General features: G+C 38.5%; 5 protein-coding genes and 2 long non-coding RNA genes across 7 annotated transcripts; 2 read left to right on the top strand and 5 right to left on the bottom strand.

The window, feature by feature from the left end:
* Nucleotides 1-15,560: 15,560 nt before the first annotated feature.
* Nucleotides 15,561-20,199, bottom strand: LOC134814259 (uncharacterized). Its single transcript, XR_010160136.1, has 5 exons — nt 19,852-20,199; nt 19,452-19,682; nt 17,302-17,616; nt 16,982-17,108; nt 15,561-16,757 (listed from the first exon to the last, which is right to left on the bottom strand). It is a non-coding gene; the product is annotated as an uncharacterized LOC134814259 (long non-coding RNA).
* Nucleotides 20,200-62,884: 42,685 nt separating this feature from the next.
* LOC134813833 (GMP synthase [glutamine-hydrolyzing]-like) lies at nt 62,885-77,027 on the top strand. The gene is made up of 14 exons (XM_063821712.1): nt 62,885-62,897; nt 63,326-63,430; nt 64,428-64,446; nt 64,532-64,655; nt 64,890-65,057; nt 65,216-65,321; nt 67,801-67,922; nt 68,181-68,306; nt 69,542-69,663; nt 69,848-69,938; nt 70,063-70,160; nt 70,464-70,537; nt 75,578-75,644; nt 75,890-77,027. Exons 1-14 carry the CDS (start codon nt 62,885-62,887, stop codon nt 75,960-75,962), a joined length of 1,308 nt encoding a protein of 435 aa, XP_063677782.1. The 3' UTR covers nt 75,963-77,027.
* Nucleotides 77,028-81,328: 4,301 nt separating this feature from the next.
* LOC134814452 (uncharacterized) lies at nt 81,329-85,404 on the top strand. Its single transcript, XM_063822573.1, has 8 exons — nt 81,329-81,428; nt 81,752-81,988; nt 82,163-82,330; nt 82,655-82,900; nt 83,772-83,951; nt 84,078-84,308; nt 84,505-84,564; nt 84,672-85,404. The coding sequence occupies exons 1-8, from the start codon at nt 81,377-81,379 to the stop codon at nt 85,217-85,219; spliced, it is 1,722 nt and encodes a 573-aa protein (XP_063678643.1). The 5' UTR covers nt 81,329-81,376; the 3' UTR covers nt 85,220-85,404.
* A 2,270-nt stretch (nt 85,405-87,674) lies between these two features.
* On the bottom strand, nt 87,675-99,447 carry LOC134814132 (potassium channel subfamily K member 2-like). The gene is made up of 9 exons (XM_063822173.1): nt 99,334-99,447; nt 94,062-94,172; nt 93,674-93,747; nt 93,372-93,514; nt 90,356-90,489; nt 89,778-89,948; nt 88,773-88,852; nt 88,450-88,529; nt 87,675-88,259 (listed from the first exon to the last, which is right to left on the bottom strand). The coding sequence occupies exons 1-9, from the start codon at nt 99,373-99,375 to the stop codon at nt 88,123-88,125; spliced, it is 972 nt and encodes a 323-aa protein (XP_063678243.1). The 5' UTR covers nt 99,376-99,447; the 3' UTR covers nt 87,675-88,122.
* Nucleotides 99,448-118,872: 19,425 nt separating this feature from the next.
* On the bottom strand, nt 118,873-126,103 carry LOC134813855 (uncharacterized). The gene is made up of 3 exons (XR_010160066.1): nt 126,007-126,103; nt 125,784-125,891; nt 118,873-119,085 (listed from the first exon to the last, which is right to left on the bottom strand). It is a non-coding gene; the product is annotated as an uncharacterized LOC134813855 (long non-coding RNA).
* A 742-nt stretch (nt 126,104-126,845) lies between these two features.
* Nucleotides 126,846-129,295, bottom strand: LOC134813832 (uncharacterized). Its single transcript, XM_063821710.1, has 8 exons — nt 129,166-129,295; nt 128,833-128,985; nt 128,510-128,659; nt 128,093-128,207; nt 127,762-127,904; nt 127,463-127,570; nt 127,243-127,347; nt 126,846-126,889 (listed from the first exon to the last, which is right to left on the bottom strand). The coding sequence occupies exons 1-8, from the start codon at nt 129,293-129,295 to the stop codon at nt 126,846-126,848; spliced, it is 948 nt and encodes a 315-aa protein (XP_063677780.1).
* A 6,871-nt stretch (nt 129,296-136,166) lies between these two features.
* Nucleotides 136,167-143,371, bottom strand: LOC134814127 (zinc finger protein 28-like). Its single transcript, XM_063822162.1, has 7 exons — nt 143,251-143,371; nt 141,127-141,249; nt 140,636-140,747; nt 140,233-140,341; nt 137,873-138,020; nt 137,569-137,678; nt 136,167-136,743 (listed from the first exon to the last, which is right to left on the bottom strand). The coding sequence occupies exons 1-7, from the start codon at nt 143,301-143,303 to the stop codon at nt 136,709-136,711; spliced, it is 690 nt and encodes a 229-aa protein (XP_063678232.1). The 5' UTR covers nt 143,304-143,371; the 3' UTR covers nt 136,167-136,708.
* Nucleotides 143,372-144,179: the final 808 nt, after the last annotated feature.

Genomic DNA, 144,179 nt, shown 5'->3' with positions numbered 1-144,179 from the left:
CGATTCTTATTTATTGTAGAACTAAGTATGTCGTAAGTTGAAGTGTCATAATACATAGTTATAGGAGTAACATGCGACGCTAAGTCACAGTGATGTAACTTTCAGAGTTTCAAAATGTTGGCTTCCCTCATACCTTCTTGGGAACCTATAATCTGCAACTTAATAATATTTCGAACCCATTAAAATTGCAAATTGTCATATAGTACGACAAAATAACGTAGGGTGGTCTACGTAGGTTGAATCAGTATCACATAAGGGCTTTAATCGAAATTTGACTATTCCGATTCGGTAGGGAATTTTTTGTCTTCTCAAAATGACATCGTTGCTTTATTCATATATTAACATGTTGTATAAATCAATCTGTGACATAATTTTATCAAGGAATCGAATTAACATATTATTATAATGACGGAGAAATAATCGTGTTGCTGCATTCTTTGAATGCCGTAAACAGATCTTTTACGTGTTCTTAGTGATCAGACAAATATTGTGGATTCAATAGGAATTTTTGTATCTTCTCCGGTCACGAACACTGATGCAATTCACCAGTTTAACTTTAAGTTATTAATTATTATTAGTAAATTTAATGTGGGAGATTTAGAATTGGTGGTGTTTAAAAAATTGTCAGGAAGGTTAGCCGATAAAAATACACATTGAAATCAAACCAATCTGAATCATTACCGTGCCATTTTTAATCGATTGTACGGTTAAAAATACGCTTAGAAAAGAATATTCAGAGCTCCAAACGTTTCGAGTAGAAATTATACTCTTTAAATGCCCATTATTGCATTTTTAATGTCACCAAAGATCTCAACCACCAATTCTAAATCGTTGCATTGTAGGGACTGTATAAGTATAATACTGATGTAATTCACCGGTTATTATTACTCATGTAAGAGGCAAAAAGTAGGATTTTGAATATTCTTCATTCATCTGTATATTTAAAGTCACTATTGTGACGGTACATTAGAACTGGACAGAAATAAAGTGTGAAGGGCCTGAACGGAAACCTTCCAAGTTGCCATAGAAACGAAGGAGAGTATGAGTATGACTAATCGCTAAATCGGTATATATTGTTATAGTCCCTTTTTAGATAGCTAGACAATACTATGATTTGTTGTTAACGGAAAGATATAGTTACTAGTTAAGTTATATTCCCGATATAGAGATTTAGACAATAAAACAAGTTAAAACTATATCCGGATAGATTACGTGGCACATGAGGGTGTCCAGGAAGTTTCAAGGGGAGTCAGGTCAACCAATGTTAGGGATAATGGAAAGCACTATTAATATCCCGGGAACTCTCCATACCCTCCATAGTGACCTCCCCTCCCCTCCTCCTCCCCCACAATATAATCCTTGAGCCCCTCACATCATTTTTGTTCAAGGCTTCACGTGATACTTCATGTTTCCCCTTCAGCGAAACTCCGCGGTAAATCTGGGTTTAACAAATGTATAACTTACTGTGCAGATAGAATGACTGACCTGGAAAGAGAAGATCGGAACTGGTACTGTGAGTGGACCCAGAGTGGAACTGTTGACTGGAGACTGATCAGGATCGTGTAGACCGCTATCAGTATCACAACTTTGGTTACACTGATAAATAAAATGAAAATTTAGTTTGTGCGGTTTTATCACGATAACATTATTTCGCTTGCCCAAAAATTATCACGTGACCTTAACCACAACCCTAACCATAACCCTAGCCTTAAACAATACAATTTTTGTTTTACCATGTTATGGAGGTGATTCGGAACTTACTTTCATACCCTCAGGGCCTTTTTACACAATTTAAAATTTGGGCTAGTGATTTAGTGGGAGCTCAATAACATTAACATCAATATACCATGAAATTTCAATCAAATGTAAGAATGGTTTGATTTAATAACGGTGAGAAATACTTATGATCATTCATAATCTTTCAGTTTCTGTATTCTTATGAATTGTAATACGAATCAACTGCATAGAATTTGATGTTATTAACTTGATATAAATTTATTCAATCTATTTCTTTACATATTCTTAGGCTTGGCATTAAACCGGATAATTTTTCAAATATTTCTAATTCCAGTAAAGTACGTGTGGTAATTTGTGAGTCTCTCACAAAGATGCCCACGTGACTTTCGCGAGATGCCCACGTGATTGTTAAATATTTTGAGACGTCTAAATTCTTACAAATCAAGATAAATGTGTTGATTTATTAATGATCCACCCGGTTGATATGACAATGACTCACATGTGAACTTTTAGATAACTACGTTCTTAGCACAGATAAGGATAATTTGTTAAGTAATGATGTACATTATTATAAAATGATAAGAGTGACAAGGATGTTCGTTACGGCGTTTAATTTCCACTTAATCAATAATAATCATATATAATGCCTTTTCCCGTGAGACTGGGTACTCTTTATCGAGCGTGCTAAATCACTCTACACTCTATCTTCGAGATTTTCCTAAAAGGGCCCCCAACAATTAAACCAACCAGGGTCGATGTATTTTCGGACGCTGATTCCGAATCAACCCCCATGACATGGGGTTAAAATGCTAGCTGGCGAGATATTGGCGAAAAAGTGTCTCGATCACGTGATACTGATATGACCGTAGGAAGTTGGTCTAATTTCTCGTTACGGTTAGGGTTTCAGCATATGCTTTTGTTAGGGATTGGGTTAAGGTTAGGGTTGGGACCAGATTAGAGGGTTAGGGTCTCAAATAGTCGTTCAGGGCCAACGAGAGAACGGGTTGAAAAAGTCACGTGACAGTTGAGTGTAGAGTGATTAATCACCATCCACTCGTTATGGTCCTTTTGCACTTCTGCATTGGACTGCAAAACGCACAACTGTTATAATTACTGTGAATAACGGTAAGAAGTTTAGTTTAGTTACTTAATAAATTAGTTAAGTAAGTTTAATAAGTACATGACCCCACTTTAACAACCTTAATCACTCAACGTCGTAAAAAACACTCGCACTTTGCACAGATAAGGATAATTTGTACCATGTGTAGTTTTAATACTTTTAGTTTTAACACTATGCTGTCATACTCATAACGAGTTGAAGTTTATACTTTTTTTGTGAACAGAAACTGGCTAACATTCTTTACCGGTCTTGTTTAACCATAAGTAGGACGCATGAACTTCTTTGTACGGCGGAAAACACCGACCTTTGTGTCACGCACTTTCAACTTTATTTAGAGTAATTAAGTGTGAACAGTGAGATATTAAACTTGGATAATTATAAGTACTTAAACTCACTTTAACAACTTTTAACGCTCTTCAGTAAAAACACTTACTTGTCAACCATTTTACAACATTATTGGAAGGTTACGCTGTAATATCTTTTAGTTTTTTGACAGCTGGATAATGTACCGTAAGGCTTCATAAAATCTTCTGTATTTCAAGTCATTCGAAACTTTTAATCCCACGACTTTCATGGTTACTAAATCTAGAAATCATCCCACGAAAATCGCATATTTTCTCTCACATGAAGTTGTTGATATTTATGGAAACACTAATTTAGGAGAAACCGACAGAGAGGAGGCCGACAGATAATTTAAGAGATAACTTTATTTAAAATGGCACTTCCAATTTATTTGCAACTACTTGTTGACAAGTACCAGGGCTACAATATGGCCTTCAACCTAGGAATAAGAATACCTGAAAGGTTTCCTTCATTTTGAACGAATTATCGTCTCTAATTTACGGTCAAGGTAACGACTTTAGGCTGGCTACAAATGTATCAACTTAACAGCTCAAAACTTGTCTCATTTGTACGAACAATCTGGCCTAACTTAGGCTGCATTGTTCGTACAAATATTTGGCAAAGAGACAATAAGACAATAAGAAATTTTGAAGAATTCTGAAACTTGGCAGAGATCCAATTCTTCAATCTTGCTAAACTGTGGTTGGATATAATTGCACTTGCATCTTTTAACATATAAGTATAATTCACTTTTCACTGCATAGAGTTCTGTCAAGACCGCTAATTTAAGGTTTAAATTCATGTAATAAATTATAGCTTAGTATATCTACAGGCAATTTGCTTTTCTGTTGACAGACAGAATAATAAGAGTTACAAAACCCAACGTTTTTAAGTAGTCGCCATTTAAGAATTACTTCATATAACTGTGCAAATTTTACCAAAGTAGACACTCGATGAAATATTTTTCTTGTGTTCTAATTGTCGCCAGTCACGTCCAGCTAGCAGGTGAACGTTTTCAAATTGTTGGAAAAGTAACGAAGTACTAATTCCAGACTAGCACTTTGTGTTTAACTATAAATCTAGTACTCCACTACAACAAACCTGATAACATAGATTGGTTTAAGAATGGAGATGACCCTTGTGATGCTGAGCATTCCCACCAAGAACACAGACACTCTGATAGCTATCTGCCATAACATAGCCCATAGGTTACAGAACACGGAGTCTCCGAACAGAAGTGAGTCTCCTAGAGCCAAGTGTGATGCACCTGATGGGATGCGTCGGTTAGTGGCAGGTGATGCAACATTTGTGGGAGTTTTTTGTGTTTCTTAGATATTGCAGAACATGGAGATTTGTTTTTCTTTCTGTGTAGCGTCCATTGGAATATTTAACAGATTTAAATTTTGATGTAAATTAATTTATACGGCTTTCACAAAAATGTAAGATCAAGGAATTTATGTAAAGAAATCATGACAATGAAGCAAAAGAAAAATAGATCAAACTCAAAAAACCTTGTTCAAACATGCGTGCCCTTCTGCCAAGAATACTGTTTGAAACATGAATAAATTCACACGGAAACCCTAAAGCTCGCATGAATATTTTCCTTGGCAGATTCTATATTTCCGGATAGACTTACCTACAAATACCATTAGAAAACAAATAGAGATGTCAGTAATATTAATCAGAATGAAGAGGTGGGTGTTGATGGTCTTGTTCTTCTTGCGGAGGAAGAAGAAGAGTGAAAGTGTTCCTCCGGGTACACCTGAATCAGAGAGGGAAACGTGAGAATTTTATAAAACTCAGAAAGATTGTCTCGCATTATTGATGAAACTTATACGAGTAGGAAAAACTAGGAAATGTGAAAACGATCAGGTTTTGGTTATACTTATAAGTATAAACTGTAAAAGTTAAATTTTGTCTCGGCTTCTGTTATATATCGATTGAACATTTACAAGCCATGCAGGTTAATGGGTTTCTGAACTTAACATCATGGTTCATTAGGCAAGTTTTTCATATAGATGATCGCGTTATTATTCAGGACAACTTACCTATCAGGAAGAATATGACAGTAAGGAACCCGAGAAGATAATGAACACCTCTCCCAAAAGTTCCACAATCCTGGCCACATTCCAGAATACTGCCCTGTTCCATGTACTGAGTACCCAACACTGGGAAATCTAGTTGGGACATATATCGTCTGAGGGGTATTTACAGATAATTGTTGCCTTCTCTATCAGTATCATCACGGGACATCAATTATCATGTGATGAAATTCAGAATTTCTGTGGGAACAAGAATTGCGCCCGTTATTTCGTTTTGGCGGACGCTAGATTTCCATTTCACATTTACTATAAATTTAAGTATAAGCTCCAATCAGCTCACTTCAATCTTCATGATAATAATATTGATAAATTATGCATCAAATACGGGAAACACTTGAAATTCAGTTCAATTGCCGTAGAACTTAACTTGTATCTGTAATTCAAGAAATTATCAGCAAAGGTAAACTATATTCGTGTACACATCAATATACTACGCGTGCCACGTACAAATTGTCAAATTGGGCGTATTACCTAATAATAATATTATACATTACATGCATCATATACATTAAAACACAGTCGCGCCGCGCATTCGTAGATCACAGGCTATCTATACATCACATCTCCGCAAGCAATCCTCGCGCGCGCGCAACTTTTTCGTTGCATGGTAACGGACGGAATGACATCATATTCAGACCCGCCTATCACGATCTCCAAAATCCACGTTTTTCTGCAAAAACCTCCATTCGTAACCTTTCACTATTGCCTTTTTTCAAAAGGGTGAAAAGGAAAAAATGGGACCCATATAACCGTCACGTGGATTTGTTATATCACAGATACCAAAAACCACAATATGAAGGCTCTTAAACGATAATACAGCTACAGGTGTTGGGTTAATGGTTCAGCGCTGTTAGAACATGTGTACATTAGTTGTCTAATATTTTTGACTACCATTTTTGACTGCTCCGATTATTGTTAATACTAATAGCAATATAGCTCGACGAGACAGAAAACGATACTGAAAAACTTGTGCAATCCTGAAACGTATTCAACCAAAAATATAATAAACACATTGCACGGGCATGACGATAAATACAATATACAGATTCCTGATACGATCGTTCTAGAAAGTTAAAATGTCAACATGTCATATGCAAGCAATGCAAACAGCAAATACAAGTGATATGATCGTGAAGATACATATTCAAGTGAAAAATAAATCATAATCAGCCTCGATCGTGTGGGTAAAAAGTGCAATACATACCATTATATAGGGTAAAGGAAATTGATTAAAAGTTTTGGTTTTGTCTTTGCATCATCATAATATTGTCATTAGATAGGATCGTACATTTACTGCAACCGTTTACTACAACCAGCTAGTAATTGTACACCCAAAATCTCATTAGAATTACTTCAGCATAGTAACTTAAATTAGATCATAAAAGCATCAAAAGCGAAAACGCAAATAGAGAGGCAAATTTGGCTCACCATCTGGATAAATTTATTCGCCAATAATTAGCTCTAATTATAGAATTATGTATAGTTGTAATCAAACCAACAGTTAAATTAGTTGTAACTTGTACCCATATAACTAGCTAGATTTTAAATTGTATTCCCTCTCCCAATATATGGTTCTCTTCTAGATGAAAAGCTCGAAAGCACAAACTTCCTGTGACAATTATTTCTTACTTCCGTAGTTCCAAATGAAAGAGGAAAGGTATTCCAAGACAACGGTAAAGTGTATGAAACACAACTTACAGTAAATGAACTGCCGTAAACTCAGTCAACATGCAATCTTCCGCAAAGTTCGACATTTTATTGTAGAAAAATGTTTAATTTCTAATTATCGCACAGGTACAGTAGCACTTCAACTTGAAGTTCAACTCTTTTATAAACTAATTAACACCCAATTTCCAACTCAATATTCAACCTGAAATTCAGGGGAGTAAAATACGTTTTTTTCTTGACTGATTGAAATTATGCTAGACTGGTGCGAACAAGAAAGTGTCGAAGAGAAAAAAGCGAAAGCCTTATTGTTTAGTTCTAATTCTTAACGTAGAGTTTTTGTCGAAGATAAAAACGTAAACAGCAATGTATTATACAATCGAGCTGAAATGGCGAACACTTTACAACTTCATAGAAATGTTTCTTGTTGGAGTTGTAAAGTTGTAATGAGCCATAACATAGAAGTCATTGCCCAATTTTGTTTGACTGTTTGTTAATAAAATTTGGCTTTTTCTGCATTTGCAATAACACGGTAAGAATGTAGAATGCTTTATTTACCGGACCAACTTCGGAAAATCATCAATTAGGGAATGCATGAACTGATCCGGAGATTTAAACTTAACTATAATTATGTGCCGGCCCTTGTTACAGACCAGTTGGGCACTTTAATTGCGTGATAGTCGGACGAAAATTGTGTTAAAGAAGTGCAAAACGCAAAGTAAGCAAACGATAAAACGAGAAAGACGTGCAGTTTTCGTAGATTACCAATAAAATACTGATAATGTGGCTGAACTAAGCTGCAGCTGTTCACATCACAACTGCAAGATAATGCACTGAGGTAAAACATTTTCAATTGGCAGTTATGTGCAAATTAATGGAGCAATCGAGAACACCTGCAATTAGCTTCAGTAAACTATACGGTTGGTTATCGTTTGAATTCGGTCCCTTTATATTTATAATAACGTCAGATATTAGAATAATAATGGTAATCTGCAGGGTAAACCTGCAGACTATAATTATCCGCTTACTAAGCGGCTTAGTGTGGCACTGCCATTACAGTAGTCAGTATTATGATAAGGGGGGGGGGGGTGTGACTTTGCTTACTTAGTTAGGATTATTTTTGTATTATCCTCAGCTGTCTCAGATAGATGTACGTTTTTACAAGTTTTAGCGATATTCAAAGACTAAAAGTAAAACGATTTTGCTATTTCCCCTATCCAAAAGACAACCCCCTCCCCCCCTCTCCCCCCCCCACCCCCCCCCCCCTCTCCCCCCCCCCCCCCCCCCCCCCCCCCCCTCTCCAAGCCCACAGGATACCAATGATCAGCACTACGATCTGTTCTCTGCTCATTGGTACAACCCAGAAAATATAATCGAATAGAATATTAGAGATCGTCACTGCAGCCCAGGCCATCATAACACAACAACTGCAAACTGTAAGTCGCCCAGAGTTGCACCTGTACTGCAGCTATACTACGTGGTATATTATAACCGACCAACTAAGTAGACTTATGTCTGGTTACTTGCTCAACTGGATGAGGTTCATTACATCATGATAATCAAGAAAGGAAAATATAAATAATCCTTTAATTAGAAGGATGGGAGATAAACTGTAAAAGTAATACCTGCTCAGGTGACAAATCAGCTGAGAAGATGAAGGAGGATTGTACAAATGCAGCGCTCCACAGGCACTATGACGACAGTATGACGCAACAAGTGCTCAGAGTACAAATTGAGGGGGGTTGAACTGAAGTGAAATGAAATGAAAATCATGGAACCTGATACAGTCAGTGTGTATCTGCTCAATTATATGCTCGCTGCACTATAGAGAGTTGATCATGTTCCTGTTTTGGATCAGTGAGACATGATTCATGTGGCCATGTGGATGGTCACGTGTGCAGTTGTTGTTTTGGCTCGGTGCCAAGATATTTAGAATTATCGAGAATGGAAACTATTTATAAATATGAATTTATGGATTTGAGATAAAATCAAAATTGGTAATAAGGAAATACAGAACCTTTTACAGCAGAATAATAATGTTTGAGATTCTCAGAAAGGGGAGCTTATTATGTATTTTAAGTGTTCATAGGTTCATTAATAAAATAGAGATATGTCATTAATTTTCCCGATTATGAATAGGGATTAATTAGTCTTATCAGTAATTTGATATATTAATAAATTATATTATAAAAGTTAGCAATAATCAACTGGGGACAGGGGAAGAGTTGCCCGCAGAGATTAGGCACTAAGTCTAACTCTACGTTAGACTCTAACTCATTCATAAGTAAATCATGTTCAATGATTGAATAATCGCCAGCCTTGCAGATCGAAATATAAAAACCGTTTTGTGTGTATGCAATGAAACAGAGCATAGTGATTGGCAATTGTGGTACAAAATCATTTAACTGCAATAATAATTTATTGCAACATCGGCGTTAAACTAGTGTTTTCTTTTCTGGGGAGCCTCCCTTTACAAAGTTATAATTAACGGTAGTCTTCACTAATTGAATCCAAGATACCATTCATAGGATCTGTATAATTGGTTTACGGACGCTAGTCTGCTGGCTGTGTTTCTTAGATAGTGATACTGCCACGGTCTGTACTCTGTACTGAGTGCAATAATAATATTGGGCACTTACTAATTCGCTCGGCCAAAAATTATCACGTGACTTTGGTTTTTATGGTTTTGCACCCGAAGCTATCCATAACCACATGACCCTAACCCTAACCCTAACCCGAGCCCTAAACAATCGAATTAGTGGTCTTACTAGCCTGTCAAGTGACCAAAACTTAAACAGTTTTTCCCCTAACTCTCCAAGGAAACATTTTTACCCTATGTCATGGGGCAGGGGCCGGTGTGATTCGGAATCAGCGTCCAAAAATACACAGAAGTTGATGAATTTCATACCCTCAGATCGAGCCTTTTCACAAGAATTTTCTCAAAATTTGGGCGAGCGATTTAGTCTAGTGGGAACCCGGAGCGATAATATTGCAACTAATAAGAACTTATCAATGAACAAGTGCAGAGTATTTATTATCAAAGATTACAAAACACTTGACCTGAAAATTCATTTTAATTGCAGTAATCGTCATTTTTATCGCAGAATTGTTTAAAAATTCCACACGGAGCTCTAAACCAGACGCTAAGTGGACATATCGGCTTACTCTCATTTCTTACTAGCTACTTTTTACCATTGCATTGGGCATTATTCACTAATATATAATATAAAGCGTAAATAATTATTCAGAATAAAACAAATATTCAGAATAAAACAAATATTATATTCAAATCTCTTTATTCAACAATATTAAATCATTATAGAACCTAATTTGTGGCTTGATCGTTATGTTAGGGCTATTCTGTTAGCTGATGCTGACAGGCACTGCATGGGGCAGAGACTTAGGACCATTACGCTGGAGGCTTACAATGATCCTTTTTGAACCCCATGGCAGTGCTAGTTTTATTATGGTACAAATTGTAAATCGAAGTTATGAAAACGATCAAGTCACTCCTGTTTTACACTATCAACAGCTACTTAAAACAACCTAGATTGTACAACTCACTTTGAAGATTAAACTGTTAAGTGATTATTGATTGGGCTTATTAAACATTTTAGTAGCGGAGACATGCGGATCAGCTTCTTGAGGTTCTAATAGTTCATTCGGACAAGAAGTTTTATTTTTTCAAATTTAGTCGTTCAAGCTGCCTGAGTTCAGGAAGTTTGCCAAAGGGGCCCAGGTATTCTTGTCACCTTTACCCTGAGACGAGAGAATGACTTTTTTTACCTTTGATTTGAATACACCATGAGTGATTTCAAGGTCGTTCAGTGCCAACATCTGACGGAATGAATTCCAAAGGCAACTAGATTTGTAAACGAAACTGTTTGAGGGCATGGTTGTTATAAGAAGAGTTTCTTTGCCGGGTCTTTTAGACAAACAGAAAAGTTCAAATAGTGCAATTGGTGTTCGATATTTAAAGACTTTAAAAAGTTCATTGCAGCAGTGATACGCGTATAAATTATGCAATGTCATGAGTGATTGACGGGCAAAAATTGGCTTGGTGTGCTCTCTCTCAAAGAATTTGCTAGTAAGTTTCTGTTCACTGATAGGTCTAGTCCTAGCACATGTCATAAATTTATCAAGGTATGCTTTTTTGTCACCAAACATGATACGAACACACTTTTTCTGGGCTACAAATAGTGGTTGAAGTTTATTATTACTTGCACCTCCCCAAACGGTAATGCCATAAGATAGGTGACTTTCAAAAAGTGTGTGGTACAGGTCCTTATGGATAGATGATGGAATTTTATCCTTAATCATGTATAGCCTCCCAGAACAGGACGAGAGTTTTCTAACTAGTTTGTCTCTATAGGGATTGAAAGTTAGGCCTTCGTCGACAATTACTCCCAGGAATTTCGTTTCCTGCACCTTTGAGAGAGGTAGGCCGTTGAGGTAAAGTCTATTTTCAATTAATAAAGATTGATCATCAAGTTTTCTTTTAGCTGTATTGAATTCTATGTAGCAACTTTTCTTGGCGTTAACATGTAATTTATTAGCCAATGTGTACTCGTGGACTGATCGTAGGACCCTATTTGCATTATTGTAGGCCTCTGCTCTAGTTTATTAATATGTACGGAATGTATAACCATTAACCATTGTACAAACAAAGAAAACAAAAATTTGTAATAGTTTGCAAGAGGCAATATTAACTTTTTATTAAGGGATTGTAACTGTAAGTGTAACTGTAAGTGTAACTGTAAGTGTAACATGTACGTTAAGCTCGGGTAAATTAAAATGAAGAAACATATATAAAATGCTGAAAACATGGGTACACTATAACTCGATTAAATGATACATCGAATGACTTTATCTGATCAAAATTTAATCGGCATATTTCAGTGAACAGTGGCATGATTCAAGTTCGATTTAAAATTGCGTAACATAACCAATAACAGTATGATTGAATATTCTTTTCGAAAGCATTTGATTAACCTTATGTCATGCAGGGGCCGGGGGAGATTCGGAATCAGCGTCCGAAAATACATCTATTGAAGCTGGTTTCAATTGTCGGGGGACCCTTTTATGAGAATCTCGAAGATCGACTGTAGAGTGATTTATCACGCTATGACTGTTGACTAGTGTAGTTGTAGTTGTACTTGTACTTGTAGCGCGATGCACTTATATACTGATTACTGGGCTGCGCCGAGCTGCGAAGGATTGACATCGTCAATCAAATGACTTACTTTCACACGAACGAAGCTTGTATTGACCAGAATTCAATACAGCTGCTGATCGCATATTTATATTTACCTGGGGACCCCAGGCTATTATATTTATGTTCATAAACATAAAGATTCGCGGCGGAATGACAGGCTGACTGGCTGAGCGCCGCCCAGTAAATATATATATATATATTGTATATATATATTGCAGTTACCTTACTCGGGAATAATAATATTATAACCGGGATAAAGTGGTGGGTTTTGGAAGATTCCGCCATATTTTTCCCGGTCAAAAATTTTACCAGTCATAAAAAACCCGCCGACTCAGTTTATGGGGTTCCAAGGGGGTGGTGATCATCATATTTTACCTGAAGTCTCATATGTGCTAGAGAAGACTTTTGAAGCAGTGGATGGAGGGCTGTAACTTTATTGGCGGTTGCTACCATAATTTCGTTATAAAAATCACAATTTGGTTATAGAAATCAGATTTCAGTTATTCAGGGTGGACCGTGATTCTCACTTCTCTTGCCCATGAATCAGTGAATCGTAGAGAAGAAAACAATTTATATGTTATAGAAAAAAACGAAAATAATAATAATATATTATAATAATAATATAACTGGTTAAAAAACAAACAAATGATGTCATCCTAAAGAATGAGGGAGTTTTTCCCGTTAAAGTAACTTGTGGCCACATCCCGCTAGAATTGAGTAAACTGTGCCACTATTTCATGGTCCACGGTGGATTGATTACTGGAGCAGTTGAAGATGCAAAGCCAAGACGTTCCCCAATACCAAGCGGTGGGCAGGAAATTAAGCTCCGGCTGACCTTCAGAGCAGTAGCCCCATTAGCGGACAAAATGAAAGTCTTGTTAAGACAACAATACAACTTCGAATTTGACGGTCAGCAGCAGGGGGATATCAATAATGATAATGGAGGGGAGATTAGCGATAATGAGAATGAGAATACGCTTCAATGAAGATTTGACTTATTATTGCTTAGATTTATTTTCCTTTAAATAGACGTGTCTTTTTTTTCTATTTCTGAGTAATATCAATAACTGTAAATTGAAATAACTTTTTTAACAAGTAACAAAAACAGAAATTTCGGCTGAAAATTTGTTGACCTCTGAAAAAAAACTTGAATGGTCGGCCACCGGTAAATACATGACCGGGATAATTTGGCGGGTTTTGGGAAAGTCCGCCATATTTTTCCCGGTCATTAATTTTCCCAGTCATAAATTAACCCGCTATAATATTCCCGAGTAAGGTATTCAGTCGCGGTCTGTCAGAAACCAAACTTTTGAAGCCCATTTGCATTAAGCATTTTGGGCAACTTCCCGAGAAGATATCGACATGCAGACTTCACTTCGTTGTTTGGAATCATTTGAAATACTACTGACGTTATAAATTTGACATCGATTGATAATATATAATAGATTGATATGATCTGAAGAAAGTTTCATTTTTTGGCATTTTTGGCTCTTATTATATCGGGCAATGACGCGACCACAGACCAATTTTTGAAGTCCATATTTTGGGAAACTTCCCCAAGAAATATCAACTAAGCGGATTTTGCTACGTTGTCATGACCATGTTCACTGTTCAGAATCATTTAAAATACTACACTCACAGTGACATGATTTTGACATGGATTTTACCACAAGATTCAAAATCGTCTCAAGTGCATGAAACTACTTAAAACACCCCACGGTCGTTTCACTAAATTTTATTTGACACACGCTGCAACCCCTTTTGATCGCGCGCGGCCGACGTGGCGACGTGCACGCTTCGACCAAAATTGAACGGGGAATCGCGTTTAAGATCACTTATGACACACCTAGACAAAAGCTTTTCACATGTTTAAAATTGTGCTTTTTATGGAGAAACACGTCAATATCAAATATGCAGTAGCGTTTTTGAGCTAGTTAATTGTTATTCTCGATTTCAAAATTATTCCTTACCTGGGGACCCTGGGCTATTATATTATAATCAATAAAGATTCGGCGGAACGACAGGCTGAGCGCCGCCCAGTAAAATTATTTTAAGTGGTTTGGTTTGTATAAGTACATATATTAACTTTGAATACATTTCAAAATAATTTTTCTCGGTTCACACAGTGGCTGCAAAAGCGCAAATTGCAAACTAAGTATTTTCGCGCGTTTTCGCGCGTTTTGACAAGATATATATTATGAGCACTCTTTAAATGCTTTTCATAAATTCCAGAACAATCCTTTTAGTATGATTTTTAATACAACATACAATTTATGGTCTAAATATCATTATCTAGCAATTTTGAAATTTCTAGCTTAACTGTAAATAGAGTTAAGTGCATTTTAAAACAAGTAAAAGTCTTCCATTTTGTTTTGATCATAACATTTTAACTAAGTAAAAGTATTTGGGCATATTTACACGAAATGATCAGAAATTGTCTAAATAACAATACAGTCAAAGTTTTAATGATCGGCAGTAAAATATTCGTAATAGTAGAGGCTCTTACGGGCATTGTCTGCTCGATACGTTAGGGACCCCAGATACACCTTACTAGACGTATTTTTGACCGTAGAATCGATTGAAAGTGGTTTCAAGATGATTGGACTGATTGTTCTGGGGTAAAATCGCAAAAAAACCGATTTTTGGGCCAAAAATAGGCCAAAAAACCATGTTTTTTGATATTTTGAGCAAGTTAATTTTGTTGGCATGTCGGCAAAACTTGCATAAAGATAGCTAAAAGACAGCCGCACAAGATTGTATAAAAATAAAACAAATCCCTCTATTTGTTCTGAGGTAAAAATCCAAAAAAGTGGTAAAAATTTTGACTTTTTTGCTTTAAGTTTGAATAATTTTTTGCAGTTGTATTAAATCAACCCAAAAATAGTCACATCGTGTTTGCCTAAATTTTTCCTTTCCGAGAAGTACCCACTTCATATACTTAATCGAAGTTTGAATATTGTCACTCCGCAAGCGTTTTTGCCAAATTTTCGACGCGCACTACGCGCAAAAGCATTTAGTTGTTATCAATTGGCACCCGCGCGTTCATCATAAATTTCAAACAGCTATAACTCAGCGAGATTATGTCCGTTCTAGCTCATATTTTCACACTAAATAGAAAATAATGTGATCTTATTGCTGACAAAATATGGATATAATTACTTTATTTGCCTTAGAGTAATAGACTGTCAAAGTTTAAAACGCGCATTGGTATAGCACGTGACTAATAAGGCCAAATTTATACTTCTTAACATATTATCGATCCTTAGACATCATACTATTGTGTCCAATTAGCGGTTAGGTCTCTAAACTCGTAGCAGAAAACACGTCTTTTTGCCCGTAAGAGCCTCTACTATAACCAAAACGTTAATCAAAGTTATACGAATTATACTTATTTGTTTACAATATTGACTTTAAATTGAACAAAATGCGCGGAACGCGCGCGATCTTATATCATATATGCGTAGGTGAAGAAAGAGACTAGCCATCTTTACAACAAAGGAAAGGATTTAATAACCTCTACTAGCCTTAGAGCATAACCATGCTCTTTCCACAATGCACAAGTATGAGCAAATAACTCCTTTCGCAGGAAACTAACGCCCTCACAGGCTCCCACGTTTCATGTAACCGACCCCAGGTTTTGGTTTTAGATCGGACACTCAAAACAAAGATAGAAGAGCGGTCTACACGCTTACAGGCTACCACGTCTCTTGGAAACCCAGGATTTAGTTTTGGATCGGACAATCAAAATACCGATATAGATAAACATAAAACAATAGAGGAGCGGTCTACACCCTCACAGGCTACCACTGACCACGTTTAGTATAAGCCAGGATTTAGTTCTGGATCGGAAACTGGAAGCAAGGATATAGGAGCGGTCTACAGTGACGTTACAGGTTTAAAGGTATAGTAGTTGAAATCACTTTTACTTTTAGCAATATTAATGGACTGCAGTTCAAAAATATGGAAATATTCAGGAGCAGGACATGGACACTGTGTGGTTTGAGATATAAACCCATAGGTGAGGGCCAGAGACAAGTTTCCGCTTAGACATGACAGTACCTAGACAACTGTGTATCAACTGTTTGAAGATCCCGTTAACCAGATTTATAAGTAACACCTACCAGGAACACTACATACGACTACGAGTTGCACGTAGCAGGCCATGACCTTCCCTGAGAGTTCCTGTCTCTCCGTCTTTAACCCGACGGAATTGCACCAGGGGTGGTGGTAACAGAGCTTCAAGACTCTCGGAGTCTGTAGCTGATATCTATGTTTTAAGATATCAGCTACATACTCCGAGAAAGAAGACTCCTAACTAAAGCATGCAATGAAATATCAGATTCTTAGAATATCATATCAAGTGGTCGAGACAGTTTTAAAAATGTTAAAATTCGAGTGTTGAATGACATAGCACGTACAATGTACATCTTTACTTTCAGTCTTCTCCATCGCTGATTTCTGTAAATCCTATAATGACTTTTTTCAAGAAATTTAGCCCGCCTAACTCCGAGGAACTTATAATGTCGGCTGGATATAGAGACTTGATCTTTTTTCGTTTGCCGTTATTATATCGTCCCTATAAAATAATACAATTGTAATCTTTGACTTGTATATAAAAATAAATGTCTATTTACAAACGCAAAATTGTATCATCTATCTCCAATGTTTGTTTAGTGCTGTGGGACTAAATCGATAAATACGCTGGAAGCTATAGATCAAAGAGTCTTAAAATTAGGGTGGAATTTCTAAATAGGTACAGCATATTGCAACAGACTCTATGTCTGTAAGAAATCGGTTTACCTCCTTAGTACTTGCTCTAGGAATTCCTTCAACAATGTGATTTAGGAACAGATCGCCACGCAAAATCGATGTTTCTAGTGTCTGGCCCAGATTTTTGACGTAGTTTCCAAGCCAAGACCGGGAACTCCTGTAATTTATACTGTTTATCAATTATGTAATAATCTCTGATCTACGTAATACAAAGAGAAACGAGACTTCAGAGATCTCCTGGATTATGCTGGAGCGTAAAAGGATAAATATAGCAGAGACGTACGTTATTAAAATTTATTCTGCAATAAACGACGAAAAACGGTGATATTATTATTAATAAAAGTGCTTACCTTATATTTCGGACATCTTTTTGCATATATTCTATCCCCTCCTCCGACATATTTTTGAGAAACTAACACGCTCACAGGCTCCCACGTCTCATGTAAACCCAGGTCACAGGTTTTGGTTTTGGATCGGCTACTCAAAAAAATGAAAGAGGAGCGGTCTACACGCTCACAGGCTACCACGTCATATCAAGTGGTCGAGACAGTTTTCAAAATCTTAAAATTTGAGTGTTGAGTGATTTAGTACGCACAGTCGCACATTTTTACTTTCAGTCTTCTTCATATCGCTGACCTCGTTAATTTCTTCTCTTTAGTACGTCCCTATAAAATAATACAATTATAATCTTTAACTTCATTTCCAGGGTTAAACTACCACTGGTAAGCAATTCGGAAAATCATGGGACGGCATAATGCCGGGGCGGGTATGAACCGCCAACCTCCGGGTTACATGCCTAGTGCTTTAATTGAGCTACCGGCCCTATTCAGCTCAGGAATTTCTTGCAAGCGAATCAGTAAGCAATCTTGTTGTTATTTCATATCTGCTGCTATTAGTACACGTACTGCATTATATGCAGCAGGGATAGCCACTGCCACTAATGATCATGGCTCTAGCTAAATGTTTTACTCCATCGGGGCAGCCGAGGCACGTGCAATGTTTGTTTAAAGCTCTCGAGCTAAATTGATAAATAGATTAGACAACCTCGGAAGAGACGCCGGCAGTGTTAGATCAAAGAACCTTAAAATCAGGTTATTCATGAATTTTCGGGAGGTCTTTTAGAAGAATGTCAAAATTCAAGTGTAGAGTGATTTAATCACCACGCTCAGCTATCTAACGTACGGAACGTTCACTAAAAATAGTTTGTGAACGCGTTCGCTAAAAAATTTTAACGTTCGGAACATAAGGAAAGTTAATTGCTATTATGAAATTAAAATGCAGGACATAGCCCAATTATCCGGCAAAGTACTAGCGTTTCCATTGCCAGGCCTTCAGGGCCTTGAGGTATGTTACAAATACAAATGTTGTTTGATCTTGAGCTAAATGGTTGTTATACTATAATATCGTATATATAAGAACGATGTACATTTTACACATCGATCCCTAATGAAGTTTTGTGGAAGATCAAATTCCAGAGAAAGAAACGTATCCTTGAGCAACTTTAAGTTTAACAATTTTACCTTTGACTTCTTAAGTTTCAGCCTTCAGGGTAATCATACCCCAAATCTTTTGGGAAGTACCATGAACAGACCGTTAAATCGACCGCAAGATACGAGAACAGTATATTTGCTGTGGTAACCATAGTTGGTCAGTTTGGTCATTGTTTATTTACTGTCTAATTCCAACAACATGGTTTTATCTCATTGTATCCATCTTAAGTTAAAAACTATCGGAAAATTATCAAAATATTGACTAACGTATACTAACGTTCACAAACGTTCACTACAAAATGATTGGAACGTACGTTCAGTACGACTAAGTTCAGCGTTCACTACAACTAAGGTTAAAAGTGCGTTTAAGTACATTTACCGTTGAATTCACCGTTTTACGAGAGTAATACGTTTTATCAAGAGTAATACAGAGAAAGAGTCCCGACAGTCTCCCTGATTGCCTCTAAATATATTCACGTGACACATATGCCGGTCTTAAACTAACATCATCCAATTAATGGAGTATAACTAAGCCTGTCAGTCTGTAGAGTAAACAAAAGGGGTGACAAAGAAGCCTAATTAAGGAAAGTGAGGTGGAAACAGCTTGCTAACCGTGTGTAATGAGGTTAATAACAAAAGGCCAATAACCACATAGGAAGATGAACTAGTAGTCTAAAATGATGTGTACACTGGTGACAGGAGCGTACAATTACACATGTCTGATATCACAAAAATATCTGAAACCAAGCTTCCTGAATTTCTGCTCAATTGGCCGATACGAATGGCCCAAATATGGGAGGAGATCTAGAGGGTGCAAGAAACAACTGGAAAAAATGATGAACCTTTTTTAGGAAACACGGATATAGTTCTAGAAGGGCCGATCGAACTAGACCAACTTGAATTGACGCATTTTTGAACACTGATTCATATCTTGAAGTAATTGTAAAACAGATACGGTAATAATTAACATGTCAGGTCATATTATTCTGAAATAATTGTAAAATGCCTACCTGCCTAGGTCGATGAAGTCTGGAACGAGTTTCCAGTTTCGTGACAGCGCTTCTCTCCATTTATCTCTATCACTCATGAGCCAACGAACCTTATCAGATTGCAATCCAGTATCTTCTGATCTTGTAGGATGTCCGGAAAGGTCTTATGAGGTCGTCCTATATACCGATGGCCATATGATGGTTGTTAGAAAAGGAGTTGCTGAGCAGATTGGTACTGACGGTAGAAATGTCCTGTAAAATAGATACAGTAATATAAAATATCGGGTCATATCCTAAAATAGAGTAACTGTAAAATAGATACGTGTACGGTAATACTAATAACGTTGAGCCATAATATTTTGAACGATGAATTTATCTAAACAAAAGCATTCTTAATAGAAACTTGAACATTTTTACTCACAAACGATCCATTGGTTAATCATGCTCCTGTCTCGAAAAGAGTATTTAGCTCAATATGAGGGCGTGTATCTTTATTAGAATTCACAGAATCCATTTTCTAAAACCGGAGAAGTATAGTATAATAAAGCAATTTAAAATTTGCACGATCAACAAAACATGACAATAATATGCTCATGTCATCAACTTCATGAACAATAAAAAGCATATAACAAATATGCCAATACACAATGAATAACAAATTTTTAAAAAAGCTGTGAACAGAAGGTAAAAAACTGCGAACAAAAGGTAGCGTACGATCGCGTTTTGAAACAGTGCACAAAGAAATGATCCTAGATTGAGCTCTAGAAATCTAATTTTTGAGTGGAGTACTTGTGAAAGAGGTAATGCAAATTAATGCTGCCTGGTATGTGGAAGAGGCTGACTGAAAAGCTTGCAGAGTATATTGGCTCTAGCTTGTAGCTGTTTCATCAAAAATTGTGTTGACTGTGCGCGGCTCGACCGCGCATTTTTACAATATTTGTGCAAATGGCAAAATCATGCGTTGTTAACGATAAATCGACGTAAGGTCTACTTAGTTCGACTGACGGCGGGGCGCCAAATTTGTGCGCTAGTTGCAGCGCAGCCACTGTGGTTCATGCATGATCATGAAGTTTTAAAGAAGTTACATCAATGCGTGCAATTTTTGATTGACGGTGTCAACCCATCAAAATCGTTGCTTTGCGAAGCAGAGCAACGATTGAAACAAGAATGCTAATTTGCGCGGCGCGTCGAAGCGGCGAAGTCCTCCAAGCGCAATTTGGGAAGTTTGCTTTCGCGTTTGGCGGATATATATATATAACATTGCATTATAACCTGCGCCTAAATATTCATCATGCATGGCATCGTGTTACTGGGCGGCGATCAGCCTGTCATTCCGCCGAATCTCTATCTGTTTATAAACATAATAGCCTGGGATCCCCAAGTAAGCATCGTGACGTGGTCACACGCATATCAACGTTGTAGCGCGATGCGTTACTGGGCCGCGCCGCGCACTCAATTATGCTTCTGCTAGATCGGCGAGTTGCGCTACTACTACTATACTATATACTGTTGTAGGTTTATAACCTATACTACCAGGCACAGGGGGGGCTGAAACCAGGTTTTCGATCAAATGCTGCCATTTGTAGTCAAACGTCGCCAACAGTTGCTCTCGTCCAATGAAATCGCTGCATTTTGCAAGTCAGTATGCATAATTGAATTACATATATTCATATGCGGAGCTTGGCTTACATAATGCAGCGATTTCATTGGACGAGAGCAACTTTAGGCAACGTTTGACTACACATGGCAGCGTTTGATCGAAAACCTGGTTTTAGCTCCCCCTGTGCAGGACGCGCGCCGAGTTGGACTCGTTTTTACTTGATTGACGATGTCAATCCGTCGAGATCGTTGCTTTGCGAAGCAAAGCAACGATCGTCGACGGATTGAGATAATTACTTTCATCACGCGCATTGTGAAGCAAGAATGCTAGTTTGCGCGGCGCGTCGAAGCGGCGAAGTCCTCCAAGTTTTTACAGTCAAGAAAACAACAATTTATTTTTCAAGAACCCAGGAAAAGTTACCGGCTGGTGGTGGTACTAGAGTTGGTTTAATTTAAGTAAAATACAATTTACAATTTTTATTTTCCACAGAAGAATCAATACATATTGAATTATAAATATCCGATAATTCCATTAATAATCATTAAAGTTGCTTTGTCATTTGTAAAATCAAAAACGAAAAGCTGTACGCTGAACTGTGAACGCGCGCGGCGTTTTTTCTGCAGCTGCCTAGCTTCAAGCTTGTAGCCGCTAACATCAAAGCCGCCGCGCGCGCCCAGTGCTGGGGTGCATTCTCATTAACAATTAAACTTGGTCAAAGATAGTTATATACAATTCCTAAATTAAATCACTAATCATGTTAATATGAGTATTCAACACTACTCGACAACAAATATTTGCCGGCCCATCAACGATTCAGTCGCCGAAACAAACAGACGGCTCGACCTCGCGCGCGACAACAAGCATGATTTGCACGCGTGGCGCATTCCAATGTTCAAAAAGCTACCAATGACACAATTCAGCCAACCAGAGTACAGGATACCGCAAAGTTAAAGTTGCAAACTTTTGATCGGCCCGAAATGAGACTTTTCTGGAGATTTTGAGATAACTCAATTGTAGGTTTACAACCTACCAGAACGCGCGCCGAGTTGAACTCGTCGATCACAATATATGGAACAAATATTTTACGAGTATCACCCGTTAATAACTCAACAATTACGTTGTCTTGAATTTTCCTCCTGGGGAGGTAACGTTACTTTTAAAAGAGGAACATGTTACAAAAAACCGGAAGTCTCCAACTCTTTTACTTTCAAAGTTAAGCCCCATCCGGTCAGGGTTTCTGGGTGCAGCTGACTGACGCCGAGTAGGGTGTTTTGGCCGTTCTAACTTAAGACTTTTAAGAATTTAAGCAGCTGTATTGATCTTCCAAACCTACAAGTACAACTTTCAAGGGCTAGAATTCGCTGTATTTTGCCGTTTAAACACAACTTGTACTGTTTTACTTCATGATTGGGCCGTAATTCAAAAGCAAATTTGGCAAGAAGTGGTACTCACGGTCTCACTTAATGTCATTTATCGCTCAGTTAAGAGCGACAATGGTCTTGCGACAGACAGCCTGCAGGCATATGATCCGAATACGAAATATCCTTGTGTTCGGCATTTAGTAGCCCTAATTGGTTACTTCGTACCCAGGAAAAGTTACCGGCTGGTGGTGGTACTAGAGTTGGTTTAATTTAAACAGACGGCTCGACCTCGCTCGACAACAAGCATGATTTGCACGTGTGGCGCATTCCAATGTTCAAGCAGCTACCACGTGACACAATTCAGCCAACCAGAGTACAGGAATCCGCAAAGTTAAAGTTGCAAACTTTTGATCGGCCCGAAATGAGACTTTTCTGGAGATTTTGAGATAACTCAACAATTACGTTGTCTTGAATTTTCCTCCTTGGGAGGTAACGTTACTTTTAAAAGAGGAACATGTTACTAAAAACCGAAAGTCTCCAATTCTTTTACTTTCAAAGCTAAGCCCCATCCGGTCAGGGTTTCTGGGAAAACAAAAAGTTTCTATTTAAATCAATTAAAGCAACAATTTTTAATACTTACAAGTTATTCCCTTATTCAAAAATGTACAACAGGTATGGTGACTTGGACTATTGAGTTGTTATGATAATAACAATTCTGTACAGTTAAATAATTGAAACAATTATGGCCCCTTCTTGTGGGCAGAATGTGTGTCTTTGTTGAAGTGTCCTGGTATAAAACTTATCTGAGTGACTGTATTAAAATAATTTAAGGAGAGTTCTCTTAAAACTTGAAAACAATAAAGATAAATACTAGGACCTAGTGAAATCGAAACAAGCCACCTAAATTGTTGTTAAGCTTTTTCTTCTCCTACAATTGACTAGAAAGGTACCATCTTTAAATGTGACATGAAATTGTAAGTTAACAATTGAATTTATCCTGTGCGCGGCGCTTACAGCCGCACCTAAGGATTTCTCAACAATGTGTGGCTGTGTGCGCGAATTAATTTATGAATATAACATTATGTATTGATTGTTTTGTGGTAAATACAAATTTTGTCTTTCCTATTTCTTTGGTGAGTATTAGGAACTGCTGTAAGTTTGCAAGGCATATGGGCCAAGTGCGTCGAGAGTACTCGACTTGGAGGTGAGTGTTGAGAATTTTTAACTGAACTAAAGATAATGATGTCCAGAAGATGAGGCAGTAGAGTGGGTAGTAGAGGCTGAAGGGGATGTAATGTCACAAGGAGATGGGCATGGAGAGCACTACAATAATCATCTTTATGATAGTTCACCAATGGCAATTTGTACTAGAGTGCGGAAGGCAATGATACAAAAGTTTTCAGGCATGCACATTCCTTTCCCTGTTAGTTGACTGTCCGTTTACAACCCAATTAGCAGTCAAGGACAGAAGGTCATACACCAAATGAGCATTATATCTACATTGTTATAAGTTTGTTGATTCTGTAAAATGTGCTTAAATTTAATTTCTTGTTTCACATCATTGATGTTGTCATCACTATCATCTCTTAAAATAGACCAGCATGGTTGACCACAGTGTTGTAACAAAGGGGGGGGGGGGGGGGCACCAAGACGCAACGGTATGTCACTTGTTGGTCACTAGTGGAGTGCGCTTGTAGTGTTTCTCTGTATGAAATTAAAGCAGAATTAAAGCTATTTCCGTACAGCCTAAGTATGCTCGTTAGAAAAACTATGAACAATGAACATGCTAGCTTTCTTTATTTTTGTGAGTCCCGTCGGCTGACATCTTGGGTTGTACTGGATGTGACAAGTTTATTATCGGATGTCTACTTATATTGGGGGGGGGGGGGGGGGGGGGTGTCACGTCCGTCTATGTCCGCTTGTCTCATAGAATCCAAAAAGGACAGGACATAGGCGGACATAGGCGGACATAGGCGGACATAGACGGACATAGAAGGACATAGGCGGACATAGAAGGACATAGGCGGACATAGAAGGACATAGGCGGACATTGTTAAGTTGCTTTATATCATTAACTATGTATTTCCCAGGGCTTTGCTGTATATAAGCGTATGACTTGATACTGTATGACTTGATACGATTCATTACTACCTTTCATATAACAACGGTGTAGTTACTGGTACCAACACACAAGGTTAACAGTGGTTGCAGGAAGTGTGAAAATGTCAAAGCAAAGCCCTCCTAGGATTGGTGAGGGTTATGGAGCATGGAAAAAGGAGATAAAAATCTGGGAGTTAGGGACAGATGTCGCGGTGAAGAAACAAGCTCCTACGGTTATTGGGGTATTGGGTGGAGACTACAAAACTGTTGCAATTGAAATGTCTCTAGAAGATATGGTCAAAGATAATGGTTTGGAACTTTTAATCACACATCTAGACAAGGTGTTTGAGAAAGACAAAAATGATATGGCCTATGAAAGGTATGTTATTTTTGAAGATATAAGAAGAAATCAAGATGAAGAAGTCGCAGACTTCATGATTCGTTTTGACCGTGCTATGAAACAAGCTAAAGCTATTGACATTACTTATCCTGATAATGTGCTTGCTTTCAAATTGATGAGGTCCATGGATCTGAGTGCTGATGAACAGAAAATGATCATGACTGCTTGCACTGATATTAAATATGACTCAATGCAGTCTGTCATCAAACGTATCTTGGGTGGAAAAACCAGCACATGTGGATCAAATGATATCAAAATTAAGCAGGAGACACAAGAGTCGTTCTATGCCAGACAAGGACAAAAGAACTACCAAAACTACAGATCAGGGAACAAATTCAGCTCAAACAATAATCAACAGTATTACCCGAACGGTAATCAGCAGCAACATCAGGGCAAGAACAAGTACATAAATCGAAAGGACAAGTATGGGAACATAATGTTGTGTTTGATATGTGATTCAAAGTATCATTTGGTGCGAGAATGCCCACGCAAAAGTACACCATCCTTCTTTACACGCTCAGTCCAAGGAGAGCTGGAAAGTGAACCTAATCTGGAGAACGTTACAGAGAAGGTGAAACTTCAATATTTCACCAAAGAGTATTCCTCACCCCAAGCTATTTACCTTGCTGAATCATTTGGTAATGCTATTTTGGATACTGGTTGTACCAAAACAGTGTGTGGTGAATTATGGTTGAAGGATTTTGTGAAAAAGTCCAAAGTTGTTCTCGAAACCTCTCCTTCTTTGTCTGTGTATAGGTTTGGTGATGGTGACCCTATCAGAGCAACAAAACAGGTTCTTCTGCCAATGAATCTTGATGGTGAGTTGTTTGATCTAAAATGTGATGTGGTAAATGATGATATACCTCTTTTAATTAGTCAAGAGACTATGCAGAATACTGAGACTGTCATTGATATGGTCAACAACCGTGTTAGTATGTTTGGGAAGGACATTCCCACTTCTTTCACCTCTACTGGGCTAATAATGATTGATATGTTGCCTCACATTGAGATTGATGATACATTTGAAGACCACTTAGAAGAAGCAGCTACCGTTAATGTCTGTCAGTTTGTCGAAAAGAAATTGGACAAAGCTTCGGTGAAAAAGCTTCATTGTCAGCTGGGACATGGTTCATATGACAAGCTCAGGCGACTACTTAGTGATGCTGGTTTGGGAGATGTAGATTTGTTTAGAGTTCTACAAGAGGTCATTGAAACTTGTGAGATCTGTCAAGTTTACAAGAAGGCTCCTGCTAAACCATGCACATCATTTCCAAGAGCTCGAGGAATAAATGAATCAGTTGCCATTGATCTGCACAAGCTGGATAATAATTTGTACTACCTGCACATCATTGATGAATTCTCTCGGTTTAGTCAGGCTGGGATTGTCAGGTCCAAGAAGACTAGTGAGATTATTGATGTTCTCAGTCAGAAATGGATATCCGTCTCTGGGTGCCCTTCATTGATATTCTCTGATAATGGTGGAGAGTTTTGTTCCAAAGAGTTTGAAGATTGGACACAGAATTTCAACATTGAGCATAAGACTTCTGCTGCCTATAGTCCTTTCTCAAATGGAATAGTTGAGCGGCATAATGCTGTAATTTCCTTGATGATGCTGAAACTGGCTGAAGAATTTCCAAATACTAATGTTGATACCATACTCAGCTGGGCGTGTAGTGCAAAGAACTCACTCAGTACTGTTGCGGGTTTCTCACCCAATCAGCTCATGTTTGGGACACAAACATACCTGCCCAATGTCCTCAACTCAAGTCCACCTGCTCTTGAGAATGAAACATCAAGTAAAGTAGTCGCTAGTCATATTAATGCAATGAACGCTTCTAGAAGGATGTTTCTAAGCTGTGAAAGCTCCAATAGGATAATGAAGGCTTTGAAGAAGCCACTGAGAACTTACACAACACCCATAACCTTTGGAAGTAAAGTTTACTACAAAGCTGTGGGATCAGACAAGTGGAAGGGCCCTGCAACGGTAATAGGACAAGATAGTACAGTGGTATTTCTTCGTCAAGGAAGCTTTGTAACAAGAGTACATCAGAGCAGGATCTCTCTTGTGAAGGACCAGGTTCCCTATGAATCTAAATCTGATAGTACAAATGGTCCAATTCAGGATGTTGAGTCTATCAAAGAGGCAAGTGTACTTAGAATACCAGGTCTTGACTGTTCTAGTGATGATGTTCCAGTCCAAGAAGTTGAAGTAGAGCCTTCTACAAACCCTGTAGCTGAAGTTAATTATCCAGCTGAAATCGAAGCTGAGTCACCTCCAAGTTTGCCTGAAATTGCTGAGTTAGATAACAACACAGTCAGTACTAAGCAGGATCAAAGAATTGACAAGCCAACTGCCATTAAGAGAGGCTCAACAATAATCTTTGTTGATGATGGGACACAGTATGAGGCTGTTGTATTGTCAAGAGGAGGGAGGGCTAATGGTAAACATAAGAACTGGTACAATGTTCATGTTAAAGAGACAGATGAAGTCATATCTATAGATGTATCTACCATTGATGACTTCACTGTACTGAACAAAGATGAAGGTGATGATTTTGATTTCGACCCAATTGAAGATGTCTATGCTGTTCAATTGGATGACTATGCAACTGAAAAGCAGTTAGAACTGAGTTCGTGGGTAACTAACAAAGTGTATGAAGAAGTTCAGATAGAAGAGCTAGATGCTAGAAAAATTATCACAAGTACTTGGGTATGTAAACAGAATGGCGATACCAAAAAGGCTAGACTAGTTGCTCGGGGATTTCTTGAGGATACATCGTCCATCCTAAGTGATTCCCCTACTTGTTGCAAAGAGAGTCTTCGTTTGCTTCTTGCCATCATTGCCGGAAAGAATTGGATTGTACAAGCATTAGACATTAAGTCTGCTTTCTTGCAAGGGAACGACATGATGAGACCTGTGTACATGAAACCTCCTAAAGAAGCAAAAGTTGCCTCAGAGGTAATATGGAAGTTAAAAAAGTGTGTCTATGGGCTAGTGGACGCCAGTCTTAAGTGGTATCAGCGAGTTGCTGATTGTTTAATTGATCTTGATGGTGTGAAATCGAAAGACCCTGCTGTGTTTTACTGGAGAAAGGATGGAGACCTTGAAGGGGTTCTTGCCTTGCATGTCGACGATTTCATGTTTGCTGGATCAGCGAAGTTTCTTGAAGAAGTAATGACAAAAGTAAAATCTGAATTCCTCATAAAGATTGAAGAAAAATCTGCTTTCACTTACCTTGGGCTAGAAATTCGTCAAAAGGCTGACTATATTGAGATGGATCAGAAGAAGTATATTGAAAAGCTTTGTCCCATTGATATACCAGGTGGCGCCCTTAAAACCAGGGACCTCTCCAGTGATGAGAAGAATACTCTTAAGTCTAAGCTGGGCCAGATCCTTTGGGTATCCAACCACTCTAGGCCTGATGTGTCTTTTCAGGTTTGTGTCACCAGCACAGGTATCAAAGATGCCACTGTGAAGGACTTTCATGACTGTAATCAGGTCATAGAAAGGCTAAAGAGAAAGCATGTCTGTATCAAACATCACTCACTTGGGAATCTGAAAAATCTGAAGTTTATCCTCTTTAGTGATGCCTCACACAAAAACCTCTACAATGGAGCTTCACAGGGTGGATATGTAGTGTTCATTAAGTCGGATGATAGCCAGTTTGCCACTCCTTTGATATGGTGCTCAAAGAAGTTAAAGCGAATTGTAAGAAGCACCTTGTTTGCAGAAACCTATGCACTCCTTGAAGCAATTGACTCCTGCATCTTCCTTCGCAGAATGACATCACAGCTACTCAATATTGAGGATATTAAAATTGAATGTTATGTTGATAGTCAAACTTTGTGTGATTCCATTGTTAGTAATAAACTGAATGAGGATAAGAGACTTAGGCATGAAATAGAATGTTTAAAAGAAACTGTTAAATTAGATAATATTGATGTTCATTGGATATCTAATAAACTGCAAGTTGCAAACGTATTCACCAAAGCTGGGGCACCGACAAATTTAATACTTGAAGTTTTGGATACTGGAGTTTTAAGATTTCGATAATTAATTTATCGTGTATTTGATAGATTTTACCCCCGGTGTTTTTAATGGGTCTATTGTTAGATCTCATTCGTTGTTTTATATGAACCCCCAGAGTTTCATCTCACCTTTACTCCCATATCCACAAAGTTGGCAAACCCACCAGATATCTGGGAGGAAATTTGGGAAGAATGAGGAAATTTTTGGCATCTGAAAGGAAATTTCTTGTTTAGTGACTGACAATTGCAGTCCGCAAAGAGCAGTTCAATCATTGGGTATCGAGAGGAAATTTTTCCTCTCTAAATGACTTAAAATTCGTGCCATCTTTAATTTTAATTTGTCCAATGTTTTGAATCCAAAATATTACCGAGTGTCTAATCAACTACTTTGAACCTTCTCTATTGATATCCTATTGGTCTATCATATAATCCAGTTAAAAATTTTCCGGATGCTGCGCCCCCTGCCCTCTTAAAATATTACTAATAACCAAGTGTCTAATCAACTGTTTTGAACCTTCTGTATTGATATCCTATTGGTTTAGCATATAATCCAGTTAAAATTTTCCGGGGGATGCGCCCCCGAGCCCCTGCCGCAGTAGCCTTGGAGCCGGCGCTTCGCGCCGACTCCTCGCCCACCCCTTCTAAAAATCCTGCGCATGCCCCTGTTGGAAAAGTAACTTAGCCGCTGCGAGCGAAGCGAGCGGACCACAGCGAGCAGGCCACAGAAGGGTCTGAAAATGGGTTTGGGAGGAAGTTTTTAATTATGTGGATATGGGCCTTTACTTTATAAATGAAGTTTTATATTGACTATTTAAATTATTACTATCACCTCGATTTTTATCCTAAGCTTTTGTTCATTGTTTGAAAGGGGTAAGATTGTTAAGTTGCTTTATATCATTAACTATGTATTTCCCAGGGCTTTGCTGTATATAAGCGTATGACTTGATACTGTATGACTTGATACGATTCATTACTACCTTTCATATAACAACGGTGTAGTTACTGGTACCAACACACAAGGTTAACATGTCACTTGTTGGTCACTAGTGGAGTGCGCTTGTAGTGTTTCTCTGTATGAAATTAAAGCAGAATTAAAGCTATTTCCGTACAGCCTAAGTATGCTCGTTAGAAAAACTATGAACAATGAACATGCTAGCTTTCTTTATTTTTGTGAGTCCCGTCGGCTGACATCTTGGGTTGTACTGGATGTAACAAGTTTATTATCGGATGTCTACTTATATTGGGGGGGGGGGGGGGTGTCACGTCCGTCTATGTCCGCTTGTCTCATAGAATCCAAAAAGGACAGGACATAGGCGGACATAGACGGACATAGGCGGACATAGGCGGACATAGAAGGACATAGAAGGACATAGGCGGACATTAATGGACACCTAAATTGCTAAATAAAACGTTCAATTTTTGCTGTTATAGGGGATCATGTTTTTTGTCCGTTCGGTACCCTATATTTTCAAAACGGACAAAAAATAGAGCGGACATAAACGGACAAAAATGGACAAAAACGGACAAAAATGGAAATAACATTTAGATGCTTTCTCCTCCTACTCTTCCTCCTCCTCCCCCTGGGTCTTCCTGATCTTCCTCAGTCCTCTTCCTCCTCCCCTCCTCAGTCCTCCTCCTACTCCTCCTCCTCGTCCACAGTCCTCCTCATCAGTCCTCAACAGTCCTTCTCCTCCCCAGTCCTCCTCCTCCTCCTGAGTCCTCCTCCTGGGTCCTCCTCCTGGGTCCTCCTCCTCCTCTTAATCCTCCTCCTCTTCCTCCTCAGTCCTCAGTCCTCCTCAGTCCTCCTCCTCATCCTTCTCCTCAGTCCTCCATCTTCCTCCTCAGTCCTCCCCCAGTCCCCCTCCTCCTCCTCCTATTCAGTCCTCCTCCTCCTCCTCCTCCTTCTCAGTCCTCCTCCTCCTCCTGAGTCCTCCTCCTCCTCCTCCTCCTCCTCTTCCCTCTCAGTCATCCTCCTCAGCCATCCTCCTCAGTCCTCCTCAGTCCTCCTCCTCAGTCCTCCTCCTCCTGGGTCCTCCTCCTCCTCTTCATCCTCGGTCCTCAGTCCTCCTCCTCCTGGGTCCTCCTCCTCATCCTTCTCATCAGTCCTCCTCCTCCCCAGTCCTCTCCCAGTCCCCCTCCTTGTCCTCCTCCTATTCAGTCATCCTCTTCCTCCTCCTCCTCAGTTCTCCTCAGTCCTCCTTCTCATTTCTCCTAAGTCCTCCTCCTGAGTCCTCCTCCTGAGTCCTCCTCCTCTTCCTTCTGAGTCCACCTCCTGAGTCCTCCTCCTCCCTCTCAGTCATCCTCCTCAATCATCCTCCTCAGCCATCCTCCCCAGCCATCCTCCTCAGCCATCCTCCTCAGTACTCCTCAGTCCTCCTCCTTCTCAGTCATCGTCAGTCCTCCTCCTCAGTCCTCCTCAGTCATCCTCCTCCTCCTGGGTCCTCCTCCTCCTCCTGGGTCTTCCTGATCTTCCTCAGTCCTCTTCCTCCTCCCCTCCTCAGTCCTCCTCCTACTCCTCCTCCTCGTCCACAGTCCTCCTCATCAGTCCTCAACAGTCCTTCTCCTCCCCAGTCCTCCTCCTCCTCCTGAGTCCTCCTCCTGGGTCCTCCTCCTGGGTCCTCCTCCTCCTCTTCATCCTCCTCCTCTTCCTCCTCAGTCCTCCTCAGTCCTCCTCCTCATCCTTCTCCTGAGTCCTCCATCCTCCTCCTCAGTCCTCCCCCAGTCCCCCTCCTCCTCCTCCTATTCAGTCCTCCTCCTCCTCCTCCTCCTTCTCAGTCCTCCTCAGTCCTCCTCAGTCCTCCTCCTCCTCCTGAGTCCTCCTCCTCCTCCTCCTCCTCTTCCCTCTCAGTCATCCTCCTCAGCCATCCTCCTCAGTCCTCCTCCTCAGTCCTCCTCCTCCTGGGTCCTCTTCCTCCTCTTCATCCTCCTCCTCTTCCTCCTCGGTCCTCAGTCCTCCTCCTCCTGGGTCCTCCTCCTCATCCTTCTCATCAGTCCTCCTCCTCCCCAGTCCTCTCCCAGTCCCCCTCCTTGCCCTCCTCCTCCTATTCAGTCCTCCTCCTCCTCCTCCTCCTCAGTATTCCTCAGTCCTCCTTCTCATTTCTCCTAAGTCCTCCTCCTGAGTCCTCCTCCTGAGTCCTCCTCCTCTTCCTTCTGAGTCCTCCTCCTGAGTCCTCCTCCTCCTCCCTCTCAGTCATCCTCCTCAGTCATCCTCCTCAGCCATCCTCCCCAGCCATCCTCCCCAGCCATCCTCCTCAGCCATCCTCCTCAGTACTCCTCAGTCCTCCTCTTTCTCAGTCATCGTCAGTCCTCTTCCTCAGCCCTCCTCAGTCATCCTCCTCCTCCTGGGTCCTCCTCCTCCTCCTCCTGGGTCCTCCTGGGTCTTCCTGATCCTCCCCAGTCCTCTTCCTCCTCCCCTCCTCAGTCCTCCTCCTACTCCTCCTCCTCGTCCTCAGTCCTCCTCATCAGTCCTCAACAGTTCTCCTCCTCCCCAGTCCTCCTCCTCCTCCTGGGGCCTTTTCCTGGGTCCTCCTCCTGGGTCCTCCTCCTCCTGGGTCCTCCTCCTGGGTCCTCCTTCTCCTCCTCAGTCCTTCTCCTCCTCCTCCTCAGTCCTCTTCCTCCTCTTCCTCCTCCTCCTCCCTCTCAGTCATCCTCCTCAGCCATCCTCCTCAGCCATCCTCCTCAGTCCTCCTCCTTCTCAGTCCTCCTCAGTCCTCCTCAGTCCTCCTCCTGAGTCCTCCTCCTCCTGAGTCATCCTCCTCAGTTCTCCTCCTCCTCCTCCTAGGTCCTCCTTCTGGGTCCTCCTCCTCCTGGGTCTTCCTGATCCTTCTCCTCCCTCTCAGTCATCCTCCTCAGTCATCCTCCTCAGTCATCCTCCTCAGCCATCCTCCTCAGCCATCCTTCTCAGCCATCCTCCTCAGTACTCTTCAGTACTCTTCAGTACTCTTCAGTCCTCAAAATTTTTGCCGCTAATGTCCACCAATGTCCGCTAATGTCCACCAATGTCCATCCAAGTCCGCCAATGTCCGTCCGGGTCCGCCAATGTCCGTCCGAGTCCGCCAATGTCCGTCCGAGTCCGCCAATGTCCGTCCGTGTCCGCCAATGTCCCAAAAAACACGTCCGTTGTCTCATAGAATCCAAAAAGGACAGGACATAGACGGACATAGACGGACATGACACCCCCCCCCTATATTTGTTATGATATCATTATTCATTGTAATGGCAATAAAATTTTAATTTTGTTTTACTAAATTTTGTTTTACTTTGCTGGCCACCCTTGCATGGAAGGCTATAAAGATGACAGACATGGCCGTGTAAGAGAGACATAACTTTGGTGTCTGTGCTTCTTCTTGAGTAGCGAGGAAAGGACTTTTTGCTCCTTTCGTCAATGTTATCCAGTATCTAATCCTCACTCGAATTTATTCTTGTTAAGTTGATTAAGATTAGTAAACATGCGATTGCATTGTATCTATAAAAACTAGAAATTTGTAGAAGGAATGAATTTAGACTCGACTATCGTGTAGTAAGTTAATATGCAGACAGTCACAGGAGAGTTGATTCTGGTGTTAGCTTCTCAGTGGCATACATTTTTCATTATGTTCCATCCTCAATTTCTTACTATACTGTATCGTTCTTTGCTGATTATATCACTGAAGTATTATTAGTTAAGCGCAAGCTAACTTAGCTTGTGCTTCCCACAGTAGGTAGGTGCTGCTCGCGCTCTGAACAACCATTTCAACTTAAATTGAAAATGAAAATCAATGTCAAATTAAGGGGGTTAAAATTACCACGAATTGAAATCCCTTGTCCAGAGAATTTCCTCAGTCCTCCTCAGTCCTCCTCCTCCTCCTGAGTCCTCCTCCTCCTCCTCCTCCTCTTCCCTCTCAGTCATCCTCCTCAGCCATCCTCCTCAGTCCTCCTCCTCAGTCCTCCTCCTCCTGGGTCCTCTTCCTCCTCTTCATCCTCCTCCTCTTCCTCCTCGGTCCTCAGTCCTCCTCCTCCTGGGTCCTCCTCCTCATCCTTCTCATCAGTCCTCCTCCTCCCCAGTCCTCTCCCAGTCCCCCTCCTTGCCCTCCTCCTCCTATTCAGTCCTCCTCCTCCTCCTCCTCCTCCTCCTCCTCCTCAGTATTCCTCAGTCCTCCTTCTCATTTCTCCTAAGTCCTCCTCCTGAGTCCTCCTCCTGAGTCCTCCTCCTCTTCCTTCTGAGTCCTCCTCCTGAGTCCTCCTCCTCCTCCCTCTCAGTCATCCTCCTCAGTCATCCTCCTCAGCCATCCTCCCCAGCCATCCTCCCCAGCCATCCTCCTCAGCCATCCTCCTCAGTACTCCTCAGTCCTCCTCTTTCTCAGTCATCGTCAGTCCTCCTCCTCAGTCCTCCTCAGTCATCCTCCTCCTCCTGGGTCCTCCTCCTCCTCCTCCTGGGTCCTCCTGGGTCTTCCTGATCCTCCCCAGTCCTCTTCCTCCTCCCCTCCTCAGTCCTCCTCCTACTCCTCCTCCTCGTCCTCAGTCCTCCTCATCAGTCCTCAACAGTTCTCCTCCTCCCCAGTCCTCCTCCTCCTCCTGGGGCCTTTTCCTGGGTCCTCCTCCTGGGTCCTCCTCCTCCTGGGTCCTCCTCCTGGGTCCTCCTTCTCCTCCTCAGTCCTTCTCCTCCTCCTCCTCAGTCCTCTTCCTCCTCTTCCTCCTCCTCCTCCCTCTCAGTCATCCTCCTCAGCCATCCTCCTCAGCCATCCTCCTCAGTCCTCCTCCTTCTCAGTCCTCCTCAGTCCTCCTCAGTCCTCCTCCTGAGTCCTCCTCCTCCTGAGTCATCCTCCTCAGTTCTCCTCCTCCTCCTCTTAGGTCCTCCTTCTGGGTCCTCCTCCTCCTGGGTCTTCCTGATCCTTCTCCTCCCTCTCAGTCATCCTCCTCAGTCATCCTCCTCAGTCATCCTCCTCAGCCATCCTCCTCAGCCATCCTTCTCAGCCATCCTCCTCAGTACTCTTCAGTACTCTTCAGTACTCTTCAGTCCTCAAAATTTTTGCCGCTAATGTCCACCAATGTCCGCTAATGTCCACCAATGTCCATCCAAGTCCGCCAATGTCCGTCCGGGTCCGCCAATGTCCGTCCGAGTCCGCCAATGTCCGTCCGAGTCCGCCAATGTCCGTCCGTGTCCGCCAATGTCCCAAAAAACACGTCCGTTGTCTCATAGAATCCAAAAAGGACAGGACATAGACGGACATAGACGGACATGACACCCCCCCCCTATATTTGTTATGATATCATTATTCATTGTAATGGCAATAAAATTTTAATTTTGTTTTACTAAATTTTGTTTTACTTTGCTGGCCACCCTTGCATGGAAGGCTATAAAGATGACAGACATGGCCGTGTAAGAGAGACATAACTTTGGTGTCTGTGCTTCTTCTTGAGTAGCGAGGAAAGGACTTTTTGCTCCTTTCGTCAATGTTATCCAGTATCTAATCCTCACTCGAATTTATTCTTGTTAAGTTGATTAAGATTAGTAAACATGCGATTGCATTGTATCTATAAAAACTAGAAATTTGTAGAAGGAATGAATTTAGACTCGACTATCGTGTAGTAAGTTAATATGCAGACAGTCACAGGAGAGTTGATTCTGGTGTTAGCTTCCCAGTGGCATACATTTTTCATTATGTTCCATCCTCAATTCCATACTATACTGTATCGTGCTTTGCTGATTATATCACTGAAGTATTATTAGTTAAGCACAAGCTAACTTAGCTTGTAGTTCCCACAATAGGTAGGTGCTGCTCGCGCTCTGAACAACCATTTCAACTTAAATTGAAAATGAAAATCAATGTCAAATTAAGGGGGTTAAAATTAAGGGGGTTAAAAAGCAGGATTTTCTTTGGTTTCTTATATAATTGCATTTAAAGAACTTTTTGTAGGTCTCAGCTAGGTCATTTGTGCTCGCTTTTATGACTTAGGTGAGCAAATCGGACAATTACCAATTACCACGAATTGAAATCCCTTGTCCAGAGAATTTTATAAAATCTATAGCTATAATAGCTATGAATATTTTGCCCTCAACAATGGGCCATAATTTTTTCAATTATGTAACTGTATTAGTGCTTTTCATGCAACAAGTAAAACAAATCCTTTATGTCATGTTTCCAGGGTTTGGACTGGAATTGCCCGCTTAAAGAACCTCCATCGCGTATAATACATTTATTATCTTTAGTATTTTTGTATACATACAAAAATACTTTTCAATAGCTATATAGGGAACCTTAGGGTGGGTAGTGTAGTGGTAGGTATCACAATTGCCTTCCATGAAGAAGGCCTCGGGTTCAAATCAAGTCAGCAAGTCACCAAACTGCTAATCGGCACAGCTTAGGCTGGTGATATACACTCCCTCGCTCGTTAGACTTACCCCCTGAGCTGCAGCTAGAATACTAGTATAGTGCATTGGCACATGGTGGCTTACGTTACTGAAAAGGAGATGAGCACCTCAGGCTATCCCAACACTGGGCCAGACCTGCCCTTGTTGTTGTTGTTGTTGTGAGCTACAATATGGTTTATGCGGACTTTCATTTTGTGATGCCTGTCATTAATTTGTGTGCCATATACCCATACATTTATAGCCATTTCCACATCATAGTATTCAACTAACTTTTAATTTGAATGATCTAACATTTTATTTTAATACCCTCATTATTTTAACAAACTTTTTTCTATAGATGAAGATGAACAATGTGAGTGATGCTCAAATTCTTATAATAGACGCTGGCGCACAATATGGAAAAGTAAGTTGGGTAGAAATTTTATACCTGAATTGCTTTATCATTTACAAGACGTTCTATATATGACTGTTAAGAATATCTTGCGACAAATTGCTGTTTAAAATTAGACTTTGATATTAAATTATTGTCCAGTTGCACTTTACCACTACAAAATATGCAGATCCTAAAGTTAAAGTATTTACCCTCCAGTTACCATAATATTTTATCTTACTACTCTTTGTGTTTTAACCAAAATGAATGTGTTTCATGTCATGTGATGAGTTTTATCAAACATTTCCATCTAATCTGCCATAATCTGTTTGAGTAATTGCATTGTGACCAAGAAATTGTGACCAAGAAATTGTGACCATGACAATGTGACCATGATATTGTGACCATGATATTGTGACTATGATATTGTGACCATAATATTGTACCATAGTATTGTGACCATGAAATTGTGACCATAACATTGTGACCACAACATTGGGACCATAACATTGTGACCATGACATGGTGACCATGATATGGTGACCATGATATGGTGACCATGATATGGTGACCATGACATTGTAACCATGAAATTGCGACCATGAAAGTGTGACCATGAAAGTGTGACCATGACATTTTAGCCGGCTGCTAAAAGATTGCAATCGTAACAGCCGGCTTATACTGCCGTTTTCTCAGAAAAGGAAGTAAGTCCAATTTTTCGAAATATAGCAATATTGGTATCAAAATTTTCAGTAGAAAATTCTCTACATATGAGCTACATATAATTAATGTGGGAAACGTTTTTACATGCAATTCTCAAGGAAGTACAGGGTGAGTTGAAAATAGTGTGTGGAAAGTAAAAATCGATAATTTTTTTTATGAAGGAGCAAATTTTGAAAGGTGAATTGCTATCAGTCCATAAACTTTACATATTTCATTCTTGCCTCTCATGTCTGAACAGACATAGCGAGTCAGATCTGGTTAAGGAAATTTTATCGTTAAAGAGATATTCATATTTCATATGAATCAATACTCAGGTTTCTAATTTTGGACTCGCCCGGGGTTTGATTATGATACTTTGAGGAATGATGTTTTTGCTGACATTTGATTTATAAGTTGATTTCAAATCCCCTATGGGTACCAGAAATACTGGTTTCACAACAACATTTGATTCTAACTAATAATTTGGTTGATTTTTGGCAGTTTTTCAAAAAATCTTAAATTCGTCCTAATGGGGTTCTCAAATCGTGTGCCCTGAAAATCGAGTCTAAAAATCTATATTCTCCTACATTTTTTAAGCAATCACCCTGAAACTTTCAGGATATGTTCTAGGGATCATTTAAAAGAGATGAGCCAGACAAAATTTTGAGATAGGCCTTTTAAAAATGTTTATTCGATTTTGAAAATCGTGGACCTCAAAAAATCATCAAAAAACGAGGTCCAAGATTTTCAAAATCGAAGTAAGTACCAGTCGAGAAACATTATGTTCAGTGTTGCCCAAATAATTTCGGAGATAGTAAGTCCGTGGACTTACTTCCTTTTCTGAGATAAATGATCTTTGATAGGAAGAAGTTTTAGCTGGACTTACTTCCTATCAAAACATGCTAAAAACGGAATTTTAGAAAGCGATTTCCCAAAAAGAACATAACTTAACTGCCGATCGATATCTTTGCATGAAATTTTCAGGATCGATGTATAATTACATTTCAATCTTATGTTAGTGATCAACATTTTCATTTAGGCCTCAACAAAAATTTATTGGCTGATTTCCAAAAAACGCCGGATGTATTTTAGTCACTAAACATAAACATATGAGCAGTTATTGAGCTGTTAATCGAAGAGAATGTTTAGTTTCTAGGAAGTAAGTCACATTTTTCTCAGAAAAACACTATATAGCTGTTTAAACAGTATGTCCTGGAGTTAGTCTGCTCTTTCGAGAAAGGCAACAGATAAATGAAATGAATTAAAGTTCGGTTGATCCTGATCCTGGTTATGATTAAAATATGTTCTTTATTTTGGAGCATAACTTTGGCACGGTCAATCGAATTTCCAGTTAATCAAATGTTAGGATGTTCAATGTAGGTGTCAAATACGTAATTTTATGAAAAAATCCATGGCATAAATGTTTATTTTGAACTGCATAACGATATGATGTATTGGGGCTTTTCAATATAAATTAAAATGAGGCCTTTATGTTATGGAGCCAGAGTTTGGACTGGCTTTTACCCGCTTAAAACGTTTCCATCACGTTACATAATACTCAATAAATGTACTAGATTTGTAGTGTTGTAATTAGTTTTGTGCTATTTTATGTCAGTGGCTCCACCACTTGGATAATTTCCAGTTTCCACTCCATATCATGTTTTGTAGTTTTTGCTGGATTTTATCTAGGTGTTGTAAAAATAATCCTTCTCAAAACAATCGGACGAATTTATACCATTATAAGCTGTATACTGTACACTGTGTTGTACTTTATTGTAGTGTAATTGTCTGGCTAACCATGCGAACGTCACGTGTGTAGAATATAATAGTAGTTTCTTATCTGTTTAACATTATCTTAAAGTTTCTTTAAATTATTTACTATTCTTATTGTACTGCTCTGTAAATTCTAATTCTAATTCTAATAATATTTCAATATCGGTTGAAAAGTGGAGCCAGCAATTTCTTATAAAAATCTCGAATAATTACTGTTCTAAAATATAATAATATAATATTTCAGGTAATTAACAGAAAAATAGAAGAACTGGGAGTAAAGACTGTATTTCTGCCTCTCACCTCAACATTTGAAACATTATCTCAATACTCGGAATCTTTGAAGTAAATTCACAAATATTTTGTGTAACTCTATTTTTATAATGACATAAGTCATCCGAATTTTATCAAAGAAGTGGTCGATAAGCTTTATAATAATACATCAGTTTCGCCATGCCGAAAATAGCAACAATAACGAAAAGCTGTTTCGATCACTTTCATTTCAAGCAAAACTCTGAAATCTGTGAATCTATATTATCTATCATGCTCCCTTTATTCATCTTAAAGGCATCATTAGAACTGTTCAAGTATTTAAATCAGTAATGAACCCTATTAACATCTCTGGACAGTGCTTAAACGATAACAAACAAATACGCCATATTATTGGCAGAACAAATCTCCTTGTCTCGTTATCCGCTTACTTGGTTAATGCGTACACGGTCAGTAATTACAAGGAATACCATGAAAACAACCTCTGTGACGTCATCATGGGTAAAACAGTCCTTGTCGGGTTATATAAACGCTATACCAGTTAAAGACAATAAGTACATAGTCAATGTTATTGAAGAGTAGAAGTATCGGTCAGGAACTTTAACGACCGCTCAAGTATCGGTCAGGAACTTTAACGACCGCTCAAGTATCGGTCAGGAACTTTAATGACCGCTCATTTCAGGGGTGTAATAATCAGTGGAGGTCCAGGAGTAGGGACCGCTGAGACTGCTGACCAGCTCAAGGAAACAGTATTTAAACTCGATGTTCCCATTCTGGGGATTTGCTTTGGGAATCAGGTTCGTTAGTGGTTTTGTATTGTGAGTTTAATGTTAGCTGCGGTTGAGCAACCTGGGGCAGTAATTAGGAATTTGTATTTCATTGCTTTCTAGCCTTTCTTGGTGATGACATTGGGAAGACCATCTAGTATGTGACTGAATGAGTCATAGCTCGGATCCCGTCTTAAACACTGACAACCAAATTAGCATTGACTTTGTCAATTTTCTTACACCTTGATGTAATGAAGTTTCGACGTTTATTCAGAATCTAATTGCGGTGGAGCTCCAATTTGTTCCACTTCCGATTGAAAATTAGAATTAATGGTTGGGCGGTTGCGCTAAAAAAGGTCATGTTCTGGTACACGCGGCGACGATAATGTATGAAAATCCGTTTAGAAATCATAAAAATTAAGCGCGCATTGTATTATATAGTAAACGCGCGCGCAGTTATAGTTTTAATAGTTGGACGCGATGGTTTCTAGTCGACTGAGTAGATGAATCCATAAATTTGGAACCAAATGGGGACAAATTCCAAAACATTACTCAGGAGGATTATTGGGACAAAATTGTTACCACCCTCACGTCGGTTCTTGACATGCAGTGATTCCTAAACTTGGCTGGAGTGGTCCTAGGATCAACACGAACACTTTTCGACCAATTTTGAACCATTCTGAGCATTTTCAGGAGAACATTCATTTTCGATAATTTCCGCTTATTCCATGAACCTGAGTCATTATTTTTGGGGTTATTATTAGGGTTACAAACGCATGTCTCACTTTTGTCCCCATTTTGTTCCATGGTTCCCATTTGGATCCAAAAATCCTGATTCATAATTAACTCTCTAGACTTAGACCATACCGAATACGAATCGGACCGGTTCAATTTTACCTAGACAACATGCATTTACGCACGGTAATTACTAATGAGCACACGTACCATTCGATATTCAGAAACGGTCATTATGGTCATACTTTATTTCACTAAATCAACTGAATCAACGATATCTGAAAATTTAAGATGAACGGAAAGTGGGAACACTCAACGCCAGTGACTGTTATCAGTGGTACACGTACTCAAGTTCCACATGTACTGTAGTTCGACAAACCCTAAGGTTCAACTCTGTCGAACTAAAGTGCGCTACCTGGACTCTAGTCCGACACGGACCTAAGTTAGACAGGGGTGATATCTGGTGAACCTAAGTTGTCGAACTGTAGTGCGTGTCGAACCAGAGTAAGTAGATCGTTATCAGTGATTTAGCATTGCTCCTGTTTCAGAATTTTAACACCCTTTCTCCTCAGATAATAGCTTCCGCGTTTGGTTCCACCGTTGAATCTACCCAAGCAAGAGAAGATGGACAGTTTAGAATAAGTGTCGACATATCTTCTCCGTTATTTAGGTATTTAAAGAAATTCGTAATCAACGTATTTATTTAAATTTCCTAAATCTCAGCTGTCAATAATATGGATATTAGAATTTCCGTACAATTTCAGCTATCGGCTAGATCTTACTACCCCATCTTATTTTTGCCTAGCTCAGTTCGATTATTTTCCATCTTTAATATCACCTCCCATCAGTGGTATGAAGGAGGAACAGGAAGTTTTGGTAACGCACGGGTATGGAATCACTAAGTTGGGCCCGGACCTCAGAATCATTGCCACCTCTGACGGCCACATTCAAGGTACGTGCTGAATGAAGTGGGGGGGGGGGGGGTCCAACCCGATGTCCGATATGAGGGTTGATGAGGCCAAAATCGGAATCGGAAAAATCGGAAAAATCGGAAAATTGAGAAATTTACAGAATCGATCTCTAAAACCTCTCAGAAGTGATATAATTCAACCAGAACCCCTCCATATGCTATATTGTTATGAGAAAACGAACCAATTGGACATTCCAATAATATGTTTTATGTGTTTTTCCACTGCATGGGCGCTAGTATGCTCACTACTAGTTGGAATTGTCATGTACTCCCAGACCCGAGTGCTTTGGCCTTTTGACGTGAGATCGATTGTTTCTGCTCATTAATTTTATCCCTGTTACTTGTTATTATGTATTAGTACAACACTAGGTACCGGGTTATATTTTGTGGTCCGGTCTTTAAACATACCATAATATCACTAGTACACTGCACCTAAAATGTATAGTCAAGTACATTTGTATCGTAACACATGCTTGGCCCGGCTGGGGGATCATGTTTTGTGTCCGTTCGTACCCTATATTTTCAAAACGGACAAAAAGTAGGGCGAACAAAAACAGACAAAACATTTACATGTCCTCCTCCTCCTCCCGGCTCCCTAGTCTTCCTCCTCCTTCTCATCAGTCCTCCTCCTCCTAAGTCTTCCTCCTCCTCCTGAGTCCTTCTCCTCCTCAGTTCTCTTCCTGACTCCTCGTCCTCGTCTTTCTCCTCAGTCCTCCTCACCCTGCTCCTCAGTCCCCTCCTCCTCCTCAATCCTACTCCCAGTCCTCCTCCTTCTCCTTCTCCTCCTCCTCCTCCTCATTTCTCCTCCTCATCCTCCTCCTCCTTCTCCTCCCCATCAGTCCTCCTGAGTCCTCCTCATAGTCGTCCTCCTCCTCCTGAGTCCTCCTCCTCATCCTCCTCCACCTCCTGAGTCCTCCTCCTCATCCTCCTCCTCAGTCATCCTCCTCTTCCTCCTCAGTCCTCCCCAGTCCTCCTCCTCCTCATCCTCCTCCTTCTCCTCCTCATCAGTCCTCATCCTCTGTCCTCCTTATAATCGTCCTCGTCCTCATCCTCATCCTTAGTCCTCCTCCTCCTTATCCTCTTCCTCAGTCCTCCCCCAGTCCTCCTCCTCCTCCTCCTCCTCCTCCTCCTCATCAGTCCTCATCCTCAGTCCTACACTAGTCGTCCTTAGTCCTCGTCCTCTTCCTCCTCCTGAGTCCTCCTCCTCCTCCTCCTCATCAGTCCTCCTCCTCCTCTTCAGTCCTCCTCCTGAGTCCTCCTGAGTCCTCCTCCACCTTCTGAGTCCTCCTCCTGAGTCATCCTCCTCCTCCTCAATCTTCTCCTTATCCTCCTCCTCCTCCTCCTCCTCATTCTCCTCCTTATCCTCCTCCTTCTCAGTCCTCCTCCTTCTCAGTCCTCCTTTTCCTCTTCCTTCTCCTCCTAATCAGTCCTCTTCTTTAGCCCTCGTTATCATCCTCCTAGTCCTCGTCCTTAGTCCTCGTCCTCATCCTCCTCAGTCTTCCTCCTCAGTCCTGCTCCTCCTTCTCCTCCTCATCAGTCCTCTTCCTCCTCAGCCTCCTCCTGATCCTCCTGATTCTCCTCCTTAGTCCGCTTCCTCCTCCTCAGTCCTACTCCTCAGTCCTACTCCTCAGTCCTACTCCTCCTCCTCCTCATCCTCCTCAGAGTCCTCTTCCTCAGTCCTCGTCCTCGCTCTCGTCGTCGTCGTCCTCCTCCCCGTCCTCAGTCCTCCTCCTCCTCCTCCTGAGTCCTCCTCCTCCTCCTCCTCCTCATCAGTCCTTCTCATGAGTCCTTCTCCTTATCCTCCTCCACCTCCTGAGTCCTCCTCCTGAGTCATCCTCCTCCTCCTCCACATTCTCCTCCTTATCCTCCTCCTCCTCAGTCCTCCTCATGCTCCTCCTCATTCTCCTCCTTATCTTCCTTAGTCCTCCTCCTCATCCTCCTCTTCCTTCTTCTCCTAATCAGTCCTCCTCCTCAGTCGTCCTCCTCTTCCTTAACCCTTGTCCTCATCCTCCTAGTCCTCGTCCTTAGTCCTCGTCCTCCTTAGTCTTCCTCCTCAGTCCTCCTCCTCCTCCTCATGAGTCTCATCCTCCTCATCCTTCTCCTTAGTCCTCCTCCTCCTCCTCAGTGCTACTCCTCAGTCCTCCTCCTCTTCCTCATCCTCCTCATCCTCTTCAGTCCTCTTCCTCAGCCCTCATTTTCTTCCTCCCCAGTCCTCCTCCTCCTCAGTCCCCAGTCCTCCTCCTACTCGTCAGTCCTCCTCCTCCTCCTCCTCGTCCTCCTCCTCAGTCCTTCTCCTCCTCCTCAGTCCTCCTCCTCCTCCTCCTCCTCCTCAGTCCTCCTTCTCCTTCTCCTTCTCCTTCTTCTCCTCCTACTCCTAAGTAGCCCGGTTCATAAAACAAAAATATTATCCAATAATTGCGGTAATAAGGATACTATTACCAGTACTATGGAAAAGTTGTTACATGATAAATAAAGATTTTGATGAATAAAGTGATTTTCATCTCTTTTAATGTTATTTGAAATTGTGTAGACTATTCTTTGTATCTAACTGAGGATTGGAAGTTTGAGAAAGGACCATGGTCAATGGTTATTAACTGTTCATTAACTCAGAGGAAAGATTTAAATTTTCCCGATTTTTCCGATATGAGGGTTGATGAGGCCAAAATCGGGATCGGAATGATCGGAAAAATCGGGTTGGACCCCCCCCCCCCCCCCCCCCATGAAGTCGATTGTTTCATTTCCACGTGCTATTTGAAAAGGGAAATCAATGAAAAGGATTTATTTGGAATATTTCTAAAGTTTATGGCAGAAATGGCGATTATAATTGACAACCCCAAACGCTACAATTATACCTCACTATGACATTCAGGCGTTCAGCACAACACAAAGGCAATATACGGTGTTCAATTCCATCCTGAAGTTGACCTACTATTCACGGTCGGGAAATTATGAGGAACTTCTGTTATAAGATTTGTGGCATTGCTATCAGCGATGTTATGAGAATCGTCAGGTCAGAATTCGTTCTTTTTTATTGTGATTGTATTTGAAAAGAAATGTTTTGATCTTGATTGACGAGCGTTTTCATCCTTGGAAAACGCAGTTGAACGAACAAATAATCAATAAATAAAGTCTAATTTTATACACTTCTAATTCTACTCTTAATCAGTTTTAAGTGCAATCAAACAGTTTTTTGCCAACTATTTGAAGTAAGCCATTATTGCAAGCGAGGTGGCGTGTCATTATCGTTAGTGTCTTATCTCTATTCATAAAAGACAACCTAAAAATACGAATATTTTGGCTTTACAATACCCATTACCCATTGCTATTATAAACCAATGCAATACCAAATCAAGATTCAAGAAGAGTCGAAATGAACTATTTGATCCAACCTGGAGGGGGATTTGTTTTTAAAGCATATATAAGAGATACGAAAAGTTTGTTTTAGCAGGAGTTTTCTATTTGATCCATCTTGATCGATAAGACTTTATTCTAATCAAAAATTGGTTTCTGTAGAGTTGTTATGATAAATAAAAGTGCACAATGTCAGAGTGTCAGGGTGTCAGAGCCTGGCCTTGTATTTCATTCAACAGTGCTTTAAAATATCAGTTTTATTTTTATTGCCGGGTAATATTCACTATTAAAATTCAAATTAAGAAATGTTTCTGACAACATTACAGCGTTATGTCATTTTAACAGCTTACCAGGTAATAACAATAAAACTACGTTAATCAATTAGTTCTTTTCCTAGTGTATTCCACAGTACAGTGTAGAATGTATTGCGACCCGAAATGCTGTCTCAACGGTTGTTTATTTTGGAACTGACCAGTTTTTGTGCGTTTGTTTCCGTTTTGATATTAAAACAAACAGCTTGCTTCAACAAGCTATGGTATGTAAGATATGGCCTCCCTAGATCATGGTATCCTCACTTCCACACTACCACCAGATTCCTCTACCACAAACTCCTCCACTCAAACATCTCCTCCAAGTCTCACATTCAGTACTGTGACGTGCGCGGAGCTGGTACCCCTACTGACCTCACTACAAGTTGAAAGGGAGGTCAGTCACCTGAACATCGCCCAGCCTCTTCTAGAGACTAGTCCTTCATGCTAAACAGAATGTCGTGCTGTATCAGCTGCTGAAATCTCTGGTTGGTCAGTCTGTTCAGGATGATATCCATTGAGAATACTGACAATGATTGGAAGATGGGTACTTTGGTCAAATCTCTGAATTTCAGTTGTTCTCCAATTGCTTCGCCAGCTTATAACTCTACACTTGACAAGAATCTAAAGAATGTTCTACTCTCTGACATCAAGATATCGCATTATACCTCCGACAGAAAGTGCGCTGAGATCAAGAAGATTTGTTCGATGAAACATTCAAAATTATCAAAAGATTACGAAAAGAAGCCTGAAAAATCGGGACAAGAGGAGGGCTTTACAAGACCGCCTAACATGTCGAGTAGTGATTCGGACAAAATTTACCCGACCAGCTCGAAATCTCCAGAGTTTCCGGCAGCAATCCATGTCATCAAGGATCAAGACTCTTCCGACAGTTCCTCATCTCTATTATCAGCTGGCAAGGAAAAGTCTAGAAGGGACGAGTTTTTAAAGTTCAAAAATGAGGACTCCAGTTCCTCAGCCGACAAGGAAAATTCAAAAAGCAGCGAGGACTCTTACTTTAAGAAACCCGAGAACTCTCATTCTAAGGTGTCAAGAACTGCTAAAACTAATCAGCACAGTCTGCTTTCTCGCTCACCATTTCAACTGAAAGTGGATTCCTCGCTGAGATTCGAAGTAACCAACTCAGACAGCTCCATTTCTCCACGTGCTGAACATGAACAGTACCACATTTCTCCACGTGCTGAACATGAACAGTACCACATTTCTCCACGTGCTGACATGAACAGTACCCACATTTCTCACGTGCGGAACATGAACAGTACCACATTTCTCCACGTGCTGAACATGAACAGTACCACATTTCTCCACGTGCGGAACGGCGCGGAGGGACTCACCACCACATTGTCTCCGTTTCTCTCAGACCGTAGGGACCCCTCAAGTGGGAGTGACTATCCGAGTTGTGCGAGCAGCTTTATCAGCGAAGTTAACACCGAGGATTTGTTCAGCAGCTTAAACTCGTCTGAAAACAGCTGGCCTACTGACGGTCCTAGCTCGTTCCAGACTGTTCCAAACCATTCCAGCTATAATAACCCTTCTGATGTGAGCTCGGAGAATGACCAAATATCGCCTCACCGACCCAAACGCACCTGACTTGCTTGGCATTTTGCCGGATAATTGTCACGTGATTGTACAAGAACTGTCCTCACTGAGTAGTGGTTGTTCCACCCTAGTTGCTGGAAGTTTAGTGTCTCACAATAGTGTGGTGTCACAGAACAGTGTGGTGTCACAGAACAGTGTGGTGTCACAGAACAGTGTGGTGTCACAGAACAGTGTGGTGTCTCAGAAATAGTGTGGTGTCACAGAACAGTGTGGTGTCCTCAGAATAGTGTGGTGTCACAGAACCGTGTGGGTTTCTCAGAACAGTGTGGTTTCTCAGGAACAGTATGGTATCTCAGAACTGTGTGGGTGTCACAGAACAGTGTGGTTTCCACTGAACAGTGCCGGAGTCACAGAATCAGCACTGCAATCAATGAGTTTTAATACCTCTGAGCTCCCTTCCCTTCACAACTACACCATGGTTTTTAACTAAGTAAATAATTTGTTTGATAGAAATATAGCCTAAACTGTAACGATTCGCAGGATAAGTGTGTGATTTCTTGAAGGAATGATTCACATCATGTAAACGTATGCCGATTAGAGGAAGTAGGTTTTGAAATAATTACGCAAGTTGTGTGGTAACGGGCACTTCTGGGGGAGCTGATGGGAGGGGGTCTGGAGAAAGTCAAAACTGGGCTTACGTAATATTGAACGGTCCCTATTGTGGATCTGAATACAATAACTACCTCGTTTATAGACTCGAAGGGAGGATCTATAGTGAGGACGCCGTAGGGAACATCGCTTGGTTTACAAGAACAACAAAGCCCATGTCTTAAAAGACAGTGTTTGCATTTGGACACAAAGGAAAACAAACAAAATATGCAGGTCTTAAAATCTTCCGTAAAGAATGCTTGTTACACATCATGAAGAGCAAAACATTGGAGATGATCACAGCAAAAATTCGGTTAGTGATCCTTCTCAAAAGTTATCCAAATGTGTAAAATATAACTAAAAGCAAAACTTTAGGTCATCAAAACGTTAGTAAAATATAGGAAATCATGGAGGCAGGACAGTATTACAAATTAAATAAGTACTAACGTACGCACTCGAATTAACAGCATATGAAACAATCACCAAGATTAAATTAAAATAGCAAATACTGTTCAATAATTGAATATATTATAAAGGTATGATTTACTATCATGAGATTAATTCGGCATTGAAACTTTAACTATTTGATTAATGGTGCAGGTCATGCCATCTTCCACGAACATGAAGCTATTCCATTATCAATGATAAACGACACGGTGTACGCTCAAATCGCTAATTCAAAAGTAACATATTGTACAACCGTGGATTATCGAATTTGTATATAAAATGAAACAGTTGTAATAAAATAACAAAACAACTACAGTTAATTCCCTTTCGTACTCCATTTTCTTGTTCTTTAATAAAGAATTTAAAAAAAAACAGTTATCTGTTTTTATAGGACCTGAACTACCTTTTGAACACTACACTTTTCAATCGTTCTTTCAGTACTCACCTTATCTGCACTGCTAACCTCCTCAAGTCTAGACCTGAAGTCTTGATCTCTCACAAGGGTGATGTCTCACAAGGGTGATGTCTCACAAGGGTGATGTCCTCACAAGGGTGATGTTCTCACAAGGGTGATGTCTCACAAGGGTGATGTCTCACAAGGGTGATGTCTCACAAGGGTGATGTCTCACAAGGGTGATGTCTCACAAGGGTGATGTCTCACAAGGGTGATGTCTTCTTGGGTGATGTCTCACAAGGGTGATGTCTCACAAGGGTGATGTCTCACAAGGGTGATGTCTCACAAGGGTGATGGTCTCACAAGGGTGATGTCTCAAGGGGTGATGTCTCACAAGGGTGATGTCCTCACAAGGGTGATGTCTCACAAGGGTGAGGTCTCCACAAGGGTATGTCTCACAGGGTGTTGTCTCACAAGGGTGATGCTCTCATCAAGGGTGATGTCTCATGACCACCTGTCTTATTAACACCATTCTGCTCCTCCTTGTTTGCTGATCCACTGCAGGCTAACACTGCGTCACTCCACGTGATGCCCAAATAAGAGTAAATGTTAACACTGCGTCCACTCCACGCTCTGAACCTTCCCATCCTGCAGTAGTACAGAACTGGATTCAGAGCTGCGTTCACCACTACACTCTCCAATCTTGCAACTATGCCTTTAGGAGTACGCAGAGAACATGAATCCCGAGGGAAGTACGAAGTAGCCCGGGGTACTCACAACCCCAAAGATGGATGTGCTAGGTCAATATTGTGCATGTGTTGATGAGAAGACCGAGCGGCTTTCGCACACGTTAGGTAACACGAGTGTTGTGGGGTGAACCCGCTTAGTGCATTATTAGTGTCACGATAGCTTGTCGTTTTCCCATCGCGTTGTTCGTGTAAGCTGAGTGGGGATGTGTTGCGAGTACTCCGGAGGCTTGAGAGTACAGATTACAGGAGCATCGAGGATATGTGGTGAAGATGGGAGGTTGACAGCTAGGAGCGGTTGTAACATGCATCCAGCTTTCATCTGGAACAGTCGTAAATAACAGATAGTAAAGGCACGAGATCCCCTCACGCTGGCGTTAGGAATGAGTTGTGGAAGCTCTTCCCCGCGTGAGGATGGAGTGATTGACGATTATCTTGAGAGCAGCTGGTAGGGGTGATTCTCTAGATTTGGTGAGATTAACCGCACAGTGACCTGCGCGCCACTCAACTGCATCCATCTATCCGTGTGTTGGCTGACCTGATATCTACTTGTGTAGTATGGTTTCACTATGGGACTACCGGTCCGTGATTCATTGTGATCTGTCATGACTAGGCAGCAGTAAACAGATTAGGCTATAACTTCTGTTAGCGAGGTTATGGAGTATGTAGTGTAGTCTCGCACATCCCGAACACGCTACAGATACACGATAAGTAGTTGTCGAACACCCCGGGTCCCGACCTCTGGAACAGAGCTACAGCAAAAACAGGGAGGTGGGTGATGGATGCGGGAATGATTAGGGTGTCACACTGCAGTATAGTTCGATGTATAGAAGGATCACTGAGTCTTATGTTGTGGTGGATGAGATAAATAGTAGAGACTCTGCAAGAGGATGTTGACAGGAATAACGACCAGTGCACAGAGGAAGAGGAGGCTGGCGAGGGTATTGTCGAGAGTGCATAGTTTGTGTAGGTGTTTATGTCAGGATAAGTCGGATTGACTTAACATCGAGAGTCTTAGTCACTTGTTATGTTGGGTTATCATTACTTTACTGGAGTTGGGGTTCTAGTAATTGGAGCTGTCAGTAAAGCTGCGATGAGTAATGATATTATTACTATTCATCCCTTGGCGTATACCTGTTAAAACTCCGAAAATGTGTACTGAACCAAAACGCTCGCCTCAATGTAATACGTATTTTTTTTGCTCCATGTTCAAGATAGATAATGCAAAAACTAACAAAGAGAAAGTTTGAAATTTATTTTGCTTGTATTATATGTATTTATTAGTATACAACAAGGTTACTCTGGCTGGGTTCGTTTGAAATCACATTGATCGTTATTTGATTTGGTAATACGTGAAATCACTCTCATTGACCTTTAAAATGGCCGACAATCTTAATTTTAAATTACGTATAACAAGCCTAATTGGCTGTTGTAACTGTAATTATTCAAATAATAAAGCAATTAAAAATATTCTGAAGCTTGTTAAAATTATTCAATTAATTCTGTTATGAGTGCACTGATCAGAGGATGCAGTGGATGGAATCTAGCGTCCGTCCCACAAAAAGTACGGCGCAATTCCTGATTATATAAAAAGTCGATACACAGTTCTGGATCCCAGAAACACTTCTTTATAGGGGGGGGGGGGGGGGGGGGGGGGGTCTGGTTTGTTGCAACGTCCGTCTATGTCGGCGTCGTCTCTTTTGAATCCTCAAATAAGGTAGGACATAGGCGGACTTTAGGCGACATAGGCGGACATAGATCGGAATGTAGGCCGGACTATAGGAGGAACATGTGTTGTGTAGACGGACTTAGGTCGACATAGGCGGACATAGGCGGACTTTATTGGGACACCAAAATTGCTAAATAAAATGTTCAATTTTTCGCTGTTATATAGGTGTGGGATTCATGTTTTTTGTCGCCGTTCGGTACCCTTATTTTCAAACAACTGACAGAAAAATTTGAGCGGACAATAAGGACGACAAAAATGGACAAAAACGGACAATAATTGGAAATAACATTTGATGCTTCCTCCTCCTACTCTTCCTCCTCACTCACATGGTATTCATGTTTCATTAAATAGATTATGAGTCCAATCATATTATTAAATTAATAATAATATCTCTTAAGTGCCTCGGATTCCCCCCCTCTGCCGACTGACGCATTCCTTCAGTCTCCTCTTCTCGCTCACTGCCCTCCTCCATCTTATCTCCTCTATCATTCTTATCAGTCCTTTCCTTACTCCCTCGTCAGTCTCCTCATATCCTCCTCCTCGTCCTCAGTCCTCCTAAATTAGTCCTTCAACAGTCTCACTCCTCCACTAGTCCTCCTCGCCTCCTTCCTGAGTCCTCCCGCGGGTCCCCTTTTCCTCACTGGGTCGCCTCCTCCCTGGTCCTCGCCCCTCTCGGTCGGTCCTCTCTCCTCCTCTTCATCCTGGGTCTTTCCTGATCCTTCTCTCCCTCTCCGTTATCATCACTCCTCATCCTTGCTCCTCAGTCTCCATCCTTCACCTCGTCGCAGTCCTCCCCGGAGTGACTGGGTCCTGCTCTCTTCTTCATATGCAATCATTCAGTCATGCTCCTCCTTCCTCTGTTTGTTCTCAGTCCTCCCTCAGTCTCCTCTCCTCCTGGAGTCCTCCTCCTCTTCCCTCTCAGTCATCTCCTACAGGCCTTCCTCCTCTGTACTCTCAGTCCCGCGTCTCCTCCTTGGGTCCTCCTCCTCCTCTTAATCCTCATCTATCTTTTCTCATCTACCCCGGATCCTCCTACTGAGTCCTCCTCTCCTCCCTTCTCTCAGTCATCTCTCCTTCTGTCATCCTCCTCAGCCATACTCCCCAGCCATCTTCCTCAGCCATCCTCTCAGTACGCCTAGTCCTCCTCCTTCTCTGTGCTCATCGTAGCGTCCAGTCCTCCTCCTCAGTACTCACTCCAGTCGTCGCCTCCTCCGGTGGTCATCCTCCTGGGTCCTCCTTGGGTCTTCACTGAAGTCCTCCCTGTGCGCCTCTCTTCAATCCTGACACTCCTCTGTCATCACTCTGCATACCTCATCTCCTAATCGTCTCAGTCTTCCTCATCTTAGTCCTCAAAACAGTTGTACCTCTCCCCAGTCGCCTCCTCCTGCCTCTCCTGGGGCCTTTTCCTGGGTCCTACCTCTGGGTCCTCCTCTCCTGGGGTCCTCCTCCGCCTGCGGTCCTCCTTCTCCTTCCGCTCAGTCGTTCTCCTCCTCCTCCGCTGTCCTCTTCCGTCTCTTCTTCCTCCCTCCTCTCACTCTCAGTCTCATCTCAGATACATCTCCTCAGCGCTGCCATCCTCCTTCAGCCTCTCCTCAGAGTCCTCATTCCTTCCTGTCCCCTTCACTCTCTACTCAGTCCTCTCCGTCCCTGATGTAAGTCCTCTGAGTCATCCTCTCAGTTCTCCTCGTCCTGTTGGGCCTCCCTAAGTCCATCCTTCGGGTCCTCCTCTCCCGCTCCTGCTGGGTTTGCCTGATCCTTCTCCTCCTCTCAGTCATACCTCCTCAGACATCTCCTCGCAGTCATCCTTCCTCAGCCATCCTTCTCAGCAATCCGCCTCAGTACTTCTTCATAATCTTCAGTACTCTTCATGTCCTCAATTTGGTTTGTCCGCCTAAAGATCCACCCAATGTCCGTAATGTCCACCAATGTCCAGTCCAAGTCCGCAATGTGCGCCGGGTCTGGGTCGCCAATGTTCCGTCCGAGTTCCGCCAATGTCCGTCCGAGTCCGCCAATGTACCAGTGCCGTTGTCGCCAATGTCCTAAGATAAACACGTCCGTTGTGCTATAGAATTCCATGAATAGGACAGGGACATAGGAGGACATGACGGACATGGTCACAACCCCGTTTATCCACTATCAAGAATTAAAATGATATTACGATTTCCCGATTGTAAGTCTATATTTTGAAACTTATCTAAAACTGCACAAATACAAGTCTGAAAAAAACTGGAGCGCGAGGCGACATATCTCCAGTAATGTCTAGTTTGTCTTTTATGGTGTGAACTATGGGTGCTCTGTGCAGAGAACTCAAGGAGAAGTGGCAGCTAGACTTGCAGTTCATTTAAAAAGCTTGTTTAGGTGTATCTTACATACATTATCGGTAATAAATTTGTTTGGCAATTTTTTTACTTAATAATTGGTTAAATTTGTGGTAGCTGTTGAAGAATTTACAATTCTTCTAAATGGCTATGATTGCAGAGTGTACGATCGGTTGTTTAAGAAAAAGATCTGCTTTAGTAGGTTTTAGTAGTGGTCTGATGTGTCCTATTATATTTAATTTCACTTAATTACTTAATCAATTTATCTGGAATTCTTACTTATTTTTTTTTAAATTGTTTAAACACTGAGTCAGCTGTGGAAGTGATGAAAAGAAAATTCATCAAAAATGTACGATTATTTTGGCTAATGATGCAAGTTCGTACTCCAACCGTAGTCAACCGTCATCATTTGGAAACCCTCCCCCTCTGGCTCGATAAACATAATTGTGAAAGGCCCCTTTAAGTTTTTTCTACAACTGAAAAGTATAATTTTATTAATATAAGTTGTCATTGACGTTTATGATTAAAAATTTTGGCTTCACAAATGCGTCGGACAACCAATTAAATAACCTTGCACATGCGCACAGGTAAATGCGAGATTTGGATATTGAGAAAGATGTGACATTATGTGACTTCTATAAGCAAAACTCTTCAAAGAGGGAAGTGGCCATCATAATGGTTTATTACTAATGATGGAGCAGGTGTGATTTGTGGTTATATTTTTTGATGGCCCCCTTAGTGTAGTTCTATATACTCATTAGCAGGCGCTATACGCAATCATTTCAAGGAATTTTGCAAGGGAATTGATATTGTTGTGGTAAAGCCACAAACTTACAAAGAAGCGACCTGTGTGTGTGGTATATATGTGTGTGTCTCAAAAACCACGAGAACCTATACATTACTCTCTAATCCTTTAATTCTTGCCTTATTAGGCATCATAAAAGTTATAAGGTATGCTGAATATCTAGACATTATCTGGGATCTTGAGTCTCTTAGCTTGAAGTTTGAATCATTCTCCAAATGAAACATTCTTCATATATTTTAATAATCTCTCGGTTGCATGGTCCCTGCTTAGTACCGGACTGTCGTACTAACAGATGTATCATAATATAGTGTGAGTTAATAACAGTGAGAACTAGAATAGCTCATAAATAGGCTCAAATAACAACTATATAACATGATATTATATTAGACTTAATTCGGAGGTCAGATCGAAATTCGTAACTGTTTTGTGCTAATCGGGGGTGATATCTAGAATTTAGTTTCTATTCCATTCCTGTCACTCTTAACCTAACAAAACTATAATCTATATATTTGAAATTAAAATTAAAATTTTCACACATTGTAAATTATAAACTCATCGTAAGTGTGTACTCATACTACTTAATTAAATTTAGCTAATTAGAAAATTTATATATGAATCTGAATTTTCCCGGAATTTTTTCCGAATGAAACAAAGTGCCGAACTCAACGAACGTTTTACAAAATTTTACCGCCGAACGCGAACTTGCTCAACTATGATACTATTGCACTTGAGCAATGTAACAGCAACTCGTAGTAATATTTAAGGTGTTATAAGTAATCAATTATCAGTCTAAAAGCAAAACTTTTATAGCAGAATTTACATTGTTTGAAGAAGAACTGGTTGCAATTACTTGCTGAATAACTTCTTTTAAGTAAGGTACCATACTAGTAATTATAGTACTCGTATTGCATTTTAAGTAAGGTTACCACTAAGCTATAGTAATTATAGTTATTGTATTGGATTTTAAGTAAGGTACACTATAGTTAATTATTGTAATTATAATAAGTTGTATTGCTCATTTTAAGTAAGGTACGGCAACCATATAGTATAGAAGCTGCCTTGTGGTCCTGCAGTGCTGTAAAAGAAACAACTCTGGCTAACAAATATGTGTTTATAAGCCCCTGACAGTATTTTAAACCAGGCTCAAATCATTAGGCGTAACGTGATCAAGTTAAGTGATGACGTCACGTAATATGATGACGTCACGTAATACGATGACATCACCAAATGTAACATTTCCCTACTTTACAGGCCGTTATGTTTGGAGGATATACGAGTAGTAGAGTTCAAGACAGAACGGTGCTGGCCTCTCCTGAGTGGCGGTGTGATTCTACTGTCTTAGCTGCACTCCTCACTAAAGCACTATGGTTCGTGGTGGTTTAATAAATAATTTAGTTTATACTTTTAATTTGTTAAATAAATTATACTTTAATTTATTTAATAAATAATTTAATTTATACTTTAATTTGTTTAATAAATTATACTTTAATTTATTATAACACAATATGTTTTATAATAACTTAATTTATAGTGCAATGTGTTTTATGATAATTTGATTTGATGGTTTAATAAATGTTTATTTTGTGGTTTTAATTAACGCAATGTTTAACAAGACATCTATAATAGGACATTGCATTGGCTTAAGGCTGGGGGTTCACCCTGAATTTTTTGTGAAACTTGGTTTCGAGATAGCAGTTGACCAACAAACTAGGACCGGTGACCGAACTTTTGAGGGGGTCCGGACCCCCAACCGCCAAACGGTGCCCGCGGGGCAGCCACGCCCATATTTGGTCCAAATTAGGGCCCCAATTTAGCCAAATACCCCTGAACATGCCCAAAACCCAGATTTTAGGTGCTCTACTTGTAGCTAGTGGTCCCTTGAACTCGTATATGAATTTTCATCAAGATTGGACAAAATGACTGAGTTATGAGCCAAAAACCATAAGACCATATTTGGGCATACGCACCAAATTTGATCGATTTTGGGCCCATAATTGGTCAAATATCAATATTTTTGAATGACCCAACTTTATATGGAAGATAAGCCTATACTACAGATTCTCTATGATTATCAGCTCAAATCTACCTAACTGTGGATTCTGTGTTCAATTAATTGCAAAAAATGACAAAATCGCCATATCTCAGTTCGCGATATTGCGAAACTGATTCGTTCAAAACAATAGAACTCAATAGGGTTTCAATATTTTTACATGAAATTTTCAGAATCAACGTAGAATCGCATTTCGACCTTAAGTTTTAATATGGAATTTTGAGTTAGGCCTTTAAAAAAATTTGGCTCAAATATATCAAATATGGGCGTGGCTGCCCCGCAGGCACCGTTTGGCGGTTGGGGTCCGGGACCCCCTCAAAAGTTCGGTCACGGTCCTAGTTTGTTGGTCAACTGCTATCTCGAAACTAAGTTTCACAAAAAAATCAGGGTGAACCCCCCCCCCTTAACTTGTCTACAAAATGATTCTGAATGTTGTCGAAGTAACACACTTTAATACATTTTGTCAAGAGAAATCTTGATATAATAAATTTAAAAGAAATGTTTGAAGGCTACCAACTGTAAGACGTAAGTGTGATCATGTAAAAAGCTACGGAATTTAAAATATTGTTAATGGTATTTTTAGAATATTCGGCAAAAACTAACAATACCTTTGATACAATGAAAACATGTTCTCTTTTGTAGTTTGTTACATGCCAAGTTGCTGCCAGGCAACGACACATTGTATTATTCATGGCTCTTAACTAAGTAGCTAATAGCTTAAACTGAACAATTCACGTTGACGTAGCACTTAGGGAGCGTTCACATTTTACGTCAGCAGCCGAGGGGAGGGGTGGGGGGGGGGGGTTGGAAAATACTGACGGGGGGGGGGGGGGGGGGGGGGGTCTGAGCCTTGCTGACGTCAGCAAAACATTCCTGAATTTTGGCAAACATGAAAAAAATTTATGATTCAAATTCGATAGTCCACACTTACCCCTCGGCCCTCGTTATTATATAATGGTCTTGGAGTCGAGGCCTCCCCTTTGAGATGCGATCTCGGAAACAGGGAACCTGTGACTGTATCGAGAATGACAAGATGGGATATGGTGGCAATGCTACTGCTAACTACAACTATATGTCTACTCTACAGTCATCCACCTTTTTTCAATCACCACAGTCGAGTTAGTGTAACCAAACTCTAATTTCACTACAGCCGATATTTTAGCGGTTAACAAAACCCGTTAAAAATATTTCCTTGTGGTCTTAATAACGTCACACCCCTGGACATTTTAATGTGGGGGATATTCGTCAAAAATGTCAATATTTTTTCATGTCCTGATATTTTTATGGTTTATGGAACGTGTAATGTCATTATGATTGTGTAAGAAAAGAATGATTGGACAATGGACGGGGGGGGGGGGGCCTTATTGCCTCATTTGAATTATAGACTAAATCATAATCCTCTCTTCCGTTGACTCCAGAGGTTGTTCTTCCTCCAGGTTCCCCTAGAATATGCTGCGTCTGCTTTCCTTGCACGGTTAGACATAAAAAGCCATTTTGTCGGTGAATCTTCTTCCATTTTCAGGGTCAAACTCATGATTTTTACGTCGATTTGATAATTTATAACTAATATAATAAAAACTCAAGTTCCAAAAAAACAGTTTTTACAAAGCCTTTAAAGTAATAAAATATCTTTTTTCCTGAAAATGGTAAAAATTATAAGCGGGTCATACTAATAAGCGGGTCATACTTATCGTTTTCAATTTTCCACATTTACCCACATATTTCTTAGTATTAGTAATTCACGAATTTTATGATATCTTAAATTCTATTTATATATAATGCTAAATCGCTGTTTATGAGAAATTTTGTGAGTCCGCGAGTTTTTGTCATCAGCTTTCCATCCATAATAAATGTTCAAAATTTTATCCATAGCAACAAATACACTAAATACTGCATATAATAAATAGAAAAAACTGTATTGATTTTACCTAAGCTAAGCAAAAGAACTAACAGTGCTGGGAACGACAGAGAATAGTTTCGAGAGAAGAAATCTGCGGAAAGTCTTTATCGTCATAGTGTAGATATAAAAGTTTGACATGATATTCAGCACCATTAAGAAATAGCTTATTCTTTTTAACTTCTCATGAAACCATTCTGGTGGATCTTCAGTCATGAAACTTTCAACAATTATAGTATAAATGCTGTACGGGAAAGTTGAAATGCAGTAGATGACAGCAGTGAGGACTACAGTGAGGGCTCCTTGCCATGGAACACTTCCTTGGACACGTCTAGCAGATATCCTTGCATCAGCTGGGTATATCAGTGTAGGAACTGTTGTTCCTACGATAATTATGTTTGGAAGTAAAGCAGAAAAAAATCCAGTTAAGGGCAATATTTTGTTCCAAATATCAGAGTTATACCCGTATTGACAGTTGTAGATTATGTACTCGAAGTCAACATCATCCTTGTCTACAGCGGAGAAAAGTATTGGTAAGATAAGGTTGAAAGCCCAGATGAAGCTGCAAACTTGATGAGCTCTTTTTGTTGACCAACTTACTGCTCGGAGAGGATATCTGAGTAGAAGGAACTTGCTTGTAGTGAGAACTGCGATGAGGGACATGCCAACAAGGTAAGCGTAGTTGCCGACATATACCCGAGCATAGCAAAGTGTTTTTCCAAGGACCCACGAGTTGGCTAGCAAGGAGACTGCCCCAGAGAAGGGTGTACAGATAGTCGAAATGAGATCAGAAGCTGCAATGTGTTGAATAACAGTCAGTATGAATTTGTTGACTTTGAAGGCTGTAGAGGTTGGTGTAATACCGGGATCTTGAGGACTAGTTCAAGTACTTTTTTAGGTGTCTAATACAAAGTGATACTCGTTATATTAGTTTGACTTCTTGAAAGGTAAAGTCAGCAAAGGTTTTTTAGAATATGGGAACTAAACACAAGTTCATTCGTATCTCTCAAAACGGGTCAGACAGACTTATTTTACAATCGTAGCCACGGACGGCTATGGAGGTGAAAGTAGTGTCATGTGAGTCGTGTTTCTCAATTGTGATTGGCTGATGTTAAGATAGTGTTAGGACGGTGAAAGGTGAAGGTAGGTACTTAGTCTTAAGGTTTCTGAGAATGAATTCGTAAGGGAGGTATTACTAATAGGTGTGAACTTGAAGTGTTGAAACTTGTAGGCAATGCTTTGTGAAATTAGTATGAGTTTATTTGAAGCCGTCCGGGAATAAAACATAAAATATTAGAATTAAAATTAAGAAATGAAATTATATGCTCTACAAGGCGTCCTTCTGGAAGGATGCAAACAGGATCAGAGTATCTCCAATTAGACTTGACAAAAAACCAAATAGGCAGCCCAGGAATATCTTTCTGCATTGCTCTCTATCCCGAATCTGATATCCGAATAGTTACTTGAAATGGTCATGAGAGGGACAAGTTGTTCATCAGCAGTATTGCCGTAAAACCACAATTGTAAAGATAAGCCAATTATGAACTACTGAATTGTCAGATACAGCGGTCAATATTTTATGCACCACAAGGTACTAACTAGCAGTGATTGTCAGACAGAAAAGAATGAAATGTTCACCAGGTGCAACGTGCTAAAATGTCAAAATGTGCTAAAATGCGGTAAAAAGTGCTAAATGTGTCTAAGGACGGGCTGAGGACACGTACGAAACGCTGTATCTTCTTTTTCAGCTCAAGGAAGATATTGTCGCGTATTTTACATTTTTGAGTTCTTTGTTTTAGAAGAATTAGTAATGCAATGAGTGCAAGTGGTAATATGCGACGTTTTATAATCAGTTGATCTGCATAACTCACAATCCACTCACGTATTGGTTACAAGGACACCAGATGTGCGACCTACTTTAATAATAGCTCATTTGTGGACGGAAGAGGATATTGTTCGCGAGAGAAAACGTAAAATAGTCTCCATCTACAGATTTAATGAGAGCTGTGCAGCTAGGAATGGACGAAATAGTATTTGTGCGACAGTTTTAAATCATAAAAACGCGTACGTCGTATAGTAACCCCTCCACCTTAACTTTAGTTTTCCTTCCCTCTCCTCTCCCCTCCAGCATCCTCCAGCTCCTCCTCCTCCTACCCCTCCTTCCTCCTCCAGCTCCCCTTTCCCCTTCCCCTTCCCCTCCTTCGCCTCCTAGTCCTACTCCTACTCCTCCTACTTCTCCTCCTACTCCTCCTCCTACTTCTCCTCCTACTTCTCCTCCTACTTCTCCTCCTACTCCTCCTCTCCCCTCCTACCCCTCCTTCCTCCTCGAGCTCCCCTTTCCCCTTCCCCTTCCCCTCCTTCGCCTCCTAGTCCTACTCCTACTCCTCCTCCTACTTCTCCTCCTACTCCTCCTCCTACTTCTCCTCCTACTTCTCCTCCTACTCCTCCTCCTACTTCTCATCCTACTCCTCCTCTCCCCTCCTCCCCTCCTACCCCTCCTTCCTCCTCGAGCTCCCCTTTCCCCTTCCCCTTCCCCTCTTTCTCTTCCTAGTCCTAGTCCTACTCCTACTCCTCCTCATACTCTTCCTTCTTCTCCTCCTCCTCCTACTCCTCCTTCTTCTCCTCCTAGTCCTACTCCTACTCCTCCTCCTACTTCTCCTCCTCCTACTCCTCCTCCTACTCCTCCTACTTCTCCTCCTACTCCTCCTCCTACTTCTCCTCCTACTCCTCCTCCTACTTCTCCTACTCCTCCTCCTACTCCTCCTCCTACTCCTCCTCCTACTCCTCCTCCTACTTCTCCTACTCCTCCTACTTCTCATCCTACTCCTCCTCCTACTCCTCCTACTACTTCTCCTCCTACTCCTCCTCCTACTTCTCCTCCTACTCTTCCTCCTACTTCTCCTCCTACTCCTCCTCCTACTTCTCCTCCTCATACTCCTCCTAAGAACGTTTTAAAAATCGTACACAATCATATTCACAATCACATGTACCATAACATGGCAATAAAATCTGATGACGAACTATAAATTTATAATTATTGAATCTACACTTGAAACGCTGGTGACCATCATTTACCATTGGGCTCACTGCAGGGCACCCACACATCTGACCTTATCTTCTTGTACAGTACCTCGTGTTTCTTAACCGTGCTATAAGAATGGTAAAACCAACCCACAAAAGGCCCACACTTATAACCATAAACTTTAAGTTTCGGATTAGGCACAATTTGGACCTTGTACCCCAGCAGCACCCTCAGTCTGTTTACCAGATACCCCGTGTACGCGTCCTCCGGTCTGAAGGGTACCTGGTGAACACAGCTGGGTAAAAAAAGTTTGATATTCAGCACCATTAAGAATTAGCTTATTCTATTGAACTTCGCATGAAACCATTCTGGTAGATCTTCAGTCATGAAACTTTCAACAATTATAGTTTAAATACTGTACGGGAAAGTCGAAATGCAGTAGGTCTGAAAGGTACCTGGTGAACAGAGCTAGGTAACTCCTGAAACTTGCTGGCCACATCACGTGAAAACACGTATCCTCCTCCGGAGCAGTACTTCCATTTAGGGTAACCATTGAAGTCTCCGTACTTCATGTTACAGTTGCCGGTGTAGTAGCGGTCACGTGGTAGAGCTATCAGGTCTGTGATCAGGACGGGCAGGTTGACGACGATGTCGTCGTCCGTTTTGACGATGTAGTCAAAGTCGTAGTGGTGGAGCGCCTGCTTGGTGCCCCAGAGTACCTTGGTACAAATTATTAATAAATCAAATAATTAGTATGCATAAAATTAGTAAGCATAAAATTAGGAAACCCAAACCATACCCGTGACCGTAATTAAGAGAGGGCATAAAATTAAGAAACTGCGAGAAGGGGTTTCTTAATACCTTAGTTCCCAAAAATTTGTGTGCCATTATATTGAGCACAATTTATTTGAGCCCGAAAAATTTGGGCAGAAAATTTGAACTCATTTGGGCGACCGAAAAATGAACGATTTTCCACTAAAATTTCAGTTAAATATTTGCCTTGCCCTTAGTTCATTATTATTCCTTATTATTCCAGTCATTTTGCTTTCAATCCTTTTTAACATTTAATTGGTCAAGCCATTAATGACAGATTAGAAAACTAAAATTTTAAATATTATTTCACTTGGATATGAAAAAAGCCATCTTTCTATAGATTTCAGGGTTAACGGGTGATACTCGTAAAACTAAAATATCTGTTCCATATACTCGGCGCGCGTCCTGGTAGGTTGTAAACCTACAATTTCAGGGCCAAATGCCTAAAGTTTGGTTAGCAACAAATTTAGCAGACGGAAAAGATTTATGCTATAAATTTGGTCTGCAAAAAATTTGGGCGAGAGGCCCGCTCAAATTTTTTGTCGCCCAAATTTTTGGGAATTAAGGTATCCTGCTCTCTTGATTTCCTCTACTAAGGTACCTTGTATTTTAGAGCGGTCCTGTGTTCTCTAAGATTGGATATCATGTACATATCGTCGTGTTCTTTAAGCTCGTCGTAAAACTCCTGGTCAAAATCACCGCTATCAGCGTAGGAGCCGAACAAGAACATTACCTTGATTCTCTTGTATTGTTCATCGATCGAGGTTAAGTTATTCCATCTATTAACGTTCATCCATGTTCGACGAATAGCATCCCTCACGTTAAAACGTTGCGGGTGTGACGGTATTAAGAACACAATGAAATATTTTTCACGGGTTCTGTTAACCGCTAAAATATCGGCTGTAGTTAAATTAGAGTTCGGTTTCATTAACTCGGGTGTGATGATTGAAACAGGTTGATAACTGTAGAGTAGACATATATTTGTAGTTAGCAGTAGTATTCCAACTATGTCCCATCTTGTCAAGTTTATTGATACCATGTCGCTGAAATAAGTACCTATGATCCTTTTAATTTAAAGATTTTAGTTTAATTCAAATTCAATTTGAGTCCGATTCAAGTTCAATAATTTAAGTTCAATTTAAAGAAGATTATAGCATATATCTAGTCAAACAAATGAAACTGCACAACATTAAAAGATGTCTGTTTTCGTGTTTCGCTTATTTGCAGAGCACCAATATTCAATACTTTACCATACATTGCACACATTAACATTACAGCATGTTATACTATTATAGTACAAACGTTAACTGCGTGAGGGTTCCACACTATTATTATAATAGTAATAACTATAATTATTATACAAATGACACTAACAATTACAGGTGCTGGACGTGTCCTAGCTATACACATTGACAATGGGCTGATGCGTAAGAATGAAAGCACTCTGGTGGTCAAAGCGCTGAAGGCCCTCGGTCTTGATGTAAAACGTGAGTCTGCTGGTGGTACCCATTTTCCTGCCTCGGAACATTGCTTCCCAGCAAGGACAAAAGAAAACCGCGATTATTTAGGCCAAAATCTCAAAAAATCGCAGCGAAAGATAATGTTTTTGCACGAATAGAATTATGAATTAGGGGTGGACTGGTTTGTAGGGTAAATGTAATTATGACTTGCTAGTTGGTTTGTGTGTACGACTCAGATGCAGAGGTGGTTACTGTTGCCAGCATTATGGCATCCTTTGTATAAGTTTTTCACTATTGATTTGATTTGATTTGAAACTTTTACAAAATAGCAAGTATACAAATGTACAGCAATTCGAACAAACATATAAAATGGGCCGAAATGTATAAATGCTAAAAAGCGTGGGTCAGTGAAACAAGTACAAAGGACAACTTTCAGAACAGGAGTTTTTTGGCCGCCCAAAGTCTCAATAACATCATCTCCACCTAGTAATAAAATTATGAAATGTGAAAAGTGTGAAACAATCAAATAATAATGTATGTATATAAACTATGTTCGTAGAATTATTTCCTTTACCCTCATGAGTTTTTGTCCATATTGTGTTCGCAAAGGTATGCTATAAAGTTATAATATAGATTAATTGTCAACTGTCTTAACAATTGATCAATGTTCCCATTGTTCCAAATCTCACTTAACAAATTTGTCGTAGAGAATGGGAAAAATTATTTCCTTTACCCTCTGAGTTAAAGGAAATAACTCATGAGGGTTATTTCCTTTAACTCACGCGATTCCGCACGTGCCGCGATTTCCTTTTGACCTTGCTTCCCAGAGCCTCAGTAGAGTTAGAGTGAAGGTTTTGGTATGGGATTAGAGTTATGATTAGGGTTGGGATCAGAGTTAAGGATAGGGTCCTGGGCTACAAGCTTCTTAGGACTCTTTTATAACTATTTTACGTTCAGGTTCTTAAATCCTCCCTATTTTAGGTGTTGATTGCGCGTACAGGTTCCTAAATCCCCCCTATTTTAGGTGTTGATTGCGCGTACAGGTTCCTAAATCCCCCCTATTTCAGGTGTTATTGCGCGTACAGGTTCCTAAATCCTTCCTATTTCAGGTGTTGATTGCGCGTATAGGTTCCTAAACGGTAAGACGTGGGTGCACCTGGAGGGATGTAAGAACGCTCAGCTGAGTGAGTGTTTGAACACTGTGGTGGATCCTGAGCAGAAGAGGAGGATCATTGGAGATGTCTTTATGCAGGTATGATCAGTTTGTTACATTAATTATCTTGTATGTTTGATCTTATATTAAATTTATATTGTCGTTATTTCCCTTATTCGCTTCTTTTTACAATGATGTTTAATTTTATTCTTGAAGCAAATGGCTCACTGTTTGGCAACTGGCAAGTATTCATCGACTTCAAAGTTCAATCAGACAAAACAATAACCTTGGATTGCTTTTGATTATTTAACTAATTCATAATTAAAACCCTAGATAATGTCGGAGTTGCTAAACGATCTTGACAAAGACAAGTTTGTTCTGGCTCAAGGAACCTTAGCTCCTGATCTTATAGAGTCCGGGTCTAAACTATCCTCTTCCATGGCTGACACCATTAAAACTCATCACAATGACAGTCCTCTTGCTAGGGAGTTCAGGAATGCGGTAAGGTATTGTTCGCGACCTAAAGAATTTATAAAAATATTTATTATTACTAATATTAGTAACATGTGCTATATTATTAATTTCAAGGATTTTTCTTCCTATTTGGGGATAATTTATGGAAAACAGCTTTGTTTTGTTTAATTAAGTACATCTTTCAGGGGAAAATAATAGAGCCTCTGAGAACATTTTATAAGGATGAGGTTAGGGAACTAGGGAGAGAATTGAGCCTTCCAGCTGAACTAGTTAACAGACACCCTTTCCCAGGTAATGTATTAGACAAGTGTTGTAATGAATTTTTTTCCCTACTCTTGCCGAAGGCAAAAAGATCGTTGGGAATAAGTATTCGGGTTTGGATATATGAGGTGGCCCGATGGACCTGCGTTGATGACAAAAGTCTGCTCCTTCGCAATATAGACCACTCCCCTATACTATCATTATGTGTATAGGAAGCGTCTGTTATGCTGCGCGCGACGCTAGCCATGTGTTAATTAATTACAGTGAAATTCCTCCTTCGCAAAGTTATTTTCCGCAATCTTCTGGATTCATTTATTGTTGATGCGCGGCGCTACATTCTTACATTGGTCAAATAAATCGTCAATTTTTACCATGCACGAATCCCACTCATTTATAAATAACATATTATGTAAATATGTTGCACTTTTTTCCAGTAACACTTTTCACTCAAAAGAATTAAAGGTATACAAGTACATCGTAGGGAAAATTGATCGTGCGTGGTTTAACTGCGGCGAAATTCTTATTATATCGATCTTTTTAAGTACATGGTATAACCAATCTGATGGGCCCGATGTGGTAATTTTTGGAACGAATAATAATCATTCAGTATTATATATACCAAACATCTATCAAACCAACTATACTTTCAACAGCCTATTTAGTTTACCAACTTAACAAATATTAACTACATTAACTATATTAACTATATTAACTATATTAACTATATTAACTATATTAACTATATTAACTATATTAACTATATATTAACTATATTAACTATATTAACTATATTAACTATATTAACTATATTAACTATATTAACTATATTAACTATATTAACTATATTAACTATATTAAGGGGACATACACCAAAAGCTTTTATGCCCTGGCCCTGCTGTTAACGTCATATTAAGAAAGTATACATAAGAACAATAAGATTTGATACATTAAAAATTATTTTTGAGGACCCGCACTTTCGAAAAAATAAATATTTTCTTTTTCGAAATTTTTGGAAATTTTGAGAAGTCTGTCACTGTAATACCGATATTTCGGTCATTTTAAACGTTTATTGACTGATTTTTTAACTGAACATTATTTACAATCCGTACAAGAAGCCCTTCAAAGGATTTTATAATGAAAATATAGATGGCGAAGTTACAGGCCAAACAAGGTCGAGAGAAGCAAAATTGAAATTTTTGTAAAAATCAAAGTTGTATATTTTACCATTCACCCAGGTCATAAGATATCGCTTCAAAAATTCTTGTGAGTGTAGCTGATGATCATATACAACTTTGTGGAACAGGATTTCTCTCAATTTTGAGTTTTAAGGTATGAAATGTGGCCTCAAACGACTTAGTAAAATTCATCGTAAAAAGGGCCAAACATGGCAGATTTAAGTCTTAAAATGCTTATAACTCAAAAAGTATCAGTTTTTTTGAAATAATTTTTACAGGATCGTAATCAGCTTGGTAAGACGAATCTTTTAGTACCAAATTTATAATAGTTAAAGACACAAAATTTGTAAAAAAATGTGTACAATTTGTACAAAATTTATACAAGGGGGGACCCTTGTGTTCGAGCTAGAAAATTATTTAAGACAATTTGTCTTCTAAAATCACATAATTGGTACTAAAAGATTCGTCTTTTCAAGCTGATTACGATTCTGTAACAATTATTTCAAAAAAACTGATACTTTGTGAGTTATAGGCATTTTAATCCTTAAATCTGCCATGTTTGGCCCTTTTTACGATGAATTTTACTAAGTCGTTTGAGGCCACATTTCATACCTTAAAACTCAAAATTGAGAGAAATCCTGTTCCACAAAGTTGTATATGATCATCAGCTACACTCACAAGAATTTTTGAAGCGATATCTTATGACCTGGGTGAATGGTAAAATATACAACTTTGATTTTTACAAAAATTTCAATTTTTATTTTTCGACCTTGTTTGGTCTGTAACTTCGTCATATATTGTTCAATTATATAATCCTTTCGTGGATTTCTTGTACGGATTGTAAGTAATCTTCAGTAACAAAAACAGCCAAAAGACTTTTAAGATGACCGAAATATCGGTATTACAGTGACAGACTTCTCAAAATTTCCAAAATTTTCGAAAAAGAAAATAATAATTTTTTCGAAAGTGCGGGTCCTCAAAAATAATTTTTAATGTATCAAATCTTATTGTTTTTATGTATACTTTCTTAATATGACGTTAACAGCAGGGCCAGGGCAAAAAAGCTTTTGGTGTATGTCCCCTTAACTATATTAACTATATTAACTATATTAACTATATTAACTATATTAACTATATATTAACTATATTAACTATATTAACTATATTAACTATATTAACTATTATATTAACTATATTAACTATATTAACTATATTAACTATATTAACTATATTAACTATATTAACTATATTAACTATATTAACTATATTAACTATATTAACTATATTAACTATATTAACTATATTAACTATATTAACTATTAAAAACTTGTCAGGTCCAGGTTTGGGTCCCAGGATAATATGTCAGTTGGACCTTTACCCTTGGTATTTGGAGAATTATAACGACTTTAACAACCGTCTCAACCTTATCTGCTCCTATCATCGACTTCGAACCACTGTTGGTTTCTGTTTTCTGTTTTCTGTTTTCTGTTTTCTGTTTCTGTTTTCTGTTTTTTGTTTTTGTTTTTGTTTTCTGTTTTCTGTTTTCATGAAGGATAGTCATTTAATGAACTTCCATTTAAAATAAATATTATAGTTATTTTATGGGGGAAGATTCAAACAAGGCATACTTTTGCTTTTACAAATATAGGTATGACAAATTTTCTCTCTTTTTTATTAACCAATTAATAACAGAAACACCTTTTTCTCTCCTCAGCAATCTCAGATGTTAAATAGCTTAGAGGCCCAGCTGACGGACGCTAAGAGGGAATTCCTGATCAGTTTAAAGGACCATCCTAGAATATACCCAGTGTTACTGCCCGTCAGAACTGTGGGGGTACAGGTAAATTCTAGAATATACCCAGTGTTACTGCCCGTCAGGACTGTGGGGGTCCAGGTAAATCCTAGAATATACCCAGTGTTACTGCCCGTCAGAACTGTGGGGGTACAGGTAAATCCTAGAATATACCCAGTGTTACTGCCCGTCAGAACTGTGGGGGTCCAGGTAAATCCTAGAATATACCCAGTGTTACTGCCCGTCAGAACTGTGGGGGTACAGGTAAATCCTAGAATATACCCAGTGTTACTGCCCGTCAGAACTGTGGGGGTACAGGTAAATCCTAGAATATACCCAGTGTTACTGCCCGTCAGAACTGTGGGGGTCCAGGTAAATCCTAGAATATACCCAGTGTTACTGCCCGTCAGAACTGTGGGGGTCCAGGTAAATCCTAGAATATACCCAGTGTTACTGCCCGTCAGAACTGTGGGGGTCCAGGTAAATCCTAGAATATACCCAGTGTTACTGCCCGTCAGAACTGTGGGGGTCCAGGTAAATCCTAGAATATACCCAGTGTTACTGCCCGTCAGAACTGTGGGGGTCCAGGTAAATCCTAGAATATACCCAGTGTTACTGCCCGTCAGAACTGTGGGGGTACAGGTAAATCCTAGAATATACCCAGTGTTACTGCCCGTCAGAACTGTGGGGGTCCAGGTAAATCCTAGAATATACCCAGTGTTACTGCCCGTCAGAACTGTGGGGGTCCAGGTAAATCCTAGAATATACCCAGTGTTACTGCCCGTCAGAACTGTGGGGGTCCAGGTAAATCCTAGAATATACCCAGTGTTACTGCCCGTCAGAACTGTGGGGGTACAGGTAAATCCTAGAATATACCCAGTGTTACTGCCCGTCAGAACTGTGGGGGTACAGGTAAATCCTAGAATATACCCAGTGTTACTGCCCGTCAGAACTGTGGGGGTCCAGGTAAATCCTAGAATATACCCAGTGTTACTGCCCGTCAGAACTGTGGGGGTCCAGGTAAATCCTAGAATATACCCAGTGTTACTGCCCGTCAGAACTGTGGGGGTCCAGGTAAATCCTAGAATATACCCAGTGTTACTGCCCGTCAGAACTGTGGGGGTCCAGGTAAATCCTAGAATATACCCAGTGTTACTGCCCGTCAGAACTGTGGGGGTACAGGTAAATCCTAACTTATCAGCTGGGGAGAACATACAGTTAATCAGTTAATTAATTAACTAATTCACTAATTAATTAATCAATTAACCTTCTCCACTGTCCAGGGTGACGGGAGGACGTACAGTTACGCTGCAGCCTTCAGTTGTGAAACAGGAGCTCAAGTTAAGTGGGATGTCCTCAGTCATCTCACGAAGCTAGTCACAATGCTCTGTCCTAATGTTAACAGGTTATTTTATAGTCTAAATAATATTTATTATTTATATATCTAAAGATTATATTATTCAATCATTATATTATTATTATAATTTTGTACATTTTGTGAGGTCGGAAAAATCGGAAAAATCAGGGGGAGGGGGGGGGGGGGTAATGTTATAATTGTTGGCCGATCATCTAACCTCCACACTGTCCAGATGCTGTTTCGTGTTCGGTGACAAGATTGAGGGACCAGTACGTGACATAACACCAACACTCCTTAACCCCGGTGCTATCTCTAGACTCAGGGTAAGTGACGTCATCATAGTCCCTCGTGACGTCATATAATATTAAAAATGTATTGTGACGTCACAAATTATGTTAATGATGAAATTGAAGTGGAACTAATGTCACGTGATCACTGATCACTCAGGAAGCAGACAGTGCCGCTATGGACATGTTGAGACAGCACGACGCTCTGAAACTGGTCAGTCAGATGCCAGTAGTGCTCCTTCCTCTCCACTTTGACCGGTAAATATCTCTCTGACTATAACCACGTGACTATAACCAATAACCATTCAACGATAACATTATTAACATAATTTATTTTTAGGTTCAGAACATCTCGCTTACCTATTGTTCGTCTTCTTCTAATCTCAGTTGCGACAATTTAAGAGCAAACCGCATAACTAATTGATTAATTCACTTAATTAATCTAATAATTAATAAACTAACTTAATAAACTAATTAATTTTAAACTAAAATAACTACCTTATTACTAATCAGCTCAAGTAATTAACTAATTACAGATAATTATATACTGTTTACCGTCAGAGCAAGTCGTCATGACCCCTCGACAAAGCACTCGATAGTTCTTCGGCCCTTCGTTACCTCGGACTTCATGACAGGTATACTACAATTAGATTAATTAATGTACAATTAGCGTTAATTAGTAAACTTTTAGTAAAGTAATTTTCATTAAGTAGGGGGGGGGGGGGTACCAATGGCATAAATGGCATAATGGAGAATTGGCCAAACAAAATTTCCATTTATGCCATGAAATTTCTATGCCATTTGATGATTTTTATGCCATTCTTCTCCATTCTATGCCATTCGAAATATGAAATTTTAAAACTTTGAACTGAGAATTTAATAACGAATAGTCTGCACCCCACTAGTACTGTCCACCTTTATCTCTATTTATTGTACTGACCCTGGTCATTAGAAACACCCCTAAAAGTTCGTTTTTTGACAAAAAATTTAAATCTTCTGTAATTTCATTTCTGTTTTAGTTACGCATTTGATTTTTGGTATGCGCATAGAAAATCGATACGGCTTTAAAATGAGATGTTCGGCGACCTCCTAGCTCACTCACTAGACTCAGTAGGAGTGATTTAACTGCGAGGGACAATTGACTAATTGAGGCTAACAAATTAGCCTCACCACTTTCAAAAAAGAACTTTCTCATGTTACGTCCATGATATCCAAGTTGCAAGTATAATCCATAGTGATTATACTTGATCGAGATCTAAGCTTTAAATATTCGAGGTGAAAATGAGGCTAACCACCTTTTGAGAGGGTGAAATGAGGCTAACTAGTATACTTTTGTGTATATTTTCGAGTTGGTTCGGTATTGTGACTATCTAATATGTCAACAATAAAGATTGATTCATCCTCTTCAAACTCAACATTTCAGAAATCGCCGAGTCTACTTGTAGGAGGCCAAAATGAGGCTAATAAATAATTCAACCGCATTTTAACTTTAATGTACGGAAACAAGTTAACAGCTCACACGTTACTTGATATCCATGTTGCACATGAAATTCCTTGGGATTATATTTAATCGGTATTTAAGCTTCAAATTTTCGAGGTGAAAATGAGGCTAACCACCTTGTGAGAGGGTGAAATGAGGCTAACAAGTATACTTTTGTATATATTTTCGAGCATGTTCGGTATTGTGACTATCTAATGTGTCAACAATAAAAATTTATTCATCCTCTTCAAGCTCAACATTTCAGAAATCGCAGAGTCTTCTTGTAGGAGGCCAAAATGAGGCTAATAAATGATTCAGCCGCATTTTAAGTTTTAACTTTAATGTACGGAAACATGTTATAGACCCACTATAAAACTTGTAATTGTAGCTCGAAGGTTATTGAGACTTTATCGAAACTTATGTGAGGTTGGATTGAGGCTACCTTCCCTCCTTGAGGCAAAATTGAGGCTAACAGATACACTACGCAGACAATTGTCACTGTGCCAGCTGTCAAGTAGTTGCTGAGCAGCAGCAGCAGTTAGATGAAGAAAATGAAGTTGAGGAAGGAAATGTATTAGAGCTGTTGGCTAGAGTAGGCCCCTTACTTCTATGGAGCTCTCTGGCCAATTGCTCTGGCAATGCTCTCCATGGGGCCATGTAATATCACATGATCTGATATCATGCCAAATTAGACTCTAAACTATAAAGTATAATAAAGATGGAACTGTTTGAGAAAAAACATTTTTCGTTACTTTGAAAGAGAAGTAGAAATCAGACGTACCTTGATATTATATGTACTTGTGACGGTCTTGTTTTGTATTTAACTCTGCTGAAGAAGCAATTCCCTAATGCTGAAATCGTCACTTATTACCTTGGAAGTGATCAGAATGAGCAGCTGTTTGCATTTATTCGGGTTTCTTTTTCATCTGGTCGCTCAAGATATATGGATGCGATAACTATGGCCCATGGAATGGAGAGAAAGAATGTGTACAGTGCTTTATCATTACATGAAGACACATCTGCAATTGCACATGCACGTGGAAGTACAGTTTTGCATCCTACAGTTCACCTCAAAAAGGTTAAATCTACAGGCCAGAAAGCAGAACGAGTAAAATGGACTGGTGGTATGATAAGCCTAGGCAAGTTGGCAAAAACGCTGGACAGGGCATCGAGGGACTGCATTCGAGAAGGGAAAAGAAACAATTTCCCTGTGTTCGCCGCAGTCGCAGATCCTGAAGAACGGAGTGGGAAGCCAATCGTCCATGGCCAAGAACTTTCTTGGGAAGCTGTAGATGATGAAGCTGGATGCCTCGAGGACGAGGACGACTTAGCTTATGAGGTAGAACCTGGAGTTGATGATTGTGATGATGGAGAAACGATATCAACAGATAAATATGGAACACTATCCTTCCGGTCTTTTGAGACACTCACGCTCAATGGAGGAAGAAGCACTTTATCAACAAAATCTCGTCTTTCAAGATTTAAGGGGGACGCGTTTGGAGTGTCTTCTGATGTTCGCATATACAATCAACCTGAATGCGGATGTTCAACAGTTTTGAAAGCTTGCAGTACAGAAACTCTTAAAGTCTTCAAATCTCAGCAGAACTTTGCAACAGGAGTGGTTAGATTTATTTCTTATAAGTCATGCCCGATGAAGTACTACTGCCAGGAACATAGCCTAATCAATGGATCTCCTAATGTATGGCTACTCGTCGAAGACAAATACATCAGATGCATTGTTCCTTGATGACATTCAAAATCGTTGTGTTGTCAATGTTTGTATTCTGTACATTTTGAACAACTCACAATTTGCTATTCTTGAATAGTGAAATGTTTGGTATATATTTGATATAATACATTTCTATTTTCTTTATTTAGTTATTTGTCATATGAATCTTTGACTTTAACGATCATTCCAAGCGTTATAAAGCATGAAACATGTCTCTTATTCAAGTACTAATAATATTTGCGAATTTAAAGTCATCCTAAAGGTCAAATATGAAGACCTAAATTCATGGCATAAATTGGCATAAATGGAGAATTGGCCAAACAAAATTTCCATTTATGCCATGAAATTTCTATGCCATTTGATGATTTTTATGCCATTCTTCTCCATTCTATGCCATTGGTACCCCCCCAGTAGGGGAATGTGTCAATATGTATGGAATTTGTGCACACCAAGTTTCCAGTCCTTATCACTTCTTGATTTCTCGAAAATTGCTGTTCTGTTATGATGCTTCCTCACGAACTTAACAAAGGGTCTCAATATTCGGAACCGACTTTTTAGTTTTTTCTGATAGAGATGAGTAAGTTCTATCAGTTACTCTTAGTCCCATCGAAAAATTTTGTTCCTGAACCAAAAGGTCAGCGCTGATGGGTAACTAGTAATTGTATTGTGCTAGCGATTTTACATCGCGCGTTCTGAATATCGAGTCTTATCTATAACGCGTAGTTAATCGAAAATCTCTCTTCTCCAACAGTTTTTAATCAATCACCCTGAAATTTCCAGGATAATATGCTTTAAGGAATATTTAAAAGAGATTGTCTAGACAGAATTTTTTTCCCGATCCATGACTCAAAGTGCCGACTCATAATTGATAGAGTATTATTTCGATTTTCGAGTTAGTATTACTATTTTGCACAGATCCGTTGTCATATCAGGTTGCATAAACAATAAACATAATGTGGTTACATAGAAATATACAAGATTTTCAAATTCAATATGGAATTAACTGGGCGGTGCTCGGCCTATAATCACTCCGCCATATCTGCATGCTTAAAAACAGATTGTATGAAATAAGACAAAATACGCCGTCACGGATTGGGAAATTGAGCGGCCATCCACAAAAGAAAAGCGACCGCATTTCTTGTTATATAGATTTTGAAAATCTTGGACCTTTGCCATAAATAATGTCAATAGCAGATGTAATTTCTGAGAAGCGTGACTGACTTTTTTGTGCAGATACTTAACAATATATGTTAAATCATATTATTAATCATATTTAAAAATTCGATTATTTACCGACAAAATTCTGTTAAAATAAACGTGAAACAAAATTAAAGTGGAAAAAGTCACATTTTTTATGGAACACCCTGCACATGATGTAAATTTGTCCTCAAAAGTTTTCTTTGAACTTAACAAATTTGTTTCCGGGGTTTTATTTTTATTTTATTGAAATTCATACGGGTTTTACGATTAACCTAACGAGTTCCGAATTTTAAAACACCAGACCGTACATATAATCACCTCAAAAGATAAGCCGCGTTCATATTCAACTGAGCGCATGCTCTAACGATTCCTCCACCTAACCATTCTGAAATTCCCACCGCCACCTAATGTGTCCATTTCTTAACCTTGTGCCACAAGTAATGTTCTGTCTGCTATCCCTCTTCCTCTCGGTTGCTACTGCCATTGAACCAGTTCCTGTCACCAACTCCCCAGTTATTGTCGCCACCTCAACGGTATGTCCGGTATGCCGTGACTACTCCGCTCTCATCATCAAATACACCAGCTCTTATCCCCGGATTACCCTCCCCTTTCCTCCCACCATAATCCGGTCATGTGTCCGTACTCTCGGCTCCCCTTACAACACCCCCTGTTCTGACGGTAAAGTTTGCAAGATATTTAACGCGTGGCGCTGGACGGAGGTTGATCATGTGACGTATGAAGATGAGGATGTCACGCAGATTGGGTGCTATTATTCCTCGGAAACTTGTGAGACGGAGTTCGCGGGTTTCCAGTGCTCCGCTTTTCTTTACTCGTCTCTCTTGAAAAATGATGGATAGCTGTCGTTTTGATTGGGTGTGAATTATCCAAAATGGACTGATTTGTAAATCTTAAAAACAATCTTAGTCTTTTAACTTAAATATACATAGTATATTATACATGTTAAAATAAAGCACGGACCAGTTTTTGATTTACGAGTTTTTATGTGCGCGTCGCAAACTTTTCAAATTATTCCTATTCGAGATTCGAGTGTATTATTTATATTGTTTTGCTTCATTGAGCTTTATTGAGCTTTATTGAGCTTACTTCTGAGTTTCAATCTGTTGTCCATTTACCATTATCTCTGAAATTTTAACAAAATTGCAAATGATGTTCGAATCATCTCAAAACTTTACAATATAATCTAAATCTTAATCATATTTGTATCTTTAACTTTTGAACCACAATACACATGGTCCAACATTTCAGGCTCAGCAGCTATACCTGGCAAACACATACCTGAACCTGTGGTGAACGACATTGTAGCTGCAGTCAGGTTAGTACATTGATTCAAGTGGCAAAGATGGCACCCTCCTCCCCCTCCCCCGAATTGTTATTCATAACTCTCACTGATTCAACTTAAAACGAATACACGATTATATGTATAAGTAGAGTGCTGAGTCTCTCTTCCTCCTTCTCCTTTTACCCTCCCCGCCCTCACCTCATCTCCCTCCTCCTTTCCCCCTCCTTTCCTCTCTTCCTACCCTATTTATCTAACTAAACTAAAACTTTCTGTTTCAGTGGAGTGTTGGGTATCTCTCGAGTAATGTACGATCTGACAGATAAACCCCCTGGTACCACCGAGTGGGAATAGTCTCCCCACTCCTGCGACCACCTGCACTCGCAAATATACGCAATCGTGAAACTATGCACTCGCGAAAACATGCACTTGCGAAAACGTGCACTCCTTGCAAATCTGTGGACTCGCTTGAGTGTTTCAGTATTATTACTGTTTAAAGTAACTAATTTGTTCTTGGAATCGTTGGATTATATTATGCCTACCGGAAATGTATGTTTACTTTTGGGGGTTAACTTATAGGTATCTTGTTGTATAAAATGGGTAAACTTTGCTTTTTCTACGAGAAAAGGATTATTTGCAATATGAATTAGTGAAAGTTCACGCTCGTCGGGTAGATGTGTCATCCCTCATGTTGACAATTCATCGAAAATTATTTTGAATGTCATAATTTGGGGCGAAAGTTCTAGATACATATAGGACTTATTTCTCATTGATTCCCATTTGAAATTCTTTTCTTTTCTTCTGCTACCTCCTGAGCTTTGGGTGGTATTGACCTGACACATTGGGATAATTGGGATATAGGGATAATGGGATAACTGGGATACTTATAGGGTTAATGCTTAGACCGAGTGTGAAGATATGGTGCAGGACAGCGTGAATTTATCACTGATTTATTCTAGAGTTGTGAAATAGCTTTGTTTTGAAAAGTGGCATGTTAATGGTTTCCGACGAAACTTAACAAAATCCAAGCATTTGCGATTATGTTATTCACAAGATTGAACCCGGAATGGATAATGAATTGCTAAGTTTTCTGATTTGTAGCTTATTGTTTTTGTAAAAAGTGTGTTACCGCTTGGATTTTGTTGTTGATATCGCAAAGAATTACAGGATTGTCGAAACATACTCTTCTACGATTATTTCCTTCTTTGTACAATTTGTATTTTCTGGAAAAACTAGATTCCAGAAGATGTATCGAGTTTGTACCGAAGAAAAAAAAAAAGAGGTAGAATTAACCATATTTTAAGCGCCCGTGTGCTCCGTGTTTTAAGTTTCACGGCGTTCGATTAGGTATTTTAAGTCGTTTTGACACGAGCAGTTGCCTTATAATATTAATACGCATTTGTTATTACGACGTTTAAATCTCGTTTCATTTTACTCTTTATATCAGAATGCCACGCAAAGTTATTTTACGTGATATTCTGAATTAAATTATTATTGGTGCGCGGCGCGCTGAACTCATCGAGTAATCTTTAATTTCGCCATGTACATTGAAGGACTGCAAGAAACAGCGGGTAATATTGCTTAATTAAATACTGTGGGCTTGGTGGCTTGAAGATGAAAAGAAAACAGAGATCATGGTTTTTGGGAAACAGGAAAGATACGTCTCAGCACCCACTCGGAATGGTAATACTGTACTGTCATGACGTGTCATCTTCATTAACGGGTGATACTCGTCGCTCCTACTAAATCGCTCGCCCAAATTTTAAGAAAATTCTTGTGAAAAGGCCCTTTGGGTATGAAATTGATCTTAATAATTCCGAATCACCCCCCATGACGTAGGGTAAAAATGCTTCCCTGGAGAGTTATAGGCAAAAAACCGTTTTGGTCACGTGATAGGCTAGTAAAACATGAATTCGATTGTTTAGGGCTCGGGTTAGGGTTAGGATTGTGGTAAGGGTTATGGATAGCTTCGGGGTTATGGTTAGGGTTAGGGTTGGGATTAGGGTTTATTTAAAACCGTTTTGTAGGGCTGTAAAACCATAAAAACCAAAGTCACGTGAAATTTTTGGGCGAGCGAATTAGTAAGAGCCGATACTCGTCAAGGTTGTTAAATACGTCAAATTTTCGTAAAAGAATACGACGTATTCGGTTCTAATAAAGAATACGTCGTAATACGCCGTAATACGGTAATTTCTATGGATTGTTAAATACGTCCACGAATACGCCGTAATACGCTGATTTGTCAAAATTAAACATTACAGCTGCGCGCCACCCTCATCATCGATCATGCTTGATTCACGATGTCAATCCTTCGCATCTCGCCGATCTGCATACGTGGTTGCGAGAAGCATTATTTGATGCGCGTGCGACCCAGTAGTGCATCGCGCTACAACGATCATGCATTAAAGGAGTGCAGTTATACATGATAACTTAAATTTGTAATCAAATTTTATGGATAATCCGATAAGCTAACATTTTTTGCGAAATTAATGTTAGCTTATCGAAATTTTCGTAATACGTCAATTTTCGAGGATTAATACGTATTCGTATTCCAATACGTATTCCCTCCTAATACGTATTTATGATTTAACAACCTTGATACTCGTCGCGTAAGTTATTTGTTCCAAATATTACCGTCGACGGGTCCAACTCGGCGCGCGTCCTGGTCACTGGTAGGATATAAACCTACAAGTACAACATTTTCACAACACCCTGCGTCAATTAAAATTGCGAACGATCATATAAATATTATGTTATAAATATGTTATATTGTTATAATGTAAATTTTTATGTTGACGCTAAACCACTGCAGAAGAGTCGTTAGTTGTAGAACACTGCCGGAATCAACCTTTTTCGTCACCATTCGGCATTCACGTCTGTATCCAGGATTGAGAGGCGGTTCTTTTGCATATATTATTGGAATATTTAGTTGTACGTGTAGCTTTTCCAAAAAAACTCATAACTCAGCCAAAATTTCAATGCTCCAATTTGAAGTAGAGCGTCCCAAGCTAATTCTCATTTAACCCCAAAATTGGAACTGCAGAGTATTGACTACAAGTACAAGCTCACAAGTGTTAGACATTAGAATTGGTCCGAAATGGTTTATCGATTAAGTATAACTATACAGAGGAACTGTATAACATTAATAACAAGTGTTTGAATTGGTCCGAAATATTGGTTTATGTCGATCAAGTCCACATGTATAAACACACTGTATACTACTATACGGTAAGATTTTAAATATTTCCAGACATGGAATTGGATGTGGAGACTTTTTATACATGTTCACATGTTTTGAATTTGATGTTTTCTCTCCAATGTGCCTATGGTGAACATTTCATTTCTGTCCAATAATTCAGCTAGTTCACAACACTGGAATAATTTCCTGGATCACCGCTGTTTAAAATGATCACGTGAGAGCGAAAACATAATCACGTGAACTGGCAGCGTGAGAAAATCGCCACATTGCACAGTTGATATTAAATAATATGGGGTCGTTCGCAGATAGCTATTGTGTCAAAATTGTGTAATTTTGACACAATAGCTATCTGCTATGTGTAAATTTAAAACGGATTACGGAGGGGGGGGGGGGGTAAAAATTTTCCAAACAATTATTACGTAATATGTGAACGACCCCTACAAATTATTCAGTTATATTAATTCCTTGAGATAACTTTGCGATTTTCTACAAAATATAAAATATATCTATAGTAAAATGTATTAAATAATGATTGATGTCAGATCATCAGCGGTGCTAAAATCAAAATCCAAAGTCCAATTAATTAGAAGAAATCCGTTACCACTACCAGTAAATTCATTAAAACCAAAAAATATCAATACGTTAGCCGTTAATTGTTGACACTAGGGGGTTTTTAAATGACAAAGTTTTTAACGTACGCAGTACGAGCGTGCTAAATAACTCTACAATCCACAATCGATCCTCAAAAATGTTCTAAAAGGACCCCATCAATCATCATGCCATCAGTTAAAACCTTACTGGGCCGCGCTCAGCCTGTCATTCCGCCGAATCTCTATGTTTATGAACATAATAGCCTGAGGTCCCCATGTAATTAAAACCAACTTAATTTGATGTATTTTCGGACGCTGATTCCGAATCACACCCCATGACATAGGGTTAAAATGCTCCCCTGGTGCCTGGCGTCCTGGCGAAAAATTGTCTCGATCACGTGATATGACCATAATCGTATAAAGAAGTTAGGGTTAGGGTTTTAAATAGTCGTTCAGGGCCAGCTAGAGAACGGGTTGAACTTGAAACGACCTTGCGCAAAACTCTTGCAGGAACTTCCCGACATTGTACAAACTGAGACCTCGACTAAAGTTAACTAGTTTCTAGTTCTACTGTTTATATAAGAGGAGCACACATTTAAAACTCCTTCTATACTCCTTCATGACTAAATTGAAGATTTAGAGAATTTTACCTGTTAAAAATTGGTGAAAAATATGGGCGCAGCCCAAGTCAAAATTATCCGAAACATTAAAGTCAAAAAATGTTTATGGTTGTTCCTGACCCTATAGAGCAACTAATAAGATATGATCTCTAATTGTTTGAACAACTTATGGTAAAATGAACCATTAAGGAATAAGGCCTAACTAGCTGAGCAATTTGGCACTACTACTAAAGAATGAGATCATTTTCAAACACAGTTTCAAGATCAATTCAAATTTCAGCAAGATTTTGGCTTTCATGCTGTGCCAATTTAGGGGTCAAAGGATAAAGTCCTGCAAATTTTGAAAATATTCTTACAGTAATAGTTCTCAAAATTAAGGGAGCAAAGATGAAAGAGGAAAAATCTGGAAAATGTTTTGGAGAATTTGCTTTAAGAAATGAATTCTAGCAATGAGGAATGTAAATTTGGACTACACTTTAACATTAAAGCAATTTGGATAATGCAATGGCGGCCAAAAAATGTTGGCCCCTTTCCGCCCCTATTACCAAGATTTTATGGGGGGGGGGGGGGGGGGGGGGGGGGGGGGGGGGATGGGGGGGGGGGGGCGGTCAAATAGAAGACCCTTGAAAAACAAAAATGTGTAGTTGCTTGTGAAAAAGTCCGTGTGAGTGTGGTCAACTAGTGACGGCGTTCTCCTTCAGACAAAGTGCATTAGTTGATGCTGCGAGGGTTCGGTGGTGTGAGGTGTCTCGTACAACTGTAAGTATATATCACTATTGTGTTTCTTCTTTATTGGGAATCTGTAATTCTGAAAAGCTGAGCAACGAAATTCCACCATGTGTTCCGATAGGAACAGGGTTTTATTATGTCATGAACTGAAGAGTACAGACTTTGTAGGTTCCTTCAAGTTTGTCCTACTGGGTCGGGATGGCATCTGGGACATGTTCTGAAAAAGTGTTCTTCATCTACTATTCATCAGCTTTACTTTTAGGCTTAGCCATGTCATGTCATTCTTTCCAAACATGATACCGCTTCTTAGATCAGTTCCTTACAAAATTCTAAAGCAGGTAACTTGAAATTTTTGAAGACTTTTACACGTCAACATTATTGCAGCTCTGGAATCTGGAATGTGTTCAGTCCGATTGATATATCCATTTCCTGGAACGCCTCCTTAAGTCAAATCACCTCTTCAATTGCAGATAATCTGAAACATTGCCAGCTGGAGTACACATTGACCATATCCTGAAAAAGCCGCATGAGTCCCCACACCATTTCCTGGCTTGGTTCAGTATAAATCTCCCACCTGAAATCAAAATTTATATATTATTTTCTTGGTATTTTTCTGCGCTTCATTTCATCATGAAAATCGCAGTTATCCTGCTTGCGGCACTCGTGCTTGCCATCTCTAACGGTAAGCTTTTGTTTATATTTTAGTCAGTGTTCATTGTTCAATCATATTCTACAATCAAGGAAATTTATTTAAATATTCCCCAATTGTTATAAAGTTATAAGACATAGGATAAAAGGATTAAATGAGGAGCTGTGCAATGTATTACAGCGAAAATCAAAAACTTGCTACAGGCTATCCCGAGATTAGAAGTATGATTTAATTATGATTTAATAAATGTTATAAGATTGGTGATAATCATAGTCAATGATTGAATAATTAGCTCCGGTCAATCTCCGATCACATTTGCTTTCATCCAAATTCTCAGCTAAATTACACTTTTTCAGCTATCCATGTGTGCGTGGACGACCACACAGACTACGGGGGTGCAGACATAAGGAGTTTCAAATCTCACGGTTTCAACCATTGCGCCCAAGAGTGCCACAAGGCTGATGCACAGGGCTGTCGATCTATTACTTTCCGAAAACGAGACAACCAGTGCTGGTTGAAATATCAACCATTTGGTGCCGTGTTCAGGAAGAACAATGAACTGACTAGTGCAAACATGGACTGCGACTCTTATTGTAAGTTAATGCGCATTTTACAGTTTTTCATGATTCATATGTATAATACCGTTGCAATCTTCAACGAAAAATTTAATTTAGAGCCAGTCAATAAAAAATTTAAAAACCCGTGATACCACCATTTTAATAAGTTAAAACGTTTTCTTACAACTTCAAATCATTTTAATCTCGCAGCAACTCTGCCAAGCTGGCCACAAGACTTCAAATGGAACTCCGCTGGCACACCAAGGGGTTACACCTGCGACAAAATCTGGGAAATGAAGGATCCTCACACGTGGAACGATAACTTCATGTGTTGGAGGAACGACAGGGCTGACCCTGGTCTCCGATGGTCCATGGCAGGTAACCATAGTAACCATAGTAACCATAGTAACCATAGTAACCATAGTAACCATAGTAACCATAGTAACCATAGTAACCATAGTAACCATAGTAACCATGTGGTGGGGAAAAAACAGTGCTAATAATTTTACGATGACAATGACATAACTAAACAAATAATTGATAATGTTAATTTTTGGACGAACATTGGTTTCAGTCTAACAAAAAATTGTCACTTAGATGTATTGTTACAATACATTTCGGTGGATATTTTTTCGTATTTTCGTCAATAGAACTGTTTACCTTTTTTCCTTTTACTTATGTTAAATTTAAACCATGTTTCAGGAGCCATTCCCGGACAGAAATGTACACAAATTCATGAAGGAGCCGAGCCTGCATCACACACCTGGAAGGATAACTTCCTCTGTGTCCAGAATAACTCTCCCTACCATTTCAGCTGGGCCACCAGCAACAGAGTCAGAGACAATCAGATGCGTAAAGGAGAGAAGTGCATTCAATGGTCGGAGACAGCCGATCCTAACACGTGGGGGGACAATTTCCTCTGTAACGCCCCTTACCACGGAGCCCACGGTAAGGCTGGACATTACAACTTGCTCCTTCATAAATTTGTTAATCATTTCTTAAAATCCAAACTAAATTCACCCTATTTTTGAATCACCGTGCATATCTTCACACTATAATGGAGATTTAGAGCTCTGGACTTCACAGTCGTCATACCCTACACTGTGCATCGCAGCGTATGGTATGACGACTGTAATTAGTCCAAAACTCGGTTGGGACATATTCTTATATCACAATCAGGATGTTTACGTTTGGTCAGTATTGCTCGTTTAGTTATAATAATTGAACAAAAGTCAACAATAACAAGAATTGCGCCCGTTGTTTCGTTTTGGCGGACGCTAGATTTCCATTTCACATTTACTATAAATTTAAGTATAAGCTCCAATCAGCTCACTTCAATCTTCATGATAATAATATTGATAAATTATGCATCAAATACGGGAAACACTTGAAATTCAGTTCAATTGCCGTAGAACTTAACTTGTATCTGTAATTCAAGAAATTATCAGCAAAGGTAAACTATACTCGTGTACACATCAATACACTACGCGTGCCACGTACAAATTGGGCGTATTACCTAATAGTAATATTATACATTACATGCATCATATACATTAAAGACAGTCGCGCCGCGCATTCATAGATCACAGGCTATCTAAACATCACATCTCCGCAAGCAATCCTCTCGCGCGCCCAACTTTTTCGTTGCATGGTAACGAACGGAAGGAAGGACACACGACATATTTAAACCCACCTATCTCGTTCTCCAAAATCCACGTTTTTCTGCAAAATCGTCCATTCGTAACCTTTCACTATTGCCTTTTTCAAAAGGGTGAAAAGGAAAAAATTCACAATATAAAACTAAATACAATCTTCTCAGTGACTGCTCCTTTACCTCAATGGCCCGGTGACTTCAAGTGGAGCAACGCTGGAGTACCCAAGGGTTACCACTGTGATAGGATATGGGAGTTGGCTGAGCCAGCTAACCACCACTGGAACGACAATTTCTTCTGCTGGAGGGAAAACAAGGCTGATCCTGGAATCCGTTTCAACATGAACGGTATATTTCATTTGTCAATTATAAACATGAAAATTGAATCGAAATTGGAATGTCAAACTTTCAATTTGTGTTTTTCTCATTGCTTATTCTTAAAATACACTTGAATGACACCAATCTCTCCTCCAGGCCCAGTTTCAAACTCTTACTGTGTAAAAATATCGGAAGGAGCCGATCCTCACACATGGAACGACAACTTCCTTTGTATTCCACCAACTTCACCATACGCTTTCACTTGGGTCTTCAGCGGTGCACTGAAAGATCAACAGTACAAAGCAGGAAAGACATGTATCCAGTGGATTGAAACAGCTGATCCAAATACATGGAACGATAATTATCTTTGCCATTATCCTCTTGCACGTAAGTAATTAAACTGTTCCAGAGGTAATCAGTCAGAGTCATGTCATATATAAAGCATTTTAATTTTCACTCTTAAGCTGAAGTCGTTCCCTCAACAATTTTGTAAGAACATAATATTATGAATATTTGAAATACTTAATCACTTGACAAAGTGCCATTTGTATTGGGCTTAACCTTACTGACATTTCTTCGTCAGATCCTGAAAGAAGACATCACAGAAGCCAACAGATAAGAGTGAACCCTCATCTCCGTACTGGTAGGTTCCACTTGCATTTAAATTTGTTAGTTTCCTGTTTTACTGGTTAAGCCAATTTATTTTCAAAAAGAGTTGACGAGCAAATACTAAACATCTCGTTTCCGCAGCAAGACTGCAAGTTACAAAGTACAAGTCTCTCATTGTATCTTCAAAGAAGCTGGTGGTATCTACAAGGAAAGCATCTACAACCTACCATACCCAGTACCTAACAGCTAGAACTGGCTACGTTAATGCCCACAAACAGGTGGCAGTTCACGCTACTCGACTCAATACTGCAAAAGCTGCTTCCAACAAAGCAGCTACAGCGGCGAACAACAACAGGGTGGTATACGCAAGCAATGTTAAGAAAATACAAGCCGCTAAGGCAGCGTGCATCAAGAGACAAAACGCCGCTCTAGCAAGCGCCAAAAAGGCCCATACTTCAAGACAGAACAAGCTTGACGCTCATTACAAGAAGCAGAGACAAGCAGTCTACACGGTCCAGAAGAGTTACAGGGCAGCTGTCGCAGCTCAGAACACTCAGCTTACCAAGACAAACGCTGCTCTTACGAAGGCAAAGGCTGCTGCTGCTGCTTCCAATAAGGCTGTGGCATCTTACAACAGCTACGTCAAGAGCTACAACGCTGAGGTCGCTAAAGTCAAACATTACGGTTAGACCGACGTGATAAAGAATAAAGAACTGATGGACTTCAGAAGTCGGAAGAAAGTCAAGTGATTGTGTGATATGTTTTTGGTATGTTTCATATGTGTATTCAATAAATAATTAATCGATCATATTATTGCATAGCAATTTTTGTGTATGATTTTCTCTAATACGTATAACAGTCAATGAAATTTGCCAGAAAGTTGTTTTGTATCTTCGTATAAAGCAGTACACCACCAGAGTAGCACTTCTGATGTCCACAAATTGATATAAAATCTGTTGGATCTTTTAAAATTAATGTTGCTTCCTGCTTTTCGTGCATTCTCCTGCTAATTCTTCTAAAACTTTCTGGTGCCCACTGCACAACGTACACATTCATCTGCCACAACCAATTTAAAACAACTTAAGGCCAAAATAATGTACTTACACTTACAGCGATCTATAACATAACAAATGCTTAAAATAGCTCTGCAAACCATTTTATAGGAACTACGATAATAGTTTTAAAATATATTGGAAACCATGCCTGGCGATACTTTGGAGACTTTTTATACATGTTTAGAAAAAATCAGTTTTTCTGTCCAATAATATAGCTGGTACACAACGCTGGAATCATTTCCTGGACCACCGCATGAGTCCAGTGTCCACTCAATATCTATAAGCCTACCATTCACTCTGATTTCACCGGCAACCTTCCCCAGGCAGAGCATCTCAATGCTATCCTCTCGTGGGCTAACTTGGCCATGCCTCTCTTTTAAAAATTTATTTTAAAAAAGTCTAGAAGCCTAAGGCTAAACTTCTGAATATTTGACGATAAAATACAGAATTATCTTCACTGTCGCACATATACACACACACACACACACACAACTATTTCATGACAACTATTCTATGGCATGCTCCAATATTATTTACTAAGCCAAATGAAAGGCATGTGAACTGTGAACTGGAAAAACTCGAAATTCGAACTTTAGTCCATTTCCGTTAAAACTTAAAATTAGTACATTAACGAAGCAGTTTTTGAGCTTTTAAAGTTATTTCAAGTATAGTTTTTTAACTTTACTTACTTCGTTACTTCGTTGAGGTCATCCGTGGAGCCGGAAGGGTCATCAGATATCTGACCACCTGGATGGCGAGTAGTCAACCAGTGAGTTTGACCAACTGCAGCTGTAGCCGGCGACCGGAGAGTTGTCCGGTATCAAAGCAAGAAAGTTCGACAAACTAAACTTAAACATGTCCAAGGATAAATCAGCCTTTATTGTTTGAGTAAGGCACTTTGTTCCACAGCTTTGGTCCTTGAATTGCAAAACACCTGTCGTACAGTGACTGGTTGCTTTAGGAACTTGACTTTGACAATGAGGGTATGAGTTGACAGCTACATCCCCCTGTCTTGGGGTCACCTTGAACTTGATATCACAGCAGTTTGGTACCACATTATGGAGAATCCTTCACATCATCAGGATGATATACCTCTCCCGTCTGCACTGTAGAGACATCAATTTAAGCTGTACGAGTCTTTCCCAATAGTTGAGATGTTGAAGACCGCCAATACGACTGGTGAAAGTTCTTTGCACCCCCTCTATCAGCTGTATTTCAGTCACCTTGGTAGGGCTCCAGAGTGGGCAGCAATACTCCAGTAGGCTTCTTACTAGTGACTTGTAGAGAGTAGTCATTACGGTCTTGTCACGAGTTTTGAAGACACTGAATACCCAAGATAACGTGCTCCTTGCTTTGGATACCATGTTGCCGATGTGTGTCGACCAGCTGAGATCACTAATCACTTGAAACCATAACTCCAAGATCTCGGACGTTTTCGACAGGGTAAAATATGTCCTGACTGGATACTTTGAAACGCAGTGTTTCGGTAAAGAATGGTAGTTCGAGGAATGAGCTCTTACTGTTATGGAGGTGATTTAACAGCTCGAACTTCTGCTCGTGAAGCTTCATGTTGCATGCTACGTGACCAGTCAAGAATCTTAAAGATTGAGTTATTTCAAAAAATGTCATTTTTAATTTTAGTCCAGTTAGGCCGATAAAGTGGAAATTCTAACATTTGACATGTTGAGAGAGAAAATCTCATTTCTACAATATGAAAATGGATAAGTTTTTTACAATGATGGAATGTTCGCCAAAAACTTTACAAAGATGCTGTATTAAATCGGGGAAATGTGTTCTCAGTATATTATTCTCCCTTTATGATAATCTTGGAATTGGGAATGCTATGAAAATTATCTAGGCGAACTATTATGGAGACTTTTTATACATCTTAAGAAAAATATATATTCGATGGTACCAGATTCTAGTACATTACAGCGTTCCCATAATTTCTGCTTCATCCAGTTCATCATCAACCTTGATTTCCAATTCGTCAACTCTCCTCAAATTCAGTAGCTTAATTTTCCAATTGTATCATGTCAATACTTAAAACGTTAAAATTATTCAATAAATCTATAATAAAACGATGCAATCACAAATTGATATCGTGATATCATGTTAGGAAACTAAGAAATTAACAACACAAAATTCAAATCAATATAAATAAAGAACACTCACATCACATTTCATTAATCTTCATCATTATTTTTTCAATATTATCAATTTGAGCTCCACTTCTTAAAAAGGAGTTGCATTTTATTATTTTTCTCTGTTATTGCTTACCATTACATTACCGAACGTGCGTTTTACAATTATAGTAACCTCTTAACAAATCTACTAATTTTGATGTTTATCATTTTTTTAAACGTTCTCTCATCAGTACTCATTAACAACTGACATCATAATATAATTATCAGATATACTGTCACATTGTTGTCTTACTCACCCTTTATATAAGTATAGTAGCGGGAACATTTAGTTTCTTTCTCTGTCCTTAAATTAAAAAAACAAGGATTTGTTGGAATATTGCGGGCTATTTTCTAAATTCTTCCATAGGTTCTGTTCCCGTATTTGTCTCTATTTGCACCTCCCAGTCTTTTGTTTAATTTGGAAGACAGCGATGAGACTCCGGTTTGACTTTTGTCGGCGATTACGTCAAACAAATGCGCCAACATACCTGAAAAATTCGGTGATTAATAGTCCTTTTCAGCACAGTGTGTTTAGAAAAGGGCTTAATTGTATAACATGCTTTGTTGCCAGCCTTATTGGATCAGGAGTTCTATAACTTAACATATAATTTTTGATTTTATAAACTTTTTACTCATATAATTATTCTTACTGTCTACTATAATATTCCACTACCATACCTAGCAGAAGTGTGAAGAAGATGAAACCCACAACAGCAGACATTACACTGTCCGCACTGTTATCTTTACACTCCAACAAACTGAAAGCGAAAGTAGTCAGTAATTTTAACATTGTAGTGAAAGTGAAAGTGAAAGTGAAAGTGAAAGTGAAAGTGAAAGTGAAATTCAATACACAATACAAGATTACGTCACAACAAACCATGCACATGGAAATAGTCTGAAATATAAGCTTTCTTAAACTCTTAAAGATAAAGCAGATGTATAGAAAACTTATGCATGCCCAAGGGGTAACTTATAACATAAAAAATGTATTAATTAAAAACCTATGATAGCTGTCACCAAAACCGATGGTACTGACGGTGATGAACTGGAAATAGATACCTTCCCATAGTGTCACATTCTCCTGCAGGTAACGATTACAGTGTTACTACAGTAATTACTAATTACTAATTACTGATTACTAATTACTAATTACTAATTACTAATTACTAATTACTAGTTACTAATTACTGATTAATAATTACTAATTACTAATTACTAATTACTAATTACAGTGTTACTACAGTAATTACTAATTACTAATTACTGATTACAGTGTTACTACAGTAATTACTAATTACTAATTACTAATTACTAATTACTTATTACTAATTACTGATTACTAATTACTAATTACTAATTACTAATTACTAATTACTGATTACTAATTACTAATTACAGTGTTACTACAGTAATTACTAATTACTAATTACTGATTACAGTGTTACTGCAGTAATTACTAATTACTAATTACTGATTACAGTGTTACTACAGTAATTACTAATTACTAATTACTGATTACAGTGTTACTACAGTAATCAGTAATTACTAATTACTGATTACAGTGTTACTACAGTAATTACTAATTACTAATTACTGATTACAGTGTTACTACAGTAATCAGTAATTACTAATTACTGATTACAGTGTTACTACAGTAATTACTAATTACTAATTACTGATTACAGTGTTACTACAGTAATCAGTAATTACTAATTACTGATTACAGTGTTACTACAGTAATTACTAATTACTAATTACTGATTACAGTGTTACTATAACAGTAATCAGTAATTACTAATTACTGATTACAGTGTTACTGCAGTAATGTGATACTGTTATTTGAATTGTGAGTTTCAACTTTAATTTTATCATATGTTTTAATTCTATCATTTGACTGATATCAACTGTATCTATATTGTTTTATCCTCAATGGCGTCAAATCTGTGTATATACTCTCAATCTCAGATTCAGTGAAACTTATCCGAACCTGGCGGAGTTTAATTTACCTGCCAGTGAAAGTAAGGAGGTATGAGTTTACAATCGTTGTTTATCAGCTGCTTGGTCTTCAACCTGACCCAATCAACTGCCACATTGATCGTAATGTTCATGAAGATGGTACCCAATATTCCAACACAGAGCGGTATCCAGTACCAGCTCAGATCTCGTGACACTCTGACCTGTGAAAGTGAAAGTGAAACACAAAACATCGATGATATTGAAGTCTTAAATTTTATCCTTCGAACAGCTGTTGAGCAATGAAACGCAAACATAATCTTAGCAAAAAGATTATGTTTGCGTTGGATAGAAATTGGAGTGATAACATATTCCTTATAAAGTTATAGGTGCGCTTTTAAGAAAAATATGATAAATTGTGAGGGTTTTATTGTTAGACCATAGATTAGTGTTTGTCAGTTTAGCACTTGCTAAAAGTGGTGACTGGTGAGATCATGAAGGCATACCCGCATAACAATTAACAAAGCGTAATAAATCTAGCTTAATAGAAATAATTTGTTTTGCGTACTGCATTAATCGAATTTTCAATTACTAAAGTCTAAAAACTAAACGGTTTTCATGAGTAACTCACTGTTTTTCTGAAGATGGTACCACATTTGTTTTTGATTTGCGCAATGAACATGGCGTAAATGGGTATGCCCACAAGAGCGTACAGGCATGTTACAGCCTTGCTTGTGTAGGAACTGGGCGTCATTACTCCCCAACCTGAGAGGTAAAGATGAAAGTTAAGCATAATACATTATGAATACTTATACATTACATATTTACATTACAACCTGACCTGGAAGTGAAAGTGAAAGTGAATAACAAATTTTAGGCACATGCAGTGAAAATAGTGAAAGTGAAACACAGTGAAAGAACTTAGTAAAAGTTGAAGATTGGTTTTTTAAAAATTTCTCGCGTACTTCAAGTCCCATATCACATGCAGTCTGTTATAATAACCAGGGGTTTGGAGAGGAAGCCCTCGCTTTGATCTCCATTTTTCTACCGGAAATAGCACAGCTCAACAACAAGAAATATATATATAAAGTGTCAAAGTACTGTGTGCTGAGGTCAAATAGAGCGACAATTAGCTAGAAGAAACTGTCAACAGTTGGCTAACTGTTTTCGTGACGCAGCTGGAACAAGGCACCAAACCCTTGCTTAGCAATTTCAGAGAACTAGAAATGATAGTGTATATTTACAGGTACAAGTCTTTGCGCAGTTCCTGTAATTTGGAATACAAAGGGACGAGTTAATTAATGGTTCAATTCTTATCTCAATTCTTGATCGGTTTTATTATTTTTATTGGTCGTGATCGTACGCACAAGAGCTAGCCGCGTGCCATTGGAAGCCATTTAATGCAAGTTCTAGTTCTGTTGACAGTTCTTATATCACAATACAGAGCTGCGACCTCACTGCGGAGCTTAAAAAGTTGTTTAAACCAAAGTTGTTTCTCGAAGCATAAAGATATTTGTCGGGTTGAGAAAAAAAAACCAGTTACGTAAACTTGGCTTACTTTATCAACGGTATATATTGTTATCACTCCACAAGTCACCGTATAGACTTAAGGTAATACGGACGGAAAGATGCGCAGTTTTAAAGTGTGAATAAACGCCCCAGGGATGCACGTCGCCGCCGGATGCCGCCGCGCCGATTGGAGGAACGCCCACAGTATTACAATAAAAATACAGGAGTATGATGAGCTGGGATGAATGTTAGCTCTGATTTTACCTGGAAGAATAAAACTACAATAAGGTAGTTATATCCTATTCTTACCTAACCGTAGCAAGGGTCGGGGTTGGGGAAATAAGATCAAATTCTCAGTAAATTTTACAACAAAATAGTGTTATCAAAATATTCACATTACTCGTAGGGTAGACCTGTCTTCACCTACTTGAGTGTCAATATTTCGGATTAAACTTTTAGGTGTGCGCAAAATCACTATTTCTAATTGCAAATTGACAAAAATTCCTACTTAAATGAACTGTCGTATATCGAAAATATTTATAGTCTCTGGTATGGCAAACCCGGTTCTAAAGGCTTCGAGGCCATAGATAAAGCTGTACTACGGATAAACTACATAGTTAACCAAGCATTAACTGAGTCAAAGTTATAAACCCAGAACTTACCAAGTATCCACACTACTAAAGTTATAAACCCAGAACTAACCAAGTATCCACACTACTAAAGTTATAAACCCAGAACTAACCAAGTATCCACACTACTAAAGTTATAAACCCAGAACTAACCAAGTATCCACACTACTAAAGTTATAAACCCAGAACTAACCAAGTATCCACACTACTAAAGTTATAAACCCAGAACTAACCAAGTATCCACACTACTAAAGTTATAAACCCAGAACTAACCAAGTATCCACACTACTAAAGTTATAAACCCAGAACTAACCAAGTATCCACACTACTAAAGTTATAAACCCAGAACTAACCAAGTATCCACACTACTAAAGTTATAATGCCAGAACTAACCAAGTATCCACACTACTAAAGTTATAATGCCAGAACTAACCAAGTATCCACACTACTAAAGTTATAAACCCAGAACTAACCAAGTATCCACACTACTAAAGTTATAAACCCAGAACTAACCAAGTATCCACACTCCTAAAGTTATAAACCCAGAACTAACCAAGTATCCACACTACTAAAGTTATAAACCCAGAACTAACCAAGTATCCACACTACTAAAGTTATAATGTCAGAACTAACCAAGTATCCACACTACTAAAGTTATAATGCCAGAACTAACCAAGTATCCACACTACTAAAGTTATAATGCCAGAACTAACCAAGTATCCACACTACTAAAGTTATAAACCCAGAACTAACCAAGTATCCACACTACTAAAGTTATAATGCCAGAACTAACCAAGTATCCACACAATACTGCCTGTCACCCCATCAGGACTACCAACTCAACAGACATAATACAGATCAACCATCATTATGCAGATTTCACGATCTGTTGTACGAGCATGGAACACTAGTGATTACTGTTTCCAGTACGTTGTGACTGTGAGTGGGAGGACTGTTTGAGTATGAATGTGTCTTTTGTGGACTCGAATACTAATATCGCAGTTTAGTGACCATTGAAGTTGCCTTTTACTACTTCCTCTATTGTTAAATTATTATTTCAGCAATTATTTCTATTTCGGTTGTTTGTACGGGAGTTAAATTTTAAGTGATTTTGTTTTAAATTCTCATGATTCTTGAATCTCGAATTTTACTTACTCTAGATATGTTATTCATTCATGTATAGTCGAGACGATGGTGTTAGTGCCATCTCCGACAACTTTACGTTTAATTCCGTTTAATTCCGTTTAATTCCGTTTAATTCCTACTAAAGTTATAATGCCAGAACTAACCAAGTATCCACACTACTAAAGTTATAATGCCAGAACTAACCAAGTATTCACACTACTAAAGTTATAAACCCAAAACTAACCAAGTATCCACACTACTAAAGTTATAAACCCAGAACTAACCAAGTATCCACACTACTAAAGTTATAAACCCAGAACTTACCAAATATCCACTAAACTAAAGTTATAAACCTAGAACTTACCAACTAATAACGGTACTTACCAACGGTGGTGATGACAGAAAGAGAATAGTAGAAGGACTGCCCGTAAGTCCAGGGGACTGTCTTATCGTGAGCACACCCAATGTCGATCATATCTTGAAAATAAGTTGCGTTCTGCCAGATTGTTATATTCTCAACATCCGCTCTGAAAGCGCGTTGATTAAAATATGTATTTTATTAATTTGGAACTGATTTCGATTTACTTTATTATATTCGTTCACTAATTATATTTCATTAATTATATTTCACTAATTATATTTGTTCACTAATTACATTTCATTATTTATGATTTAAAAACACTCACGGTCCAATGTCAGCATCTGTCATGCTGTCAACCGCTCTTAACACTTCTTCTGATATATTCATATACCTCTCAATCTGCAATTCAGCGTGTTATAAGTCTAGAATGGTTGTTTTTTACTGCAAGTAAAACATAAAATACCGTTGATATTGAAAACACTTGGGTATAAATCTGGGAGCTAAGTATAGCATGAGGTATAGTCCTCAGTAAAATATTCAATTCGTAGTATCAGTTTCAAATCCATCAACGTCAGCAAAAAAACAGTTTATGGATGTCACTGACTAGACCATCACCAAGTGTTGATTGAGTGTTTGTAAATTAAAAAATTGGAGATACAACATGGTCGCATCAGCTGCTCAGTATTTATATTTAATTTGTATATTATAATTACGTTTTTGTCTTCTCTTGACTCCAAAACGCTGAATGCATATCCTCCCAGTAGTATAAACACTATGTTAATAACTAGCAACACTATCGACTGAATCACATTCACCGCCATTGCCTGAGAATGAGCTGGTTAGATCTTAATTATGATTAAATAATTATAATTAAAACTTAATTGTAGGTTAATTACAGGCTTATAATAAGTTGATTATAGCTTTATCTAAGGTTCCATAAATCATATACTTTTAGGTATTAACTGCTGTTATTGGGGGAATATAAATAGCAGGAACAATACGGAAGTCTATGACGATTGGGATCCTTATATTTTTATATATCATCCAGAACCATCAAACCAAAATGGAAATACACTCCACTGTGTAAAATAAAATAAAAGTAAATCTGGAAGAAATATCAACTAAAAAATATCAACAACTATAATATGCCTATTGCTGAGGAAACCGCTTTATAGATTCATAAAAACAAGTTGCAACATAAAATGGCGTTAGTGTCTATTTACTGAAAAGTGTTTCCTTTTCTATAGAAATTAATGCCGTTTTATCGTTGCAGTACGACCACTTTGAAGTTATTAAGCCTAAGGACGCAGAAGGCGCCCAACATTATGGAAAACGGATAATTGCCCTACAGTTTCCCAAACACAACGTTTCATAAATCATAACTCTACGCTTCCAAACGTGAGACAGTTCCATTTATCACTTAATTAAGTTTTAATGAGAATAGTGGATACTCTGAGTTACACCTGAATAGCATGGCTAATGATGTTGGGTAAATAAAAAAGACTGGCTAATTGCCAGAAATAGACTGGCTAACTGCCAGCGTGAACTCTTAAATGTAATATTAAAATGGCACAAATTGACAAGGTCAATTAATGGATTTAAACCTTCTTCTTGGACGCAAAACGTGTTATTTGACGAATTATACCTTCAACAAAACAAATTAAATTAAAGAAAAGTAAAATTTACTGATCAGCTATAAAGGGCACCTAATGGGACTCAAAAACGTCAAAAATCCTCTGAAAGCTTCGTGTGTCGGCAAATAGATTTTTTCAGACGGATCTGTCTGTACTCAGTTAATAATTTGAGAAACAGGTTTAAATATAAAGTTTACAAAAGTTAGTTTATTCAGAGCACCCCGCTTGAAACGTAACCACTGCACCAGGTACCAGGCTTACTTGCTTCTTGCTAATTGGCTAACAAGACTTAAACTTCAAAAAACTTATTAACCACTACACCGAGTACCAGGATGGGATTTTTTCTCAAGAAAACAACAAAAAAATGATTCTCTGACTCAAGAAAACCCAGGGGTTGCCAGGCGTAGAAGTTAGCATTAATTCATATCAGTAAAAATTGTAAGTGCTCTCATTTACACCTTGTCAGGTTAAATTACTATATCATCTCTACAGTTTGAAAAAAATGAATTATGTTCGGTCATGTGACCGTTACGTTTGGGTAGCAATAACTTTATAACCATAGCAACTAGGGAGGAATGCTGGTTATGAGCAGTTGTTTCTGCTCATGGTGATGATGTCTTACTTGATGTTAATAAACTTAGAGATTTTCGGGTAAGCTTTTATCATAGTGTTGTAAGTATTCATAAACGATAGTAGGTATATATAAGTAGGCTTGCAGAGACGTGTGTGATGAATAACTGCGCAAAAGGGGGAAACGTCTGACAAACAGCAATAATATATTATATATATATTATATATATAATATATTATATATACAACAGCAATAATTAATACTTTCAACACGCCTGTTATTATGTTATAACAAATAATTTGAAAATATGAATACTTGAATACATGGCAGATGCCATATGGTGTATAGTTTATAGTCCTATAGTTCAATTGAAACCTCCACTGTCACTCTATAACAGCCACTGTCACTCTATCACTGTCAACTACTACTACGAATAGATTGAATTTAAATTAGGTTGAATTAGTACTGTTAGGTTATATTGGTACTAGAGGTGGAAATTGGTAATTTTTGAACATTACGCAATGTATTCCTTGGCTTTGATGTTAACTAAGCGAACATGCCAAAAGATTATGACAAAACCTAAAGGTTGATTTCTCTCAGCAAATTTCTATGATACAAAACCCAAAATTAGGTAGAATGGACCATGGCCACTGGCCAGTGGCCAGTGGCTAGTGTCTCCTTCCTACAAAAGTACAAACATAAGGAAAAGAAATGATATCAAATTAAATGACCGGTCCCAAATGTAAAATAATCGCTCGCTTCACAGTTTTGATGTCTAGACTAGTTGTAACATTAACAAAATTGTAACTGCTGTGCAAAGCAAAATACAGTTGTCTGCTCATATTATATAGATTATAGATGTTTAAAAGTGTACCAATATGTCACCCTGTACTTCACAACAATCTGTCTGAAAACAGGGGCTCCAGTTTGCCCCCTAATTACTCCTGAAACTTGATTTGGACAAGTTCTAGAAACCCTGCAAAATTTCAGTTCTCTAATTCAAAACCACTGTTTTTTAGACACTTAAAACTTGAATAAGACGATTTCGGGTTTTTTTTGCCGAATTTCGTAGAACTGTATAACAGTGCTGGCGAGTAATTAGCGTAAATTTTATAAAAATCTTAACATGGCTATTTGCATTCCTACGTCTACCACCTTTAACAGTTTAACATTGAATTAGAATATTTCGAACCAAAAATAAACCTGCTGAACTAAATATCAGAGCAATATTAACGAAACAAATTTAAAACTGAGTAAAGGGGGTATAAATTTTCACGGTTGTGCTCATGCTTGCCAGCACTGTGTTTTAACTTGATATACTTGGATCTTGATATGGTCAACAGATTACCTGATTAACCCTCAAAACATTATGTGATATTTTCGGAAGCTCCTTCGATTATCCTTGTTATGCATATACATAGTAGTGCATAAAGTATTCCAAGCATTTGAATGGATTCTAGAATCTAGATATAAGCATTCTGTCGAGACTTATTTCTTCTTGTTAAGACAGTCTAACATAGTTAACATAAACGTCTGGTATAATTTATGGTCAGTTTCGTTTTAGTGTGCTTGGCATATAAGTATAACAGCATTACACCTGCTGCTTTTATGGAACTATCACTATAATCTGCGTTGTAATGACACAGTATTACTGTTTACTGTTAATTATCTGAGACCTAGTCCATCTATAACTATTATCATTTTATCTTTATTAATCAAGAATATAAATCGGATACTAATATTGTAGGGCCGAATGCTGATGCGATCATACAATGACAAAAGCCAAATTAAAGAACACTCAACAAGTTGTAGGTTTATAACCTACCAAGACGCGCGCCGAGTTGGACTCGTCGACGGTCCTGGAATATATGGAACAATAATAATATATAGAACAAATATTTTACGAGTATCACCCGTTAATCAACAAGTTGAATGCCCTGCAAAAGCGATATCAGGTCTGCAACAGCCCAGCCTTATTCTTAATTCTATGCTAATTCATCAAAAGCGGATCTATTATGGAAGTGAAAATTATTTTAATTGATTCACTTGCAATATGCGGGCAGCCCTAATTATCTGTTACTCTGTTAATACAGAAATCAGCAACAAAGTTCCTATTAACAGTCTATCCTGTGGGTAGACAAGTTACTCACAGTTACAGTAATTGAAATAGTCTGCAGTGCATAATTAATATGATAAAATAATTAAATGAGATGCATATTTAATTATTAATTAAGATTATGTGCATATGCTTGTATCTCTAGTGAAGCTTCCTACTGACATTTCATTAGTTATATTTATTGACTTCATTAGTTATCTAAATAGTTGTTTCTACTTTACTTTAGGTTATTAGGCAAGTTTATAATTTTTGTAATTCTCAAAAATTCGCTGTGATTTCTTGGCAACATATTTAAACTATAAAATAGCAATGAAAAGCGATTATATCTTGAAAAGATTCTAAAATCGTTCCCAGACTGTCTCAAAAAGCCTAGTCCGTATCATGATTCTTGACGTCTACAGCTCGTTGTTATCAGATTATGAATTAATATATTCTCAAGACCTGATCTTGATAGAACGAAAACTAAATGCCCGGCACACCAGAGCTAATTTGTTTGAATGAAGGCAACGATCAATAAAATCAAAAGCCTTGAAACATCAAACGTCAAAACAAAACCCCGTCCACATGTGTTAATCATAAAACAATGTGCTTAATAAATTGTACCGGTACGTGTTCCCTTATCATGGATTAGTATATGGACATTCTTACTATCAGACACCAAATGCAGTCCTCGGACAAGAGAACAAAAAAGTAATAGTAATAGATGAGCGATCTATTCTCTTTATTTGATTAAACCTTTTCGGTCGTCACCAAATTAATGACACACCATATAGAATACACATATACGAGTCTAACTATCAGGGTGAATGGTGATCATGAGTTATACTGTAATCTAGTGTATCAAGAATATTATTGTATAGGGTATAGTGTATATACCTTATCGGACGTTATTTGACCGGACAATGCGTGAACGGACATAAATAAACGCTCGAAGGCATTCATTTAATGTATTTACTTTAACTACCTATTCGGACTATATTTGAACGGACATTAAAATGAACGCTTTAGGGCCTCTTATAGCGTCCAATTAATATCCGTTCAAATGAAGTCTGATAAGGTAGTATAAAAACCTGACTTTTCGTGAAACAGAGATAAAAGTTTAAATGACCACAGAGAGCTGCACATATTGTTTACTGATCCAGGAAATCAATTAACTGCTCTAACAGAGGTTACGGGCAGATATTAACCGCTTTATTGGCGAGACATTGCACATTCTATAGTATGAGATGGTAGTGTCTGAAGCAATTATAATCCTTCGGCCACTGCGAGCATGAATGGAATTACGATAAGTAGTTGATTAAAATCATCTGAAACTATTGGGTGCCTTGAAGTTGGCGTATAGTAATTGTTAAACTATTATTTAAATTTAATATAATACTATTATTTAAATCCGTTATAACAATCATAAATCCCTCATTATAACGGACAAGGAAGAGCTAGTTATTCAATTAGCTGTTTTAATCGAGAAATAAATTGACCTGAAATCGTAACATGAAAAATCGCACGGTGAGTCACCGCACGGCTGCAATTAGTTCATACATTGTACGCAGAAACGATTTAGACACAACAATTGCTATTGACTATGTGTGTGAGGGCAATGTAATAAACTTACAAACAACACTAACTAATATGTATCGAAATGCTTATAAATATGATACTCTTACCTTATCATGATGAAAGTATGACATGTCCAGAAGCTGTTTCATTGCTCTTTTTATTCACCGACCCAAGTAAACGCCAAACGAATACGGCTCAGGAGAGGTATCCACGAAAACTTCAAATTTAAGATTGTAGTTACGGCAAAAAAGCTACACTACCCGCCTAGTATTTAACAACAAAACTGACACTGACACTGTCTTAGAAGGCAATTATACAGCTGTAGCTCTAACCTTCTGAGTTGCAATTCTGCTATATACTAACCGCGGGACATGTCTAACAAACGTGTAAACTTGTAAGCACATGAACCCATATATATCGTCTAGTGATTCAGATTGCAGTTGAATATTGTCGTAACTGTTATATAGCGGCTGTTAAACACAAGCGCGAGCGAAACAAAAGTTTCTAAGGTTAAAGCTCAGGTTGGAACAATTGCAGTACTTTGGTACTTAGAATAGTTTGGATTTTAAGAATGCGTCGATCCTTTTTTGGGTGATAAATTGTTAAAACTTAAGCAACTCGAAGTCGTTTTATGTTTAATTTGTGTAGTGAAGCGAAACTAATTCGGGCGTTCACTCCAACTTTTATTGGAGTTTTAACAGGAAAAATAGTTAGAACTTAGTAGTTGTAGTTGCTACATATCATGAAATAGCAGCAAGGTATTCAATTCCGGATTTCAATCGATTATTGAGTTAGAGTTTTCTGCACTGTATTCAGGAGTAGGGGGCTTGTCTGGAAGGGTGTCTAGGAAGCTTCCAAAAGATGTCTTGAAGCTTGCCAAAGTCTTTTGAGTATTGACAATTTTGTGGAGAATATTCCAGAGTCTTCCAGCTCTCACTACGAATGAGTGGTCGTAGGTGGAGCTGATCCGGTTTTATTGGCGATGGCGGATTTTTTAGTGGATGACTATTATGGTAAGGTTGAGATATCCAATCAACTTTTAACCAAGACCCTCCCAGAGAAAAAAATCAATCTTGTTAAAACAAAAATATTGACTTTTAAAATTCCAGTTATTTATACGATTTCCCTATTGGAGCAGACACCCTTTATTTCAGTACTGGAAGACACAATGTAATGAACTAGTCTACCTTTTCAGTTCTTTGTCGGACCAGCCAAACTGTGAGCGGCGGCCACGATTGTGATCAGTGCAAGCTGTGAGTATTGTAGGGTAAATTCTTTAAATTTGACACTTACGAGTTTTATCTTAGCCGCTTTTAGAGAATTTTGAGTCATTGGATATACTTAATTTATGTGATAATAGGGCGAAAGGCCGAAATATTGACGATGTTGCGTACAATTAAACACGATTTTAAAGTCAAAACAAAGTACTGCGCGAACTAAACAACAACTCAGCCACTAATTTAATGACAAAGAGAAATCAGTTCACAATAGAAGATCGTATTTCAGATTAAAAATAGACTTTGTATAATTGCTTTTACTTTAAATTAAAGTTAAACAGACAAAAATAAAACACAACTATAGGTATACCTATTAATCACTTAAATCCAACATTTAGATTGTAAACAATTTCTAGCAGCCACATTTTGAAAAGCCCTAATTGTAAGCACTAGCCGCAGAGGGTAAATTGTTCAAATACAGGCTACCCATCAAAGGTCTCATATTGTAATTTCTCTAGACAACAAAGTTATATGGCACAAGGAGCTGCAATTGATCAGCTCTTATAATTGGGCTGCAATCCTTGACAGGCCTATAATTAACCAATTTTAAATGAACGATATCTCATTCTACAGAATGATGAGAGCGTAAACAGAATGCTTCCCGGAATCAGCACAATGAAGGGAACAAGATGCTGTTGGAATTTCAATTATTCATCTTCCACGCCGTAGTCCCTACAACAATGGGTAAGACTCTGGATGTGAGCTTTAGCGTTCATAGCTGAGAATTGTTAGATATACTTCATCTTAACTCAAATTGGGAGTTGGACAAGACTGTGCGGTCCCATTTCAGACCGATTAACATCGTGGTGCAAACCCATGGTGTCAATATTAAAACCACGACGTAGCGGTGTACGACATTCCTTGTCTTCAAATTCAAGAAAGCAAACTTCCAGCCTTAAAGAACGATATAAATTGAATTCAATATTGATATAGGAAATACATTTCATTTTGAACAAACATGGAAAAGTTTGCCCTTTTATCGTATTAATTCGACCTTAAACAATTTTTTTAATTTGAACACGAAGGTCCCTTTTTGTATAAATTTAATAAAAATTCATCATATTTCATAAATTCGTTACCGAACGTTTTGTCTCGCCAAGCTAATTACGATACTGTAAAAATATTTCTAAATAACAGATACCTTTGAAGTTATATGACCAAACTAGAATGACTAACAATTTTACCTCAATTCAGCATCATGCCAAAGTCTACCGGATCATGCTACTATTATTATAGTAGCAGATAAGTAGCTTGGTATGAGCCTCTAGTAGCTTGGTTTGACTTTCGTAGTCTGGTATGCGTAAATAAACATGTTTGATGTTTGATGTTACTGTTAGGATGGCCAATTTAGGTGTCACATATGTAATTCGGTGACCAAAATTCATGGCAAAAAAAAGGCGATTTACCGGTCAAAGGTTTTTTAATTTTCTGCATAGAAATTTATGCCATAATATTATGCCATGATCCAAAGGGTGTTTTAAATGTTTGTCGGTTTTCGGATTGTATATTTTCATATTTAAGCTCAACTAAAAAGAAATGTTTAAAATACGAAATGCTGTACGGTATAAACAACACCAACGCCGATAAAAGAGACGACATGATCCCCAGGCAGTGTAGTTTTTGAATTCATGAGTCCGTTATAATTATATAAAAGTCCGTTATGAAAAAGATTTTTATAATATCAGATTAAAAATTATATACTCATTGAATATAATTAAATATATCATAACATATTTTAAATACCATATTTACATAGATTATCCTTTTATAATATTTATATTACTCTTTTACAATATACAATAACAAATTAATTCTATCGTTTTACCCTATTATAATACTAGTGAAGCTGGTCTACTAGTATGTACTGACGGGATTCCATTGTCGAAGTTAAAAAGGTGCAAAAGTATGAACCCGCTCAATCGAAACCCCAATCAGCCCGAAACAAAATTGTCAAGCTAACAGCCTGCCGAGACCAAGAGGAATTTCCTTAAGTGGTGACTGTCGTTATCAAATTAGACCTCTCACATACTTCAGATAGAGCTGCTGCTGTGATAAATTACCGTGCATACTGCATACCTACTACAGCCTCAGGCTTGAGGCTACAGCTATGCAAAAAAACACCCATTATAATGCACGTACCGTGGGTAGATTTTAAAAACTTGAGTTATTTTGTCAGGGTTTAATCAGTGATATCTAGTAATGCTATTAGTTAAAGTAGTTATAGCCGTGTCAGTGATAACTGAGTACCATTGAGACCCTAACTTTCATTTAAATTACAAACAGCAGGCGCTCATTTGGACGAACCATGAAAAATGTATGTAATTTGCAGCGTATAAAAAACCCATAAATATGAATTGAAATTAAAAATATCGTTTAGAACATAACTTCGAGACATGTACCTTAACGGACATAATTATCACGGACATTACTTTCACGTTGAAGACCTTAACGTGAATAAGTATGTCCGTGAAAATGTCTGTGGCATTAAGGTCCGTGAAAAGTCCGGTAATTGTTTTCATTCATTTTAGTGTGTGTGTCCTTACATATGCGTAGATATGTGTGTAGCCGATAACTATATTAGCTTTAATTAGTATTCTAGGACAAATCTCAAATATAATCTCTCCTCAGTCACAATCATTTGATTCTAGAGTTTAAAAAAAAAAAAAAAACTTATTAAAAATCACCAAAAATTTTCACAATCTTTTGGAAATTTTTGGGCGGTCATGAGCGTGAATAATTGTGTCCGTGAAAAATTTGGTCCGTGAAAAACTTGTACGTGACAATTATGTCCGATAAGGTAATAAAAACATACTATCAATGAACATTCACGCGTGCCAATACCAGGCAATGTAGAAGTGCAGGTGCAAAATTGCTCAGTTATCGAAGACGGACAAGCCATGAACAGGTCACGGAATTTATCTGATCTAGATACAGCTGTACTGCAGCTGCTGAAGACTTACAAGCAAAGTTCATGGCTACAGAATTGAAGTCTATTAGATACGGAGATATTAACGTTAATGTGTGCGACGTGTTGTCATGGCAACGACTTGCTGCCAGGACACTACAGCAGTCAAACAATCTACTTATTCCTGCACGTTTTCTGCAGGACAGCTAGAAATATAACAGAGTGCTATGAGAATGTAGATGTCGACATTCTGCGAATAGTGCTCCTGGTATAGTTGACGGGAATGGTTGAGTAAAGTAATAACGGACGCTAGAGAATAACGATAAATAATAAAGGGCGATAAATAATAAAGGCGACTAAAGTGTAAAAATGTATAGATAGTGACGGAAACTTGCGTACAGCAATAACCCAATGACAATCTTGAATCCTAAACTAAAGTACTACATCGAATAGATGGTACCTCAAACTTAAGTATAACACCGAACAAATAAAACCCAAACAATAAGACAGATTTTGTAACTGAAAACGCGAAGCTCAATAAAAAATCAGTGTTGTATCCACCGTGGGAATTTCATATCGGCAGCGCAGCATCTGACAAAAATGATCAATCGGCAACAGCGTTCGGTGGCAACAGCAGCATGAACTTAACTGTAATCCGTGAAACTTTTACAACTGTGCACTAGCTACAAACACATCAACAACAAGAAACTAGAAAACTGTTAACAAATCTAAGTTTTAGACCGCGAACCGCACCTAATGAGACAGCCTGACAGGGCTCAATCAGACCAGTATACTCCGTTCTGTCATAATAATATGTTCTTCACAAAGTCCTGTATTGTAGGACTGTATTGTACGTGATCACACGATTACGTGATTGGTGTGCTTTGTATGATAACACCTAACTGATGGTGGATTTTAACAGGTAGGTTGTTGGCCGGCGGCTACCCTGTTGCGACCTTATGTCTAAGGTTTAACAGGACCAGCGAGATAATATGTTGTTGAGAATTGGTTCTGCTAATTGAGTAATTGTGTGCAGCTGCTGTAGGTGAGATCAAAAGTTGTGCGCAGCTACTTATAGTGTGACGGGTTCAAAAATAATAAGATTAAATTTAACGATACAAAAACACAAATTCAAGCCACTTAAACAAACTAGATCGGACAACATAGGAAACACCGCGGTGTCTTGGTAGAAAGAGGACAAATTGACAACTTTCCACTAAGATATGTGTAATATGTTGGGCTCATATCTTGGTCGCCCAAGTCTCGGATTATCTCAATGCAGCACACGACACTGCATAATGTTATTTATGTTGTCATGGTAACAATATACATACCACGTGGTCAAGTGTCATGTTGTCATGGTAACACAAACCATGTGATAACTGTTGTCATGGCAACAGTATAAGTTGTCATGTGACAACACGTTATATTATGTAGTCTTGGCAACAACAAGATAATATGTAACATCATCACGTGTCATGACTCAGACTAATATAGTAACTTAGTAACAACAGACGCCCACGTGTCCTGACGTCTCACACCACGTGACATGACGTCACTCAACATAGCCTAACCCTACTGCGTAATAACAAAGTACCCGTTATGTTGAATAGCCACACAGCCTCCCATCTGGTCTACGTCCAACTCACTTCACAGCTTGCGTTTTTAGCAGGTTTTATACGGCCTCCCCCCACTCTGCGTGAAGTGTCGACAATGAAAATTTCTCGGTTTCTCCGAAAAGACTCTGACTGATAGTGGTGACGTGTAACCATGGTGAGTTTGGTGACGTGTAACCATGGTGCCGTGTAACCATGGTGACGTGTAACCATGGTACCGTGTAACCATGGTGACGTGTAACCATGATGCCGTGTAACCATGGTGACGTGTAACTATGGTGCCGTATAACCATGGTGACGTGTAACCATGGTGCACGTGTAACCATGGTGACGTGTAACCATGGTGACGTGTAACCATGGTGACGTGTAACCATGGTGACGTGTAACCATGGTGACGTGTAACCATGGTGACGTGTAACCATGGTGACGTGTAACCATAGTGACGTGTCAAAACAAGTATTTTCTCCAGTAGCTCTGTAATGATCCAGATCTGGACCAAGATGTCACCTGTTTTTTAAGGGTTCTGATTATCATTTTAAGGTTTACTCAGTATTTGTGGTGACTATGTGGTGACTGCATGTGGTTACTAGATTGTTACTAAATGGTAAGTAACTATTGACTAAGTGGTGGTAACTAGGTGATAATTAGGTGGATTACTTTGCTGTAACAAGATGGACTCCAAAATAGTCTGAAGAAAAACAATCCAACAAAAGCTTTGAAAAGGTACGTAGTCAATGTTTTTACAATATCAAATTTAACAACTCGTTATTACACTAAAGCACTGAGTACAAGTTAGAACTCTAAATTCACGAGCTGCACGACCAACTAAGCTGTTACCTGACCCAGTCTGGAGGAGCGTGAAAGTTAGGGCCGGGTTATAGCTGAGTATACTGAGGCTCCTCGTGGTGGTGGGAGTATTAGGCAGGTAATTATCCCTAAACGATTAGGATATCACTCACAGTAGTTAGGTATACGCGTTTTCTCTAAACGCTAGGGATATCAGCGGCCGGCAAAAACTCTATTTCGTGGTTTTAAAAGTGCTTCCTTCAATTGCCTTTCGTGGACCGGACAGACGAATGTCGAGCGTACATATTTTCGTCAGGTAAGTCCACTTTGTAGTCAGACAGCAGCTAGATTAGGGTGCCAATCATGCAATGCCAATATGCCGGTATCCATCATTTTGGTTTTTTATGTGGTTTTTGCTCGTTTTCAACGAAACGTTTAAACTCGTTTCTGAGCCAAGATAAAGTTTTCAAATGCTCAGTAAAGACGACTTTAATACCTTTATATTCGGAGTATTTAAAAGTATTATGCATTTTATGTAATCTTGTCATTCATAATTATGTTTTTGTTTCCTAAAAAGCAGGTCAGTTGCAAAATGAATCAAAAATAATCTCGATATCAGTATACTACTGGTCATGTCTAGTCTAGGAATAAAAATAATATATCACCTGGTTTCAGACATGAATAGTTTCATATATAATTTCGGTACTCAGAAAAAATGATATGACCCGTCAAAATGATCGATTTCATTAAATAAAATATAAAATTCCAACGCGCCAATAATTCTAATTAATGTACCAAAATTAATACAGTTACACGGTGAGACAACACCATTAGGAATATTCAGCAACAAACTACTTTTATATTAGTCTAAGTCTCAAGAGTTATCACTCTCAAAGTTATGACTTCATGTCTCGGGGTTTAGACTTTAGGGCATCTAACCGTAGGGCAGCGCGCTACAAAACAGGACTCTAGGGTGTGTAGATGTGAAAAAACAGGCACTCTTGGGTGGCGAAAAAAATCACGGAGTTGTTTAACATCAATCTTAATTAATAACTTGCATAAGCCAAAGCAAGTCAGTTCTGCACCTTTATGCTACTAATGGAGTAATGGGGTCCGGACTCGTCGGATGTCCGATTCCTCTTATACATTCTCGCAACTTCTACAGTAACAAATGACAGATCAACTTAACTTCGCGATTATCCGGGGAAGAACCTGCTCCACTAAGGGTTCGATACTCAAAACAAAATGAATCAGAACAAGCAAGATTGAATCCACAATTGTTAATTAAGAGAGCATGCTCTGTGAAATCGGTCTGATTCGCTGTGGGTAGGGCTGTGATTGTATCAACCATGTGTACAAAGAAGATATTTGAATGGACTCGATTTTTACTGGTAAACAATTCGGAAAATCATGAGCCGGCATATAGTGCTGGAGCGGGTATGACCTACAGACCACCGCTATAAACCTCTGATTCAGATTGTAATTAACAAAATTCTAATTTGTAACTCTTTTAACTCTTATTTAACTCTTAGAACCCATGCGCATATCAATCGAAAATATGGGGACTTACTGTCGCCGCCATAGAGTCCTGTTTTTCACCTTAATATAATATTTAAGTATTTAATCACAGTTATAACTATACTAACTCGTGTAAGCCCGAAATGAGCCTATACTTTGTACCTACGATTTGTAGGAAGCACATACTAACATACCTTCCTTAAGAACCTGATGAGTACCAAGCAGAAATTACGATTGCTTGATATGCAAGCTCAATCTCGATTCGGTATATATATGACAATTAAAATTATTAAAATGTTATTAGGTTGAAACATATAAACAGGAAAATGCGAAGGTATTCAGAATAGTATTACTATTACTATTATATATTCTGCTTTCTCAGTATTTGGTGATACATAAATTATATCTCCTGTCTTCAGCTGTTGCGGGTTGCCATGAAATACTGATTTAAGGCATCTTCTTTACTTACCGCTCAAGTATTTGCTGGTTATCACAATTAGTAAATTACAATATATATAGTCTAGTTAAGTCTAGCAGCTTCTTTCCAACTTTTTATTTTGGGTAAACATTTTTCAAATTTCATTGCAATTACTTTAGTAATAAGCCGACGGGTTGGTTATACAATAGCACTGTTGAAACTTTAAGCTGGAGATGCTAATTTATTTAATGTAAAGGTATTTGACGCCTAATTTTAAATTTCAGCGCCAGGGGTGTCGATACAAATTTATATAAGTAAACAAATTTATATATTAGGACGCAGTGAAATTATATCAGACCACGATGTATGGGGACTTGCCACCCCATGGCAACATTGAAATATATTGACTCTGTTACATCGTTTCCTGTTAATATAAAACTTCGTTACAAACTGAACTGGGATCTGGCAATACTACACCTCAGATCAATCTGGACCTTTGTAAAATAAAGTTATAAAATTACAAGCCTCTCATAAGACAGATTAAATGGCACATTGTAGATGCACTTAGAAATGCTTGAAAAACTAAATCAATTCTAGGGCTGTGTCCTTGATAATTAACAGCCAACTTCGTTGAAATTCACATTAATTATGCTCTAATTAAGCACCAAATAGGTTGTCAAAACTTCAGCTTCTTCACCAAGTTCCTTTTAGCTAAACAATATATCTAATGGGTTTATGAAAATTGATTTATTATTTTAATTATAGGAAAGGGGAGAGCAGGCCATTATAAACACTAACAGTAAACTATTATGTAGTATATAATATAATAACAGTCGTACACACTCCACAAAGGACGGTTTAGAAACGTTCAAATCATTTATAACAAACTCCACACTCCACAGTTTAACTAGCATACATCAATGTATAACACTTGGATATATCAATACACAAAATACGCTGTAATCCAGCTGTACTACAAGAAAATTAATATCCTGAAATTTTCAAGTGGAACAGGAAAGAGATCACTACAGTTGCACAGGGCGACCACAGATCCAAAGAAACAGACGATAATTGTTGATTCTGGTGGGGAGGTGAAGCACATTTATTTGACATGTGACAGCAATTCTTGGGTTTTGTTGGTCAATAGTGGAAGCAGATTGGTTTATTGCTGTAACGTTTCAAAAATATGCCTCGCCTCCCCACTAGAATTAACATCTATAAAGTTTGTCAACAAAAACGGTTATCTCCAATAAATCATTGCATTAAGTCCTTTATTATATTCTACAAGAGTCTCAATGGCGAAGAAAAGTAGGCTACGAATTATAACAGTTAGAAAAAAAAGAGAAAGTTCTAGATCACCAAAGAATTGCAAAAACATAACAGAATATTTATCATAAGTAACACCTTCATATATATTAGTAATAAGTAATAAGTAACACTTGATTAAATGTTTGTTTGAAGATGGCGTTTTCATGAGACACGTATAATGGATATAGATTTAGAAGGAGCAAGTGATCTAGCTAGTGATCGTAAGCACTGGGGAGAGATGATACGACACAAACGGGAGTTCATTGGTGCAGGCCACTCGAATGATTGAGGAGACCTAATCAAGTACAAGTAAGTAAGAAACACCTTTTTTGGCAGTCGAGATTAGTGCCGGCTGAAAATCTGTGGTCTTTTCGTAGATAGAAAGTTTAATTGCTGTCTTAATATAGAATTTAGAAATTGTAATCAAAAAACTGTATTTGTACCATAAAAATAAGACTCTAATTGAATATATGAACATTTCAAGTTATTCTGTACCATATTGGAAACTGTGGTCAAAGATTTGGTCGCATCGCAAGAACGAAAAGCTAAAAAGAAATAAAAACACCAAGATCCAATCAAAACCAATAAACACGCTAATTTAATTTACACCTTCTTCTGAAATGAGGTCGAGGTGGTGTGATTTGTGGTGACGATATATCCGTGTACCAATTTCAATTATCGGAAAATCCACACTTTCTATTTAAATTGATATAATTTATGGAAAGTTGGAAACGGAGCTCCGTGAACGGCCTAGGGCTAAATTTAGTCTTTTTTATGCAAAATTTTCATTCCTATTAAGATAATAATATATTGAAATCAAATCCATTAAAAATTCACAACTCAGTGTTAAAATCGCTGATACATTGTATCATACCACAAATATTAATAGTTATCGATGAAAACGTTTCTCTTTGTCAGAATGTTCCGCCATCACAAAGCAGTTTCTAGGAATCTCGTCCTATGCTGATCTCTTCTCTCTCTTTGTATCGTACCTGCGGGCATGGAGAAGTGTTAGGTATGATTACTTCAGGGGATATAGAATTATGGGCGCTAGAAATTACGTAGAAGTCGAAAATTCTAACGGACATTACGTGGGTTATACGGAACCCTTTACATGCAGCACTCAACATAGATAAAGTCTGACAAGATATGGGACGTGACCCGGTGACCTGATGCCTTAAGGTTTTAGGTTAAAGGTAGGGACTAGGGCTTTGGTGCGCTAGGGATTCGGTCTGCGTACACATAAATGTCAAATAAAAGTCTCAAAAGAATATAAAAAGTGTAATTAAAGTTACCTCGACGACAAAGACACGGGAAGATAATCAGAATCCTCGTCTTCAAGAAATTCCTAAAACTAGACACAGTCAGGCTGTACACAAAAAAGTTGGAAAGAACGTTGATGTTAATGATTTGGGCGGCTATTCTGTAGAAGACTCCGGAAAAAGGCCCTGTAACCAGCTCTTTATTTTCTACTAAAGGTTTAGCTATAAGGTACACAGTCATGGGAAGACAGTTTACGGTGAACAAAGTTGCAGTAAGAACAACAGTCGTGATTCCTTGCCAGCGTAGACTTTCTTGAGTTCCTCTAACAACTTTCCTTGCTTCTTTTAGCAGTAAAATTGTTGAAACAATGATTACGATGGTTGGAGCAAACAGCACGAGTATGGCTACTGTTGGTGATAGTAATCTCCATATCCTTGCCGAGTAACGATAGGAAGAATTATACACCCTGTAATCGAAGGTGACGTCACCAGGGTCTATAAGAAGATGTACTATTGGAACTGTGAGGAGTGTGAACCAGATCACTGCACAAACCTTGTGTGCTTTTCTTTTGGACCAGCATCTTGCTCGGAGGGGATATTTTAGTGTCAGGAGCTTCCCCAATGTCATCGCACTTACAAGAGAGGCTCCAGCGCTAGTGCAAAGGTAACTTATAAAAAACCGAAAGAGGATCGGAGCTCTACTGGAACCTTCGCTGTTGAACATGGCTGAAAGGACGCTGGGGAACAAGCTGAACGCTGAGTTAAGCAAGTCACATGCAGCAATATGCTGGATGAATACTACCACTGTCTTTTGGAGGTGAATAGCGTTATATTTGATGGAAGCAACAAGAATAGTGGTGTCTCCCGCAAATGAACACAATACCACAAGCAGGAGCCACCCCGCATATAAATACCTCTCACTGTCGCTCTTTATACCGAACTGTGTGTAGTTAGAGTAGTTGTACGACATGGTAACGAAGAAAAGGTAAACGGAATACAGATTGGATAAATCAATGTAATAAGGTAGTACATAGTTGTTACTTTATTGCTGGAAATGCTTAGTTATTTACTCAAGGTACAGTTACGACATAGGATTCTCATTCTAGAAGTAAAATATAATATAGTCTCCAATATACCTCTATATTTCTAACAATATAGGTTTATTTACAGACCATTTTTGCTTCGGGACGGAGGCAGTTTCTTAAAATAAGTTAGGGTCGCAGAAAGCTGAAATTTGAAAATTTCCTACCGGTAGGACATTTTCAAAATCTTCATCCCACCAACGTTTTCTCCGGATATACAGCTTTCAGTGCCTTGATGGTGACTTGTGGCACTCTCACCGACCTCACTGATTGGTCATTGGTCAAAAATTCAGTCAAAACCGCGAAATTTCGGTCAAAGAGACGACAGAAAAGCTTTTCTTCACAAATCTTCCGAAATCCCTTTATATTCTGAACATTTTCCGTTTACCGAAGTTATTCTTTCGTAATTTTAGTACCACAATCGTGTCTTGTGTCATCCTCAGTGACCTTGTAAGATGGTCATTCAAGAAAAATTCGGTCAAAACAGTGAAAGCATTAGATATTTTGAAATCAAGTCTATAACAGTAACACAAACATAACTCAGCACAGACGAAATGGCCTTAAATTTGAGATAATGTTCTTTGAACTAAGTCCTTTTTATATCTTTTCAAATTTATCAATCTTAAACAAAATACCAGTATTCAGTCCAATAAGGAGCAACTCTTGAAATTGCTAAATCTACATTTTGCCATATCCTGACTCTACATACACCCCTTCATTGTACAAACAGCAGTGCCAGTTGATGTGCACCTACACATGTTACAGTCCATCCTGAACGAGTCCCCAACGTAGTAAACAATCCCATTATGCCGACAAACCGCCACATCATCACCACTACTACACGTCTTCTTCGTGCACGTAACAACCCCATCTTTAGTGCACCTACACTTGTTGCAGTCCATTCTGAATGTGTCTCCAGCGTAGTAAGTAACATCATTGTGTCTACAGACCGCTACAGTCTCACCATCACCACCACAGGCCCTCTCAGTGCACATCACTTCCCCCTTCTTAGTGCATCTACATTTGTTACATTCATCCTTGAACATGTCCCCTGCACGGTATGTTTCTCCGTTGTGTTCACACGTTTTTTTTCTTTTTCTTGCAGAGACCACTGACATTAAAACCAATGCTAGTAGGAGGAGTATTGCTGTCTTCATCTTGATTACGTCGCTACTGTGAGAAAAAATAAAATAAAGACTCACTAAATTGGAATAACAACCAAATATAAGCGGTTACTGAGTACAAAATGGTCGAAATTCGAGTATTGTGAAAAATTACGCATGCTCATGTCTTAAAGTAAGTACATGATGTTACGATGTAATGGTTAAGGATACAATGTAGTGTAATTTTTTGCTGCTGCTAAATAAACAATTTAATGCCAAGTTTGCCAACAATACTGTAATTAACAAGTAGAACTTTTACCGAAACACACACAAAAGGAATGAGCGAGTTAAATGGAAGAATTAAATGCTTACACAATTCAGGAATTGAATTTTCTAACAAAGGAATCATATTACCTAATGTAATCGGGATATAAAACGTATCGTTAAGGTTTCGTCTTACCATCTTGTATTTAGACCGCGGCATACATATTTAGCTGATGGTTAATGTACATATGTTTAAGAATTTCGACGGTACTACGATGTTTTTAGTTTCTACAGTAGTGCTAAGATCACCTCCCATGCTAAAGGTCCCGGGTTGAAATTCGGTCTGATACAAATCGGCCTGCAGTCACCAAGCTGTGAATTGGTACAGCTTTGGCTGGTGATAACACTCCTTTGGTTCATAGGACTAACCTCATACTAGTATACTAGTATTATATTAAGATGAATACCTTGGCACGGAGTGGCTTAGGTTACCAAAGTGAGATAAGCACCTCAGGCCATCCCAATTCCCAACCCCGCGGGGGATCCCTCTGTTGGAAATTCAATTCCTCAATTCAGTAATTTGTTTGTGTATGTTTTATCGCAGTCCTTTTACATTCCTTCTTACAGTAGCGACGTCGGATTACATTGTAACATCATATACTTATTTTAAGACAATATGAGCATGCGTCATTTTTCACAATATTCGAATTTCGACCATTTTGTACTTACTAACCGCTGATATTTATTGCATTCTTTCTCACCGTAGCGCGACGTAATCAAGATGAAGACAGCAACACTTCTTTTACTAGCATTGGTTTTAATGTCAGTGGACTCCGCAAGAAAAAGGACAAAAACGTGTGAACACAACGGAGAAACATACCGTGCAGGGGACATGTTCAAGGATGAATGTAACAAATGTAGATGTACTAAGAAGGGGGAAGTGATGTGCACTGAGCGGGCCTGTGGTGGTGATGGTGAGACTGTAGCGGTCTGTAGACACAATGATGTTACTTACTACGCTGGAGACACATTCAGAATGGACTGCAACAAGTGTAGATGCACGAAAGATGGGGTGGTTATATGCACGGAGAAGGAGTGTAGTAGTGGCGATGATGACGTAGCGGTCTGTATGCATAACGGGGTGAGGTACTACGCTGGAGACACGTTCTGGAGGGACTGTAATAAGTGTAGGTGCTCATCAACCGGAACTGCTGTGTGTTCAATGAAGGGCTGTTATCCTGAAATAATAAAATGCGAAACTGAAGAAGATTTCGAGATTTGAACAGTGCTCCTTGCGCTGTATAATACTGGCATTTTGTTTTGATAGATTAAATTTGTGAGGTATAAAGTGGACTCACTCTCAGTTTAAAATATTGGATTTCATTTCTCCCCAGTAACGATTAAAATAATTAATTTCTGAACTCAGTTGAACAACTACCTACTGTTCTACATCCACATTTACTACCGTAGTAGTACCACTAAAGTAGTACTACTGAAGTAATAAGGAAGTAATATTTCATTTACAATTGTTATAAAATTATCAGTTATTATAGCTCTATAGCGATTTTTGATCGATCTGGGCGTGAGAACTATCTTATTTCACAATATAGACCCCTGGTAAGCAGAACTGAGCTTCACCGCCCAGGAGATGGCTCAATACCATACTAGCATTATAAAATTGTTATAAAAAAGTACTCACTTCAATAGCAAATATCTTAATGAAGGAGCAAGCTCAGAAAACTTTCCGGTAGATTTTCGGAATGCTTAAAAGATTATATAACAGTCTAACCTCAACATGACCTCGAATTTTGAATTAAATACTTAATTGTGTAAAATCGACTCGAAAAGTTGTTATTTTGTCAAGCATCAAGTTAAAAAACGCCTAATTTGATGACATCGTCATCATCAAGTGATGATAATTACGTCAAAATATTTTTCATATAATTTTAGCTACAGTTCAAAGTTCTTCTTCTTCTTCGTAGGGGCTGTGGTCATTATCACTATTGGATAGATCGTGACCACTTTAAGATAGAGCATTGGAGCCCTGTGCTTACCCCAGTAAAATATTAATTAGTGGAGAAAAAAAGTTAAACTTTGTTCTCTCCGCATTTAGTGAATAGTTTTGTTGCTTGTATGAAGCCGATGATCCTTGGTAGTGAGAACTTGTCCACATAGTAGAGGCTCTTACGGGCAAAAAGACGTGTTTTCTGCTACGAGTTTAGAGACCTAACCGCTAATTGGACACAATAGTATGATGTCTAAGGATCGATAATATGTTAAGAAGTATAAATTTGGCCTTATTAGTCACGTGCTATACCAATGCGCGTTTTAAACTTTGACAGTCTATTACTCTAAGGCAAATAGAGTAATTATATTCATATTTTGTCAGCAATAAGATCACATTATTTTCTATTTAGTGTGAAAATATGAGCTAGAACGGACATAATCTCGCTGAGTTATAGCTGTTTGAAATTTATGATGAACGCGCGGGTGCCAATTGATAACAACTAAATGCTTTTGCGCGTAGTGCGCGTCGAAAATTTGGCAAAAACGCTTGCGGAGTGACAATATTCAAACTTCGATAAAGTATATGAAGTGGGTACTTCTCGGAAAGGAAAAATTTAGGCAAACACGATGTGACTATTTTTGGGTTGATTTCATACAACTGCAAAAATTATTCAAACTTCAAGCAAAAAAGTCAAAATATTTACCACTTTTTTGGATTTTTACCCGCGTAAAAACAGAGGGATTCTTAAAATTTTTAAACCATCTTGTGCGGCTGTGTTTTAGCTATTTCCATGCAAGTTTTGCCGACATGCCAACAAAATTAACTTGTTCAAAATATCAAAAAACATGGTTTTTTGGCCTATTTTTTGCCCAAAAATCGGTTTTTTGCGATTTTACCCACGACGTAAACTCAGTCCAATCATCTCGAAACCACTTTTAATCGATTCTATGGTCAAAAATACGTTTAGAAAGGTGTGTCTGGGGTCCCTAGCGTATCGAGCAGACAATGCCCGTAAGAGCCTCTACTAACATATGTCTGTCACACTACTTAGTGCTGGCGTGTATTTTGTGCACCATTTCAGGATTAGACAGGTTCCTGTTAGCATAGTATATATATCTAACATTCATCTAACTTATGACTATGAGAGAATATATTTTGCTCTTGAATAACTGTGTTGAGAGTTATTTTAGTTTCTGTAGCGATAAATTAAAGTACCTCTCATTTTTTCAATTTAGAAGTTGAAGACATTAAACACACTAAATTTTAAAACTCTTTTACAGTTTTACACGAAAAATATTACAGATGTATAAATGAAAAAATTATACTTTTATCGTTCTTTATAAAGAAACCATAAAAGTCAATCGCACATTGTACAATGTACAATATGCAATATACAATGTAAAATATACAATGTACAATATACAATGTACAATATATAATGTACAATATACAATGTACAATATACAATGTACAATATACAATGTACAATATACAATGTACAATATACAATGTACAATATACAATGTACAATATACAATATACAATGTACAATATACAATGTACAATGTACAATATACAATGTATAATGTTCAATATACAATGTACAATGTACAATGTACATCAGGATACACGACTGTCTTCCTTTTCCACTCTACATGCCTCTACAAAACCTCCTGGTGCACATAGCCCTCCCTGTTTTCGTGCACCTACAATTGTTACACTCGTCCATGAAGCTGTCCCCCGCGTAGTAAGTCACCCCCTTGTGCTCGCACGTTACACTGACAGCACAGGCCATCTTAGTGCAGATAGCAACCCCGTTACGGAGACACCGGCACCTGAATTATTTAAAAAGTTATTTAAAAAGTTATCTAAAAATTTATTTAAAAAGTTATTTAAAAAGTTATTTAAAAATTTATTTAAAAAGTTATTTAAAAAGTTATTTGAAAAGTTATTTAAAAAGTTATTTAAAAAGTTATTGAAAAGTTATTTAAAAAGTTATGAAACCATACCAGCATACGGCTTTCAAGCTCTTTTAAATAGTGATCATTGAATTGATTCACCCTATTTTCACTGTAATAAATGGCATAAAATTAAAATGTAGGTTGACTGACTTGTTACACTCATCCAGCCAGGAGTCACCCGGAGAGCACGTGTCTCCTTGTACAGTCAGCACGGCTAGTGATCCAAGGAGGAGAAGGAGGGTTAGCTTCATTGTTTCTGTTATACTTAGGAGAAGTTTTGGTTTTGTTAGGGTTATAACTTTGTAAGGTTTTAGTATGAGAAATTGTGAGGGCCTAGTGGGCAAAATATTGTAGTTTGCACCATATTTTGCTTTTCAAATTGAGCTGGGAAATTCGTTTATTTGATAGTTTAAATGATGTGTGCAAAATCGCAAAATATGTGCGAACGAGTTTGCATTTTCATTATGAACGATCTTAGAAATTATGATGCAATATATGGGTGGTAATATGGGTGGTACCTAAGCACCGCTTATTTAAATGTCAGTTTTTCTAAGCAATTTCTTAGGTCCTGTAATTTGGTCTGTAAAAAAAAGGTAAATCCGTTGACACCTAGACTAACATAAAACCAAAATAATCTCAAGATCAATTTCAAACTAATTTCGTGTAAAGGTGAAATAAGAAATATGAGATTGCCTCACTCGATCATAATTTCTGTGGGTATTTATAACGGCACAAAACAAGTAATTAACGATGAAGGAGTTGGGTGGAGGTGGAACGGAAAATAATTGTATTATTGTCCGGTCTTAATTGTATCAAGGGTTTCTGCAAGGTACAAGGTTATCAATTTCTTATCGTAATTTACCAACGAGGGCAACTTCCCTGCAGGCCTCGTGATGTGAATCAAATTATTACTGATAAGAGTTGTGAACTAAAATTTTGATTTGTTTATCCCGGTTCACCTTTTCTAAATTATGATAAGTTCTATTGGTGGAGCTTCAATTTGACATATGATAACGGCTGAGGAGATTAAAGAATTTGTGCAAAGATATGAGATTTTTCCCATGCAAATCATATTTTGCAAATACCCTGACTTAAAATTTATTAAACTTAAAATTTAAAAGATGTCGACCATGTTTATAGGTTGGTGTTTTATCAATAAATTGGAGTCAGGAAGGCAGAATTAGACTTCTGATTCCTCAAAAGAGCATTAATCGCGATAGCAGCAATATTTTAAAAGCTATGAATTATGAAAGGAAAGTCACCATTTCTAACTTTCTAAGTCAAACACCGACGACACGAAATAGCACGAACACATGTTATACAATTACCATGTCATTCGATTTCTACCAAACTAGACATTCGATTTATATATAATACGACTATTTTAGTATGTAAGGTTATACATCTATATAAGGTTATACATCTCCTCATATGGCCACATGAATAACGGTATCATAAGAACATACATGGTTGATTAGAAATATGGTGATTAATTAATTAGAAATATGTTGGATTATTTAGCAACTGTGCTGGGTTAATTAGCGAATATGCTGGGTTATTTAGCAAATATGCTGAGTTTATTAAAAAAATGCTGGTTTATTAGCAAATATGCTGGGTTATTTAGCAAATGTGCTGGGTTAATTGGCGAATATGCTGGTTTATTAGCAAATATGCTGGTTTATTAGCAAATATGCTGGATTAATTAGCAAATATGCTGGATTAATTAGCGAATATGCTGGATAATTTAGTAACTGTATATCCATGCTGTGTATTGTGTAAGCAGTAAGATCATGACGTCATCTTACATTTGATTTTGCAGTGGGCATGGGTGCATAATGATATAAACACTAAATTCTTTTGCGTGTCAACAGTAAACATCAGTACAGTAGTATTACAGCAGTTTGTGACTTCAAAACTATAATGTCTTAATGTTTACTGTTTACTGTTTAGCCATAATATTGCTAAATTTAGTGACCTGTATAACATGGAACTGTATATAATAGGGAACTTTAAATTTTGTAAACTTTTCTAATGAATGCGAATGCTTTTAGACTAATTGTAAAACAAGTGAGACAAGGTTTTCTGAAATAGTAATTGAAATCGCTATAACAAACTAACAACTTGAACATTCGATACGAACTTTGAGCTTTTGAATAAAGTTTCACTTATAAGCGTTTACTTATGAAAACTTAAAATAACTGTCACGAGTCAAACTGAAATTAGATTTAAATATAAATATAATTGTTCATGTCCCTCCCGAAATCCAGATCTAATATAGTAATCATCTCTCGACGAACAGCTGTCCAAACTCCAAATTATACCTGCTTCCATCATTCTTCTAGTCTAATTCTCTGAAGTAAAGGATGTTACCAAAACATTCATTATAATTACTTAAAAATTCAACATATTGTAGCTTAATACATTTATTCTTTTTGTCTGTACGACCGCCCATGTGTAAATCAGATAAAAGCAAAGGGTGTACATTGTATAGGAACCATAGTAACGAGGAGGGAAAGTGCACTTGCAATGATTATTGTACCGAAATTTTGATCGATTTTGTGATTATTACGTTATACGTTTAGGGTGTTTAGGATATTTTTGATGCTATAAAAACTGCAACTTTCAAAATATACTATTAGCTTCCTGATCCCTGCGACCACGGGCTTTCTAGTTTATAATATAATTCGAAAGATTATGTTTGTATGTACGACCGTCGACCACCCACGTGCAAATTAGATGAAAAATATAAATAGGAAGTTAGGTAAAAGCAAAAAGTTGCATACGAACAGTTTTGGAGTCATCGTTGTTAAGTAAGCCGAAAAACCGGTCGAAAATAAGCCGTTTGTTAAAATTCTAAAAAATACGTGGAATACGTTTGATTATATTACTGAGGTATTATTAGTTATTCGTTAGCTACTCATAATTGCCAACAAAAAGTTAAAATAAAACTTCGGCAGGCCCAGAACCCGGGTGCTGCAGATTAAAAGTGACGCCCCAATCGACTAAGCCACGAGGTCTTGTACTACAGTAACATATTATTTATATCTATAAACTCGCGTTTTTAGCGTGTTACTGCTAAATGCTCATATTTAATGAATCGATGGTCGAAATGAAAGATTTGAACGAAGTACGCATGTCGCATATAAACACTTTTGAGAAATACGTACGGTATTCGTGTGCCGTACGTTTATAAAGTTATAAGATACGCTACATAGGTAATTAGCATCCTTGGTTGGGGTGCGCACATGCACGTGAAAAGATTGTTGGAACGGCATATTGATCGGTTTTTTGGTAATTATACGTTGCAAGGTTAGCCCGTTGGAGAACAAAGTGAGACAACTTAGGGTTGACCTCAATTTGCTCAGGGATGCAGTTGATGAACAAAATAGAACTCTCGAGATCATAGCCAACAGAGAGATTCAATCACTACAGGAAGTTAGAGCCGAGGTCGCAGACAGCGTCAAAACGTTCGAAAAAGCGAGTAGCACCTCCAAGAGGCGATTTGAAGATCTAGAGCTCGAGCAAGATAAACTGAAGAAAGCTCTTAGAAGCACGGTAAGTTCTGCTAAGAATGAAACGATCGCCTCAATCGATTCGCTTAGGAACGAGTTCAACAACGCTTTTCAGTCACTTGACACTGTAAGCTCATCTAACAGGACAAGAATTGAGGCCCTTGAGACCAACCATGAGAATGTAGCAATTGTCCTTGCAAATGACGTACAGCCCGTTGTAACGCATATAAGCAAACCTGACACTGCTACCCGGGACGTTCAAAGTAATGGTCCGAATGCAACAGGAACCCCTACCTGGGCCTCAATATCGGCAGCTAACAGCGGAAATCCGTTTACAAAAGCAGACAAACGTAACAACAAAAACCACCGTGAGAGAAAACCGAGCCAAAGTGAGCGGCTACAGAACGGCAGCAGAGGCAATAAACGCACCAACTCACCCACTGTTGGGGGACGAGACGGGTCTCAAAATGGTGGCCGCATGACAACTGTCCAGAACGAACAAGCTCAAGAAGAGCGCCCAGACAATTCTCTAAATGATAGCCGCATGCCTCATCGGCGTGAAAATCATGTACCATCCTCAACTTCACAATCTCGGGAAGTCGGACCAGGCACAGGAACTGGAACCAGGAACTCTCATATCTATCGTAGGCACACGGTACTTCTCATACACGATAGTAACTTTGACAAGTTCAATCCACGTAGTTTCAGTTCTCAATTCAATGTGCACCAATTCGGGGCATCAAGTCTCGAAAACCTAGCAAAGAAACGAAAACAGCTCAACGAGAAGTTGAATAAGCTACGACCAGACTGTATTTACGTTCACCTGGGTATCAACGACCTTACGAAGAGGAAATGTATCCCATCTGGAGCTATCCACGAACTCGCAGAGTATCTCCTGGAGACCTGCAAAGCTCAGATATGTTTTTCACTTTTCATTCCAACCTCTAATGACAAGAAAATGAACGAGCGAATCAAAGCTGTTAACAACGAAATTAAAAGCAATGTTAGCTGGTTCCACAGACAAAGCGAAACCGCTCGTTCACGCATATTCACGTTTGCTAACGACCTGGTCGGCAACCAGAACATTTATTCAATCAACACTGGATTCACCCTAAATGACAGAGGCGAAAAAATGCTCTACGTCAGCCTTCGTGAAGGACTTAAGAAGACGATGCGCATTCCTCACCAGAGCCACGATGGAAATCCTCGTCAAAAACGCAGCTCGAACCGTTTCAAAGATGAGTAAAAACCGGGACACAAGCAATTGCCTTAGGCTGATGAGCTGGAACATCAACCATCAGCGTGACAAGTTTGAAGGTATCAAATTTGAAATCGATGAAGTTCAGAAGCTCCTTAACAGTCACGACGTTATCTGCTTGCAAGAAACTAAAGGGCAAGTTTCTTTACGTGACTTCAAATGCTTCAATGCTAACAGGACAGGAACAAACTCAGGCGGTGTATGTACGGCGATTCATAAACACCTAGCAGCTGGAGCTGTTAGAGTCCACGTTCCAGATTGTGACGACATACTCATCGTCAAGCTAAGAGCCAAATACTTTAATCTTGACAAGGACCTAAACCTTATCAATGTATACGACTCGCCAGCACACGGTTCGTATAAAAAACGTATACGTTCGAATACCGAGGAATACATCACTACCTGCGAACAACTTGAGGAGTGCCTATCCAGGATTCCCGACACAGAAGATGCCGCCATACTTGGAGATATGAACGCACGGACCGGTACTCTGAAAGATTTTCTTATTCCCTGCGAATCTAGGAATATACATGTCGATCTCGACCCTCCTCAATTCATAACAGCCTTGACACCAAGAAACAATCAGGACCGAACTTTGAATTCGAATGGCAAACCGTTCATTGAGCTTCTCCAAACAGCAGGGATGATAATTCTTAATGGAAGGACTATTGGAGACATTTTCGGTAGCCATACATGCATTCAACGTCACGGAGCCAGCACTGTTGATTACATCTGTGTCTCACGAGATATCCACCATCGGGTTAGGTTCTTCCATGTGGGCGATATCACACCTTACTCAGACCACAGACCGATATCAACCGCCCTCACCACAAACCATGGGGTGAATCTTCTTGATGACAACCTCTATAAAGAACGTGAACGGAAACTAGCACCAGTGCCGAAGCCCTTCAAGTGGACCAAAGACACTAGCACTGGGTTTGGTACATCAGAAAAGTTCAAGTCGGCCCAGAATGATGCCCAATTCATGCAGAAGGTCGAATCGCTCCTAGCAAATGACATCACCTGCCCCGAAGACATTCGAAAATACAATGACTCTGTGATTACAACCTACATTAACCTAGCCAGCCAGGTCACTACCCAAAAAAGTGGCCGTCTTCACACTAACAAAAACAAATGGTTCGATTGGGACTGCAGAAAGGCAAAACGTCAAGTTTGCAAGATCGAAAGAGTAAAGAACAACCCCTACATTGATCCCATGCTAGTGGAACCTACTCGGGCTAAGTTTTACCTCCGAAAAAAGGAATACAGGGTTCAAGTTCGATCTAAAAAAGGCGCATATCTCTTTCAACTGAACGAGAAAATAAACAATGGCAATGACATCAACTGGTCTGCTCTGAAAGATCTCTCGTCCTCCTGTAGAGATCCTGAGACGTTCGATCTGTACGACCTATTTGCTTTTCACAAATTCTTCAACGACCTCTACAACCAAAAGTGCAAGGATCCATCCCACCGTGAACTTCAAGCCCACAACGCAAGCAATGATGGGAGCAGCCACCCTGACCTACCAACTGAAGTGGAAAATCTTAACATGGAGTTCACTCTACAAGAGCTTGAAAAGGTGATCAACAAACTCAAAAACAACAAGAGCGTATCACTGGACCTAATATCGAACGAGATGCTCAAGAACTCCAAACTTTGCCTAAGGAAAGTTCTTCTCAAGTTGTTCAACGGCTGCCTGGAACAGGGGACTTACCCATGGAATTGTTCGATAACCACCCCTCTCCACAAGAAGGGCGACAAACAGAACCCTGACAACTATAGGGCAATAACTGTTGGAAGCTGTCTAGGGAAGCTATTTGCTTCTCTTCTCCTTGAAAGACTTATCGACTTCCGCAAAGTTATCTGCCCCGATTTCCCCCACCAACTTGGCTTCAGAGCTGGTGCACAGTGCTCGGATCACATCCTTACAATTACCACAATCATTGAGAAATACACGAAAAAGCTCAAAAAGAGAGTGTTTGCTTGTTTTGTTGACTACCGGAAAGCGTTCGATACGGTGTGCAGAGAAGCACTCATGTATAAACTCAATCACCTTGGTATCGGAGGGAACTTCTTCGCTTGCCTTAAGAACATGTACAGCAACTCGGTGACCCGCATCAAACTGATCCAAAAACTATCGGAGACCATTGATGTCACCATTGGAACAGAGCAAGGGCATCCAATGTCTCCTGAATTGTTTAAAATATACATCTACGACCTCTCCATCTATCTAGCAGCCCTAGAAGATCTCTCTGTCCCTGAACTTAATGGCTTCCCGGTCAACCACCTGCTCTGGGCCGACGATCTCATCCTTTTAGCTCTCGACCACCAAAGCCTTCAGAAAGAGCTTGACTGCCTAAATGAATTTGCAAGCAAATGGGAGCTATCTATCAACATTGATAAGACTAAAATAATGGTCTTCAACTCAAGCTCGCGGGTGCTAAACTGCTCGTACGGGTTCAAGCTTGGACAGCTCGACATCTCTCCAACAAGGTCCTACTGCTATCTAGGTATCCAGCTCAGTCTCAATGGATCTTTTAAATGCGCCATGAACGAACTTAGGAAGAAGGCGCTTCGAGCATTCTTTTCGATAAAACGCATGGTAGACACCAGAGCTCTGACCACCAAAACCATGCTAAAGCTAATTGACTGTCTGGTGAAACCGGTAGCAACTTACGCCTGTCAGATATGGCTACCCTCGACTCACCTCATGAAAGAAATGGCGCGTGAACCCAGCCAAAGACACAACCTATCAAAAGTTGCAGCAAAAGACAGTCTTGAGACAACACACCTCAAAATGCTGAAATGGGTACTGGGTGTGCACAAGAAAACTAACAACAACTTCTGTTACGGGGATACCGGAAGGATGCCCTGGGCCCTCTCAGTTCTGCCACAATGCCTCAGATACTTTGGAAGACTTTCCAGAGCTTCTTCTGAGATGAACAGTGTAAATTTTTTAGTATCTCAAGCGTTTCAGGAACAGAAAAATCTTAACCTCTCCTGGTACGAGAAACTTAGCTCTGTGGCTCATTATGAAACAGAAGCAGCTCATGGCACCATGAGGGATGTCTTTATCAGTGACTGGAGGGTGGATCTGGGATCGCAAACCAAGATGCAGTTCTACAACCAAATCAAGGAGGAATTTGGAGAAGAGCAGTACCTCAATCTGAAGAGCAGGCAATTCCGAACGAATACAGCTAAAATCCGCTCAAGCAGCCACGACCTGATGATAGAACGAGGGCGTTACACGAAGGAGGCCGGAGTATGGCCAAGAGCATGCAGATTCTGCTGCGATAGGGATCACGTTCTCGGCTTCGAATACCTTCCCTTCTTTGAAGGCACGATTATTGAAGACGAGGAACACTGCCTTACTGAGTGCCCCATGTACCACTCAGTACGATCTTCTCTCTCAGATGACCTCAAAGGGCTTTTACTTCAAAGGAACTACAAAGACATGATGGATTCAGCCCACATAGAAGAACTGGGCAAGTTTCTCAGCAGCTGTCATCGCATCAGAAATCCGAAAAAGACACCAACATCGTCTTCCACTTGATCTAACACATCCGGTAATGATTCCGAGTCACTGTCTTAAGGACATTCTAACTACCCCAGTGTCCCTTAAATGAGTGTTCGAACTGTTTTCATTCGGAGTTACAGTTGCATAATTTACGCCCGTCTTTGAGTTTGTGTGTAATCTTTCTTGATAGTGTATTTTTGACTTTTGGAGTAACTTTGTGAATTTTATGAACCTCTCCTGCATAATTTATTACCTTATCGGTGCATTATTCACTTTTATCCGGTTAAATTATTATATTTGATCTTGTTTCTTTTTCGTACAGATTGTAGTGAAGTTAATTTTTTTACGTGTTTTGGGTCTTATTTATGATTTTCTTATAATTATCTTATTTATTTCATTGATGTATTGTCACGACGGGTCCGTTAGTGTTCCCTTTGACTATTTAAGTTTAATTCCAGTTTAATTCCAGTTTAATTCCAGTTTACGTTGTGTTTAGACTATTAGAGTGTTTTACATTTAAGCATTTAAATCGACTGTATCTTCGGTTCTTACGGATATTTTTGATGCGATCAAAACTTACTTCTATAGAATACTATTACCTTCATCCCTGTGACTACGGGCTTTCTAGTAAGCAAATAAAATTGGATCTTAAGCATTGAACTTCGGTTAGATAACTGTAAACTTGTGCACAAATCTTAAGTTTAATGTCTAAAACTTAGCTGAGTTAGTTAATCAATATATAACTAACTCTATGATATTCACCTTCATGTATCCAGGACATTTCGAGGCCGGAGGGACTATCCTTGAATTCGGTTCCTTTTCGTAGAGAGTACTTTTTGGAGAAGGATTCGTATGTTATACCTCCACAATCTAGTGGGAGAATATTGTATTTATGACAAGGTTGACTCTTACCAGAGAAATTCTGCCTAATAAATTATCTAATCGATATGATTAATGTAATATATAACCGCAAGTATGAACTCACCAGATCGTTTGAGACATTCGTCCTGAGCCACCAAAAGAGTACTGTACTTGGCGGTTCCAGCACTGTATTGGCTCAGAAATTTTCCAAATTTCTTTCTCCAAATAATTCCTTCAAATAAATATATTTATAACTTCTCACAACCAAGAGTACCATTCAAATAAGTTGTCACAATTCTGATGCACGGTTATTATTATTAGTTATAATAGGGCGGGCGCGATAGACAGCATAGTTGGTTCGTGAGTCGAAAAGTGCGTGAAGTGCGTTATGATTTTTTTCGTGCGTTAAAGTGATTTAAGAGCGTTAAAGTGCGTTTGCCTTAAATCTTGCGAGTGATCCTAGGTTTGGATAAAAATTATCCAACCTTAATAAGCTGTTCACTGGCAAAAGAACTAAACGTTATTTAAATGATTATAAATGAATATCACAATTACACTGCTTAAATTGGATTCAAGGAATCGTTGTCCAGTTCTTACGGATGTTTTTGATGCGATAAAAACTCACTACCAAAGAATACAATTACCTTCCTCCCTGTAACTACGGGCTTTCGATTTCTAGTAAAATTGGATCTTATGCATTGAACTTCAGATAAGTGTCAGTTTATGTAGTAAGCGCCATGAGTTGGCACAGAATTTGTTGTCTCTGATTTTGATAAATTTGGTACCAAAAGTTGCCTCTAACTGTGAATAATGAAAATTCACCGTGTAGCACGATAACGTCGAGCTGTATGTGGGCCTCCTGTGCATTGCAAGAGTGCACAAAGGACGAAAAATGGGTAATTTATTGCTTAAAGTTAAACTGCCTATAACTCCTAAAATATTGAATATTTTGAAATATAATTCTTACAGGATCTTAATGAGCTTAGGAAGACGCAACTTTCGATGAGCTGATTATTATGCCATAATAATTATGTGATAATGAGTATAACTGAAATTGTAAAAGTTATAGGCCAAAAACTAAAAATTTGCGCGAAAAAAAAGCACGCGTGGCGAACAAGCGCCGTGTAGCATTTTTCTTTTAGTGAAAATTGCTACACGGTGGATTTATTTCATTCACATTTTTAGGCAACTTTTGGTACCAAATTTATCGAAATTGGAGATAAAAAGTAAGTTCTGTGCTCGCGCTTGGCGCTTATTACACTGACTATGTTAATGTAAACTTGTGCACAAATTTTAAGTTAAATGTCCAAAACTTAGCTGAGTTAGTTTATCAATATATAACTAACTCCAAGATATTCACCATGTATCCAGGAGATTTCGAGGCCGGAGGGACTATCCTTGAATTCGGTTCCTTTTCGTAGAGAGTACTTTTTGGAGAAGGATTCGTATGTTATACCTCCACAATCTAGTGGGAGAATATTGTATTTATGACAAGGTTATCTCTTACCAGAGAAATTCTGCCTAATAAATTATCTAATCGATATGATTAATATAATATATAACCGCAAGTATGAACTCACCAGATCGTTTGAGACATTCGTCCTGAGCCACCAAAAGAGTACTGTACTTGGCGGTTCCAGCACTGTAACGGCTCAGAAATTTGCCTAATTTCTTTGTCCAAATAATTCCTTCAAATAAATATATTTATAACTTCTCACAACCCATGGAGTACCATTCAAATAAGTTTTCACAATTCTGATGCACGGTTATTAATTTAGTAATAGGGCGGTGCAATAATAATAGTTGGTCCGTGAGTCGAAAATTGCGTAAAGTGCGTTATGATTTCCCTGTCCCTCTCCCTGTCCCTCCCCCTTATTACCAGAAGCAAGGCCGGTTGAAGTTGTGTCGAAGCATTTTCTTCCAGCTGTGGCCCAACCTCCGCCCCTGGACAGAGTGTAGTCTCCGATAGCGTAACATGAGGATTTACGCCAAGATAACGGACTAGTAACCGCTGCCATACAGCTGCAATTAATATCAATGATACAAATTATTGAAAGATCGTTATTCTCTTTGGATTGTGAGATTCAAACAGCAGACACAAAATTAAATCAAATAGTGTGCACTATAAAGACTGAAGATGCAGTTAGACATTGAAAGATAGCAGTTAGATTTGTTCGACTGTTAAAGTATGTAAAATGATCGAAACATACCCCGCCGTTTTTATACAAAGGTTCATGCAGTTTTCTTCCGAGGAGTAATTAACTTCTCTTAATACAGTCCCGGATGTTCGTAAGCCCATTGTGAAGCAGCTTGGGGCTAGGTACTCTGCAAAATTTTCTTATCAAAAAGAACTAGCTGTAATTTTTGAGTACTTGGTAAATCTTATACGCCAATTTTTAATCTAAAATTTATTAGATAAGATTGTTCTTACTGTTCTCCTTTGGGTAGTAATCAAGAAGACTGACACCATTATAGCGGAATTTCGTTATCGAACTTCTTTGTTAACCCTTATCATACTGGGGGTGGGTTGATTCATCCATCCCTCCCCATCAGTAACAATCCTCACAGTTAGTAGAGTAGTAGCTTCGGAGTGGTGAGGTTTATAAGGAAGATAGTATTTTTCTTACCTATGCAGTCGTCAATCTTTGTAGATCCGGCAGCTGAGACCTTGTCCTCAGGACAATCAGAACATGAAGAAACTCCAGCAGCACTGAAAGTGTTCTCTCCACATTGCTGACATCCACTTCCCGTCATGTAGCTTCCAGCCGAGCAGGGAGCTGTAACAAATACCATTAGCAGTGTAAAAAGAACCTAACGCTATTTAAATGATAATCTAAAAAGATTCTCACAATTGCACTGCTTAAATTGAATTCAAAGAATGATTGATTAGCTGTTCACATCGCATCACTATATCACTATGTGTTTATAAGGAAGATAGTATCTTTCTTACCATAAACGCAGTCGTCAATCTTTGTAGATCCGGCAGCTGAGACCTTGTCCTCAGGACAATCAAAACAGAAAGAAGCTCCAGCAAATTTGAAAGTGTTCTTTCTACATTGCTTACATCCACTTCCCGTCATGTAGCTTCCAGCCGAGCAGGGAGCTGTAACAAATACCATTAGCAGTGCAAAAAGAACCTAACGCTATTTAAATGATAATCTAAAAAGATTCTCACAATTGCACTGCTTAAATTGAATTCAAGGAATGATTGTTAAATTGTTCACATCGCATCACTATATCACTATTCACTATGTGTTTATAAGGAAGATAGTATCTTTCTTACCATAAACGCAGTCGTCAAACTTTGTAGAACCGGCAGCTGAGACCTTGTCCTCAGGACAATCAGAACACGAAGAAGCACCAACAGCACTGAAAGTGTTCTTTCTACATTGCTTACATCCACTTCCCGTCATGTAGCTTCCAGCCGAGCAGGGAGCTGTAACAAATACCATTAGCAGTGTAAAAAGAACCTAACGCTATTTAAATGATAATCTAAAAAGATTCTCACAATTGCACTGCTTAAATTGAATTCAAGGAATGATTGTTAAATTGTTCACATCGCATCACTATATCACTATTCACTATGTGTTTATAAGGAAGATAGTATCTTTCTTACCATAAACGCAGTCGTCAAACTTTGTAGAACCGGCAGCTGAGACCTTGTCCTCAGGACAATCAGAACACGAAGAAGCACCAACAGCACTGAAAGTGTTCTTTCTACATTGCTTACATCCACTTCCCGTCATGTAGCTTCCAGCCGAGCAGGGAGCTGTAACAAATACCATTAGCAGTGTAAAAAGAACCTAACGCTATTTAAATGATAATCTAAAATGATTATCACAATTTCACTGCTTAAATTGAATTCAAAGAATGATTGATTAGTTGTTCACATCGCATCACTATATCATTATGTGTTTATAAGGAAGATAGTATCTTTCTTACCATAAACGCAGTCGTCAATCTTTGTAGATCCGGCAGCTGAGACCTTGTCCTCAGGACAATCAGAACATGAAGAAGCTCCAGCAGCACTGAAAGTGTTCTTTCTACATTGCATACATCCACTTCCCCTAATGAAACTTCCAGCCGAGCATGAGGGATCTGTAACAAACATTATTGTTAAAGTACTTAGTACTTCGAGTACTTTGAGTAGGTTTGGCTGGGATCGCTTCAGGACAACAGTATCAATGTACATTGTACATCCTCCTATCACTCCGCTGGGGTCTTTAAGTAAGTACCATTCACTTGTGCGAAGAATTGTTTTGGTGATTAATTTAAAATACCAAAATATTTAATGTGTCGTGAACTTATTCTTTTTATCAAATTGCATTTAAAATCGCGAAAATTGATGTCGTGAAGATAATCCACTTTTTCAAATTGCGGAAATGAAGTCACACTAGTGATGACCATTTATAAATTTCTTGTCAGGAGCTATCGCTAATACTGCTGCCCCCTATGGAACCCTTGCAAAAATGCAGATATCCAGAAACTGGCCGGGAGGGGGGGGGGGGGTCTCAGCGCACATTAACATCGAGGATCCACAGCGTCCAACACCTCGACTATTGGCAGAAACTATAAAAAGCCTCGTTTTCACAGAAAACGAGAACTGTACATGATCATTCATGTATGGAAAATCCTACATGGCAGATGCCTGGATACCCAAATGATGTCAACATTCAGTTCTCAGAGACACTCAGACATCCCCAAAAAGGAGCTGAGTTGTCCCGAGTCTAGCCAAGTCCAGGAGTCAGCGTGGTCAAAGTCAAACGCTGTACGCAAACTCATTTGCAGTAATCGGGCCTCGATTATGGAATATAGCATACCCGCTAACTTTACCTATGTTTTACTTTCTTTCTTTTACCTGAGGTATATCAGCTCTTCGCTCATTGTGTTCTAACTTTGTGACGAAAATAGTTGAAGAAAGGAAATGGCACGCCACATCAATTACTGTAATCGACGAAATTTTACAAAACTTTCAGGGAATCTGGCCCATATTTGTAATCCCTGAAATTTAAAAAGATTCTGACATGAATGACGATAATATGATAAGAGCAGGAGGTGACCGGGACATGATTTCAGGCCTGACCGGGACCGGAACCGGGACCGGGACCGGGATACAAAATGTGACTTGACCGGGACCAGGACCGGGACCGGGACCGGGACCGGGACCGGGACTGAGATCCGCTGAGATTATCAATTTACCGGGACCGGGACCGTGACCGGGATAGCTCAAAATTACCAATCCCGGTACCGGGATTCCCGGTACCGGGATTCCCGGTACCGGGAATTCCGGTCGAATACTGGTTAATTCATGATCATAATTTATTACTCAAACTTGTTTAGAAATTGTAAACATTGTTGTATTTGGCTCAGAGGATGTTTAAAGATGAAATTCACAAAAACTTAAATCACAGTGAATGAAATTATGTAAAAGATCCCGGTCAAAATCCCGGCAAATTTGAGTGATTGACCGGGACCGGGACCAAGAATCCCGAATTAACCGGGACCGGGACCGGGACCGGGATCATAAATAAATAAATCAGCATTCGACCGGGACCGGGACCGGGACCGGGATAGCTCAAAATTGCCAATCCCGGTACCGGGAATCCCGGTCACCTCCTGGATAAGAGAGGAACTGAAACGTTTTACAGAACACCCCTCCCCTCTATTTATTACCTGGGGACCTCAGGCTATCATGTTCATAATGATAAACATAGAGATTCGGCGGAATGACAGGCTGAGCGCCGCCCAGTAATCTACTTATACTTATAGTGGAACTGGATGTCCGCGAACTTACTTGGATGGGAGTAGAAACCAATAGCCAACCCTTCTCCCTTGGTCTCATGTGGTTCTTGAGGTTCGACAAAGTTTGTCTCCTCGCTGCATTTTCCGTACTTTTCAGTATCAAAGTGCAGGCTGTACAAAACTTTTCTTTCGTTCTTGATGGTGACTCTGCCTGCTGTTTTCTCCACTCTAATAATAATTATTGATTTATTACAGGAACATTTAATTTATTTAGGAACTAACAACTAAATTGTAGTATTTATAATATGCAAACGTTCCGAAAATTTAAAACGTCTTCAATAAATATATATTATTTGATAGCCGTCAAAATCAAATGGATTTTGCTGACATCATAAAAAACATCTTAATTTCTGTGACTCTATAGCAATGTTGAAGGTCACCATTCCAAACTCACACAAAGATAATGTATCTTCCATCAGGTTCACATTTTATAGCATCTTCATTCAAGTCAAACCAAGTATCAAGTCCTTTATGATGTGCACCACGAATATCAACACACCAAATGTACCCTCTTCCCTGGAGGATATGTTGTATTTTTTGTTTTCGTTAACTAATCACTAAGGGAGTAAGGGATAATGATAAATAACTCTACATTAAGGTGATTTAGCACCTAAAATGAAAAGTACGGACTAATCGTACCTACTTTACAATTCGACGGTGTCATGTGTATTTTTAAGTTTGTATTGAAAAGTACTGTCCCAAAAACCATGCACGAGATAAATATTTTGAAATATGAGTCATGACTGTTTGAAAATAGATATAGGAATCTTTTAAAGTAGAAATAAGTTGACTTTTATTTTTATCCTGATTGTTTAGTAGTATAAGTACTTAAATATTTACATTGAAAAATAACGAGTTTTGATTGGTTCATTGGCTAAAGACTAGAAGTTTTAAAATATTGCGTCCAATATTTCATATTACAAAAAATTCAAGTCTTATTTGTAAAACTTGAATTTTTTGTAATATGAAATTTTTATAAAATTTCGGTACCAAAAAGTACGTGGTACTTATTATATAGTCGCCAGCTGTTTAATTTACGTATTTAATACGTACGGGTCCATATTTCTCATCTAAGTTTAGCACGCTCGTTAAATTTAATAAAGAGATAAAAACAGCTATGGGTTTCGCTTGTGTACCCAAGAACAAAGCAGATTTCAACTGATTCCACTAAATTTTAACCAAACTGAAAAATATTTTGGCCATTTTTTTGTTGAAAATCCAATTAATTATTATAGGTACATAAAATAAGAATCAAGTGTTACATTTCAGCCATGCCAAATTTGAAATTACACTGACATTATTTGGATGTACAACGAATGGTAAAGTTGGCATTGCGATATAATAAGTTGCACACTAAGTGACCGGATGAAAAACACATAACATGAGCCACATTAACTTTATCATAGCTGGAAAACGCACCTTAGTAGAAAGCCTGACTATCGAATTGATTCCCCTGCTACCAATCGCTGACGCACTCTGACTTCGGAGGACAAGAAGAAACTCTTTCATATCTCCTCCGGCTACACAAGGTTGCCTGACGAAGTACCTTTCCACCTTTCTGGAGTAGCTGTCGGTGGGAATTTCCAATCTATTACTATAGGTAAAAGGCTTCCACTCACTTATACCATTACCTGTGAAAGTAAAATGAAATTAACTGTGTGGCTATAAAGAACATATTTCTGGATAAACGTTAACCTCAAACCCGTAAAAAGTGCTTAAAGCTATAATAATGAAGGTCATTACAAGTAAAGGGATGAGTCAATGACAATGTGTACTTTTACATAAGGACAGCGGCACATATCAATATTAAAAGTTATAAGTATAACAATATCATTATATCGAGCAACACTGAGGGGATTTGAAACCGATCAGGGGATTTTTGTATGGATTATTTATCAATTATAGTTGAGAAAGACTCACTGTTCAGTTCCTTGCTGTAGTCAATGCAATCTTCACAATCGCATTGCATGTGCCAGTATGAACCGACGCCGCGGCACCACCCAGACGGTGTACAGCATCTATCAGTATCTCGATATTCGCTGTCAGGATTACACTGAGCAGGGGTACCGTCAGCGAGGGGGAAGTTTTCTCCACATCTCCTATCTTCTCTCCAAGCTGGAATGGAATGCTTTTGAATATTATGAAATTTCCAAAAATTGAAAAACCATGTGATAAATTAAGTGCCATTTGACTTTTCAAGGAGTAAAGGCCATGAATAATTAATGACAAAAGCAAGCAACTTGATAAGATTGGGTTAGTAACGTTTTGATATGCGCTGAAAACTCTAATTCCCAATAATGTATTATCAAAGTTTCAATATGTAAGCATTATCTGGATCTTTTCCTACCTTTTTCAGAAACTGCTTTGGCTGCCAAAAGCGCCAAAGTAGTAATCACAACGATATTCAGAGAAAATTTCATCCTGGTAAAACTATATTCAAATAAATTTGATTCAAACAAGTGATACTAGAGGTGGTGATATGAAGTATAGGAGACGATAACTATAATCAGTGATATATTGCCTTAAGTGAAGCTATTATAGTAATAGTATTATACGTGGTAGGATAGAGCACAACAAGCCAACCGAGTCCAGATTATTTTATATGTTACAGAAGGTAAGTTGAACAAACTCTAAAAAGGACGTGATAGCCCTCATGAGCCATGCTGGACAGCGATGTGATACGGATAATTTATCTAGCATAAATCGCACTTGGCTCCGACCTAGTACTATCTTACTATAACAGTAAAACGCAATCTTGGAAGTGAGATTGGTTTGATTTGCAAGCTGATATATATACAGCCTCTCCAGTCTCAGCATCAGTGATCACGTGCTTCCTTCAGCCCATACCCGTAATTCTATTTGTCTCGGGTTTGTAGAAATCTCACATCAACACGATCATTTATTATAATTTATTATTCATTATTATACTATTATTATATTATTATACAGTAAATTAAGCTCAGCGTTTGTGCTAAAAATATAATCAGCGCTCGAGAAGTTATGTCAATCTACTTAATTTTTGCAGTCCTGGTTAAAAGTTGAGCTAGCAGACGAATATAATGGAACATTAGTATTCAGACATTAATATTCAGACATTAATATTCAGACATTAGTATTCATACATGTTAATTGTATTAGCAGCTGGAGCTTCTAGGAGGAAAATATAACAAATTCAATTAATTTCAATGTGAAAAGTGTTCGTTAATCATTAACAAAATTCTGTATTTTATAAAATTATAAGCTGAGATGTAAAATTTCGACCCTGATCCTGTCCTGTCTCTACAATGGCTTCGAAAATCTTGCGATTTAGTGCGATTTTTGTTTGGCTCGACCTCCTTATCCTCCTGATTGGGGGACTGGTCCGTAGTACCAGCCAATGTTTACTCAAAAGTAATATATAATTGAAATAAGTTAAATATTCATCCCCAAGGGGCACGCAGATTATAATTGTGATGTTATCTGTTAAAACTATTCGATTAAAATTTTATTGGTCGAGTCGACTAGCCCTGATCTGCAAACATATTTGATATTGGTAACTTTATGATGCTGCCTCACCGCAATTAGGTGTGTTATCAGTGTAGATATGCGCTATGTGGCAGTGAAATAAGGAATGTGTTGTTAGAATGGCAGGTGGTTTGAAATGTTGTCCTGATTCAGATTGTTTAATTTGAGCTGTATGAGTTTGGTTTTGAGTGATTATTGACTATGTTCTTTGTGATTTACGTAATCCAGGTAGGTTGTGGAGTAAAAATGGTGGCCATTCGTCGTTGCAGCCAGCACTTTGCAAGTCTAGTAGTACTTTTTTTGACGAATTCTTATATATTATGTTGATAGAAAATATACTGGATGGGCATGTAATGCGAGTGTTATGCTATGAAATAGCGAGCATTGGGCCTTTATAAAAGATGCTAGATCTCAGGTCAGTCTGTGAGTAAATTGATAACCAGTCTAAGTTTTTTTTTTCCTTCGTCTTACTTATCCAATTTACATCTTTTATACTTGATAGTCGCAAGTCGGTCTCGTAGTGCTTCGTCCTCGAAATAAAATACTTTATTTCTTATTTGCTGAACTTGTAAAAAAGCTGACGTGGACTTGATTAAGAATTACAATTAGAATTATAGGGGTCGGCAATTCAAGGAGGGGAATTCATGGGCCATTACTCAATGAGCTGAAGTCCGTATTATGGCTTTGCTTTGGTTAACTAGCTTTGGAAATATTGGATATACTGTAGGGTTACCTGATTATCATTATATAATTGTTTCATGAAATCAACTCGTTTCATTGAAGGCAATGACTATCCATACGTAATCATGATTGAAAATTTAAATGATACCAGGATTATTGACTGATGTTAAATATAAAATGTTGTGATTTTTTGTCTGATCAATTAAATATACATTATCGGACGTTATTCGACCAGACATTGCATGAACGGACATAATTTTGAAGGGATATTAAAATGAACACTCCAAGGCATTTTTCAAATGTATTTAATTTAACTAGGTTCCTTGTCAGACCTTATTTGAACGGAGTACATTAAAATTAACGCTAGGGCTTCCAGCATCCAATTAATGTCCGTTCAAATAAAATCCGATAAGGTATATCATTTTACATTCAACTATTTCGCGATACTAAGTAAGTAAGTAACGTAGTGTAACACAATCATACAAAAGTGCACTTTTACAATATCGGAATCTAGTATTAAACCAAATCATAGGTCATGCATAAATCTTCCAAAAAAGCTCAACAATCTTGCAGCCGCACAGTGCAGGTTTCTTCAAACATAAATACATAAAATCAAAAGAAAAATCCAAATATTTTTGGGTAAGCGTATTTGTTTGACAGTTTGACAATTGATCATTGGATCATTCATCTGCAATTTGCATATCTTGGTTCCACATATTATCACGATATAAGATTGTACGAATGAGAATCAGCTCCGTTTTCTCGAATTGTAACCCTGTTTTTGCTTGGGAAAGATGCGGAGGAGTCGTACAGGAGATTGTGTTCCGTGAAATGATTGTTCAGATGTTGTTCCAGCGATTTTCTGTCCCCGATCCTGAAATATTTACAGTAAACTTGCTTTTTTTATAAGCTCTGCTTGCAAAAAGTTGAGTTTGGCTAACTATAAGCTCATCTCAAAACTCATTATATATCTTCACTAATCTGTAATAACGAGTACTTCACATTAATTACCAAAGGAACAAACCTTGTATAAACAGCTTATAAAAAGTATAAAATGAACTGAGATCACCTTGTATAAACAGCTTATAAAAAGTATAAAATGAACTGAGATCACCTTGTATAAACAGCTTATAAAAAGTATAAAATGAACTGAGATCACCTTGTATAAACAGCTTATAAAAAGTATAAAATGAACTGAGATCACCTTGTATAAACAGCTTATAAAAAGTATAAAATGAACTGAGATCACCTTGTATAAACAGCTTATAAAAAGTATAAAATGAACTGAGATCACCTTGTATAAACAGCTTATAAAAAGTATAAAATGAACTGAGATCACCTTGTATAAACAGCTTATAAAAAGTATAAAATGAACTGAGATCACCTTGTATAAACAGCTTATAAAAAGTATAAAATGAACTGAGATCACCTTGTATAAACAGCTTATAAAAAGTATAAAATGAACTGAGATCACCTTGTATAAACAGCTTATAAAAAGTATAAAATGAACTGAGATCACCTTGTATAAACAGCTTATAAAAAGTATAAAATGAACTGAGATCACCTTGTATAAACAGCTTATAAAAAGTATAAAATGAACTGAGATCACCTTGTATAAACAGCTTATAAAAAGTATAAAATGAACTGAGATCACCTTGTATAAACAGCTTATAAAAAGTATAAAATGAACTGACATCACCTTGTTTTACAAATGTCACATTGAAGGGCCTATAAGACGGTTCCTTTCTGACGTGATGGTTGTAGGTTGACACACTACTGTGGATCTTAGGTATACCGTCCAGCACACATCTAAGGTATTAACAAAGGGGTTGGAATTACACAACAAGAGACAGAAGAACAGTGGTTAGTGTTCCGAGAACAGCATCGTCAATCAATAAAAATGGAATATTTTGGTTTTAAACTTAAAATAATTATAAAATTGATTAATTAAGGAAAAAGAATGTACCCGCATGGCTGCACACAAAACAATTCCTCAAACTCACGATGTTTCCAGATAGGTTTCCTCCCTGAGTTTGTTCAGGTTGTACCTCTTCATCATCTCCTCTCCGACCTCCAGAGCGTCCACTCCGACCAAGTGAACGTGACAAGCTGGCAGGAACTGGTCACACTGCTCACACCTCGTGTAGTCGTCTGAGTCACAGAAAGAAGATTGTTTAGAAACCGTTTAGAAACCGTTTGGAAGCCGTTTAGAAACCGTTTAGAAACCGTTTGGAAGCCGTTTAGAAACTGTTTAGAAGCCGTTTAGAAGCTGTTTAGAAGAAACCGTTTAGAAGCAGTTTAGAAGAAGCAGTTTATCAAAGTTTGAAGCTAAAAACGCAGTGTTTCAAGGTTTTATTCTTCAACGACATTGCTTTGTACAATCTGGCTGAAGCTATACAAATATCATCATACAATGCATACTTTAAAAGTTCTGTGATTTTGTATGATATGTCGAGTGAGTTTAATATTGTAACATTTGGTAGTTAAAGCTTATATGAGTTTTAAAGCTTATATAAGTGATGGTGGTTTTCTATAATCTCTCTATCATATTATGCTTGTCTCTTTTTATAACAGAGAATATCACACCACGCACTGATAACTGATCAGACATGATCTCTTCAAGAAGCTTAACTAACAGATATAAATTATTTAAAACTGAAAATAAGATCTATTCGAGGTTGATAAATTGGCGAATGGATCAATGGATTTGCAAGCAGCGTTGCTCTTACAAATGTACATTTAAATTAGAGTTTTAAAAAAATGTATTCAAGAAGTATAATTAAAGCCATAATAACCATAATTAATGAACATGGTGACACTTGCACTTGATCAGAAAAGTGTTTCTACATGAGAGGTCAGCCAGCGCGGATTAAATTTACTAATACAGTAATATGCAGGGGGGGGGGGGGGGGGGCAAAAGTCAGTATCCATACGTTGGGTCTTAACTCACCACTGCCGTGGCCGTGTTTTATATTTGAGAGTTGTTGCTTTGCAGATGGCATACTGTACCATAATGTTCAAGGATTCCGTCCCTAAAATATGAAAATTCGGATATTTTGGACCATGCCCATTCAATATTAAAAAATCTACATTTTTCTCGTTAAACATACTGAACGCCTAATTTTTTTTTCAGATACGGTAGATTATTAAATGTTGCATCTGATCTGAAAACATGAGGCAAAACGGATTAGGGGGGGGGGGGGGGGGGGGGGGGAGTTCACCCTGATTTTTTTGTGAAACTTGGTTTCGAGATAGCAATTGACCAACAAACTAGGACGTACCAGTGACCGAACTTTTGAGGGGGTCCCGGGCCCCAACCGCCAAACGGTGCCCGCAGGGCAGCCACGCCCATATTTGGTCCAAATTAGGCCCAATTTAGTCAAATACCCTGAACATGCCCAAAAACCAGATTTCAGGTGCACTACTTGTAGCTATAGTGGTCCCTTGAACTCGAATATGAATTTTCATCAAAACAATAAAACTCAATAGGGTTTTAATATTTTTACATGAAATTTTCAGAATCAACGTAGAATCGAATTTCGACCTTAAGTTTTGTATTGGAATTTTGAGTTAGGCCTTTAATATTAAAACCCTATTGAGTTCTATTGTTTTGAGCGAAATCAGTTCGCAAATATCGCGAACTGAGATATGGGCGATTTTGTTCATTTTTTACGATTATTTGAACACAGAATCCGCAGTTAGGTAGATACTGCGCTGATAATCATAGAGAATGTGTAGTATAGGCTTACCTTCCATAGTTTCATTCAAAAATATTGATATTTGACCAATTTATGGGCCAAAATCAATCAAATTTGGTGCGTATGCCCAAATATGGTCATATGGTTTTTGGCTTATAACTCAGTCATTTTTTGTCCAATCTTGATGAAAATTCATATACGAGTTCAAGGCTGGGACCACTAGCTACAAGTAGAGCACCTGAAATCTGGTTCTTGGGCATGTTCAGGGTATTTGGCTAAATTGGGCCTAATTTTGATCAAATATAGGCGTGGCTGCCCCGCGGGCACCGTTTGGCGGTTGGGGTCCGGGACCCCCTCGAAAGTTCGGTCACTGGTCCTAGTTTGTTGCTCAACTGCTATCTCGAAACCAAGTTTCACAAAAAATCAGGGTGAACTAGTGGTGGTAGTAAGCCAAACCAAAAAGAATAATTTCAATTGGGCACTCAGTGACTTGTGACTTGTGACTTGTGACTGAACTATTAAGGCTAACGTATGGATACTGAGTTTTAGATAATTTCTAGATAATTTCCAGATAATTTCTAGATAATTTCTAGATAATTATTTCTAGATAATTTCTTAATAATAACCAAATAATTTCTAGATAATTAGATAATGTTCATATAAACCAGAGTAGAGACTAGTATGCTGGTGCAGATCACGGAGTGTACTGAACTTCTCTTCACAATATTTACACGTCACTGGTGTCTCTCTAATTTTGTTGTTCACGCTAAAATCCTGTGGTTAAATAACGGGATTTAGATAAGTTTGATCGGATTTAAAGTATCTACCTAGAAAAGAGATGAAGAGAAATATAATCTCAATTAACTCCTTTATCAGCGTATAATCATCACGCTAATGATTTTGAGATGATACAATTTTGCCGTTTTAGCGTTTTCTGACAAAAAACCTCGAATTTTTGTGGTCTGATTAAGACTTTTGTCAGAAAACAGCAAAATAGGCCATGACATTGACAGTGGATCAGGGTAGTAATTATTGGAATAATTGTTGACCTATAATCATTATAGTCACCTTTGTTGCATCAACATAATGTTTTCTAACGTGAGACTTGAAGATCTCAAAAGTTGTGAAGGTTTTATCACAAATAGAACACTCATACTCTCGGCGATGCCAGCGTCGGTGTCTGAAAAGTTTCACAGTAAAATTAATGATTACATGAATTATATGATAATATCATAATAAAGATAATTTACTATATAATTGTTGAACGATTACTGTGTAATATATATAAATGTTATAAGCCCAAACGTTTTATATTCGTCAAACATTCTCCACGACAATCCCTATAATTCGCCTTTTAAAGTTTTAATACAGGGTGGGCCACAAGTCAATGTGCAAACGTAAATGTATATTACACAGTAATCGTTCAGCAATTATATAATACAATTATCAATAATGTAACAAAATAAACCTATGATTCAAGTTTAAGAAAGACAAACAAACAAATAGAATCTTTCGAATTATAGTTTTAGATAATTCATAATGTAATAAAACAAACTCACAATTCAAGTTCCTCAATAGTGTTGCAGCGCCGTCTGCACTGTAAGCAGGGATAAGGAGATAAAGTGTCCGGGTGGTCCACTGGTATGAGACCGTAGTAGGGTTTTAACGTTAGTAACACTTCACTGTAATGAGTGGGGTTTTAATGTTAGTAACACTTCACTGTAATGAGTGGGGTTTTAATGTTAGTAACACTTCACTGTAATGAGTGGTAATTATTCAATATTTTCTGCGATCAGACTACGAATGAGTAATAATTGTTAAACTTCCAATAAACTTCTTTGTAGCATAAGTAAAATATTTTTTTCATCATCAGTACATAATAAATTATGATTAGTACTCAAATAAATTAAAATTAATTAAGAAAAACTCTAATAGTCTAATTCACAAAATAATGATGAGCACTTATTTTCAAATATTTAATTAGATATTTGTATATTTGAGTATTGCAAAGTGAAACTGAAGAAGTATGGCCTAACTTAGCCGCTGGAAACTCTCGCTTCTCCCTTAAATACTGTCTATGGGATTTACAGCTTTTTCGATTCAAATTTTTTGACAAATCGACGATGTTCCATGCATGTATCAAGTTGGAAAAGTTAAAAATGGTTAAAACAGTTAATTTATCAATTGTCCTAGTAACACCAAGTTTATTTTTAAATTAAAACATATATTTTAAATATATTTTAATATATACATTTTTACACCATTCGTGTGTAGTGTGTGTAGCTTACGTTGCAATTATCGAGCTCCCTTATCTTTTGTAACTTTGCGATAAGTTCAGTTTGCTGCTACCGCGTAGTAAGCCTTTGCGTGTGTATACTTGTACATTACTATACAATGTACATCACGGAGGATGATTTACAGTTGACCCGATCTCAGAAGAAACTCAAGGATTTCAACTATGAAGAAAAGGAAGATGTAGAGGGCTGTGCTGATAGATGGTTCACTTCGATGGCAAGAGAACTGAAACTAGAAAACTTCGAAATTCGTGGAGATATGGACCAAGAAATACTCATGTCTCCGTCTATCTATAAAAGGTATATGGCAAACTGGGTTATGCAAGCAGCAGACCTCGTACGACGGCAGAGTAGTCAGATGAGCGCTATGATGGAAATCGTTGAGTGCCTCAAGACGGAAGCACTAGCAGACAAGGAAAAGATGGTCAGGTTGCAGGACCAGTTGCTAGTGCAGAAGGACGAACAACTACAGTTGTTTAAGACGTCAGTTGAAGAGACAGTACAAACAACGGTGGAGACAGGGATTAAGAGCTACAGTGCCGCTGTACAAAAGAACAGCATAAATGGCGCCGTCTGCAACAGTAAAATTCTGAAGAATGTAATAAAGAGTGTGGCTGCAGAGGAGGACAGGAGCAAGAATCTGATAGTGTTTGGACTGAAAGAAGATGATGAAGAACAGCTTCCAGCTCTGGTAACCGCACTATTGGAGGAGATCGGGGAGAAACCTCATTTTGAAGCGACTAGAGTCGGCTGGAAGAGGCCAGGTATCACGGCTATCCGACCAGTCAAGATCACCGTCCCAAGCTCAACAGCAGTTCATCAGATTCTGATGAAAACAGGGAGACTGAGGATGGCTGATGCACACAAAGATGTATGGATCTGTCCTGATAGATCCAGTGAAGAGCGTGCAGCAAGGAAGAACGTGGTAACTGACCTGAAGAAGAAGAGGGCTGAACAGACTCATCTCGACCACTACATCCGTAACGGGAAGGTCTGTAGCCGGGTTAAGAAGGCACCATGATGACGTAATTCATGTTTCTCGGACACCAATCAGTATAATATGTACTTGTAGGGGTATTTTAAGAGTTTACGGACGTTATCTGTATTTGAGAGACAATTATATTATATAAATACATTATTATTTGATTGTTTCACACTTTTCACGTTTCATAATTTTATTACTAGGTGGAGGTGATGTTATTGAGACTTTGGGCGGCCAAAAAACTCCTGTTCTGAAAGTTGTCCTCTGTACTTGTTTCACTGACCCACGCTTTTTAGCATTTATACATTTCGGCCCATTTTATATGTTTGTTCGAATTGCTGTACATTTGTATACTTGCTATTTTGTAAAAGTTTCAAATCAAATCAAATCAAATATATGCTTCAAACCTATTAACAAAGGGTTTCTGAAGATTTTCTTTTTCCTCGCTACCGTTCTCCATCGAAATCTTAACGATAAAACTCAAATCAAAGCTCACAAAACGACTGCAAATGCACGAACAGCTTGACAAGCACTATTTTGTGATAGTCGATTTTTAAAACTAAGCAATGTTTTGCTGCTGTAATGTGTTAGTGTTACGATTAACAAATGGGACAATCTCACATTGGACGAGACCATGCACTTGAAGTGAATTGTTTTATAATTATACAATTATTTCTATCTGACTTATCATGACGAACTTGTTAGTTGAAATGTACTAGTCCATATTTTCACAATGTTGATAAAAATTAAAGGAACATGCATGAATGAGTGATAACTATGACTGAGAACTGACAAAAATCAGGAACGAAGCATAGCCGTCCGCTTGTTAAGATCACTCAATATAACTTGCATATGTACCTTATCGGACTTTATTTGAAGTTTGAACGGATTAATCGGACGCTTGAGGCCCTTATAGCATTCATTTTATTGTCCGTTCAAAATTGTGTCCATTTACGAAATGTCATTGTCCGGTAAAAATATCACGTGGCATGAAAAGTGAACACCTCCATGATTAATATTGATTTAAAATTTGTTTACAATTTGTTAAAAACGGTTTAAAATTGCTTTAAAATTGATTTCAAATTGGTTTAAAATTGTTTTTAAAAAAGCAAACTACTGCATGCGATTTTCCTTTTTGAAATCTGGAAGATTTGCAATAATTAATAATTGCTGATGTTTAATCATCTTCTCATCTTAATAAGCTTTGAACATCCTCGATTAACTTGAATCTCGAAAATGGCGAGCTAAAGGCCAATCTTACAGGTTTTGTTCTGACGTATCAGAGCTACTTCAGCTATAGTGAGTTATGTCAAATCCAAGGTTAAGACTGGATCTG

The sequence above is a fragment of the Bolinopsis microptera genome, chromosome 4, assembly GCF_026151205.1.
Source record: "Bolinopsis microptera isolate Bmic1 chromosome 4, MBARI_Bmic_1.0, whole genome shotgun sequence".
Taxonomy (NCBI): domain Eukaryota; kingdom Metazoa; phylum Ctenophora; class Tentaculata; order Lobata; family Bolinopsidae; genus Bolinopsis; species Bolinopsis microptera.
The sequence above is the reverse complement of the archived record's forward strand: the minus strand, read 5'-3'. Positions and strand labels throughout refer to the sequence as shown.

Excerpts from the sequence above, each read along its gene's own strand:
- LOC134814452 (XM_063822573.1), top strand. The coding sequence starts at position 81,377 with ATGAAAATCGCAGTTATCCTGCTTGCGGCACTCGTGCTTGCCATCTCT. Across the intron at positions 81,429-81,751 it reads CGTGCTTGCCATCTCTAACG|CTATCCATGTGTGCGTGGAC; the intron begins GTAAGCTTTTGT and ends ACACTTTTTCAG. Across the intron at positions 83,952-84,077 it reads AATCCGTTTCAACATGAACG|GCCCAGTTTCAAACTCTTAC; the intron begins GTATATTTCATT and ends TCTCTCCTCCAG.
- LOC134814127 (XM_063822162.1), bottom strand. The coding sequence starts at position 143,303 with ATGGAGAACGGTAGCGAGGAAAAAGAAAATCTTCAGAAACCCTTTGTT. Across the intron at positions 140,342-140,635 it reads ATTATGTTGATGCAACAAAG|GATTTTAGCGTGAACAACAA; the intron begins GTGACTATAATG and ends ATTTAACCACAG. Across the intron at positions 138,021-140,232 it reads GCATACTAGTCTCTACTCTG|ACGACTACACGAGGTGTGAG; the intron begins GTTTATATGAAC and ends TCTGTGACTCAG.
- LOC134813832 (XM_063821710.1), bottom strand. The coding sequence starts at position 129,295 with ATGACGGGAAGTGGATGTAAGCAATGTAGAAAGAACACTTTCAGTGCT. Across the intron at positions 128,208-128,509 it reads AAAGATTGACGACTGCATAG|AGTACCTAGCCCCAAGCTGC; the intron begins GTAAGAAAAATA and ends AAAATTTTGCAG. Across the intron at positions 127,905-128,092 it reads CTTTGTATAAAAACGGCGGG|CTGTATGGCAGCGGTTACTA; the intron begins GTATGTTTCGAT and ends TATTAATTGCAG.
- LOC134813833 (XM_063821712.1), top strand. Across the intron at positions 64,656-64,889 it reads TTGGAGATGTCTTTATGCAG|ATAATGTCGGAGTTGCTAAA; the intron begins GTATGATCAGTT and ends TTAAAACCCTAG. Across the intron at positions 65,058-65,215 it reads CTAGGGAGTTCAGGAATGCG|GGGAAAATAATAGAGCCTCT; the intron begins GTAAGGTATTGT and ends TACATCTTTCAG.
- LOC134814132 (XM_063822173.1), bottom strand. The coding sequence starts at position 99,375 with ATGAAACAGCTTCTGGACATGTCATACTTTCATCATGATAAG. Across the intron at positions 93,748-94,061 it reads AGTCAAGAGAAGACAAAAAC|ATTGAGAGGTATATGAATAT; the intron begins GTAATTATAATA and ends GCTGAATTGCAG. Across the intron at positions 88,530-88,772 it reads TTTGGTGACAGCTATCATAG|TTTGTTGGAGTGTAAAGATA; the intron begins GTTTTTAATTAA and ends TTTCGCTTTCAG.